This window comes from Gorilla gorilla, chromosome 11, assembly GCF_029281585.2.
Source record: "Gorilla gorilla gorilla isolate KB3781 chromosome 11, NHGRI_mGorGor1-v2.1_pri, whole genome shotgun sequence".
Classification (NCBI taxonomy): domain Eukaryota; kingdom Metazoa; phylum Chordata; class Mammalia; order Primates; family Hominidae; genus Gorilla; species Gorilla gorilla.
The window spans coordinates 108,287,757-108,431,935 of NC_073235.2; the positions used below are offsets into that span (position 1 = coordinate 108,287,757).

Sequence of the window (144,179 nt, forward strand, 5' to 3'; positions counted from 1 at the left end):
CACGGTGCCTACCTAGCTCTTTACCACTATACCTCTGGTGGAAACCAAACCAACTGCAGTCAAACCCTGAGATCCCAGTCTAGAGGGAAACAAGACTGGCAAGTCTGAGCCAGTCCCAGTGTGAAGAATTTCCCTAAAGATTTGTTTTCCATGTGGCACATGTGAGATTTGTGTTTAGTTCCCAAGAGTCCTTGGAAGTCTTAGGTTAAAACAATTCTAAGCCCTCTCTGGGCCGGTGGGGTCTTGTTCAGAGTAGGCTGGGGAGAGATCGGCCTCACTTTGAATCTTCCCTGGTCTGATATAGCACTTTGAACTCCTTGGAATTAAAAGCACCACCAGAAGTGTGACCCTGGGTGGTGTTACCATTATTTATTGAGTGCTGCCCCCTAGAGGATTAAAAAATGGTCTGGCCGCTTGAGTCCCCAGGGATGGAAACCTGAGACTCACTCTCTGTCCAACTGCAGGAAATGAGGCCTTCACTCAAGGCGAGTGGGAAGTCTTGCAGCCCTGGTACAGAGGACTCCCAGGAAGTAAGTGAGCGCCCCCTGTAGGACACCGCTGAAAAATGAAAAGTTATAGTGTGGGCAACCAGCTCCACGAACAAAACTGATTCTGACTTTTCTCTACTCTGGAAGCAGCCTGATGGGGACCTTCATCCCTGAGACCCCAAGACCAGAAGTCCAGGGTTGTCATTCTTATGGTTCTCCAGTGGGCTTAGGTTTACCTTTTCTCTCTTCTTTCCCCCTTTCACAGTGCCCTTCACCTAAACCCTGGCTACATTATTCTCAGAAACAGGAGTCTCCCACATTGGGCACTGGCTAAAATGGTTTGGCATGCCTGGTGAGTGGTGGGGAGAGGTGATATTAAATGGCCCTCTCTATTCAGGGACTGTCACTACAGATAGTGTTCTTTGTCCTTAGATTAGCATCTTGGCAATGACATAAACCGGGATCTCTGCTTAAGGTTAATAATCCAAACTGCTCTTTTACTTAAATATTTAAGGCTTGGAGTCATTCTTTACAATTGAGCTTTAAAGAGGAGAAATGTAAATCTGGAGTTTTTAATAATGTGGATGTGTTCTCAAGCCTAGAAAGGAAGGAAGAAGGAAGGAAAGGAGGGAGGAAGAGGAAGGAGGGAGGCAAAGAGGGAATGAAAGGTAGCATTTAGGCTAGCCAAGAGACATGCTCCCTGGAAGAACTCAGAGGCCTCTGTTCTGTGCCTTTCCCAACCAGGCATCTGAGATTAACAGTGTGATACTCAGCCTGTGGATTTCCACTCTAAAATCCCGCCCCACCCCCCAACACAGCTTGGCTCAACTATTTGCAAATCACTTCTGATTCAATTTTGTTTTGGTTATCTCAGTGTAAATAACAGTTAAGTGGGAGTTACAGATTTTTCAAACACTAAAAGTGATAAACAAAGCTAATGGGCAAGTCCAGATAAGGAGGGAAACCACCCAGAAGAATCCACAAGTACAAGCCAAGAAGAAAATGGGTAGTCAGGTGTGTGTTTCTTGTCACCAAAACTGTATTTTTTCTTAATCTACAGAAAATTTTACTTTGTTATTTAAAAAAAATCTTAATCTGTAAATATTTTTTTTGAATTTTCTTATTTTTCATATACCCCTTTTGTGGCAGAAAAGGTGTACATGTGCAGGGTGTAATTTAGGCTGTTTCTGTTGCAGTCTTTATGATAATGTAGTAATAGGTGTCTGGTGAAGCAAGACAGTTTGGAATCCACAAAGCCATCCTCAGAAACAAAGATACAAGTGTTTCCCCAACTGTTAGCTTGCAGTTCCCTCTAAACAGTTTTCACGCCTCCATTTAAAAATAGTTGGCATAATGATGTTTTCTTTCTCTAGGCTTTGTGACCACGTTTCCATGGGGGAAAATGTGAATAAACGTAGTTACAGTAGCATTTGGATGAGACGCCTTCAAGCACCTATACTTTTTCGGGGGAACTTGATGGAATCCAATTTAATTACCTGAAGAAATTATTTGCTGAAGAAAGTCTTTCCTCTTTTTAGGATAGTTACAAGTTAAAGGCGCAGGGGTAACGAAATTCTAACCCAGAGAGGAGCAGAGCATGTTTGGGACATAACAAAGGATCTGAGTAGTAAACGCAGCGAGTGTTTGGGGTTTTATTCAGACCGGGCTGACGGTGTGTGTCGCCGCCACGCACCGCTGCCTGTTCGAACGCATGGCTGAGCTGCCGACCGGCTCGCTACCCCAAACAGCGTACGCCACCCAACTCCTCTTGTAACGCCATTGCGCGTGGCATTGTGTTGGGTTCTGCGTGTGTGGCATCGGAGTCGTGGAATTTAGGGGGAACAAGGCTTTTCCCCCTTCCCCCCGGGGTCTCCCTTGGGTGGGGGCAACACGGCCAAGGGCAGCGCGCCCTGGGGGTGCCCGGGGGCGCTTCTTCCCCAGGGCGTTACGCACCGGCTGCCCGGCGCGGAGGTGCGCGGAGGCGATCGGGAGATGCGGGGCGGGAGAGGGGTGGTGGGGTGGGCGCCGCCTTAACTTCGATCCTGAGGCGGCCCGAGAGAAGCCGCCGCCGCCCCGCCCGAGCTGGGTGCCGCGGCACTCTGCTCTGCGCCGCTCGTCTCCGCGGCTGCCTCTTTAATCAGGAACACAGAAGGGGCGGGCCCTGAGCCGGCGCGTAATCGGATAGCTCTGCCGCGGCTCTGACATCCACATGCTGCTCGGCCTGAAAAGGCAGTGGGGAGCCGGAGGGGAGGCAGAGATCGCGAGCGAGGCACCAGCCTGCAGCCGGCCCCCAGCACATCCTCAGCCGCACAGACACTCGGCGAGGTGGAGGTGAGGGCGGGCGCCAGCGAACTCGGAGAGGGGCTCGCTCACTCCCAGGCGATCCCAGCCGCCACCGCCGCCGCACCAGCAGCAGCAACAGCAGCAGCAGCTTCCTTCCTCAGACTCCCCTCGAGAGGCTGGCCAAGCGGGTGTAGCCGTTGGGGGAGGCTCCCGCCGGGGGAACCCGGCGAGGACAAGAGCAGGGCGGCCGCCTTCCACTCGGGCTGTCCGGCGGCGGCTGCCTCCGCCCGCGTGTCCGTCAAGGGTGCCGTGGGATGTGTGTCAGTTTGCGCCTCTGAGATCACACAGCTGCCTGGGGGCCGTGTGATGCCCAAGGCAAGTCTTGGTTTTAATTATTATTATTATCATTATTGTTACGCTTGGCTTTCGGGAAATACTCGTGATATTGTAGGATAAAGGAAATGACACTTTGAGGAACTGGAGAGAACATATATGCGTTTTGTTTTTGAGAGGAAAACCGTGTTCTCTTCCCGGCTTGTTCCCTCTTTGCTGATTTCAGGAGCTACTCTCCTCCTGGTGAGGTGGAAATTCCAGCAAGAATAAAGGTGAAGACAAGCCACCAGGACTCAGGAGGGAAACGCTGACCATTAGAAACCTCTGCATAAGACGTTGTAAGGAGGAAAATAAAAGAGAGAAAAACACAAAGATTTAAACAAGAAACCTACGAACCCAGCTCTGGAAAGAGCCACTGTCTCCGAAATGGATATGTTTCCTCTCACCTGGGTTTTCTTAGCCCTCTACTTTTCAAGACACCAAGTGAGAGGCCAACCAGGTAAGCCACTGAAAGTTTTTTCTATTTATTGCAACATGGTTTCCCCTTTAAAAGCGACCGCTAAAGCAGGAAGGCCACGCAGAACCGCACAGAAGAAGGCTCCCTCAGTACTCAATAATTTAAAGAGAGATCCCAGCCGGCCCTTCCTACACCACCACGGCTGCTAAAACCCAACTTTCCTCTCCTGCTAGGAGTGTGTGTGTGTGTGTGTGTGTGTATGTGTGTGTGTTTTGAAACAGAATTTGGCGGTGTTCACATGTCACATATGGACTGAATCAAAGGTTTAAAAATACTACAAAGCCTTTGCATTACAGTTTTTGGGAATTTTTTTTCCCTGTCTTGAAGCAGAACACATCTCCCTTGAGTTTCTCCAACTAGCCAGTGAAATATAAATCATTTGCATTCCCTCCACTTAGCTACATTGAGCAATGTTAACTGAAGGGCTTGGGAAAGACAAGAGTTTAGTTTTGGTTTTCAGATGCTGTAGATTCTTTGGAGAATGACTGGTTATGCTTCAGAATCATAAGGCTCAGGCTGGTGGAGCAAGTTGGCTTGTGGCTGAGATAGGGGCTTGGGGTTGGTGCTGCTGGCAGCCAAGATGGTTGGTCTCTTCTCTCTTCATCCATGTGTTGTCTGGGAAAGTAAATCATACGTTCTTTTAGAAATTATTATTAGCTAAAACAAATTGCAGGCCCTCGAAGATCTCTCACTCTTGTGAAGTGGTTAGAAACTTTTGAGTGGAATTTGTTCTCAACCACTGCCAAAAAGGGTGTGTGGACAGGCTGCTGTGGAGATAAGCATTTCGAGGCCCAGAACAGTCTGGGGACCGCATTTGTGGGGAGCGGCAAGGGGTATGCTCTGGAAAGGGGAATCCATGGGGAATGCAGTGGGGTTTCTGCTTCCTTCTGGGACCACTCTCTAGAGTGAGGCCTCCCTACTCCTCTGAGAACAGTGTCTGGAATCTAACAACAAAACTCTTAGCAGCTGCTACAGGTGATTGGAGATGGAGAAACCATCTATGGAGGAAATGGGTGAAAGAAAGGCGAAAAAGCCTTCCTGAAGTGCCCTCACCCAAGGCACTTGCAAGGCGATGGCGGCAGTGGTAGGGCTAACTCTGCAGCCTCCTGGGCATCCCCAGAACATCGGCTAGTGGATCCTAGCCTTGCATCTGGTACTGTCACCCTTCCTTCTCCTCACGCCCCCCGCCCAGCACACACACCACTTTAAGCTTGGGCATTTATTTGAGGGGGGAAGAAAATTCAGGAACGCCTTTGCCACCCAGATCCGCACGTTTGCAGCTCTTTCTTTGCCATAAGTGGTCTTCAGGGCAGCTGCAAATCCTGCCAAAGGGATGGGTGGGGGTCCCACTTGGGGAGATTTTCTGGGCCTCCCCCGTTCCCCCTTGCCTTATTTCTAAATTCCCAGCTTGAAGCGGAATTAAATTACCACTCACAGACCTGGATGCTGCGTAAATTATGTATGTTTGTGTGATTCGCTGTGTGTGTGTGTGCACACGCGCGCGCGCCGTGAGGATGCCCACAGTATATTATGTATTCAGACACGGACTCCAGTAGGCCCCAGCGCGCGAGCGCGCACACACTGGCACTCACACTGGCACTCACACTGGCGCGCACACACATGCAACTTCAGGTTCCGTGTGCTGTGCGGAGCGGGAGGGGTCGTGAAGACTCAGGGGCCATCTCCTACCCCAGATGTTCGCACATCTGTCCCCGAGCGCTGCTTGGAGTGTGTGTACGTGTGTGCGCGACACCCGCTTGGACCCACTCCCGCTCTGCCACCTGCCTGCCGCGCTCTCTGCAGAACCCCCTCCCATCCCAATCCCCAGCAGTGCTGCGTCACTTCTAGAGAAGCCCAGAGGCGCGGAGTTTGGGGCAACCTCGGACCCGGGGTGGGATCTCAGGGTGGGATTCGAAGCTGGGACCTGCCAGGGACCTCCAGCTCCCCAAAATGCGATCTCAAGCCGTGAGCTGCTCAGGCTTTCAGGCGGAGCAAAGCACTGGCACCCGGGGAGCCGGCAGCGGGTGGCCAGGGCGAGGCCAAGCTACACCTCTGACTCACCCGGTGTGCGCCGGCCGGGAGGGGGGCCTGGTTCAGCCGCCGCCGCCGGCGACGAGAACCAATTCTGGGAAGGAGCAAGATGGGGCAGAAGGTGCGCGCGGGGGAGCAATTGAGCAAATAACACGGCGGTCGCGGCGCGCGGCACCTTGGGCTGGCGCGTGGCTGGGAGGCCGCATGGGCGACGCGCACCAGGCTGCCCCTCTCCTCACTGCGCCGCCTCGCCGGACCGCAGTGCAGCCGCTAGCCTGCCTCCCTCCCTGCCCCGGGCGCCCCCGCCAGTCCCCTGCGCTCCGCTCTGCGCGGCAGGCTCGCCGCGACCCCTAGAAAGACGGCTTTGAGTGGCGGGAGGCCGAGGCCGGCTGGCTTGGGAATCCAAGCGCTGGCCCAACTGGGTGAGAGGAAACTGGGGTGGGATTTCGGAGAGGAGGGCGGAGAGAGGCGGGAAGGAACCAGCTTGAGCCCCAGAAATGCGCGCAACTTGCACAGCCTCTAGAAGCGCCGCGCGCCCAGCGCCCGCCGGTGCGCAGGAACAGGTGAAGAGCACGCGGCGCGCGGCCATCCACGTGGTGGGGACGTGATAGCCCCTCAGCTCTCTTCCTAGCCCTCCCTCCCCTTCCCCGCCCCCCAGCGCCGTCTCTAACGCCGCATCGATTTGTTTGGGCTACGCAGCAGAAACAGAGCCCAGCGATCCATAAACATTCTATTAAGCAAAAATATTCCCAGCGAAAGCAAAACCGAGGCTGAAGCCTCCGCGAAGTTGGCCGCCTCCAACTACTCCATGCTTGTGCACTCCTCCTCCTCCTCCTCCTAAGGACAACCCCAGGGAAAAGCCTGCGGCATTTCCTCAACGCTGCCCTATGCCGGAAAGTTAGGTCTCGGCTGCAGCGCTGGTCTCCGGAGAAGCCTCTGCCTGCAGCCGCCGGCGAGTTCCCGCCTCCCCTCCCCAGCCGCCTCGCTCTTTGCTTTTCCACGTGAGAAAAAGAAATGTTCACGGCCGATGCCTCATTTTCACTGATTGATTTCTTTTTAATATCAACACAAGTTAATGGAGGCAAGGCGCGCTCTGATTAAAGGGCTGTCCCCGCCCTTCGACTCGGGCTGGCTGCGCCGGGGGTCTTTCCCACCCGGTCTTTCCCACCGGGTCGCAGGCGTCCAGCGGCTGGGTGGCGGGCGCCGGTAGCCCTAGTGTTTGGAGGTGGGGGAGGGATTTGGAATAGACTTGTCGCCCCTCAGGGAATCATCTGGGTTGGGGAACCTTCGGGAATCAGCTTTCCAGACCAAGTTTTAGGGGATCTTGCCCATATGCGTGGCGGCTTCTGCGGCTCCGGCTGAATTTCTTCTGAAAGATAGGAGATCCACGCTCAGGTTTATTGGCGTGTGCTCCCTGCTCGGCTCCCCTCCCTCCACTTCCTTTTCTTTCGGTTTCAGACAGAGAGGAGAGCCCCCTGGCGCTAGCCATTCCCGATCAGCGCCCACTACGAACGTCCCCTTTGCTAGAGTTAATCATGATCTGCGGGGGGACTGGGTTTTGCTCAGAAAATCATTCAAGTCCTGACAATGGGTTTCTTCAAATGGTGGCAACTCCCAGGCCTAATGTCCCTACCTCCGGGACACATCGCTTGGGGCCAAAAGAACCCAGACCCCATAACCATCTACCCCTCCCCTCCTCGTCTGGAGAGCTTTGATCTATGCTTGGGTTTTAACGCCATTGCCATGGACACGCGCAGATTCTCGGTCAATTCACCCTTCCGTCTGGACTGGATGATCAGATAAGAGGTGTAAATTGGCTGTGGGAGACAGGTCTGGGTTCAGACAAATCCTGAAAGAGAAGCAATGACGGTCTAGGCGCCGGATAAGGGTTTGAAGTGTTTCTTTTAGCCTGTCTCCCCAAAATGTGAGATGGCCATTGGCGAGCATAATAATTTGCAAGTAAACTGTAAACTCCTAGATTTTACGCAGATGGCCTGCTCTGGGCTCTAGGGATTGGTCTCATGCCCACATTAAATGGGTGCCCAGTAAACATTTCCCCCGTGATCAGCTCCTGGAGGTAGGGAAGCTGTGGCCAGTTGCCAGCAGAGCACACAGTGCAAGACAGTGGCAAGAGGAGCACTCCCCAAAGGGCCCCGGGCAGGCCCCTACTCGTCCGAGCAGTGCCTGGTAGAATTGTGAATGTGCCAGCGCACATCAGGTTTGGAGTTTTATGTCATCCCATAGAGCCCTCAGACATTAAGCTACGGAGCACTCAACTGGCAAAATGAAAGATTGGAAGGCTGCAGTGACTGGAACCCAGGCTACCCAGACAGGACTCCTGCTGTCTACCAAATGGCTCTGATCCCCTGCTGTTGAATGTATCAAGTCCACGTCCTGCAGCAGAAAGGCCAGTTCCTATCTTCCAGGCATAGAAAAAGCTAGGAATCCAAATGCCAATTCATATGCAGTGAGGCAAGAATACAAATAACAGTGAGGGAGGGGTCTGGGGTCAGTGAGGAGAGACACCAGGGACCAGATGATTCTGGGGACCCTGGTGTTTTTCATTTCACTCAAGTCTTCCCTAAAGCAATCAGGAAAATGAACTGACTCAGGGTGACCTGAGTGTAAGACAATTCTGAGTTGACAGAATTCAAGAGCCAGGTAAAGAGGTTTCCAAATATATTCTCCAAAGGTCCAGTTTGGAAAGACTTTAGGAACTTGAGCTGAGATCTTCCTTTCTTAAAAGATAGAGCAAAAGAAGAATATCTTTTTAATTTCTTGAACTGACAAGAAAGGACTTGAAAAGTGTCATCTGGGCAATGGCTTGTAGTGTTATTAACATATTTGAGGTACTTTATTATCTGACCATCACTTGCAACTGGATAATCTTTGAGATACCTTCCTTGAGTGGCAGATAAGTATATTGATCACCAGAAGTTAGTCTTTGTACTGTGTGTTCAGGTAAGGACTTTGCTATTTGCTGATTTTTGTTTTTTAATTAACCCATTTCTGGAAGATGCTGCAGAAGTTTGTCCTGGAGAGCTACAGTATTTTTCAAAGCTTTATCTGAGAAATGGTCAGAGGCTTAATGGTTTCATTGCCTAACAGGATTCAGTGGAGTAGGATTCCAGGACACAGTGGCCTTGTATCATGGCTGGCCCTCCAGGAGAAAGCATCTTCTAAAGGTTTAGGAAGCTGTCAAGTTTAGATAAGGCTGAGCTCCGATCCTCTGGGACCTTGGTTGTATTAATAAGGAGAAATTAATTTTTAACCACTGGGAACATTGCCAAATTATGTGACCTTTGGCAGACCAGCTGTGCTATAAAAATAAATCCCCCATTTCTGAAAATGCTACTCCTATCCAGTAGAACAATAACAATGTGGCATTTAGGATAGAGAAGAGTAGGATTGAGAAGAAAGGAGAGAAATAGGAGTTGGCAAAAAACAAAAAAACAAAACAAAACAAAACAAAAAACAAAAAAACCCTTCGATGTTGTGATACATGGTTTCAGACCTGAACGTCCTATCCATCACCCCCCTTCCCGGCCCCATGCCTAGGGTTTCCAGAACACAGGAAAGAGGGCCAGGATGACAAGGAGCTGAGTGCCTGTGTGTACAGGGAGTGGAGAAGGTGTTAAGTGCTTCCAGCCCACTCACACCCCAGCCTCAAACACATCTCTCATTGTTCACACAGACAGAGTACTGGCACAGGCAGAGAAAAGGGGGTTTTCAAACAGGCAAAATATTTGTCTTTCCCTAAATGCTACCAAGTAGGTTTGCCACTGAGAAGTTTTGTGGGGATCATCCCTGGCCTTCCCAGCTTCTGAAACATGGGAACTAGACTGCCTGGGTTTAGAATCTAGCTCAGCCACTTGCTGGCTCTGTGAACCCAGTATCCTGTGTGATCAGATACTTAGTCTCTGTGCCTCGGTTTCCTTGTCTGTAAATGTGTTTGGTAACAATACCTACTTCATAGGGTTGTTAGGCTATGTCAGATTATGTAGAATACTGTTTGGCACATATGAAGCCCATTCTGAAGTCACTGAATCTTTAAAACTGTTTCAGTGGGGTTAGTGGAATCTCGTGATTATAGAAAGGACACTATAACCATTGTGGTAAGTTGATTTTTATGGGATTTAAAAAATAATTATTATTCTCAGTTCTTCCACCACCAAACCTCTGTGTTTTGTAAGCACCATATTATCTCTCGCAACACTCTTCTTCAGAGAATATTCTCTGCTGAGTTCTTATCTTAGATTTATGTCTCCCTTGCATTTTTTCCCTCCTTCTTCCTCTGTTTTCAGTATTCTTACCTCCTATTTTCTTTTTAATCTCTCATTTCCTTTCCTTTTCCTCCCCTTCCATCCTTCAACACTGAGAGTGTGCTCAGCAGGGAACACTGTGTTTAAGGCGCTCTCCCGAATGTGTAATAACTTCTACTCTGGCACTAAGGCCCTTCAGCAGCTGAACTCAAAAAAGTCATCATAAAGACAAAATAGCTTTTACCCAGCAAGACTCTTAATAATCCCATTTCCCTCTGGGTCTTCATAAAGGAGTCATTATCTAATCCAGAAAAAAAGGAGGGGCTGGGAATAACAAAAGAGAAGCTCTTGGTAGCACAGAGTGCACGAGGCTGCCGGCCAGCTGAGTGCACGTGGCCGTGGTACCCTGCTCCCGCCTCCACAAATCCTGTGATAACCAGTAACCAGTTCTGGAGTCTTTCAGCAGAGAAGATAATGGGAATTGCAAATTACTAGACCGAATGCTAATAATAATTGTTTGGATACAGGAGAAAAAATAAAACAGATGTTCCCCAAAGGCATTCTAAGGGCTACAGAAAGGAAAATGAGGAGGGGGTTGAGTAAAGAGAGGTTTGCTGAAACGAAGCACAAGAAAATCCAATACCGACAAATGGCTTAGTGATGAAGTAATAGTCAGCATCTTCCTGGTGGTACAGATAACCAATATTTAAAGTTGCCTTTGGAAGTGTGGGGGTTGGAGTGAAGGGGACAAAACCCCTGAGATAAATTAATTTTACTAGTATTAAAATTAAAATGGCCGAGCGTGGTGGCTCATGCCTGTAATCCCAGAACTTTGGGAGGAGGAGGTGGGCAGATCACCTGAGGTCAGGAGTTCGAGACCAGCCTGGCCAACATAGCAAGACCCCATCCCTGCTAAAAATACACACACACACACACACACACACACACACACACAATAGCTGGGTATGTTGGTGGGCGCCTGTAATCCCAGCTACTTGGGAGGCTAAGGCAGGAAAATCACTTGAACTTGGGAGGCGGAGGTTGCAGTGAGCCAAGATTGTGCCACTGCTCTCTAGCCTGGGTGACAGAGTGAGACTCCGTCTCAAAAAAATAAAATAAAATAAAATAAAATGTGAATGTGCTTTGAACTTTATCATTATTATCTGCTTTAGGGTGTTCTAGGAGACATAGTTCACACTAACTCTACCTTGACCTACTTGTGACTAGGTATTATTATCCCAGACAAGTTATTCAAACTCTCAATTCACCACTAAGAAACATTTGCACTTAATAACAGCTGGGGGTGGGGAAGGAAGGGCAGTAGCTGTGGCTGCAGAATAATTTCTGATAGAACTCTCAGAGTCTGTCCTATCTAGTGATACTTTTGATGTTCCTTTGGTCACTTCTTAATTGGTTAATTCACCAAATCTCGATGAGTCTGACTTTTGGGAAAGGTTCTGGTTTGATTCTGTAAGACTTGCCAAAGATGGATCAGCAAGGAGTCATGATCTCAAGTTGCTGGTGGCTCAGTAGACTGGATGAGGCCCTCCAGAACTCTCACACATCTCAGAAGATGCTAAAGAGCTTCAGCCTCTCAGATGCACAGAGGAGAAAGACTGCTCCCAGTATGGGAGAGGAGAAAGGGCAGAGGCAGCCTGGAGTGAGAGAGTAGGTGGGATTTAGAGCAGGGAAGGGCATACCAGGGGAAGGGGAAGGTGTGAGTAGAGAAATGGATGCTGGGTTGGTTTGGGGAACACTCAGAAGCTGCAGTTTAGAATGTATGGTGGGAAATAATTGCAAACAAGATTAGAAATAATAGCTTGGGCTCAATTCAAGGCCCAAATTGCTAGGCAAAGAGGTTTGGGTTTCACTTGCTAACCAATGGGGAGCCATTGATGTTTCAACATAAGCTTCAGTTAATCAAAATAAATGAAGACAATATTATATTACTTTTTTTCTCCTTTGGTTTTTGGAGAGACTCAAAATTATTCTTCTGTTTCCTTCCCCAAATGTCTCCTAAAATGGTCAGGAATTGTAATCCCAGATCTCTCATCAATGGCATCAAAATTGCATTTGCAATGAGGGCTGGAAAAGAGAGGACATAAATATAAACTAATGACATTATATCGGCTGCCCTATTGGAATTGCATTTGTTTATGATATAAGATGACAAATAATAAGGTTAACACAGGTGGCATGATTCGAGGTCAGGAGAGGTAATCGCATCAAACTTACATTTTACCGATTAAATGAGGCTTCATTTTTAGAATCTAGATTGAGGGGAGAGATGTTCAAAAGGCCCCATTTCCAGACCCAATTTCCAGTTCTCTCCTAAGTGAATTCATTGGAGGTGTTTTAAGAGAGGGAATTTGCTTCATTCTTTATTCATTTCATTTGCTTCATTCTTTATTCATTTCCAAACTCATATGCTGGCTTCCTCTCCTGCTCTCTGCTTCCCTCTCTCCTTCCCTCCTAGATGGCCCTTTTATTCAGATTTTGAACTTTATCATTGCAAAAGTTCAGAAGGATTTCCATTTGCTGTGCCTTCAGGAGTGCATCATTCACTGCCACCAGTCTCCATAAATTGAGTAGATTGCATCCCTTCCCAGTTGCCTTAGGAAGTGGTCAAACAGCCACATTCCTGGGCTGATGGATTGGCTCATTTCTTCCCAGCTTAAGCCAAGATACAGATTTTATGAGACTGTCTTGTGACAGGCTGAAGTTGCTTTGAATAAAACAAAATCCAGCCTCAGCTCACAGAAATAATTCTTAAAACGCAGCTTATCCCGGGTTGGTGAGCAAAATTTGGTTAAAACCCTGAGCCAACGACTTAGATGATCTGGGTGAGGGATTTGAAGAAACTCCTTTTGGTTTTTCTTTTCATGCATCACTGTTGTTGACATGCTCACACACAGAACTGTGTATCCATAATATTTATAAATATGCAGCCACAGACTCAGTTACAAAAAGAAACTCGTGTTAGTAGACCTGACGTCATTAAAGGAGACATTTGAACTCTCCGTAATGCAAGACAGACATGTTTTCTGAAGAATCCTGGAGTTTGGTTTCAGGCTTACCAAGCAGATAGAACAGGGGTAGCACCTTGAATAAATGTCTTATTGTCTAGGAGGGTAGAGAATCTTTTGAATTTTGGCTCAATCTATGGGTTATAAGATCTATTCCCCACCTCACTACATGGGCTTTGGATTTTAGCACTGGAACTGACCTTTAGAATCACCCCTCTCATTCTATAGATGAGAAAACAAAGGCTCAGAGTTGTCTACTAGCTTACCCAAGGTCACACAGCTTGCTAGCGGTGAGACTAGACTTGATTACTAGGCTTTTAAATCCTGCTCCAATGCTATTTCTAATAAACTTCCTGGTGGAGTAAGTGGCAAGGTGACAACCTCCTTTCTTTTTAAGTAGAAGAAAGAGTCTCTTCTTTGCCTTGCTACCAATAATTAAATGAAAACAATGCTGTGGAAATAGGGACAAAGTGGGATTATGCTGTAGATAAGAAATAAATTATAAAGTAGATAAAGTATATTATTTTCAGAGGAAATGAGACCGATTGCTTTTCTCCACTAAGTGTCCTCAGGTATACATAGGAAATAGATGTCTCCTAGTCATGCTCTTTCTCTTTTCCATAGCATTTTAAAGTAACAGGGAATGGAGATGCCCCATTTAGGGGGTTTCAAACCATGTTCCAGGAAGCCCCAGTGGACTTGCAGAGAAGCCCTTCTGAGCTGAGGGCAGGAACTAGGAGGCCTGGACACTACAATGCTTCTGGCTACCTCCCTCCCAGCATCCAAGAAGAGCTCCCTTTTATTTTCTTTGTACATGGGAGGTCTAGGTAGAGTTTTGTTCAAGAAAAAAAAAAGTACTTCAAATAAATTTGAAAGCTACACACCTAATTCAGTTCATTCTTTGAATTACAGTTTGTGAAGCTGAGCCCCAGAAAGGTCAAATTGAGTGAGTTAAGAGTTGGGTGCCATCTCCCATCTTTCTGCTAATGTGGATCCCTCCCTTTCCTGGTAACCCAGTCCCATCACCCCAGACTCACCTTTTACAACAACTGGGCCCTCTAATCCCACATTCAGCCAATGGCCAAGTTTCCCTGGTTTTGCCAAGGACTTTTTCCTTCAGTTCAACTAAAGCGAGGGATCTGATTGGTCTTTTACCAAGCTGTCGTGAAGTAAGCTATAGTAATCAGATTATTTGCTACAGTCAGGCTTCAGTATTTAGCAAATATTATTGTCAAGTTCAGGTTATACAGTGTTCCTTTAAAACAATGCCAACTACATTTTTCTAGAAGGCAGACCAGATTTTTAAAAGATCTTCTTTTCCCATTCTTAATACTTCTTAAAAATTAAATATTCGCAAGGAAAGTGATTAGGTTCTGTAGGAAGGTGAGTTCCTAAGTGAAGGGGTACAACATCCCTTTGCCTTTTCAGGGCTATGTTACCCCTAGGCAGCGGCATATGGTACTTAGACTACCAGCAAAACAACAATACTTAAGAAGGAGAAAAAGAGCAAGACAGAAAGAGTTTAAAACAATCTGATATTTTGCATTTCAAATAAAAACACCTAAGTAGTCATTATAAGAGGAAAATCAGAACTTGGTGACTTCAGAACTTAGTGTTCTCTTTATTTCCAATTACATCTGGAGCCGCCACTTTATTCCTTTCAGCCTTGGGCCTTTCTCAGACCTGACCTGGCTCATCCCGCAGCCTTCCCTCCCAGATATAGGAGAAAATGCTCTAACAGTCCAAGCCTGGATTTTGCTATCTCTCTTCGGGTGATGAATTTGCCCCAGGTGAAAGGTATTCACAAAATAGTTGCAGAATGAAGTCTTTTGTCAACTCACCCAGCGGGCTCAGTAGCTCAAACAGGGTCAATTTCCCCTCTGTACATGGAGATTGGCCTTAAGGGTTTTGCCCTTGAGTTCAACTCTCCTTTGGCTTAGCTTGACTCCTCTGAAACAGAACAGCAACCATGTATAAAGTTCATTGTGGAACACAATAAAGACCTACAAAGTAATGGATGGTATAGCTCTTCAGAAGAAATTTTAGCTAATTTCTATTGGGACATGTTTGTATTTAGGAAATGATGTGTCCCCAGCCCTAGAAAGGAAAGATCAGTTATCAAGAGGAGAAGTAGAATGATTAAGTGTGTTTTCTTTACAATTTTTACTGATATGTTTCAAGAATTCTGTTCTCTCCAAGAAAAATAAAAACAGAAATTCTAGTATTTATCTTTGTGGATATATGTTTGTGCAAATGATGTGTGATATTTTATGAGAAGGTGTGAACGTATGTATAGGACTAAAGTGTGAATTACTGATATGTATATGTACTTGAAGTATGTTCAATATCTATGTTTGTGTGTGTTTCTGAGTGTTAATGCAAGCCAAACAAGAATGGGAATTTATAAATTTGTAAGTATTGAAAAGGTTAACAACACACAACTGAAGCAGATGTTCTAATGAGTTCTCTGATACTTCAATAACTGCCCTGATTTTCTTCAGGTAAAGAAAGGATAGAAAAAAGCAATGGATGACTCCTTTTTCTTTTGGTTTAACAGCAGACAGTACAGACTATCAGCTATGGGATATATATATAGTTTAATTTTTTTTTTTTTTGGTAGTGGAGAAATGATCACTTCTGCTGTAGATGAGAAATTAAACCTTCCTGTGAAGAAGTTTCCTGTCTTTATTGCTGATCTGTGTGCCTGGTCTAATTACTAAAAGTTTAAACCTGGGGTGTGGGGAATTGAGGGAGAAAAGTTCCCCTTTCAAGAGTAATTGGAGAGAAGTAGAGGAAGGGATGGGGAAAGGAGGGAGAGAGTGTGGGTGGGGAGAGTGGAGAGTATGTGGAAACCATAACAGTTACTAAACAGGAGCTCAGCTCAGGTTTCCTCTGACGAATTCCAAGGCAAAAAAGTGTGGTTTGGGGTGAGTTGGTGGCAGGGCTGCAGTTTTCTGCAAAATAGCTGGCAGAGGAGCTGGACCTGGTAGAAAATTCCCCCTTCTGCTAGTTGAGTAAGAGCAGCTGGTGATCTATGTCCTCACACCTCTGCCTTCTCAGAGGACCACTCCACCCTATTTCATATGCATAAGCCAGGACCAACGGGCCTCAATTTGGCTGGCTAGATGACATTGGGTTCCCAGCATGGGTGAGTGGTGTGGGCACCTGGAAAGCCTGTGGGTATTGGCTGCAGAGGAACTGGGCCTCATGGCTGGCCTCATGTGGTCTGGGTGGGAGGGATGAGCTCATTGTCTTCATGGGTTGGGGTGGGTGCAGGGTCATTAGGTAAGAAGATGATGTGCTGTGTACCAGCCTGAGGAAATGGCTGCTTTTGTTTTCCACCCAGTAGGAAATGGACCTGAATTCATTCCATTCTGGGCAGTTCAATAAGGCACAGTCTGAGCTCGTGGAGGCTTGATGCCGAAAAGGCTACTTGTGTGGATTTGTGTCCCAACCACCCGTGTGCAGCGTGCCCATCTTTTATGCATTTTAAGCCTGTCAGGCCGGTAGTCTAAAGCAGAGGTCTGGGAGATAGTAATGCCAACAGACATGGGGAATAGTAAAGTGCACCTGTAGAGTTAAAAAATACATGACCTGTTCCCTCAAAGAGTGAACACAGGAGAAAGACCCATCCTGGAGGGCGGCTGCTGAGTCGTAATACATAATTCACGGGCCCATGCTGCTCCATGCAGATGGCGATATTAAATCGTGATTGATGCTAAGAGACACACACATCTCAGGAAGGTCTCCGAGAGGCTTCTGAATATTTCCATGTCTCATGTGCCTTCCCAGCTTCTGTTCTACTGTGGTATTTAAGCAAAACTCCCTATTTCCCAAGAATCCCTGCTGGGGATTGCAGAACTTTACTCCCGAATAGATGAGATTCCTCAAATGTCATCACCCACCTTTGGAGCCTTTGAAGGTGGCTCCCTGCCCTCCCAGGCCACATGAAGCTGTCTGCCTCCAGCCAGGCACTGCAGGTACAGGGAGCCAGCTCTTCCTGCAAACGGCCAGTTATGGCTGGACAAAGCAGCAGCACACTCTGGTGGTGGTGACCGGGCAGGAGGGACAGCGGGCAGACAGCGCAGAAGAAACAGATGTTCATTCAACACAAAGCACCTTTGTCGAAATTCCAAGGCTAGAGCCAGTAGATTCTCTAATACAGATTTTTCCATTCGGTGTATAATGAAATAATAAATCAAATTTGTGGTATATATGGAATTAAATGTTTGGAGGGTTTGCATTTTTTTTTCTTAAAAAAAAATTTAAAAAGGCTGCAATCACCCTCCAGGGCCTGTTCTGGCCCAAAGCTGAAAGTGCTTCCTCTGCACCACATGTAATTGTTACCAGGCTCGCTTGTGGGTCGGCACCACAAAACCACCATTGTCAGTTCCCAGAGCCCTGACTGCTGGCAGCCTGGGCTGTGCTGGGAGACACCAAATAAAATGAAGGGTTTATGAGATAAAGATAGAGATAGGAGGTTGAATGAGGAGAGGAAGATGGGCCAAGGAGGGGAGGCAGGAAAGGCAGGGAGGCATGTTGAGTTTGCAGTCCTCTTGTTTTTTTAATCGCAGACCACGTAATTGAGAATATTTATGGCCATGTTCTGGAATACTTTCATCTCTGTGTGTGTGTGTGTGTGTGTGTGTGTGTGTGCGTGTGTGTGTAGTTGGGTGGGTAGGGGGAGGGATGAGCTGGAATAATCTCTTCCACCGAATGAGTAAGTAGGTTAGTCTTCTGGACTGCCATAAAAGGTCTGTAAAATAGTTTTAATCAGACACTGGTACAGAAGAGAAGGAGAGTGTGGGGGGAAGAAAGCTGTAACATATTTGAAGTTCTTTGGGTTGTTGATTTCTCTTTCAGACCCACCATGTGGAGGTCGTTTGAATTCCAAAGATGCTGGCTATATCACCTCTCCCGGTTACCCCCAGGACTACCCCTCCCACCAGAACTGCGAGTGGATTGTTTACGCCCCCGAACCCAACCAGAAGATTGTCCTCAACTTCAACCCTCACTTTGAAATCGAGAAGCACGACTGCAAGTAAGCACCGTCCTGTCCCACTGTGTATCCCATCCATGAGATGCACACGCTCTGCCCCCACCCCTGCTCTTGTCACTTCTATCACCCCTCACCCCAAGACCTGCTGCTAACCAGTGGTGGATCCTGGCCCCAGAGGAAAACCTCAAGGGGCATTCCCTTTCCGGGGAAATAAAGGTGTGGCTGATCCCACAGTATGGTGGAAAGAGCCTTCTTGAGTGAAAAGTAGAGAATATTAACCTACCTCCAAAGGCGGGTAGTGGAGGAGAATTTCCATGTGGTGGCAGGGGCTGGACTACAAAACTCTACCTCTTGACTTTGGGTTACCTTGCACTTGGAGATCTCCCCATTTCCACAGCTGCTACATGTATAAACCCCACCCACTTCCTTAGTAAGATAGTAGCTGTATCCCCAAGTGGAGACTTCCCTCGCATCCAGCCACGCAGGATCAGCCTGTTACCTTATATAGCGGTAACAGGATTCCTTATAGAAAAAAAAAAGGGTAAAAAAAAAAATCAAAGTAGTTCTAAGATTCACATTGGTTCTTGATAGCTGTGCTACACAAGTTAGAGTCTCAAAGTCAGTGTCATGGATTTATTTAACACTCTTCTAATTGCATTACAAATATTAATCCATTTACTTTGCACAGTGGGCCCTGGGAAGTTAGTGCCATTATGAGCTCCATTTTGCAAAAGAGAGAAAACTGAAGCACAGAGAGGTTAGGTCAGTCACCCAAGGTGACTCAGCTGGTCTTACAACATTGGTTCTGCCACCCTGGAAATGTGTGGCTTAGGAACTCCCAAGTGGACATTTAGACACTTGGGAGTACTTTAGAAATGCCATGTTACTACCGAGGTCCCTAAAAGTTAAGGTTGGGAAGCAGGCAGCATGTCTAGAATGCAGGTGTGCTTTAAGCTCTCTACTGAGCTCCATCTTAAAGTCTTTTCTCATTGGAAATAAAGTGAGAGTTTTTGTGCAGAAACGAATGTGCCAACAGTCATATTCTGCCCCAAATGAGCGCCTACAGAATGCTGTTACTCTGATAAGTATTCAGTGCTCCCATGTGATTAATAAATTGTCTAAGCATTCCTTGCTATTAAGCAAGGAATTGCAAATACTGAAAAATTAATAAGGGGGCCAGCTGGCAGGACAGGTACCAAGGAGAAGGCAAAACTCCTACAGGCCAGGTCTGGGCCAGCACTTCCTCATGGAGGAAACAAGGCCCCTCTTTAACTAGTGCTAGACTGTGAGGCTCAGTGAATTGATGTCATTATTATCCCCCTAGGACTAATTTGCACCTACATAATGCTTTTCTCCTAACAAGAGGTAGCCTTTGTTGAAAACCAAAGGGTTTCCCGGATGAATGCCTCATGTGACGAAGAGTCATAAGATGAAGTTTCTAATCCCAGATCCACTCTTGACTCAACGGATGACATAGGGAAACTCATCAGTTCCTCTTTGTCTAAGTTACATGAGTACCCTGGATACATTTGCTCAGCATCCCAAGGCTTCTGATTCCCTGACAGTGAACTTTATCAAAGATTTCTGTTAGAAGAGCTTCTTTATAAGGTGTTTTGGGCTCTGATTCCTCTGGCTGGACTGCAGAAGGTTGGCACAAATGGAAGCATAATGTACAGAGAGAGCCTGGGTCTAAGCTCAGAGAAATTTGACTAAGCACCTTTCTCTACTAAGGGCCAAATTCTATTATGCTTATGCCAGCAAATCTCCCAGGGAAATTGCCAAGAGGTCATCCTATGTTGTATTCATAGTGGCAGAGGGAGAAAGCATGGCTTTTGGAAGGAAAAACTTAGGAGCTAGTAAGCATGGCTTAAAACATGTTGGGAAGGATGAAAGGCCAGAAAGGCCCTGCTTTGGGTTGCAGGGTACCCCTTCCATGGACAGGACTCAGTCCCAGAGATGGGGAGAACTGAAGGTTGCCAGAGACTCTGACAAGGGGAAGAAGAAGGCATTGCCCCTTGCTGGAGGTGGAGTAGGGGAAGCCAGCAATTTACAGGGTTATCTTCTGGCTTATCATCCTCGCTAAATCACTTCCTGTTTTTCTCCCCATTCCATGACCTCATGTGTCTGCTTTGAACCTAAAAAGTGAAGGAGGTCAGAAAAAAATCTTTCTGGGGTCTGTTTCTCCCAGTGCCAAACTGTCAGAGAGGCTCTGTTGGGATTAAGCCTCATCCACTTAACCTTGTCATTAATTCTCTGTTCCTCCCCCCATTTCTCCCCCACTCCCCATTTCTCTCTCTTTCTCTCTGTCATTAATTTTTGTATTTAGAAAGACACATCTGGTTTTCTCAGCCTCTCACTCTTCAAGGTATTTTTGACATTTCCCCTGGCCATTTGCATTTGCCATAAATGGGCTTCCCCTCCCCACTGCCTTGTTTTACTTTCTTGTGAAAGGAACAATTAATCTAATTGAAGTCCTGGAAGTTCTGTCTTGTTCCGGCTCTCCCTCTCTCTTCCATACTGCATTTTCGTTCCAAGGGAGCTCCTGGGTTTGGAAAGCACTCACTCTCCAAGGAAATTAGCCTGCTTTCTCCTTTTATTTTGGGTGCATGCTTCAAATTGGATTTGGCTCTGCAGGCCCATAAGGTGGATACTTCCCAAAAGAAAACTGCCTGGGCTGGTCTTCCGATCACAGAGCACAGCAGCAATGCCCCAGCAAAAAGGGGAACTGAGCAAGAAAGTCAGAAGCAGCAGCCAACTCAGCTGTGGAGACAGAGCAGTGGTCAGCACACCCAACCTCGTGTTTGCCCGGGTTCTTCCTACATGCAGGGTTAACTGCAAAGATTGCCCCGAAGCCTGGAAACAGGGCCCTGATATGAAAGAATTTATCCTGGGCTGTGGCCCCTGGGCCCTTGGCTCCCTGTATACCTTGAACTCTACATCCCAAAGGTTGAGACGGCTGCTGAGTAAACCCCAGATAGACCTTTTCCCTTAACCGTTGCTTATTAACTTTGTTCCATTGAAGCTTGCTGTCTGCTTGGAAAATTTCACTCACAAGCCGCAGCTTTGCCTGACTCAGTGCAATCCAAGGCCACCATCTCTGGTGAACTTCCCTTGACTCCTCCCTCCAGTCACTTGCAGAAATGCAAATCCTGGGCACCCACAGGCTGTTTTGGGGCCTGTATAGAAGCTGTGGGCAGAAACCAGAGGCCAGTGTGGTACTGCTGGACTCCTGCAGCCAAAGGACAAAAGGGCGAGACTACGGGCCGTCTGGGCAAACAGAGAGAAGCCACTTTATTCCCTGTGGAGTGGAGGATGCTAGGATGTTGCTGCTCCGGCAGACAGAGGCCTTTCGCTTGAGTCATCAGCCAACAGACTGAATGTTATGGTTTTAGAAACCCATACACAAAGTTGAGTGGTTTTTTCCATTTCTAAAATTTAAAATGTATGTATTTTTAAAACACCCACCTGCATGTAATACACAGCTTGTTCAGGAGTTCTCAAACAGCCCCAGCACCCACCCCATCCCAGAGGCTCAACCAAATAAAACCAAAACCAAGAGGCTGGGTCCTTTTAAGCACTGGTAATTTCTACCTGTAATTCCAGCCCTTTGGGAGGCCGAGGCAGGCAGGTCACCTGAGGTCAGGAGTTCGAGACAAGCCTGGTCAACATGGTGAAACCCCGTCTCTACTAAAAATACAAAAAAAATTAGCCAAGCTTGGTGGTGCGTGCCTGTAATCTCAGCTACTCTGGAGGCTAAGGCAGGAGAATCACTTGAACCTGGGAGGCAGAGGCTGCAGTGAGCTGAGATTGTGCCACTGCACTCCGGCCTGGGTGAAACAGTGAGACTCTGTCTCAAAAAGAAAAAAAAAAAAAAGAATTGGTAATTTCTAGATGGGTATCTTGATGGGTCTCAGAAAGTGCAAAACCCACTAGCAAGAAATGAAAGAACATTTCTTAGGCTAAAATCCTCAAGGAAGTCTACATAAATGATTGTATGTGCTATGTTCAGCACAGCAATATCTCATTTACCACATATCATTGAAGAATGACATTCCATTTAGGTGAAGTGTCCAGACACTGAAATATCCACCTTTAAAGTTCTTAAAAGAGAACTTTAAAGAGTTCCAAGAGTTCTTTTTTAAAGGATTTCTGATAAAGAACATTCTAAATCATGTGCTGCACTTCCCTGTCTTTTTAAAACCTACATTGAGAGGAGTCAACTTTTTCTCAATGATTCAGGCTTTTAATTCTAAGCTTCACTTTTGTGACAGCAGCCAGTATTGCCATAATTGGAACAGGCAGATTAAGATTTGAATTTTTATTGACCTTTTAAACTTCCCAGGCCTCAGTTTCCTCATCTGCAAAGCTGTCATAATAATAAATATTTTGCAAGATTGCTCTGCCTTTTTATGTAGATACCCAATAAGTTAGCAACTGTGTTAGCATCATTGGACTTTGTCAGGGGACAGTTTGGGACTATTTTCTATCAATCCTCCTGCTTTCACACATCCTGTTACGAGTATGCCTGTCTCATGTAGCCTTCCCATTCTGACTTGTTTTTGCTTTTTTATTGGGTTATCAATTTTGCCTCAGGAGCCCTTGCTGTCTCTTGGGAAGTTTGAGTTCTGGGACCTAAGCTTTGCCCAAGCCAGTGCAATCCCAAGGCCAGCATTTCCAGTTGGCTTCAGCCAGCCAAGCTTGCAGCAGAGTTAGGACTGGGGAGTGATCCCCAAGTGACAAAGCGTAAGAGCAACAGAGGATGGAGTTCTCAACATCAGTGTAGCTGCTCATAACCTTTTCTTCTGAACTCCCCCACACCCTTATATTCTGCATATTTAAGGTTTTGGATATTTGCCTCTAAGAGTCCTAGATAAACAAGGTGCTCTTGTGTTTATTTACAGCCAGAGGGGCCCTCTATATCTTAGAAGATATGTCTGTTTCTCCCAAAGTAAGAGATGATATCTTAGAAAGGTAGCAGTTTCCCAGTTGATAACCTGATCATAGTAAACAGAGAGATCAGACCAGACCTCAGTCATCTGGCCCCTCCCCATTCAGCCAGCAGTGTTTCCCTGTGCTCAGTAAACACCCTCGATTCCCTGCAAACAACCAAGCATAGTCTTACATCTGCGTGAGCCCCCTGAGTTCCCAGGGCTCCAGCCCTCCTTCCCCTCCCTCCACAGTGTCCAACTGCAAGCTCCCATCTTCCTCCCCTGAGTTTCCTTGCTTCCTGCAGTTCTCTTTTATCACCCTTTCCTCTGAACTCCCAGAGCACTTGATGTTGCCTGAGTCCCTTGCTTTTTGTTCATATGTGGTCATCTTGAGTTCTCAGCAAGTAAATTCTACAAGGGCACAAAGCATGTACTTCATATCTAAACTCCCATGGCGCCTAGTCTAGGAGGGTGCTAGGCAGGTGTGTGCAGGTGATTTCGTGATATTTTTTACATTGGAAATGCCAGGCAATAGGTCAGCATGAGCCGAATCCGTGTTGGAAGGCAGACAGATCTGTGTTCCCTATTTGTCCATCTGGGAATATGACATAATCTTAGGGGGTAGGACACAGGCCAAGAATGTCACTAACTGATTTGGGACATGAGTCTCTCACCAACAAAATGGTAATAGACCATTCATTCATTCATCAGGAAATAGCTATTAAACACCTACTATGTGCTAAGCACGTTGGTATTATTGGGAATACAGTGATGAATAAATCATATTCTTTTCCCTAAAGTCACTGTTACTCTTTCCATTTTACAGATGAAGAAACTTGGGCTCAAAGAAGTTAAGCAACTGGCCCAAGGTTCTACTCCCATAAGTGGCAGAGAAGGGTTTTGAAGCCAGATACCCTAGTTTTCAATCTCTGCTTTACTCTTGTGCTGTCTGCCTCCCCGGCATCATGCGTTTGGCAGGGGACATGATATGGACCTTTTACGTGGGCCCACAGCATCCAGGTCCAGCCTAAGCTGGGAAGATCAAGGAAGGCTCCCTGGAGGAGGTGACGCCTATACGAATTCTAAAGAATTTGGCCAGGCAGCAGGGAGTGTGTTTGGCTGGTGTCATAGGCAGACAGCAGCATGCCCAAAGACAAGAAGGAGGGAGGGTTTGATGCCTTCAGGAACCAAAATAATTGAACATGCCTGAACCCAATTTCTTAACCAGTGAGCATTGTAAGGGTAGACTAAAAGGGGCTGTCCTTGTGACTTGCTGACACAAACCCTTTTCCCGGTGAAGAGGTGCCTGAGCAATACTATTTAATTGTATTTCCTGGCCAGACAACTTCCACCATCTCTTTAGGAGACAGGGTGGTCAGGAAGCAGGAAAGACTAAGATGATGGGGACTCTCTGCTGTCCCCACCTTCCCTGTCCATTGTAGGGTCTCTGCAGCCTCATACCCTATGTCCAGTGACCCCCCTCCCCACCAGTGGAATGCCTGAAAGTGGGGTTTGGCCTGGGAAAGTCCAGGTAATACTTCAGATTAAGCTCCTCTTGTCAATTTCCTGCTACACAAGACTTTCTGAATCCAAGTCTCTTTCCTATGAATAGAGGGCAGGAGGCCAGATTGCCCAGTTGGAGGTGTGGCTTCAGCTGGTCTCTGTTGAAGTCTGAAAAGCCAACAAAGCATAGTGAGAATTCTGTGTGGTTCAAGAGGGTGCCTTGTGCTTGTTGAGGAGAGGCCGTTGGCTTGATCACTCACGACACTATTACTGACGTTATTATTTACTGCCTGCCCAACCACAGAAATATTCTGATTCCCCTAAGGAGCCAGTGAGCAGTAATAATTTTCTGTATTGCAACAATCCTCCTAATGACAGAAACAGATCCACCTCCAGGTACGTGGTGGACGAATGGGAGCAGCTGGCTGCTGGCCCCACACTTACCAACCTTGACCACAGGGTCCACCCAGCAACTCCACCTCACCCATGGATCAGGGGGAAAAACAACTCACAGACTGTTCTCCTCTTACCAAGGTTAAAACGCAGCTGGAATTACTTTGGGCAGTTTGTTTTTAAAAATGAGTGTTGCAATTGTAACTGTCTCAATGCAAGCTTCGCTGTGGATGCCCTTCTTAACAATAAGCTTTATCTTCTGACTGAGAAAATCACTTGAGATTTTATCATGCACAATCCCACTTGTTCTGCCTCTCCACCCTGGCACCTTCTCCGAACCCAGAGATCCCAGAGGACCAGCATCTCACCCCATGTAACTCCATGTAATTCTCCCATCTAATTACACCGGCTGAGAGTCTGTCTTAAGAAATTCAGTGGGAGCTCCAGGTGTGGAGGGGATAAAGAAGAGATGGAAATATACCAAGTGAAAACATCAGATTTTTCTAAAAAGGGATTTGTGTATTTTCCTGGAGTCATGAGTCCTATAGAAAAAAAATTTATATTCTTTTTGTTTTGTCCTTTTTAGTGGCAAGGGATTTAAGCCTTTGGATTAAGAGAAACTCAAAAGATAATTTAATTCCATTCTTATACTTCTGCCTGGATAAATAATTCCAGAAAAAAAAAAAGATATCAGCTGCCCTTGTCTTTCCTTCCAGAAAAGAGCTTCTGTAATCGTCCTTCATTATGGGACATCGTGCCTCACAACTCATCTCAGTTGATTGCAGAGTAGATGGTTGTATTTAATTTACATAATCAAAATTTTTTTCCTAGAAGGAGAATCCCCGAAAAATGTTAGCTGGGTCAAAATAAAATTTTCTAAAAAGAAGAAGGAAAAGGAAAAGGAGAAAGAAATGTGAGTTGGGCTTAGGTTTGGGAGGGCAGCAGAAAAGCATGACTTTTTTTATGCCTCTTTTCGAGCTTTGTAGCCAAGTATCTTGGCAGTCTCTAATATTTTTCTGCTTTTTCCCACTGGGGACTCAACTGTATGTTTGTGGGTCACGTGGAGGAACTCTCAAAATTAGACAACAATAGCAAACATTTATTGAACTCTTGCCAGACATCAGGTCCTACCCTAAGTTTTCTATGTTTAACCTCCACAGCTGGTACTGGTACTACTATTATCCCATTTAACAGATGGAGATACTGAGGCCCTGAGAGATCACACAGATAGTAATCGTGGGGCTGGGTTTGAAGCCAGGCAGCCCAAAGCTGCCTTTGTATACCTGTGTCAATCTGCTTGGAGCTGTCATCTGCTGTCCCAGTGCTTAGGTATTTGGGGCCTCTCTGATTTCTTTAGATATCCTTGACAAGCCTTTTCTTTTCCTTTTCTCTTTTTATTCCTTTTCTTTGCCTCTTCCTGCCATGCAGTCACCTCCGGATGCCAGCGGGGCAGTCAAGGAGAGAGATCTCTTTCTGTGTCTTTAAATACAAGCCGGAGGCCTCTCAGTCCATCGTCTCTCTCTGCCTCCCTGTCATCTACCTCCTACTCCCCCAATGCCCCCACAGCCCCGCTCACCATCCTCTTCAAATTCCCTGCCATCCTCACCACCACCTTCACTCTCCATCTGGAGTCCAAAGATGTGAGGACCAGTAATAGAGTGTCAGCGGAAGTAATTGATTCCTCACACCGAGAGAATTCGCCTGCCTTTAGTGTCAATGGAGCTGAACCAGAGTCTTGGAGGGTGAGCGAGACATGTAAACAGTCCGTGGCCGAGCTGTCAGGACGAAGCCAGACACACTGGAGAGTGAACGAGGGGTGCAATGGTGGAACAAATAATTGTTTTATTGGAAAGGAAAGGAATAAATAATATTTCAGCCCAGGAATTGGCAGTTTGAAAGAGATGGTTGAGAGCTCGGAGCAGAAGGATTCGTGATGCAGGTTTTAATGGAAGAGATTTTCTTTGTCTCAAAGTAGGAGGTTTCGTCCCCACCCGACCCCCCCTCTCCCATTATCATCATTATTATCATTAAAATAATTACTGTAACAATTACAGTTGATGAGACCTCAGGTTTATACAGCACCTTTCATCTAAAAGTTCAAAGCGATTTATGTATGTGTCACCTTTTGAGAGTGGTAGGAGGGTAAGAAAGTATTATTTTGGGGGGTCATCTGCTGGGAAACTGAGGTCCAAGCAGATACAAGATTTAGTCCAAGCCTCAGGGCAGGCTGCTGGGTTAATTGGTGGGGTACTGAGTTATCTTCTGGGGGCCTTTTCTGCTGTACTCTTCCCTGCCTGGGCCTTTATACACACGTGGCTCTTGAAGCTCATCCCTGGCACTGATGCCTCCTCCCACGCTGCCAGGGCCTCCACTGGTCGCTACAATATTGTGGCCAACCAGCCAGAAGCTCTGCGCGCAAAACAAACAGCCTGCTTATAGCTGTGAGATGAATAAAGATCCTTCAAGGTCTGACTCACACAGCTCCCATCCTGCTTAGAGACTTCCTGTAATCTGGTTCCCTTTCTTGTAGAAGCTCATGTCCTTCCTAAACATCTTTCTTCATGGTCTTATGAGGCTCTAGCCAGGAGCACCCAACATTCCTAAATGCTTGCTTCCTCCACCCCTAACAAACCCCAACCTGTTCTCTCAGAATGGAAAGGGCATTTCTGGGATGGGGAGAGAAGGTGAATGCTTTAACATGCCTCACACGGCCCGGGCTGCCTGTGCAGCATGATGCTTCAGAATGCAGCTGTCGAAAGCATAGTCACAAACGGAAGCAGTTCCAGCTGACTGGCCCCTGAGTGCTAGATTCAGAATCTCCACCCTGGCGTGGCAGCAGCCCTTTCCTGCTTGGACTTTAGTGCAGGCCCATCATTTCCACACCATGGTGTTTTTTGCACAGTAGTGACAAATTTGCCCCTGGAGCCAGGAGAAGCTCCAAGCTCTGTAATCTGAAGCTCCGAGTAAATGAACTCTAAAAGGGGGCCCATCACACCTGCCACCTACTCCCAAACTGTCCCCTACTTGGATTTCTGCATGGCGCATTTTTCAGATGAGTTTTGCATCTTCCAAGTTTTGTTAGGGAGGCTGGAAGCCAGCAAAGAGGAATAGAAAAATGATATGGAGCCTAAATCCCTGGAAAAACAAAAAGGACTTTTCTGTTGCTGTGGTGGATTCCCTGGTGCCCAGTACACTTCCGTTCCCAGCAGGCTCCCGTTTTTTGGACAGACGGGGAAGTTATGATTTGCCCTCACAATTGGATCCCCTGGGAGCCAGAGTTAGTGTGAACACCTATTCCGGAGGGAACTATTCACCCTGCCGAGTAAAGGGGCACTACCAGCACACCAGGGGCCCCAGACGCTGTGCTCTGATTGCCCTTCAGTGATCACCCATGCAGGCAGCCCCACCGGGCACAAAGGCATGATTCCTGTTCCCTTTTGTCAAATGAGGCCAACTGAGGCACGCAAGCATGATTGACCCAGGCCAGCATAGGAAAATTTAGTAAGTCCTGGCCCTGCTGGGATTCACCTTTACACCTGCTAGTGCTGCTGCTGCCGCTGAGAAAAACAGAAATGGAAAGAAATTGTGGACTACTCTTCCTTTGCACTCTGGTATCATTCCAGAATGCTAGCAAGGGGCCCTTTAAGTTGACTGCAGAGGGTGAGGATTTTATAGACACAGAGCAGACCAACGAAAGACCCAACACTCATGCTGAAAGCAGCCTGCCCCAAAGCCTTAAACTTCACATTGGCACCGGTTGCCTAGAAAACCATTCCTTACATAAGCAAACATGTTTCATCCAAGTGGCCTCCAGTGTGTGTGCTGGTCCAGAAGCAGAGCAGACTCGTGACCACACGGCCTCAGGAATGTGCCTTGCTGGCCAGCCAGGTCAGCGAGGGAAATGGTATTCACCCAAAGGACCAGTGCAGAAGTTGGGGAGGCTTTGTTGTGTGCCCTTAATTCTCTGAAAGTTCACCTTCAGAGAGACTTATCAGACGCGTTGTCTGGAGTGGCCTCCTTCCTCATGTCGGGAGGCATTCTTGGCAGCCTGCTCCATGAGGAACAATGAGATTGGCGGGGCCCTCACCATCATCGCAGGGCCTTTGCGGAAAAAGAGCCAGCAATTATAAATAGATGTTATTTGTCGTTTCCATTTTCTTGCCTTCAAGGTTTTTTGGAATAATTCCTTCAGTTTGTTTTGGGTTATTCTCTCCGTGTACTTCCTTTGGTGGGTGGTCAGACTTCCTCCTTTCTGAAGAGCCGTGGTGACCCTGGTTGTGAGGGGATTGTGGATAAGATGCTCAAAATATCAGCGATTTGTGGTGGGAAGAAATGAAGGAAGAAAATACAACTGCAAACAGCCACTATTAAAAAGGCGCTTGGTACTGATGCAGATACACAAACAAATACAGACTTTGGTAACTGTTTGAGCCCTTGGCGTTAAATAGCAAACAAGAATAACAGCAGCAGTAACAACAAATGGCTATTCATGGAGCATGTACTGTGTGCCATACACTGTGCTGACCCATTGATATGCATTAACTCACCAGCCTCTTGGGAGCTTGAGCACCTTGCTATCTAAGACAGCAGATGGAGGACGGGTGGTTTTGAACATAGCCTGGGCTCAGAAACACAAGTTTGAAATAAAATCTCGAAAACTCAAGTGTCTGAAACACTGTTGATGGATTTGTGCAGGGGGATGATTTTTTAGAAACCCAGCCCCAAGAAGCGGGGTATTGAGACTGCCTCTAACTGTGCTTTTCGTTTCATCTTCTCCTGTCTGGCTCCCAAGGTGTCATGTGTGTGTAACTCTTCTCTTCTCCACATCCACCATCCTGTTTTGTTTTACGCTGGTAATAATAAAAATAGCCAGGGGCTCTCAGGTGCTTCCTAAGGCATCTGGCACTGTGCTGGGCCTGCATGTACCTTCACAATCCTGCCACCGCCCCCAAAGGTGGAGACTGTTATTATGTCCGTTTTGTAGATGATGAAACTGAAACTCAGAGAGGTTAAATACCTTGTCTGTAATCACACCATGAGCAAGTGCCAGAAAGTAACTGGGTCTGTCCACAAAGCCCACATGCTACACTTCCTAGGTTACACAACACCCTCTTAGGTATGTTTCCGTTAACAGTAATTTAACGTTTCTTTTGTCACAGAACTTTTCCCTAGAAAAATGTGCCTACTCACAAACACAAAATTTCAGCAAACAAAGATAGAGCTTCCCCAACCCACTTACACTTGTGTGTGGGCCCCAGGAGAAATCCCCGCATTTAAGAATATGTGCTCTAGATGATAGCTTAAGAGCTTATAAATATACGGGATGCTGCTCTCTCACTCCATGGGCCATATGTTCACATATGGATATATATGTGCTTATAAAAATACTCCACTTACAAAAATTAATATGTTATCCCATCTGAACTCTTACAAGCTAGATTTCTGCTGGGTGAGTCTTGAAATCATGGATTCCAAATCCGCTCACTTTTCCTGTTGGTGATTTGTCTATTAATTTTGGTAAGTCCTTCAGCCTTGTTTAAACAGAACAACTCAAAAGAGCAAGATTCTATTAAGTCGCTTACATACCTTACGCCCATTTTGTGGAAACCTAACTGAGGCCATAAGGATTCTTTACACCTGGTACCTGCTAATGCTATTGTGCTATGGCAATCCGGTATTTTCATTGCCCTCAGATCTTCCTCCCACAAGGAGACAAAGGGAGGAAGGGAAGGTCTCTGTGCCCTGGAGTTTGACTACTTGGGTTCAAAGCCTGTCTCTGACCTTTCCTCCTCATGTAACCTTGGGCAGGTCACTTAACTGCTCTGAGCCTCAATGTCTGCATCTGCAAATGGATGGTAATTGTAACAGGGCCTGGTTTGGATGAAATGAGGATTAAATGAAATAATATCTGAATCAATGGCCTGGCCCATAGTAAATGCTCAATAAAATGTGAACAGTTTGCAGATATACCAGCTTTTTAGTAAATGGGTGGTACAGATGCAAGGCAGAAATTCAAGGAAATGAAATTTACTTTAAAAAGTCTGACCTGACAGTGAGCTGACTTCTCCATAAAGGCTAGGTGACTGTACTGAGCCTAAGGAGCAGGTGGCCAGGCTTCAGGCCTGAACCGACCAGAGTCCTCAGCATTGTGCAGATCTGCCTTGCAGCCTTTTTAGGCATCGTGCAGCTTCTTTGTTGGGAAGTTGTATGTGACAGTGCTGTTTTTTTCCTCCTAATTTCCTCACAGGTTTTAATGTAAGGATTAATAAGACAGTGTTTGTAGATGTCTTTGAGCCTCCTGGAAGAAAGGCACTCCAGGAGGTGATAAATTCTCTGGCCTGGATAATCTACTCATGAAATATGGAACTTTGAAAGTGTGAGAAAAATCTCAAATCACTTTGACAGCATTTTAATTATAGTTGATTTGTTTGCCGCTAATAGTGAAAATGCTGTCAGCATGATTTGAGATGTTTCTTCCACTCAAAATGTTATATTTCATGTTTTTGAGTCACAAGGCAACATTTTGGTTTTCAGATACAACCAGAATAGCTCAGTAAATGTGTTGGGGCACAAAGACAGAGAGTATAAAATGGATCGAACTCCACAGAAAGCATCATCGTAGCACGCATTCTTCTCAACATGGAACACCAGCCTGAAGTCCCTTATTCATTTACATTTATTTACTCAACAAAAAGTGAATGAGACCTCCTACATGCCAGGCACCAAGGAAGTGTCGTAAATTCAGCAGTGAAGAGGCAAGGTCCTTGCCTTCATGGTGCTTATTGTCTGGTGCAGGAGACAGATCATAAACAAATAGGTATATTGACAAGACCTTTCCAGATTATAATCATAGCTATGAAAGAAGTAAGACGATGGTGAGATAGAGAATAAGGGCATGCCATCTGAAATAGGGTGGTGACAGCAGGCTTCTCTGAGGAGGTAACATTTGTCCTTAAGCCTGAAGGATGAGCAACAACCAGCTCTGGAAAGCACCAATGAGGAGTACTGCAGGCAGAGGAAAGAGCGCTTGCAAAGGCCCTGGGGTTGGAAAGAGCTCACCATATACAAAATGTCTTCAACATCTTATGATCTTATGATGAGCAGTGTGAAAGGAGGCCTTGCTTGGTTGGCAAAGGTTATGATGTCAGGACTTGGGCAGAGATGTTCTGATACGTAGACCCAAAAGAAGGGGCAGAGTATTCTTCCTCCAAAGACCTAAGTACTCTATCTTCGATACAGAAATCCCCTTCCAAGTGGTTCTGTGTGGCATCCCTAAAGCTGGATTCTGACAAGGGCCAGACATTTCGGTGCCCTGAGAGAAGGACCTAAGCTTGGTGAATCTTCCAGCACAGGCTCCGTTGACTAACCCAGCCTTTGGTGCCCTGCTGGGAAGTGTCAAGTGTGGAGACAGTTATGGAAACTAGAAAGCCCTTTTTCATGTTTGCCTAGTGATAAGAGGAAGAGATGAGATTGTTGCTTTTTCATATCTCTCCCGTGGACTCTTAAAATTAACTTCACTGTCAAAATTTCCCATGGCCCAAATGTAGGTTTGAGAGAGAAATGTAAGACTTTGAAGTTGAGAAAGAAAGTAGAGAAAGCATTCTCTAGACAAATGCTCACCATGCAGACGTCAGAATCTGTGAGGAGACAAATAAAAAGGCACTCGGGGAACCGTTTTAGAGAGAAAATAAAGAACTGGGAGTAGAGATGGCTACTTCAGCTCAGGAAAAAAATAAATAAAACAATACAAGGTAGTGTTAAAGCTTTAAAAGGAATTTTTCATTTAGGAGAGATTATGAATAATGAAATGCAAACACTCTAGTGAATATGTCTGTTAGCTGGTTTATGTTGCCTTCTGGAAAACGAGTGATACGTTCTAAGAGGAGCAGCTTTTCAAGTTATCCTACTTGACTATCGCTGGGGTGAGCTCTGAGTCTGTACCCCAGATTCCTTTACCAAACACTGGATGTTAGACACTAGATGCAAAGCCGTATTTATTCCAAAGCCAGAAACTTCCTAAGCCTCTGCCTAACTCTTCACAAATGAACCTGACAACACTGAAATTTCTAAGGAGATTTACTCCAGCTGTAGCAAATCCCTCATAATAAAAAATTTCCCCAAATGAGTCAGTCACACAGGAGGTAAATGAGACATTCTGTATGAAGTCAGCATGTCATTTGGAGTGTGCCCTTTATATAAAAGGCCCAGCCAGAAGACCATGTGGTTAAGTGGGGCTTGTCCACAGGGCAGAACCAGAAGACTGGAAATTGGGGGGATTTCAGCTGCCGAATTGTCATTCTGTGTCACTTCCCCTCAAGCAAACCTTATAGAAAAATCTAGTTCTTCTAAGAAGTTCAAGTAAGGTTTGTTGATTATTTGCTTCACAAAAGGATTCACCAGAGGGGTCCTTTAACTAACAAGCTCAGAGAAAAAATTTATAGTATGATTGAATTATATGAAGCTTTTTCAAAAATGCATCCCTTCTCTATATGTGTGTTAGATACATAAGGATGTATTTGTTGCAGGCAGCATTACAAGAAGGGATTTGGGGTGGTCTGTATCCGTTGAGTAAATTGAGGCAAGCTTGTAACAGTGGCATTTGTTGGGCAGCCCTGCTTCATTGCTGATTCTGTTAATCCCCTAAATGACTCCATGGGTGATTAGGCAACGAGATAAAACCCTCTCACTTCTGATGAACAAGCCAGTGGGATGTCAGGGCCTCTCTTTGTCCTTCCTAGAGAAATTGGCAACACAAAGACTAGAACTATCTGGTGAAGCTTTAAAAAAAAGTTTAAAAAATTATTTATTGAATGTGGGTCATGTCCTTGGCACTGTTCTAGATGTCCCGACCTACTGTGTCTCATTTATTCCTCACTCCAGTTCTGTGACATGGATGATGATGGTGATGATGATGAACTTCCTTCTACATCTGCTAAATCATGACAGCTGGATTCTTTTACAAAGAAGAGAGAAAAAATTACCAATTATCCTACCACCCATGTCTGTCGCCATTGTTCATATTTTAGTAGTCTTTCAGACTTCCTCTGTATGTTTATGTGAGGAAATGTATGTATACCTTTTAAAACATACTTTTAAAAAATCTCCTTTTTAAAAAGTTAACAGTATAGCATGAACATTTTTCCATAAAAACAAAAAATTCTAGACCTGCAGACTATTGATTGTAGCAGGAGAGTATTCCGTTTTATAAATATCCCAAATGGATTCACCCTCCCTCTACGGTTGGGCTTTGAAACCATTTATGAGCAAAATATCCTCCCACTTTTTATATTTTTTCAAAATATATGCACAAAGATGCATATGCATCTTTGCACAATTGTCTGATTATTTTCTTAGGAAAAATCCCTAGCAGTAGGATTGCTGGATTAAAGGCTATGTACATATTAACTTCTGTCACATTTCACCAAAATGCCTTTCAGAATGTTTGAACAGATTTCCATTCCCGCTGATACTACACCTCTGCTCATTTGTTCCATTTCTGAAAACAGGGTCACTTCTGCTCTGTGGCTCAGCCTCCTTGCCTCTGAAATGGGTGTGAAAATACAACAAATCACAGTTCACATTTACTTAGCACTCACTGAGTGCCAGACTATGGACTAACACTTTATATAGATTAGATTTTGTCATTTAAGTCCCACATCAACCCTAGGAGAAGATTGTAATATCCCTACTTTACTCTTTTTCTCCCCATTTCTGAGGCTCAGAAAGGTTCAGTAACTTGCCTGAGGTCACCCAGCTAAAAAGTGGCCAAGCTGGGGTGCAAGCCCAGCTCCGTCTGCTTCTGGGATTGGGACTCTTGCGCTCTGGGCCATGCATTTCTTAGTCCAGATGAGTTGTCTGATTAATGAACATGGGTAGCAGAGCCTCTCAACCTTTGTGCACATTGCCAGGGCATCACCATTGCTCACAGGAATGTGTCTGTCCAGCAGTGCTTGCCTTAGTGTGAAAATAGCACAGAGGGGTTTTCTGGAAGGTTTGGGAGTTTCCCCTGAGAACAAATGAAGCGTCTTTTTACTTTTGTTTTGGAAATGAGGAAGCATGTTTTCAAAGTCAGCACCATCTCCCACACTGAAACCACAGACCTAAACAGATTCCCCAACCTCACGGCCTTCTCAATCTGTGACCATCTCTCCATTTCTCCCTGGGGGTTGAAACTGCCGTTTTGACTTCTCCAGACTCTAAAGAGCTTCAGCGGTTCTTTTTGGACTGTGGGAGTCCAGCCCTGTGGGGTCTAAGAATGAATTAATCCTGGCCCACTCCTTAGACTTCCTTTACAGGCCTATTATTTGAAAGTGGCTAAGTAACATAGCTCCTGGGGGCTGAAGTGAGGCCTCAGGCCCCACCAGCTCACACCAGCCACTCCTTCCGGCAGCCGGCAACCCCAGATCCTTGTATGTGACAGGATCCTTTGGCAGGCACATCCCAGAGAAGGGTGCATTCCCAGCCCTCTCCTTACCCGCAAGGAAGAGATTTCTTAAGTGTTGCTTTAACAGGTTGATGCAAAATAAATAAACAGAAAGGGAGGGAGAGGGAGATGGATGGTTTTCAGTAAATAATGGTGCAGCGGCCAGCAGTTGGAAGGGAGCTGGTGGGAGGAAGTTTCCCACCTAAGCAGTTGTGACAGGAGTATTAACTGGGAGCCCAAAAGCAGCACAAACGCAGCACAGTGAGGACTGCAGAGCACATACCGGGGCTGGAAAATGTGTGTCTGTCAAGATAAAATGGTGCATTATGTTTGCACCTTCCCGTGAATGGAGCCAAGGGTATCTTTGAGGTGCCTTCTTCCCAGCCCTGGCCAGTTTGACTCTGCCTCAAATGAGCACAGGCCTCCACTTCAGGAGGGCAGCCTGCCCTGCCTTTCACTGAGGCTAATAGTTGTGTGCACGTAGACGGTGGGCCCCTGGAGACTCACCCCTGCTTTTGGAGAAAGGTTTGTATCGCCTTATCTAACATGAGGCTGATTCCTTTTAAGAACACATGTTGACTAGACACTGCTGATGGGAACCTCGCAGAGTCATCTTAGGGAGGCGGTGGCCCACGGGTGGGGAGTCTTTGTCACTAACAATTAAAGAAGGGATGGCCCAGGGGAAAATTGAAACAGGGGGCTGGAGGGAGATGGGAAAATAAACAAATGTCTCTGAAACATCCCCCGTGTGCCTGGCACAGTGCCTAGCCCCTTACATATATATTTTTTTTCATTCTATCTTCTCCCCAGCCTTGTGGAGTGGATATTTTTATCCTCATCTTACAGATGAAGAAATTGATGCTCAAAGGGGTTCAGCAGCTTGCAATGTCACAGAGCTAAGAAGGAGAGACTAAGATTCTGAGAGAGCATAATGGAAATAAAAATGGTGCTATTGAAGGAAGAAAAAAATGTGTTTTGTGATATTTGATAGAACGATGCTTCTGCTCTTACGTGGGCAAGAGATAAGGCCTTCCAGCCATGTGTTTATTCACTCTGTGGCTTTCACAAAGCACAACGACCTGCTGTATCTCTGTTTGCCAGTCTGTACAAGCAGACATAAGTGCCCTTCGCTTAGCCATCTGAAACACCTGAACTTCTGCAAATGAATAGAGAGACATAAGTGGGAGCGACACAGCGGTCCTTCTCATGTCCTTCGAGTGATCTTTTCTTGTCTGTGCCATCCCCACCCAGGTATGACTTTATCGAGATTCGGGATGGGGACAGTGAATCCGCAGACCTCCTGGGCAAACACTGTGGGAACATCGCCCCGCCCACCATCATCTCCTCGGGCTCCATGCTCTACATCAAGTTCACCTCCGACTACGCCCGGCAGGGGGCAGGCTTCTCTCTGCGCTACGAGATCTTCAAGACAGGTCAGTGTGGTCACACGTAGGGGCTGGGAGATGGGTGTCTTAGAGAAGAAGGAGGGACAGCACCCAGTGGGCTGAGGCACTGGGTAACGGTGACAGTGTCATCCAGCTTGAGCATGGTGAGAGGTTCAAGGTGAACCCACAAACATCCTGAGAAGAAGAGCCAGCTCAGATTATCCACCAGCTTAAGGGGGCGGGCTGTGGGCTGGGGGGTGGGGGGGTGGGGGGGGGTCAAAACAGCCATTGTTTGTGGTATTAGACAAACAGAAAAACACTTCTTGAAATAATTGGATTTTTGTATGTTTTTTAAAATCAAAATAATCTTCATGGGAAAAAGCAAAACTCTGATGACTCTCTCACGATTACTTCATGGTCTAATGATGTCTTTATTTGGAACTACATGGGGCTGAGGACATAATCTTTTCATTGTTTGGAGTCTCTAAAGATCTTGCCATGACCTCCCAAATGGGGTCACACCATAGCTTTTAAATTAAAATAAGGTTCCTAGAAATTCCCCTTGGCAGTCCATGTTACCACCTCTGTCCATTGAACCCCTACTCTCTAAATGCCAATGAACTTGACTCCCTGAAAAGCAATCAAAAAATAGCAGAAAAAGAGTCAGAGGGCACTGCACTTGCTTTAAGTTGACTGCTTGATTTCCATCAGGTCCCCCCCTTAGATTACTTTAGGGCCTGAGAATATGGGCCAGTGCTCATTTCCAAAACTAAATACAGCAGACTTTTATTCACGAGACCCCGCTTCATCAGCTACACTCAAGCTCTCCCAGTGGTGTGTCCTCTTCTGTGATGTGTGGAGCTTGTTACCTCGAGGCTAAGGGAAGCCTGTCCTCCAGTCCTCCCCACCCACCACCCACTCCCTTCCTCAGAGGCTCCCCTTCCATCTATGTGTGTGTCTCCCCTCTCCCCCCAGCAGCCCAAGTTTTACAACTCGTGGGTGGAGTCTGGTTCGAGGGGAGGTTGTCAGCCTTGCATCAAGAGGCCCAAGACCGGCGCCTGTTGAGTTCAGTGTGAGGGGAACTATTCATATATATTTTCTTTTTCACTAAACAGTTCTTGAAAGGAAGTGGTAGCTGCTGAAAGCACTTTTTATATCCACTCTGTCTAAATATTTGTCGGATTTGTCTGCCCGAGAACAAGAACGTGGAATCAAATGAAGGGGTGGGGCAAGGGGACTGTGTCATGCAAGAGTGGCAGCCCAGGCTGCTGCAGGGCACAGGTCCCAAGAAGGTCTCTCTGCCTTGGGTTTTCATGCTTCTGACTATGATGAGGTCACAGGGGCTGACAATCTGTGTGTCCAGTGGCTCAAGCTGTTGTGAGGCCCCTGAGTAGCTTGATCCATATTCCCCTGAGTCTTGTGCAAAATTCAGATCAATGCCACCAGCACCAGTGGAGCATCCTCTGCTGCCGAGCAGTGGGGAGAATAAAAGAGAAAGAAATAAAAGGGGATGCTTGCTCTCTTCGGATTGGAGAGGCAGGTGTGCAAACCCTTTGCACACAACAGATTCGCAGGTGATGTTATTGGATGAGTATGTATGTAAATTGAAAGGAAAACTATGATGTGAGGCAGAATGAATAAGTGCAAAGTAAAGGTACAATTGACATGTGGTGGTTATGAAAACTGGGGAGCAGTCAAGTGGCTTAACAATCAAGGGGCTCCAGAGAATCTATTCAATAGCAAGGTCCCTAGTGCTAATGCTGCCACTCGGCTGCACTATGCTGGCCATGAAAGGAAAACAGCTCCAAGCAAGATCTTCCAGGAAGCTGGCCAAGGGAAGTCAAGAACAAGGGTGAGCAGGGCCATGAAAACTCAGCCTTGGTCTCACACCACCCAACTTAGTATTTCACAAGGCATCATGCTACATTCTCCAGAAAGCCACAGGAAAAGTCAATGTTCACTCTATCCATCATGCAAATTTGAAAGGAGGATATTAAAAGATAAAACATGTAAGAGGGTATCATAATTCAATATTGCTGTCTTGAGGACATGCTGAAGCAGGATTTCAAATGAAGCAACAAGTCTGTGAACTGCCTAGAAACAATGGTGCCAGCAAACAGAGCTAGGTGGCTTCAGCTTGGAGAAATGGGGTGGCCTGCTTTAAGGATTGGGGTTGCCTAGTGAAGAGATTGTAAGAGAAAGCCCTGCCAACAACAGCCACACTCCTGGCAATGTAAGAGAGCAGATGAGAGCCCGTAGACTTCTCAGGGCCACTCGTACCTGCCGTCATACCCACCTGCTGCTGGAAGAGCAACTGTCCTCATGACAGTCAGTCTTATATATGCCGGGTGCGGTGGCTCACACCTGTAATCCCAGCACTTTGGGAGGTTGTGGCAGGCGGATCACCTGAGGTCAGGAGTTTGACACCAGCCTGGCCAACATGGCGAAACCTGGTCTCTACTGAAAATACAAAACTTAGCCGGGCATGGTGGCATGTGCCTGTAATCCCAGCTACTTGGGAGGCTGAGGCAGGAGAATCACTTGAACCCAGAAGGTGGAGGTGGCAGTGAGCCGAGATCATGCCATTGCACTCCAGCCTGGATGACAAGAGCGAAACTCCATCTCAAAAAAAAAAAAAGTCAACCTTGTATAAAGTGCAGAAATGTGCAAGGGAGCAAAATTCAAAACAGAGAAGTTTAGAAAAATGAGCATTCATGCAGGTGCCTTGTCCTATACCCACATTTCCATTGTTGGAGTCAGGAGAGAAAATATACAAAGTTTACGTCATCCACAGAACATGAAAGAAATGGGTGGACATGCTGAAGAAATCCAAACAAACACAGCTATGTTTGCTAGTCGGATTCATAGAGAGGAAGAAGCGGGGGAAACTGTAAACACAGATACGCAAATAGCCATACAGAGGGCTCTAGAAGCCTTCGATGGTACATTACCCTGGTGAGGCTCTGCTGTAGGACCCACAGTGTGAGTGCAGACCAGGGCATGTGGCTGGCGTGGAAGGTTCATGTCTGCCCTAAGTGAAGTGGTGTATAAAAGATTCTATATGTTACCAGACTGTCTACATTTAAAAGGGTAAGCCAGAACAACTTACATACTTAAAAGATCTCAAATCAAGATACCATGAGCAGAACAGAAAAAAAAAAAGAGGAATTTTTAAACATAAAATGTCACATTGAAAACAAAATCAGTGGAAAATGTGTGTGTGTGTGTGTGTGTGTGTGTGTGTGTGTGTGTGTGTTTGGTTTTTTCCAGAAGCTCCTTTAGCCATAAGTTCAAGATTAGGTTTTCTTTCCTGTTTGCCTGTGACACTTCAGAAACTGACATTTTTGGGGTCATTCACAGAGGTAGAGAAAACTCGGAGTGCCTACTGCCTCCACTTCCTGAATTCAGGAACTGAATTCACCTTCTGCGGGGAAGGCAAACTCAGCTTTGGGTAAATCCACTGTGTTTTAAATGTCTTGATACCTATAGATTCTTCTACTTGCAGAGTTATTGTAAAAATTCACAGCGGAAAAACAGAGTGGACATTTTTCATAGCAGAGTCTTTTCCTATGAAATCATTCGCTGCAACCCAAATCCCCCAGCTTCTGTAGACAATCTTAGCCTTGAGTGGGCTTGAGTATTTGTTGACTTGAGTTCTTCGTTTAACCTTTAAACCTTCTAACACATCTCAGAAAAGGATCTTGGATAAGGCAGATGTCTGCAAGAGCCAGCCAGCTTCTGCCTCCTTTTCTGAGATCTCTTCCTGGCATCTGCTATTCAGCTGCTTTTGTGATGCAAACAGTGAGATGGTACGATTAGAGATGAATGCATGATGTTAACAGACAGGTTTTATTTTTCTGCATAAAAATAGATAAAACTGGACAAAAGTTTTTCCACCACCTTCAAAATAAGCCAAAGGATATACCCATTTATAGCCATATATCAGAAATGCTTTTTTTTTTTTTTTTTTTTGCCTTAAGTACCTAAGGTTGAAGTTTCTTTTCAGTCAAATGCAGGAGCTCAGGACCCTGGGAACTATGGATACTTTCAAATTTCACATTCTCCAAGCCTCTCTTAGACTCACTAGATCCATCGTGGAAGCACTTGTGCCCCACCAATGACAGGAACCAAAGAAAGATTCCGCCAGAAAATTCCCCACTCCCAGGGGGGTGGACATTCCCCTTGCCTTCTAAGGGAATGACAATAGAGCAAGCTCTAAGAGGGCATGTCAGGATGCTCTTTCTAGCTCTCAAGCAAGAAGTGAATAGAGAGTTAATTTCCTCCCAACCATGTGTGAGGCTCAGCTGAGTGGCCCGCATGAAGAATGCTGCACAGCAGCCATAAACTCTAACCTTTTCAAAATTCCTCTTGGCCCCCTGAAGACCCGCCAGCTGGCTTGGCTTTGCTGAATTGCCTCATCCCGGGCCATTGAGGAGGCCCTCAGGAGTCTGAAGCCCAATCATAAACAAAGCTGGGGGAGGCAGCCCCAGCTCATCCCTCCAGGACTAGCTGCCCATTGAAAACTCTGGGCCTGACCTGCTGCTGCCATGCATATGAATGATGGGGTGCAGAGCCTCTGAGATTCGCTGCTTAGAGCCTCCACAGAACCCATGCAAAGGTTAGCCATTGCCCTCGTGTGTTCCTAGTCCCTACCCTGCCAAAGCACAGCACAAGGTGGAAAGTAGGAAGTGATGGATGGATAGGTAGGAGATACTGGAATTTTCTCTCTGGTGCTGAAGAAAGTTGCAACTCCTCCATCCGCATTTATTTGCATGGCACTTCTTCCAAATCAGACATTTGCCTCTTTCCAGAAAGCTGTCATCAATAAAGAGACTCAATGAGAGGCCTCCTACAGGAGCTGCGGATAAAGGCATCGCTGCAGGCTCAGTTCAGTGTATTGACATCACCTAGTTATATTTCAGTGTGAGCCCCAGAGGACACTTCCTGCCAGTAAACACCTAGTTTATCGAGTATTTCTGGTTGGTTGTGTTTTTTATGCTTAGAGTGTCTATTATCCTCCTCAAAAATCCTGCTTCCTTTTCTTCTTTTAAAATCTGAACATAACGAGTGAAATCAATTCTAATTGTCCAGCACTTTCATTCATTGCGTGAATGGGCATGAGCTCGTGCTTCGTGGGTCCATGGGTCTGGGTTGCAGTGCTCCCGGGACCCATCTGTGGTGCTGCCCTGGCAAATGGTGGCTGGTTAAAGCACAAGGACCCTTTTAATATGACTCCACCTAGAGGCATTAAGAGATAGGGTGGCTGTAATCCTCTTATGAGCTCCTGTTCCTGCTCCTGCTGCCATCCAAGCTTGCACCAGGATGCGAATGTGTGCCGCATTTAATCAGGATGCCTCCATGCGTCCCAAGAAAGCAGACACAAGAGCTCAGGAGAGAAACAAGGCCATCCACACCACAAAGGAGCCAGAAGCCTTCCAAATGTCAATGCACTGCTGCATTTTTCCAAACTTGTTGCCGGAGCGGCCTTTAACATCCCCAACGGCCTGCTGTGATCCACCAGCTAAAAACATCGATTGTTAATTGTCCGACCACTACAGAGCAGCTCGTTTTAATATAGTCATGACATGAATGAGACCCAAGCTCCCCTTTGCCCCTCCCCTGAGGCACCTTGGATCTTGGAGGGAGAAGGGGGCACTTCGTTGGCTGTGGTACAATAGGGGCTAGTGTTGAGGTCAGCAATAAATAAGGGGTAACATTGTTTTCCCTGCTGGCAATCAGCAAGGCTTCCTTAAGGATTGAAATAACTTACATTTCTGGAGTGAGCAGCTGAGTAATTGAGAAAGAAGACTCTGTTCCTCTTTTCAAGAGAATCCCTCTCTCTCTCTCTCTCTCTCATACACACACACACACACACACACTTCTCTGTACCCCACCCCACTCCCCAATTCCTCAATTGCTGCTCTCACTCTAATATGTAGAGCAAGCCAGCTGTGCCTCCCTAATTTATGAGGGCTTGAAACTTGCATGTGAAGAGTATGTTGCTTCAAGGGCCACTCCAGTGGCAACAAAAACCTCAAGAGTAGGGGGATTTGGGGCCAAACATTTAAATAACCCATGTGACAGAGGCCACAAAGAAAGGCATCTTCTTCTTAGTGCTACAGTTCTCTTTTACATACAGGCTCTGAAGATTGCTCAAAAAACTTCACAAGCCCCAACGGGACCATCGAATCTCCTGGGTTTCCTGAGAAGTATCCACACAACTTGGACTGCACCTTTACCATCCTGGCCAAACCCAAGATGGAGATCATCCTGCAGTTCCTGATCTTTGACCTGGAGCATGACCCTTTGCAGGTGGGAGAGGGGGACTGCAAGTACGATTGGCTGGACATCTGGGATGGCATTCCACATGGTGAGTGATGTCATGAGGCATTCCTCAGTAGCTTGGCCTTTGCCTGTTAATTGCTTTAGTGATGATAAAGAGGAAGAACAAAGACTTCAAAGCTCCTATGAGTTCTTATATGACCCATGGTGACTTTCTCTTCTTCCCCTTCACTAAGGATAGCTTGAGAGAAATTACAGGAAGACTGTCTACTTTCTTGGAAATATTTCTTTAGAAAAGGATAGGAGACTAAATAGATACTTGGAAAGGATGAGAAAACTTACAGTGTTCATTTCTACTCCAAATTGTCAGGATAGAAGGTGGCTCAGTGGCTAACCCCTGTGACAAAACAGAAGGACTCCAGAGCCAGACTGGCCGGGCTTAACTCCCGGCTCTGCTACTCCCCAGCTGTGCAACCTTAGACAAATCCCTTACCCTATCTGTGCCTTATCTGTGTTAAGTTAGCTGCTATCATCATCATTATTACTATAATTTTAAAATTGTTATTAATATAGTCATAAATATTGAAAAGGTACATCACCCAAGGCTAACAGCCACCAGTACTTCGCAGGTGAAGACCAACACAGATCTTGGGTCTAATCAGTATTGGAGAGGAACAAATCTTTCACTTTTGTAGTCATTGTAAGTTTTTTCTAATATAAAGGAGACTTGATGACTAAGCAAAAAGAACAATTTCATTTCCTGGGTAAAGCACAAGACTTAGTCAGAAAACTTGGGTTGTAGGCCCAGCTCTGCTATTTCCTAGCAGTAAGAATAAAGAAATCACATGCGCTCTCCAAACTTCAGTTTCTTCCTCTGTAGAACAGACATTGTAATGATACCTTTCCAGCTCATCTTCCAGGCCACTGAGAACAGAATGAAGCCAGTGAAAGTGGCCTGTACCTTTTTAATGAAAAAGTGAAAATGCTTTTTAATGTGCAAGAAAAATATTAGCCATTGTTCTTGAAACATATCTTTGGTTTTTATGGCAAGATGTGCAAAGTGTGCTCCACTGAATGAAATGCAATGAGGGGAAGGGAAAACGGAGTGAAAACCAAGTTTGACATTTTGATTTCCACTGACTTCTCTTTGTCTTGAATGTCCAGTTGGCCCCCTGATTGGCAAGTACTGTGGGACCAAAACACCCTCTGAACTTCGTTCATCGACGGGGATCCTCTCCCTGACCTTTCACACGGACATGGCGGTGGCCAAGGATGGCTTCTCTGCGCGTTACTACCTGGTCCACCAAGAGCCACTAGAGAGTGAGTTGGCCGATTGGGAACCTCTGTCCTGTCCTCCCGTCAGGGCTGTGAGGGTGTACAGGTGAAGAGGGGCTGAGCTCTTATGAGAGAGGAGATGGGAACTCTACGGAATTTATGGTGGCATCTGAGTTTAGAGGCGCCCACATCCTCTTGCCAGGAAGAGGTTGATGAGAAAAGAACACATTTCAATCTGGGTGCTTATTTCTTTAAAAAATATATATATGTGTGTAACAAGAATTAGTTATTTTCAGGGAAAGTCATGGTACCATCTCATACCTCAGTTTCCTCATCTATGAATGAAAGAGAGGCTAGTTAGGATGATCTATACAGGGGCCCTCCCGTGCTAACATTTTTTTAGTCTGTGGCCATTTTTTTCCCTCTCAAAATCTCAGGGGCCATTGTCACAAAACTGAACCATTTTAAACCTGTCTTTCTCTGGATTTTTTGACATTAACCATCTCTGGGCCTGGGTAATGTTTTCCTGACTAGATTGGTACAACTGCTTAGACTTGGACTTCACCCTTCCACCAAAGATAGTTTGTGGAGCTTCTAGTATGTGCCAGGCACCAAGCAAGGAATTAAAAACTATCACTCTGACCACAGCTGCTGTGGGACTTGCAGTCCCTCAGCACTGAGCAACATCTTCAAATCAACTGCTCTTGGACATGTGTTTCAAATATGCTGCCATTTCTACTTAAAAACCCAAACGATAACTTTTTTTTTTTTTTTTTTTTTTTTTTTTTTTTTTTGAGACAGAGTCTCTCTCTGTTGCCCAGGCTGGAGTGCAGTGGCTCAATCTCACTCCTCCCGGTGCAACCTCCACCTCCCGGGTTTAATCAATTCTCGTGTCTCAGCCTCCCGAGTAGCTGGAACTACAGGCATGCGCCACCATGCCCAGCTAATTTTTGTATTTTTAGCAGAGGTGGGGTTTCACCATGTTGGCTAGACTGGTCTCGAACTCCTGGCCTCAAGTGATCTGCCTGCCTTGGCCTCCCCAAATGCTGGGATTATAGGTGTGAGCCACCATGTCCAGCCCCAAATAACTTTAAAGACTAAAGAAGCACTTTTAAGAATGATTCAAGCTATGGAAATCCTACCCTGATTGCAGACAACTCACCATATATATAACTACAGACACAGCAGCCTGGCCTGCAGGAAGGTTGCTGGGTTTTGCATTTGTTTTTTCATCAAAGAGCTTCTGAAGATTGAGTGACAAAGAAACAGTATGGCAAATTGCACCAGGTCCTGTGAATGGCCAGTGCAGTCACAGAGTAAAGAATAGGTTGATACTGATAAGGATTGCTGGCCGATCTTAGACACATGCACACACACATATCGATCAGTGTTCATGGCATTCATAGAAGGACAGCAATGCAACTGACAGCACAGGGCCAGAGTAAGTGACTTCTGGGTCTATTTGTACAGACAGGTGGTGCGGGGGAATAGAGAGTGACATGCATGTGCTCATGGAGAGATTTCCCAAAGACAAGTATTTATGCTTTGTAATGTCTGTCTTCTGTGCCAGAACTCACAAGACAGTTGAGTGAAAAAAGAAAGAAGCAAAAGTGCCTCCTGGGTGTTTATTAATAAAGCAGGCTTCCCACGATGTATGAGCTCACCCAAATCGCCACGAGTCTATCTCACATTTACCTGTATTGCAGTAATGGTGCATCTGGCATCTGTAGCCTGCAGCAATAACAGTTCTTGTGCTTTAGATTGTATTTTTAATCTGTATGATGATTCTCTTATTTATCCATAGCCTGATTTCTTTTAGGTCCCATTTAGTTTCTCTCAGACCCAGAGGGGTTGTCAAGCTCCATGACTTGATGTAGTTGTTTTTAAAATGTGAGCATATAATTAGGGTCTTTTAAATGAGGAAGTGCCTGCAAGGACTTGTCCCTAGAAGGGAGGCAGCATTTGGGGGATCCCGAGGTATGAGGTTGGAAGGCCTAACTCTGCATTTGACCGTCTGCTTTCCCCAGACTTTCAGTGCAATGTTCCTCTGGGCATGGAGTCTGGCCGGATTGCTAATGAACAGATCAGTGCCTCATCTACCTACTCTGACGGGAGGTGGACCCCTCAACAAAGCCGGCTCCATGGTGATGACAATGGCTGGACCCCCAACTTGGATTCCAACAAGGAGTATCTCCAGGTACTTGTGCAGATACCAGAGGATGTGAGAGTGTGTATGTATTGCTGGGGTAGGAGGGTAGCTCCTCAAATACAGTAGGCAGAGGACACAAAGAAAATAAACACAGCATACCTGAGAACTCCATTCATTCATTCACCCAAACAGATGTGTATGCCAGGCACTGGGTTACATGCTGGCATACACTGATCAGAGGGAGCCTGCCCCTGCCCTTGTGGAGATTACTGGGCCTGGGGAGAAGTTGTTTGGCCAGGATGCTGTTTGCCCTATCACTATAGATATCCAAGGAACATTATATAAACTATTTGGATCTTCCTCATTCTTGGCACAGGGAGGCATCAGGGACATGGGGGGCATTCTCCTAAGGGGAGGTTTGTTGAGGTGCTAGCTGCACATGACAGCTTCTCATGATCTTTGCTATTTGGAGAGAGCCCTGCCAGGAAGGTTTTGCACAGAGCTATCAGAAGAACACATAGGAAAATGTCACTACCAGGAACAGAACTCAAGGTGCCCAGATGCTCGGCAGCATCTCTTCAGACCATTGTTTGCTTTATTCTGAATAAACCTTGCAGCTCATGTTGAGTAATCTTCCTGCACTGCACACTGCTCCAATTCTCATCCCTTGGGAAGAAGTAAACAGGGGAAAAGCAAGCTACTAGTTCCACACCAGAGCAGTGACTGCTTTTATGACACAGGTAAGACAGCCTTGTGACCCACTGACAAGCCTGTCCTAGCTCTGAGGCGACACGGTGACCTCTGCTCTAAGAAGGATATTGCAAAGCAGACAACAGGAAAGGGAGAAAGACCACTTAGAAACTCCAGGGAGTCCACAGAGGTTCTAACAGCAAGCCCTGGGGCCATTTGTCATTGTCTCTTCTCTCTGCCTCTCCAAAAATCCATCTCCTCTCAGCCTGCAAAACTTCCAGAAAGTTCTGTATAACTGGCATCCCCTATCTTTGACCTTAATCATATACTTTCTCCTATTGCTATCCACCTGTTTCTCACACGTGTAGACGGCACTATGTACTTATTCGAATGTTTAGTAATGCTGAGCACATTGTAGGTCACCAATAAGTGCTTACTGAATTGAATTTAGCCAGTGTGTGCTAGCTACATTTTGGTCATATGGAGACTGCCATTAAGAAACACCATGGCCAGCAAAGGAATGACATCCAGCAATTTCCAAATGGGTTTGGCATTGTGGGAGGGGAAGTACCTTAAAATGTTGGCCATCCTCCTCATAGAGCAAAAGGTCAGGACTCGGTGCATAAGCCTAATTGCTTGGGCAGACTCTACATGCCCTTTGACCCCTTAGTGACCTGAGCAACTAAATACACAATGGAGCGAGAGGGTGTGGGGAGGGGATGCCTCTATGAGTGTGACTTTTGGAACTAGGGCATTATAAGTGAGTTGGATTGAACTGGACAGGAGTAGAGTGGAGTAGATTCAACCTTGTTTCTTTAAAGCAGCATCTGCTTCCACAGTCCAAGGCAGGCCATCATTGACTAAGAAGGGATTATAGCTCTAGATGTTCAATGATTGAGAAAAATCGAGTATTGTCCCTTCATATTTGCAAAAGAGAGAAAAAAGAAAAATAACCTAACTTTTCAAGGTGTCTGATTTAGTGTAAGATAATGTGAGTTTAATCGTCCAATGGAATTGCAAACTGATACTAATTACAAGTACGTCTCAGTGAATCACAGATACAGGTTGGAAGCGAAGTCTAATGATTGCATCCTTTGGAAAAAAACAAGACACTGCCCTATGTTGGGAATGGTGGTCTCTTACTCCAGCCCTCTATTCCCCAGGTGGACCTGCGCTTTTTAACCATGCTCACGGCCATCGCAACACAGGGAGCGATTTCCAGGGAAACACAGAATGGCTACTATGTCAAATCCTACAAGCTGGAAGTCAGCACTAATGGAGAGGACTGGATGGTGTACCGGCATGGCAAAAACCACAAGGTAAATCCATGATCCTACCTTAAAGGCACACTGGACCAGGGCAGGAGGGATGGGATCAGAGGAGCTTTAAGCCGACCTCCTACAGGAGAGAGGGCCTTGTGTAGTCAGGCTCAGATAATTGATGGAGGCAAGGGTCATGCTGGCCTTGAAAATCTTCTCTCTTAGGCTAAAGCGATTGGAAAACACCGTTTCTCTGACAGCCAGTTGCTGTTGCATCTTGCGCAGCAGAGAGAGAGAGCTTGCAGAGTGTTCTCTGACTTCAAATGAAGGAGAAAATATGTCCCCAGTCCACTTCTCCCCACACAGGATTCACTGAACATTTATGGCCTGAGTCCATTCCACATGCTGGGTTAACAATCACAAAACCACATGATACTATAGTTCAGGAGTTACCGAGCTCTGGAAATGAAAGGGCACAAATCCTGAGAGGGAATCACAATGTCCTGGAGAAGAAAAAGGACAATAAATAATGAGGAGAAATTCAGTTTGTTGGGGATGGGCTCTGAACTGGCAATCATGCTTAGCGGCGACGCACTGAATTCTCTCTGCTGGTGCCTCCCGCATCTGCGGCTCCCGGAGGTGTGGTCTGTGTGGGTGATGTGGGGCTTTTGTTGTATACATATGGATGAATGTCTGGCACTCCACTTTCTTAAGACATGACATTCTGGGTCTGCAGCTGGCACAGGCGATGTGCTGGCTCTATGTGTATATACACAGCACACTCAGCCCATGGGGGCTTATTGCAAACAGCCAGGGGCTTGTGTGGGTGCGATTGGGGTATCTGTGATGGGAACACAGGGCACGGTGCCCCCTGCAGAGCAGGAGCTGGTGCAGAGGTCTGGAAGGAGAGTGTGATGTCCGGGGGATTCCTAGGGGCTGCCTGTCCTTCCCTAAAAAGGAGGTAGGGAGGGAGGAAGAGGGTCTCTCCTGTAGCATTACAGTTCCACCAAGCCCTGGTCTGTCAGGGTGTGAATTATCAAAATGAGGCACATGTGGCCAAGCCTAGGGAGGCCAAAGATCTTTTCCAAAGGGAATCTCCTCAGCCCCTGTCACTGCCCCGAGGCAGCTTGCTCTGGCTGGTGCAGCTGGAAACCTTAGACCCAGAAAATTCTGAACTGTGATGTTGGCAGTCTCACTTGGGAAACGGGAAAAGGAGTAGATTTTTAAAAAATCAAAATCACCATAGTAACGGGGTACCACTCATCTGAAAACCATGGCTTCTGGATATTACCAGGTATCTCACACACGTGCACACAATTGCCCGATTTCCACGATAAGGAAAGTGAGGTACTTAGCAATTGAAAGATGTGCCAGGCCAGGTCTGGTTTCCCACTGACTTGGTTTCAGAAAGACTTACCAAGCATCCGTTGGGAATGCCCAGCCGGAATTGGCACTGGGTGCCAGGAGCTTGGGGGCTGAGACCTGGTTCCACCCCACCCTTTTCAATTATAAACCGGTAGATCTCGGAAGCTCAGCTAGCAGACGAGGGCCAGAAGCCAGGCAGGGGTGGTCCCCGGGGAGAGGAGCGGGGCTCACCTGATTGTCTCCCTGTCCAGGCGCAATGACTAAGCAGCACAGGCCCAGAGGGATACTGTAGCATAAGCTGTTTTAAAAGCATGCAGATGGACCAGGATGCTATTTAAAACATCATTTGTAGGAAATCTGCTTTTGGAAATACCTTAGCACTGCACATTTTCATAGAATGCTGTCCTCCCTGGCTTTATCCCTGGTATTCATTCTTCAGGAAAGATATTCCTGAAATTGAATTTAGCTTTCTGGTTTTCAGAATTATTTTTCTCAACTTTTTCGTAGTGGATATATTCTCTCTCTTTTGCCTCCTCTTTCCCCACTTGGCTAGATTTAGTTCCCCAGGAGCCAAGGGGTAACTTGAGAGTTTTTTTGTTTTTGTTTTTGTTTTACTGAATTAGTCGTGCCCAAATAAATGGAGCTGGGGCAGAGGAAAAGCCCTTTCTCTTCCCCATTAGAAATTCATCCTTTGTGTACTTAGAAGGAGGCAGGAAAATGGAGAGCCTGCCAATTAGGCATCGCCCCACTCTCCAAGCTCCTTCACCCCACTGCGGGTGTGGTGGACGCCCAGGGGCTTTCCTTGTCTCCCCTGCAATGATGGTCTCAGCTGCCCCTTCATTAGCAGATCTTTCGTTCAGATATCTGTATTTAATGTGCAGATTCCCCCTCATTCACGGTGCGTCAGCGCAGCTCTCTGGGCTGTTGGGGTTGAAGTAGTTGAGTGAACCGTGCCAAATAGATTTGTCAAGTCTGCCGCAGTTTGATTTGATGCCATGGGGGGAGGTGGGGGTTGGGGAGGGACTTGGGGGCAGTGGAGGAAGAGGCTTCGTCCATGCCGAGTGCCACCACTGAGTTTCTCTTTGTAGCTGCTGGATCGTGGGCACTGTGCCAAGCTAACTGGTGCTAAGTGGTGGGCTTGAAAGTGAAATTCAGACAACAGGAGTTAGCAGAAAAGCAAAGCAGAGATGAAGGCAACCGCCTGCTCTGCTCTGCTCTGCTCAGAGCAGAGGGAAGGTTTGCAAATGCCTTCCCGGTGTGCAGGGAAGGAAGAGGGAATAGTGACATTTGGGACAGAAATGTGGGAACTCGATTTCAACTCCCTGGTCCCTGTCAACAGCAATGCAGCATACCAAAGACCAGGGAATTGGGGAAGTCAGAGAAAAACAAGATTAATGAGTGCTCAAGGTGGTGGGGGAGGGCTGTCCTCTGTCTTTGCAAAACAGTGTTTACAATGTGGACCCAGACTGGGCTGAGGCAAGGCCTAGGCCTCTGAAAGAATGCCTTCCTTTTTACTGCCAGTGGGTGAGGAAGACTAAGGAACTCTTTTCCAGCCTCCCCTAGCCAGGCAGCAGCCTGTTCTTGGTCTCTTCCCATCCAACAGGTCATCATGAGGTCGCCTATGAGAAAGTGGTCAGTCACACTGTTGCTGGGGCATTGCAAGCCTCCTCCTGGCAAACGCAGCCTGGTTACACAGGCCACATGCACAGCACATCCCAAATCTTTATCCAATTCCACATGCCATAAATATGGAACCTATGATTCTCATACAGGGTGGGCCCGCCTTATGTATATTTATGGCATAACCACAAGGCAGAGAGCTCATCTGCCTGATGGAATCCATATCCAACCCACGTGCTCCCTTAGATTATACAAATTGCTTTGCATACATTTCTTCAGAAACCACAAGCAGAAATTACTGCTTTTGGTTTCCCCAGCTATATTAATAACACCCTAGATGCAGACATGGCATTGTTAATACAACAGTAGAAGGTTCATGTATGTTTACATAATTATAGGCACAATTATGTACATACATACCAAGAGGGGTGCATGGAGAGCAACGGGAAGAGCTCAGAGGCACAAGGTCTTGGTCTAGTTCCTGCCCTCCTGAGATGCTGATTCCATGATTCTGCACTGGGGATAGGCTGTGCCTCGGGCATGGAACCACAGCTGGTGACAGGACATGGGGGAGAGAGACTATTGCCCTTATTTGTCTAGGCAAAAGCCCTTATCTTCAGTTCCCCCTCATTCGGTAAACGTGGGGATCTCCCTTGTTGACACAGCTCTGGTTAGTCACAGTGTTTCTGGGCTATTCTGATGCATTTGGAAGAAATTTGGGCTAAAAGAGAAAGTCTGTGGGGTGCCAAATGCATGCTATTGGCCAGATCCAGGATGGATGGGTGAAGATAGGGATGAGGTAAGACTTGGGTCCAAGAATTTTCAGAATTACCCCACAAGGAGTGGAAGGAATGCACTGAGTTCATCACATTAATGTAAGGATGACCTCCAAGGGACTCAGAAAATCCTCAGGCACCAGCTTATTCACTAGAGAATTTCACAGAGTTTCACAATTGTGGAATTGAAGCTCTTAGAGATTAAGTGCCTTGCTGCAGGGACTAGGAAACTGGAGCCTCCATGGACGGCGCCTGGTCACCAGACTTGGATGTCCAGACTGGCGCTCTCCACAATCCGGCCTAGGCCTTACTCTTCATCTTGAGGGAAATTGGCTTCCTACATGTTCAGTCCAAGGACTGAGAGGTACACATTTTCCTGGAAAGCCTCCTCTTCAGTGAAGTTCTGCATGCAGGATGAGCCTGTACGTGGCTTAACCCACTAGGCTCATTGTTGTGGAGCTGGGCTTCACCACAGAATCATGAGGATGGAGAGTTGAAAGGAGTTGCCATTTGTTTGATTTGGCCACATCCCTTCAGAACAAATAAACACTCCACTTCAAAAATCCTCTGTCCCATATTTATTTTCTAAATTAAAACAAATCATTTTTAAATCAGAGACTTGGGAGGAGAGAAAGAGTGGTGTCAGAAAACCAAACCCTCAAATCAGTTGGCTAAGAGCTAGAGGCATGTGATGTCTATTTTCAGATCTTCTTAAACAGGGCACCGTGTGATCTTGGAAACATCTCTTAGTGGCTCCACGCCTCAGTGTTTCCACCCAGTCCAAATGGAATGGCGCTGTGGCTGCTATCGGCAAAGCACCTTGAGATCTGTAGATGGAAGGCTCTCCGCGGATATAATTAATGGAGTAGACCCACAAAGCTCTTCTTGAGCAGAAGCAAGTTATCAATTTAAAAAGTAAGAAGGCCCCATGGGATATTTATGGGCCTCTTTTAAAATCATAGGCCTAGAATGGACCACGATAAGTCATCCAGATCTTTCCCTGCATCTGATGGGGCCTGCACTGAGCTGCCTCAGATAAATGTCATCCATCCCAGCCTCACTGTTCTCTTAGGGATGCAATTATGCCTCCACTTGATCATTTAAGTTTTCAGGAAAAACCTTTTTTTTAAAAAAAAAAAACCTCCTGGCAGATGATGGGCTTCCCCTTATTCCTTTTGTGGTAGTAATTTTGTTTGTTGAATATGAGATGAGGACAATGCCTCACACTGTAATGGGCACCAGCCTTCAGAAGTCGTGTTGTGTGTGCTCTGAAGGGGGCTGATACCCCTTCCAAGTTCAAGTCCCTCAGTTTATCTGACCCTCTCAATTATAATGGAGAAGGATCCAGTGCCCTAGGTAATTAAGTTTGTCCCTTATCCATTTGCCATGGGATGAGCTCAGACCTTTAGCCTCTCCACTTAGGAAGCTCAGGGGAAAATTTCATTATACAGAAGCTTGAACCTTTTCTCTATCAGGCTCCCGCGGCCAGCGTCACCCAGCTCCCGTGGGTGCTGAACTGTCTCCAGTAGCTGAGGCGCGCCTCCCTGGCGCTGATAGCCTTGATGTTAAACTCCAAGGCCCCAGCTGTGCACAGAGGCCAGTGACAAGGAGCACACAGAGGGGATGTGGAAGGGCGCTGTGATTTTGCTTGGGCTGTGGAATCACGTTCCTTGCCCCAACCCCAACTAATGTAGATGAGCACTGGAGTGAAGGCCTCACCTGGTAGATTGTCCCGCTCTCTGATGTCACCTTGTCCCTGCTCCGGTTTGCAGAGCCTCCACCGGAAGAGGCAGGCAGGTGGCAGAGGTCTCCGAAACCTCACTCCCTGTTCCCTCAATCTCTCCCCACCTGGGAGTTAAAGGCGCCTCCTTAAGAAAACCCAAACTTCTGTGTTAGGAGGTTTCCAGCGGTGGAGGGCCCACCCCACCCAGCTAGAATGTCCTAGAATGTCCGAGTTTCTCCTTCCCTCTTCCTAGGAGGACATTGGCTGTTCCCCCCAAGCCCGCTCATTGCTCTGATCCTGTGCTCCTCCCCCGCCTGCTCTTCTCCAGCCCCACCCCTGAGCTGCCCTCCTTCCCGCTCCTCCCTGATGCGTTCCTGTCTCAAATCCTGAAACCCTAATCCTGTTAGTATGCTGTGTTCCAGGCCTCAGCGTCTCGATGGGAGTAACATAATCCCGCAGTAAATCTAGCGGGCCCCGCAGGCCCACACAGATGGGGATGCGCACATCCCCGCCCCCCAGAACGCAGCCGCCTCTGTGCCTCTGTCTCCTCCTTCATGTAGGAAAGCTGCCTGATGACAAAAACAGCCCGAAAGTGAAGGAGGATGAGAGCAGAGGTCATCAGAGTCCTAAATGTGCATTTGGTTGTTAGACAGCTTCTTTGCCTACCGGCATCCCTACCTTCTCTTAATCTCTCTCTCTTTTTATATATATATATACATATATCTATGTAATGTATACACGTGCACACACACACACACACACGCCTCTGACTCTATATCTGGCTAAGTTCCCACATCCACTAGAATGAAACAAGCTTTAAAACAAGTTTTTAAATTGTCTTTAAAGGGGAGTTTTAAAGGAGAAAGATCTGGACCATGATTCACAAACAACAAAAAAAGCCCATTGCCTTCATATCATTTCCCCCCCATCGCAACAGTTCCCTCCCCCTACTTGACTGTTTTGTGCAACAAATTAATTAAACAGGATGGCATTCATTGATTAGCAATTTATTTTTACGTGTAGACCCAATGGCTGGTTTCAGAGCAGATGCAAGGGAAGGGGGTGGGAGAGGGAGGACACACAGATCTGCAGTCAGGGTGAGTGGATGAGTCAGCACATTTGTTCCTGACACTAGTTTTAAAAACATGCTTCTGGTTTCCCCCAGCCTCTGCCCTGCATTCCTGCCACTTTTCTCTTCTGCCTGCTTTGTTTTCCTCCTTCTTGAGTGTCTGTGCCAAGTACATTGAAAGGGAGAACTTTGGAGGCAATGAAACATTTATTAGTGGAGAGAAATATTTATTTTAAAAAAGAAGAGGAACATCTCGTGCACAATGTCTACCCCAGGGCTCCAGCACTGCGCCGTCTTGGAAATATTTCCCTGCTTTCTTTGCAGTCCCTGGAGCTGGCTGATTTCAGATATTTACAGCAAAATAGAAGTAAACAGTAGTTCACACCATAGATAATGAGGAGATGGGAGTGTGCAAGCTGAGTGCTGAAGCGCTACTCACATGAGAGGTGGTGCACGTGAAGAGACTGTTTTTGTACGCCAAAGGGCCCGCCTCATTTGGGAAGGGTGAAACAGCCAGCCGTGTCTCTCCTCCAGGGAGCTCAAAGACTTGGACAGAATCTTCATCTTAGGCCCCAGAGGCAGGCATGATGACAGGTAGCATCTACACTGTCCTGGGCATATGGGTATTGATAGCAAAGATGAATGGTATATAAGAAAAGGCTTTAGGCTGGGCAGAAAATTCCTCTGCCTAGAGGCCTAGAAGGTAGGAAGGCTGCAAAGCTCACTGTCCTCAGCTATGTCAGTCGCTGCATATTCTTCAAAGACAACTTAAGGAGGGGTCAGCAAAGAAGAGGTGACTGTGACTAGAAATGGGGTGGGAAGCAGAGAAAATGTTCTGAGATGGCCTCAGAAACCATCAGAGATGCGTTCTGGCTGGATGCTTCTTATTAGATTTTATATATATATATAATTATATATATAATATATATTATAGATATATTCTATAATATATATTACATTGAATTATATTGTCCATGCCTTGCGGACTCACAGGAATGGTCAAAATGCACTGATTTTCTTTGCCTGGGAGTGTAGATAACAACCAAACTGGGATGCTGGATAGCAGCTGATTTAATTGGCAGGTCCCCCCCCCCTTCCCCTAGAGGTGCAAATCAGAAAATCCAGAAAATGCTGATGGTTTTCAGGTTCTGTGCTACTGAAAACAAATCAGAGGTCTCAAGAATCAATTGAAAAATGCTGGATTATATTCAGAATTCAGAGAGGCACCAAATGGATTATCCAGACCACTTTGTGCCCTGAATTGCTTTTTAAACTTGGTTTGCAGAGATGCACTTGAAGAAATCTTTATGTTCAACTTAGCTCTTTTTAAACACGCACACACATATATTTTTAATAATTACAACATAATCAACACTAGCATCAGAAAGCTAGGGTCACCTTGAACATACTTGTGATTTTCCTTTGGGTAGTAAACAACCATACTAAGATCTTTCTTTTAAAACAAATAAAAAGTGGGCCAGGCATGGTGGCTCACACCTGTAATCCCAGCACTTTGAGAGGCCAAAACAGGTGTATCACTTGAGGTCAGGAGTTCAAGAGCAGCCTGGCCAACATGGTGAAACCCTGTCTCTACTAAAAATATAAAAATTAGCCAGGCGTGGTGGTGCATACCTGTAATCCCAGCTACTAGGGAGGCTGAGGCAGGAGAATTGCTTGAAACCGGGAGGCAGAGGTTGCAGTGAGCCAAGATTGTGCCACTGCACTCCAGCCTGGGTAACAGAGCAAAACCCCATCTCAAAAATAAATAAATTAAATAAAATAAATAAAAAATATATGTCCTCTGTGACATCCAGCTTCTAAAGCAGATGTTAACATTCCTATCTGAGTATAACATACAAGGCAACCCACCGATTTTTCTCAGATACCTCACTGCAAAGTTGTCATCTGAAAATTGTTGGCCTGAAGGTGGGACTTGGGAGTAGTCGTGGCTTTTGGAACTTAAACTCTCCCACCTGTGCAAAGACCCACTTGTTACTTGTGACTTGGCTTACACGCTAACATTTGTCCTGGGTGCTATGCAAGCCTTGGAGGGAGGGCCAGTAAACTTAAGTGTCTATCTGCAAGCCTATTATCGACTTTATTTTCCTGAAGGAGAAACCAAGGTATCTAAGGTTTATTGATTTGCCTATAATGATTCAGTGAGTCGTCAGGGAATAGGGAATAAAACCAATTTCCTGGCGTCATTTCCCATGCACACAACCCCTTACCTTGCAATGCCTAGACTGGAAGCCAAGAATCCATCTCAGTGAATTTGATCAGAAAACATATGAAGGGTGATTCTAAAACCACAGAAGCATTGAGAAAGTCATAAAGATGTATAATATATGATAGCATTTACTAGCTATAAATAGGGGAGATGCAGGGAGAAAAATAGAGACCTTGTAAACCCATTGGGTCAGGATAAATAGAAACTGCTTAATATTTCATTAAAAATGGATTTTCATAAATTGCACTTTGATATCTTTGGGCAAAAGACAATATGTAAGGACTAAGGTGTTGTTATTCATTACTCTTTGTTATTAATAATTTGAACTGGTATTGAACCAACACATCAACAACGTATAGTCGCCCTGTGAATGGGGCACTCCCCATGTGTTCTGGGCACTATTCAAAGTGTATAAAAAATCCACAGCAACTGTCTGCAAAAGCACTTAGGCTGTAAGGGACAACGGGTAACTAAAGTGCCCTGTTGCAAAGTGGACACTGTTAGAGCAGTTCAAACCACAAAAAGTCATGTGAAGAAAGGTTTAGAAGCAGGGGGCCAGAGAGAACCCTACAAATCAACTCATACAATCCCCTCACTTAACAGAGGAGGAAATTGGGGCCCGAGGGAGGTAGAGATATTTGCCCACACTTATGAGCTAATTAGCAGCAGAGCGCAGCTCCTGGCTTCTGATTCAGTAGTGTTTTTGTGTGTGTGTTGTTTTTCCCACTATACCACACTCAGAGTGAGAGGTGTGTTAAAAAATCTAATAAGATGGTGTTCCTTCACCATCCAAAGAACAGAGGGCAGATGTGAACACAAAGTCAAGAGCAGACAAGAAAACAGTTCAGGAACTAGGCTTGGAAATGTGAAGGGTAATTTGAAGCTAAGTTGAAAAGATCCTTCATTTGATTCAAGGGTGGGAGAAGAGTGGGCAAAATGAAAGGGCAGAGTGAAGTTCAATTGAAGCAGTCAGGTAGATGGCCTAGGGGACACAAACTGTGTGCTTGCCTCCCTTCCTGAGTGATGCTACTGTAAGCAGAGATTAGGGGGTTCACCCAGAGCCTGTGGCCACATGTATCCATGGGAAGACTGACCCCCTCCCTCAGCTCATACATGCGAGTGCGTGCAGCCCATGCCCATGTGAGCCACACTCATGCACACACCGTCATCCCAAAGACAGTCCAAATACACAATCATTTACTCACTGAGGAAAGAAAAGGTCTCTTAGTGTTGCCTGCCAAGGCTGAGAAATGCAGGGGTCAGATAAGATAAAATTGGATATTAACAACACATAAGACATGCTGTGTTTCTAAACGGTACCAGCGTGGTGTGTATGCTGTGGATTAGCAGCAGTGTTAAAGTTCAGATCCACTCAACTTTCCAATTATGCATTCACGTGACAAGTAAAGCTTTTTTCACCCAATGTGAACTCCTTAGCGTCTCCTGATGGCGACCACACACACAGTCCCCATCACCATCTTCAGAGAGCAAGCCAGTGGAGGCCCCCCTGCTGCTGCTCACAACACCCATCCGAAATAAGCAAAGTGCTGCATTTGCTTCTTCCTTTCCAAAACAAAACAAAGCAAAGCAAAACAAAACAAAACAGAAAGCCTCTGCCTCATGCTGAATTCTCAGAGAACTGATGAATCTCTTTTCTTTGGATCCAGTTCCCCATCCCTTTCCTGAGAGCTGTGGAGCCCTTTATCAGTACGAAGGAAGTAGGGTCAGTCACCACTCCCCTTGGGCCTTCTCCAGGGTGTCTGGCCCTAACCCTCTTTCCTTCCCTTTCCTTGGCTTTTCTCCTTCCCTTGCTAACTTGGTCTTCTCACTCCTTCTCATCCACAATCGCTATACAGGAAGCAGCAAAATCGAACCTGGGAGAGAGGCGTGACTAACAAGTTCTTTCCCGGTGCTCCCTGCTGTCAACCTTAGGACCCGGGTGGGAGGACTTCCCAGGGGAGGAGAGGGAGCAGCAGGCTGGGTGGGCAGGGGGCACCCCAAGATTTGGTGGACTTCGCACCAGATCAATGGTTTAAACTGAATATGGTGGACCAGAGAAAATCTACTTCCCTGTTTGTCTTCAGCAAGCCACTTCCCTTCATTTACTTGCAAAAGGTATGGTGTCTTCAGTGGTGTGTTATTAAATGGCTCTAACTTTTAACCTTAGCAAGCAGGAAATAGGGCTCTTAAATGATGGAGTTCACAGTTCATGGGGAAGAAAGGACTGTGTTGTCAATTGGCTGTAGACTTCTGTGCTGCTCTTTGCCATTACTCAAAGCCATTCTAAGGTGGGATTATAAACTCACACTGGGAACACATCACTGGACAGTGACCCTACCTCCATTCAGCCCATGCCTGGAGACTTTAAGGGCCCCATGACTCCCAGCCACCAGCATAAACACTGCAAATGTGTTAGAAGAAACTACAAGCTTAAAACCTAAAAACTTGGCAAGGATGTTGGATCCAGACAGGCATCTCTGAGCCTCAGTTTCCTTATCCAATGAAGTGGAGATAAGAATATCTACCTTCTGGGGTACTATAGATATAATTGTTTATACTCAAAGATATTTTGTTGCATCTGGCTGAAAAGTCTTCAAATATACCAGTTTCCCCAGTTCTCTTGTCCCAGCCCTGTTGGTGCCCCCAAACACTTGGCATGGTCTGAATATCAGGAGCCGAAACATCTAGTTCTCCTAAGCAGGAGAAGTCACTGATGGTTGCAGAGTTGGCTGTAAGTAGATTTACAGAGTCCCTTGGTTGTTATAGCTATGACAGATATGATTTAGAAGTGATGGTTGGTTAGTTGGTTTTTCCCTCTACCCTTATTCAGGAAAACCAAGGGAAACTCACATATACTTTGCTCTAGTTACTTTTTTTTTTTTTTTTTTTTTTTTGAACAGAGAGCACAAAAAAGCATAAGGTCCATATGGCAGTTATTGATCTGGGCCATCTGGAAAGCCAGGACTTGCTCCCACCATGTAGGATCAGAAGCTGTTCCAAAAAGCCTTCCCTCCCATAAGAGATGTATTGGTCAGATGGGGACAGGGATGGATTTCATTACAGGGCGGGACTACAGTGAGAGGAAGCTGGAGCAGGACTCTGAAGGACTGTCTGCAACCCTGACCCTGCCACAAAGATCAGAGAGAACCAAGAAAGTGTTGATTGACACAGGGCCATTGTAGGTAGAGGGTGCCCCTCATCATCTCGTCCGCTCTTGGGTGGGATGGCATCAAGTAACTAACAAAAACAACCGTGAAGCACTTTGCAATTAGAAAATGCTCTGCAAATATTCCTAGGTGCCTGCAACATGAGGAAGAGGGAGTGTCAAGTTCAAGCTAGTAAATGAGGTCTGGTAGCCCTAAAAGATGATATTTTTACTTCATTTTAAACAGATATTCTACTTTTCTCTTTCTTCCTTAGCTTCTCAAGTGTTTTCCTTCTTCTGCCTGCTCTCAGCCTGGAGGCAAAATTTTCCTTCCCTCTAAAAGTTTCTGGGAAGACCACTGATAATTTTCAAGTAGAACAGTGTGAGAAATTAATTTGTTCTACAGTGTTTCTTTAAAAAGCCCAAAACAACATACCCACTGATTATTTTTAAGCTTGAGGGAAAGAAAATTTGACAGAACTTTCCCATCCCCTTCAAAGACTGCTCAAGTGGCTAAACTACAAACAGGGGTTTCAATAACATGGTTTTGCATCTTATGCTACAGGTATTTCAAGCCAACAACGATGCAACTGAGGTGGTTCTGAACAAGCTCCACGCTCCGCTGCTGACAAGGTTTGTTAGAATCCGCCCTCAGACCTGGCACTCAGGTATCGCCCTCCGGCTGGAGCTCTTCGGCTGCCGGGTCACAGGTGAGGTGGGGGCTCCAATGAGGTTGGGGTGCTGATTGAGTCCTAGGCTCTGCTCCCTTTCAACTCTCTGCAAACAGCATGACTGTACCACATGACCTTCCCAGAAAGACTGGCTCAAGGACTCAAGTCCTACCAGAGTTTGTCTTTTCATTCATTCATTCAGTATATATTTATTAAGCATCTACGATTTCTATTAATAGCTAACATTTATGGAATGCTAACTAGGTACAGATGCCATTCTAAGCACCTAAGATGTAACATATTTTATTATCCTCATAAGGACTCTATGGGTATTATTCTCCTCACTTTACAGATGAGGAAACCAAGACTTGAAGAGCTAGGTCACTCACCAGTAAGCGGTAGAGCCATGGTTTGAATCTAGGCAGTTTCAGTCCAAAGCCCTTGCTTTCAAATAACACTCTCTGCTGCCTCAACCGGGGGCCAAGAGCTGTGCATGGTGCTGTGGACACAAAGGTGGGCACAACAGACTCTGTTCTGTGTGGGCATATGGACAAGTTGGGCAGACATACTGATAAACTCATAAATAAATATAAAATCAAAACTATGATCAATGTCTGGACATAGAGGCTTATGGTCCTTGGAAGTACATCATAGGGGATTTGACCCAGCCTAGGAGCTCAAGGAGGACTTCTTTGAGGAGGTGATGATTGAAGTGAGGTTAGAAGGCAAATAACAGACATTACCTGGTGAAGAAGGTAGGGAAAGTGCACCAGGCAATGGTCACAGCTTTCTCAATGGCATGGTGGCCAGAGGGACCAAAAGAGGAAGTGAGGAGCATGGACACAGCTTGTGGGCTGAAACCCAAGGCATGTAGTTTGGAGAAGACCAGAGTGGGAGTTGGGACATTATAGGAGGCAATGCAGGGGGTGCAGATGGGAGATGATGATGGCTGGATTAGCCCCAGAAATTTATGGACAGACCAATCCCCTTTATCTTGTGGGCTCAGCCCAGGGCAGGCAAGTTGCCTCTTTGACCCGGAAGTGTCTTCAGTGTACATCCATCCACGTGCCTTTCCCCTAATCATTCCAGCTCTGACAGGGAGTGCTCCAAGGTCTGACCCTGTTTCAGGCTTCTAGTTAAAACACCTTGTATTTGTACAGTCTCTGCATCTCCACATGCCTTTCTTGTTTATCATCTTGCCTACGCTTTCTAACAACCCTGTGAGGTAAGGTGGGCCAGGGACTGATAAGGAAACCAAGACTCAAAGAGGCTAAATAGCTTGCCCAAAGTCATTCAACTAGGAGGTGACAGAGCCAGGATCTGAACCCACATTTTCTCAATTCAAATTCTCTGCTCTTACCACATTTACACAAAGACCCGTTTTCTTCTAATGGGATCAGTTTATGCTAATCCTATCTAGGGGGCTATTTTCTGTCCCTTCCCTGTTGCTGTTCCAGGATAATCAGCAAAGATTTAGGTAGAGGTCATTCTCTGGAAGATTGAAAGGAGAGAACCAGTGATTTTGAAGAAGGGGAACAACCTGGAGGATCTTTTTTATCCATAGCTCAGTTTGCAAGTATGAAATGCACATTGACTATAGACCCTGCCTTGCCTGACGTCATTTATTCATGCATTCTCCACTCAATCATTTGTTCCACACATCTGATGTGCCAGGCACACACTGGGAATGGGACATAGAGACAGGAACAAAACAGATGGGGTCTCTGACATCGTAGAACTTTCAGGCTAGTGAGCAAGATAGACAATAAACAAATGCAAGTACTGGATAAACTAGAATGTGCATATGAAGGAAAAGAACAGGGTGCTCTGAGGGAAACCAATTTAGTGAGGATTGAAAATTTGGGAACAGCTTTTCTGTGGATATGACACTTGAGCTTGGGGCTAAGAAAATGTTAGTCTGGGGGTGACTGAAGGCAAAAGCATTTTGGGTCATGGGAACAGCATGTGGGAAGGATCCAAGGCAGTAAAGAGCAGTTATTTGGGAAGTAAAGACCTGATACTGATGCCAGGAAGGTTTCCTTCTACTTGGCAAAACAATTACTAGGAAATAGTTCAATGTTTAGCTCAGTTCCCCTGTTCTCAGTGTCCCTGATAGGGTCAGTGGGGACTAGTGTCATCGACAGGGATGTGCAGACACACATTCTGAGAGTCCTTGGTTAGAGCTGTAAGCACAAATAGTTAATGGCCATTGGATACTTAAATATGCCAGGCACCGTCCTGTGAGCTCTTAGTAACTAACAGAATCCTTGCAACAGCCCTCAAGAGGTAGGCACCTCTATTAGCTCCCCTTTAGATCTAGGGAAACTGAGGCAAAGAGCAATTAAATAATTTGCCCAAGGCCCTCTGACTAGTAAGTGGCAGAGTGAACATGAACACAGGCAGTCTAGCTCTGAGTCCGGGCTCTTAACCACAGTGCTGTACACATTCACCATGCAAAGAAATTAGTGCTGACTTAGTATTTGACAGTTGGGCTCTTTTGCAGCTCCCTTCTTATAGGGGGTGGTCCCTGGTTAGCAGGTGTCAGCCATGACCTCTTGTATCTTCCTCTCCTCTCTGCAGATGCTCCCTGCTCCAACATGCTGGGGATGCTCTCAGGCCTCATTGCAGACTCCCAGATCTCCGCCTCTTCCACCCAGGAATACCTCTGGAGCCCCAGTGCAGCCCGCCTGGTCAGCAGCCGCTCGGGCTGGTTCCCTCGAATCCCTCAGGCCAAGCCCGGTGAGGAGTGGCTTCAGGTAGATCTGGGAACACCCAAGACAGTGAAAGGTGTCATCATCCAGGGAGCCCGCGGAGGAGACAGTATCACTGCTGTGGAAGCCAGAGCATTTGTGCGCAAGTTCAAAGTCTCCTACAGCCTAAACGGCAAGGACTGGGAATACATTCAGGACCCCAGGACCCAGCAGCCAAAGGTAGGCTGTTCTTGGAGGCCTCTGTAACGTTACCCTCAACAGGGAGGCTAAGTGTGGTACAGGGAGTTGAGACTGATGATGTCCCATCTAAACAGTCGTCATCCAACTCCTGAAATCCAATAAAACAAATATCGTTTGAGAGATTACTTTGTGCCAGGCACTGTGCTAAATACCTTATTTCTGACTCTTTTGTTTGTTTGTTTGTTTTTGAGATGGAGTCTCTGTCACCCAGGCTGGAGTGCAGTGGTCTGTTCTCGGCTCACTGCAACCTCCGCCTCCAGGGTTCAAGCGATTCTCCAGCCTCAGCCTCCTGAGTGGCTGGGATTACAGGTGCCCGCCACCACATCTAGCTAATTTTTGTATTTCTGGTAGAGATGGGGTTTCACCATATTGGTCAGGCTGGTCTTGAACTCCTGACCTCAAGTGATCCACTTGCCTTGGCCTCTCAAAGTGCTGGGATTATAGGCGTGAACCACCGCACCCGGCCTGGACTCTTTTTTAATCGTTACAACATCTGTGCAAAGTAGATCTTTTTGTCACTCCCATTTTAGAGATGATAAACTGACACTTGATATCATGCCCAGGGTCACACAGTTCACCTGTGATAGAGCCGATTCAGAAACCGGAAGTCTGACTCCAAAGTCCAAATGCCTAACCCCTACTGAACACTGCCTTTTTATAAAGTTCAACACTCTTTATACACTCTTTCAGATAAAGTTTCCTTGAAATTGGCCAGACATCTAAAGGGGATGTGGTTTTTGGAGGCCAAGCTATAGAAACTAGAGGTTGACTTCCAAAAATAACGATGTTTTTCTGAATGTCGCTGCATTCCTTTGTATTCTCCTAGTTTTGACTGCTTAGATCTTTCCGGCCTCTCAAACTGAGGCAAGGGAGAAGCAAGAGAAACTCACCCCGAGCCAGAAGCTCAGACCAGTACAGCCTACTCCCCTGCCACCAGAGTGAAGGTCAGCCTTCAACACAGACACAAGGAGCCCCAGAAGGGGAGGAGACGTCATACCTCTGTCCCTCCCCAGATCAGTCTCCTGGCAGGCCAGGCTCTCTGATTCTTATCTCTAGTTACCCCTTGCTTTTCTCAAAAGAACAGGTCCCTAAAAAAGGAGGGAGTTTGCATGTCTCGGGGCCACCTTTGCTAAGCAAATGTTTCCATTCTGAATACAGAGGCAAGAGTTGGGTTGGAGGTTTTGCGATGCTGAGGTAAACTCCCAGCTCTCAACTCCAGAGGCTTAGAAAGGCTCAGGGCTTGGTAACTGGAACCTTGCATCGATGGAGCAGAAGTTGGACCACAGGCTTCCCCAGGGAGAGCTGAGCCTGGTTTTTCTTGGGAAAGAAGTTGATCTTTGCCATTGTGGGAGACAGCCCTATCCGAGACAGTGCTTCTGGTTCAGAATTGTGGACGCAGGGCATCCTGAAAACTGGAGTGGTCCTGCTGAATTTCTGGGGGCTAATCAGCTGCAGGCCCTGGCCACCCACTCCTGTCCTTCCCCCGGATGAGTGTCTCCAAGTGTACTCTAGGCTGGTCCTCCACCCAGCTCCACCAAAGCAGCCCCCTGCTCCCCGCATCATCAGTTTTATGTACTGGGGCTCCGTGTGAGGTTTCTTTTGACAGGAGTGCTTTCCCTAAACAAAGGTTTGGGAAACAGTCTAAGACTATCGATGTGTGACCAGAAGACAGTGTCATTGGCCTAGGGGTCATTTTCCTGTAAGGTTCTCAGTGAGCTAGGAACTATCAGTCAGCTTGGGTTACCTCAATGGAGGCTTTCACGCATTAGAAAAAGAAGTGTCCCTTTCCCTGTAGACCAGGAATTCAGAACGGTCAAAGATTGCCCAAACTGCCTTCCCCCCTCTGTAGCCAAAGTCAGCTGAAAACGCAGTTGGAGCCAAATTCTTCCCCAGATACTCCATTTTAGTCACCAGGTAAAAGACACAACCTGGAAATTGCCACCTTTGTTTACTTCCTATTTTCCATAATTCTGGGTCCCTAACCACCTTCCAAATGAATAAAATCGTTGGTCTGAAAATGAAGCTTGCGTGGATCAGAATGTCCCAGTGACCAGGAATCGACTAGGAAGACTTCCTAGCAGGACGTGCGGGGCAGGGAGGAGAAGGGGAAGGAAAGGGAAGAAGGTGATAGGGACTGGGTCCCACACCAGAAGGGCTGAGTGGCCTCTCTCCCTGCAGCTGTTCGAAGGGAACATGCACTATGACACCCCTGACATCCGAAGGTTTGACCCCATTCCGGCACAGTACGTGCGGGTATACCCGGAGAGGTGGTCGCCGGCGGGGATTGGGATGCGGCTGGAGGTGCTGGGCTGTGACTGGACAGGTAAGATGATTCCTCCTCTTTGCATCTCACCCACATGGTCCTCTGACCCTGGCATCCCACGAGGCCCTGGGAGGGCTGTGGAGGGGGCGGCCATCCCAGGAGCTGGAAATGCTGCAGACCCCTGCCGTGTTCTCCTGCCTCAGACTATGGGTACTGCAGCCTCTGGACTTGGGACAGTTTCTCAAGGGAGGTACTTTGTCTTTTTTAAGGGATCATTCCAGTTCTCCAACCCGAGTCTCTCAAAAACAAATCACAACCACACACCACCCACCCAAATTCAATTAGACCCTGGTTCTTCAGGCCAGAGGGCTGTGGCTGTTGATTTAGGGAAGAAAAAAAACCCTCATGATAATAAAGTAATCGGTTTATGTCTGAATCTGGCCTCCAGATGTCAGTGGCTAAGAGACTTCATTTTCATTTCAGAGCCACATCTGTAAAAGGCATTTATTTGCTCAGGAGGGACCCTGTTGCAGGGAGCTGATGGGGGCAGGACTACTTCTCATTGTCCTGCTCATTCCTGCCAGGTGGCCCAGGCCTTGGGGAACACCTCTCATTATTCCAAATGTGGGTGAGGCCCACAGAGGGTGCCCAGCCTTCCTGGTTTCCGAGGGAGGGCCCTGCCCTTCTGAGTCAGGCCCTACCTTCCTTTCCTTGGGGCGCCAGCCCTCCTCCCTCGGCAGAGCTGGCACCAGATCTTACCCAGAGGTCACTCACTGCCTGCCAAAAGGAGTTCGTGGGAGCCACTGGGGCTCAAGGACTGAGCCTGATGCCAGCAGGAGCAGCCACCAGCCTGAGCTATCCTGCCCTCCTCCGCCAGGGCCCCAGGTATCCCCATTTTCCTGTCTGTGCCGTACCTGTCACTGGCTCAGCCGGCAGGATGGCATGAAGGATTAATAAGGGCATGTCGGAGAAGTGCTTTTGGCTCCCAGGGAGAAAAATGCTGCCTGTATGCTGGCTACAGCAGCGCAGAGGAGCCCTGTTGAGGCACACGGGCTGGGAATTGGGCCCAAATTAGCCTCCTCACTTTTGAATTGAAGGCAGCCCCAGCGAACACATCTTCATAGGGAGACACTTAACTCCCCATTACCTGGGGATGAGGCCAAAGTTCCCTGCAGCCTGCTAAACGTCCTCTCACAGGTGCAGAAAACCTCCCCCCGATACAAGCTGGCTTCATTTACGCGCCCTGGAATCAGGGGCTCAGCGCTGTAGGGGATCCAGGAGCTTGTAAGCCAGTGGCTTTCACACATTTCTGCCCATGATACACAATTTAAAATAATTTTCCTTCACAACCCGCTTCACTTATAAGCACTCACACACAGTGGTGTATACGGGGTACAGTGTATGGGTAAGTGCTTGGACTCTGGAGACAGATTGCCAAGTTCAAGTCCTGCCCCTGCCATTTGCTGGCTGCATAACCTCAGAAAAGTTAGTCTCTCAGTGCCTTGGTTATCTTAGCTGAAAAATGGAGAGGACAATAGTCTGTCTACCCCATAGGGTCATTGTGAGGATTAAATGAATGAATGGATGTGAAATACTTAGACTACTGCCTGGCACCCAGCAAACCTGTTATGATAAATAACTGTAACTGAAACAAAAGGTTCCCAAAGCAATGTTCATCTTAACCATGGAAGTGCACTCCAAAATATTATAGTCGATATGTTTTAAATGCTGGTCATGACCTATTCGATGGATTCCACAACCCAATGATGAGAGTGATGCGTGGTTTGGGAAATATCACAGACCTGGGCCAATTCCTCTTTCATAGACAAGGAAACAGCCCCAGAAGGTAGAAGTCACTTGCCAGAGGTCACTCAGCTGGATGAAGTCCACCTCATTCTTCCCCCCATCCCTTGCCCTTCGGTGCCATGCCCTCCCAGTCTGGCCAGTGGGACAGTTGCTAATGACCTCTTTCCTTCATTGCTCCCCAATCCCAACATGCCCCAAATTACACTGGTGATGGTCAGCGACAGGTTTCTTATTTCAAAGCCCTGCCAGGCCATTCCTTGGAAGATCAGAGTTGAGGAGCGTTCCCCTCTGCCCAGCCTCCTTTCCTTTGAAGTCTCTGACATCTGGTTTCAATTTCAGGGGGAGCGTTGCTGTTTGATGGGCAGTTACCTTGGAGCACCCAGTACAAACATAGTACAAACAGTATAAACACTGAGGCCTCCGTGCCCGCCGTTCCTCCACTTTCATTTACACGCCCTGCCCTCTGGTGCCTCATTGGCCCCTGGGTTTAACATTCTTTACACCAATCAGCTGACCCATTTTGCTACCTAACATTTCCAGAAACTGTTCTCCATAGGTCACGTGGCTATGTTTGCTTTTCGAATTTCCGTCTGTTTCTCACACTTATCTTTGGTTCACTTCTTCATCCCTATCCCAAAGGATAACAGGAAAAATAATGGGCTGGGCTGAGCTGCTGCAGCTAAATACTTTGACAGGGCTGCTTCACCTGTTAGTTGGTTTGTTTGTGTTTCAAATAATTATGTTTTGCCTTACTGCCCCATAGTTTGCTTTACAATCGAGTTTCTATGACACAGTGACAAATTTGAACTTACAAATTAGGACGCTTCGAGGTTATTTGCTATTTACTGTGAGCAAAAGGCAGACACGGCAAAGGGAAGTATGAAAGGTTATGTGCGTAGTATTTAATAGCAGAAAGGTGGGAAGTCGACCGTGAAAAAGCTATTCAGCGTATTTAGCAATTTCCTCCAGCTCCTGGCTTTATTAAATGGTATCCTGAAGGGTGCCTGACAAAGGCGCCTAATCACATACAGTAGTGCAAAGGAGCATGTATAGAAATGAGAGGGACAAGGCACTGGCATCCTGTTGGAGGACAGCTCTGGGATGAAGACACCACCCCAAAACACATGGACTTGAGCACCAGTTTCCAGAACCCCTTTCACCCCACCCAGGGCCTGACTCATAGCTCCATTCGCTCCCTCAATAGTTGCTGAATGAATGACGGGCATGAGCAAATAAGCAAATGAATAGGTGAATGAATCACCTGGAGTTGAGGTCAAAACCCCCTGCCTGCAGCCAGGTTTGGCCTAGCCAGGGTTCACTGTGTGCTACTTAGTATAACACTTTTAATAAGTTGCCAACATGTAGAGTCTGGAGATTTTACTTAGGGATTTTTGCTTTCTTATTGGGGGAAGGAAAGGGGGAAATATTTGGAAGACCTGGCCTGGCCACACTGGGCCACCTCCCCTCCAGACCCCAATCTGCTGGAGCCAGTCATGGAGGCCACCTTTAAACCAGGCATGTAAGATCCCAGCTTTCACCACCTCCTCTCTCTCCAACCTTCCCCTGCCCTCACAACCACGTCTGCTTTCCTCACTTACAGTAGGTGTTTGGATCCAGGAAACACTTGAACTTGCCACACCCTGACCTAAAGGCATAGCCCCAAATCACTTTCACCATGTAGAGTCTGAGCCTCTTTAAATCCATATTCCCGTCCATCCAGTTTTGTGCAAACATGAGCCAGTGTGCTTTGGTCCTTCCTTGGAGCTGGCGTCGCCTGTCGCCCCCTCCATTATTGTCTCGTGGCCTTTTGTGCTAAACTCGGGGCCTCTGCTGTGGAGTAAAGAATGTGGGTTTGTGTCCCTACCTCTGTCACTGCTGGTTCTGCAACCCAGGACCATTCTCATTCTACTATGGCGATGCTCCTGACTTCATTGACAGCACACAGACATGACTTCAGAGTTTCGTGCATATGTGTGCATCTTCTTTCCCTTCTCTAGAGATGTTTGGCATCTTCCTCCTGCTGGGTTGCAACACAGGCTGCTACAGCATTCTCTTATCTTCCTTTGCCCTTACACAGACTCCAAGCCCACGGTAGAGACGCTGGGACCCACTGTGAAGAGCGAAGAGACAACCACCCCCTACCCCACCGAAGAGGAGGCCACGGAGTGTGGGGAGAACTGCAGCTTTGAGGATGGTAAGCACAAATTGCATCCAGATGGCATGGGTGCAGACTAGTCAGAGTGGGAGCTGGCCTGTGGCTGGACAGGGACCTAGGGGTCCCCCAGATCAGAGATCCAGGGGATCTCAAGGAAGTGGTAAGAGAGGTGGGGGCACTTAGGGGTTTGGGGCAGTGGCTGTTTACAACCAATGTAGAAGCATTTGGATAGTGTAACAACCAGTACAGCCCTACTGGTGTGAACCCACTAGACATCAGGTGAGACAAGGATGACTCCAAAGAGAACTCCTCTTTTGAGGAGTCTCATTTGTTGAGCCCTCACTATCTTGCTTGTCTGCTAAAGGAGAACCATTCTTATCCTTAGAATTCACAGCTCTGATAGTTTTTCCTGTTAAGCTGTGTGTGTATGTTACAGCCAAGTGAAGATACGGCAGTCATCTGGGCGATGGAGCGCGATAGTTGGGTTAATCCAGCAGTTACCTGTGACTTAATTGTGTTTCCCTGTGTCTTTCACCGCCACCAATTTGAGAAAGTATAACAGTGATGATTCTATAAGATAGTGCACTGTATCCTCTGTAACTGGAGTGCAGATCAGAGACAAAGGCGGAAATGTAAAAAGGCATCTTCAACCGTTCCCTCAAAACTCAGGGGCTCCGCATTTCTGGATGGGTCCCATCCATGGGAAATTCCTTTCATTTATCTTCGGAGTATATCCAAGTTAGATAAAAACAATAATTGGCAGAATCCGAAAGTCAGTCACATTTTAAATCATACTGCTAAAGTCACCAAGTATGAGGACATTTATAAGAAACCACAAATTTTGGAACACCTGGCATTTTGGCTAGAATGTTAAGCTTGACAGCCTCAACTTACAGTAAATTACTGATCATTATTAAATGTTCATTAAACAAAATGAGGGAAGACTGGCAAAGAGACTAGAGAAGTGATGGAGACATAAAGATATAGGTAGATGGCAAAATCTGTGGAACCTGCAAGCACAGCCGTTTGACAGTTAGAGAGGAACTGCACTGATGGAGTGGATGACTCCAGAAAATGGCTACAAAGAAGAATGGGAGGAAAGCCAAGAATAAATGCTGAAGTTATGTGACTGAAAAAGCAATAATTTAATGCATATGCTTTGGGGATTGTGCTTTCATATTATTGTGTGGGTGGAGGACACTGTTGGTCGGGGTTAGTTGAATACAGAATTCTGACATTTTAATGAACTTGTTTTTGTTTTATGGAGAGAAGAAGGAGACTTGGAGAATCTTCCAAGACATGTTTCAGATAGTTTGAGAGCCAAAAGTGGAATGCATAGGGAGTTAACATACGATATTGGATTTACAGAGTTAGCTTGTTGGGGGACCTGGAGTGGGGGTTCTAGCTAAATGACAATCAAAGGAAAAATTAAGGGTTCTGCTGCAAAATTTCAGAAGTTTATTTTTAATATGATTTTCCCGTTTCTAGTGGTTTGTTTCATTTGGGGTTTCTTTGATGGTTCCTCCCTTTTCTTTTTGCAAAATTTTTTTGTAGAATTTGGTTCCTGAGATACAGTATACATGAAAACGTTACAGAGGATTTATGCTATATTGAATTACTTCATATTTTTGAAGAGAAAAATAGAAATTCAGAAATTGTCAGGAGAAGGGGTGGTAAAGGCTAAGGGCTGACTTTTCCAAGCCACAGGTTGATGCTTCTGTAATAGATTCCATGTGTCTCTTCTAAACTCAAGCTGACTTTGGCCAAGGGTGGGCAAACATTAAATATCCTGTCCTGGAAAGGGAAGGCATTTACAGGGCCTGGTGGCAATCTTCCTCCTCCCTCTGATGCCAGCAGTGCCCTGCCCCCCATGAGGTGAGCCCTCCTCACCCCTAGGGTGAGTAATTTGTTTCTACCAGTCCGTGGCTCCCTTTAGACTTCCTAACCTGCATTCTAAGCCTTCCCCAGGGAAATTCCTCTCTAAGAACCCTGGGAAGGGAAGTGAGAAGGGCAGAGACCCCACTTTCTCCCTGCTACCAACATTAGCCAACATTTTTCCGCTGTCTCCGCAGGCACTGCCGGCAAACAACCAAATTTGGGTTCCCATTTCCTCTTTCCCCACGTCCACACCACCCCCACTTAGTCACATATTTGGCATTAGCTCATACTGGATTTTTGGAGCTGGGTGGAACCTCAGAAGAAACTCTCTTGGTTCTGTCTTCAGGCTCAGGCAGGTGAACCATCAAAGCAGACAGGACACCACTGTGTCATTAGTTCCTGGATTCCCATAGGGAAAGCATTCTCTACCTCCTGGGGTCGCAGCCTCCAGGGATTCAGCATGATGGGAAATTATTTTTCCTCCTGGCCAGCACTGAGCTGAGAAGCTGGCTGGTCTGGTCCCTTCGATTTGCTCTTACCATGCCAAATTTCCCACCGGGCATACCTCCCCATGGAGATGCTGGACTGTCCCAGTCTTCAGAAATAGAGACGGATCACAAAGAGGTGAAGCGTAGCAAACAAGCCTTCCTTGTTTCTGAGGTCACTTTCTCCTCACTGGGCAGAACCTCCCAGGGATTTCAGTCTCTCTGGATGCTAATGGGCTGCCCCATCTCCTCTGAGAGCCAGGTTGGCAGGAGATGAGATAATACTTTTTTTGGGAGCCAGCCTTCCACCAGGGCACTGGGGAGACATTCTTCTCTGGCATTTAGGGAACAGCAATTTTCACATTTGTCTGCTCTCCGAGGTGGACAGAAGAGGCTGATTAGAGCCTGAAGCCATTTGGTAGCCTCATTTATAATTGCTTACTATGGGAACCACTGGCAGACTTGGCTTTCATGCCTGGGAAGGATGAGACCAAAGCCTGACCCGAAAGCCAGCGATCGCCAAGATGAGTTAAATGAATAAGCAAAGGAAGCCACTTCTTTCTCTGCTCTCCACTCAGGCCTTGCCAGCCATTTAAATAGTACCACTGTGGCTGTTCTCTGAACCCATTTCATTTGCCTTCCTTTGGGTTATTGTTTTCCCCTTTTAGACAAAGATTTGCAGCTCCCTTCAGGATTCAATTGCAACTTCGATTTCCCCGAGGAGCCCTGTGGTTGGATGTATGACCATGCCAAGTGGCTCCGGACCACCTGGGCCAGCAGCTCCAGCCCGAATGACCGGACATTTCCAGGTAAGCCAGCTGTGAGTGAAGAGATGAAAGAGTTAAGGCTAGCCTGTTCCACATACTTCAACCCCAGATTCCCTTACAAGCTTCATAACTTCCCGCCGCACAGCAATCCTCTATTCTTTGCCCACAAACCACCATAGTCTTTGCTCAAGACGTCACCTCAAAGAATAGCCAGTTGGTGGTTCCCAGCCTCTCTTGTGATTACAGCACAGCCTGGAAGCTGGGAGGGAGAGGGGGAAGCCAAGATAGAAGAAAGAGGAGAAAGAAAAAAGGGACAATTGGGAGGCCCTAGGAGATGGGGCGAGTCAGTGTCCTCTTGTTCCCATAGCCAGCACCCACTGCTATTATCACAGAGCCCCTTGTCAACTTCGAGCTGGGTACTATTCCTAAAATGGCTCATTGGGAAATGACTGGCCTTGAGTTTGATTTATACGTCTCTGAGGGTGCCACTGCTTCTACACCAAGTCAATTTGAGGGACCAAAATGCTGCCACACCCATGGGTATCTAGCAGAGCTGCCTGGCACTTGGCCTCTAGAAGAGTATTGCTGTAAGTCCTGGATACTTTGTTAAGCCCACCATTTTAGTTTCAGAAAGCCAGATTTCAGAAGCTTCTCCTGGCACTGCTGACAAGAAGGGGTTGCCTCTAACCCTTCTAAACAGGTAGCAAGAGTTGTCTGCTATCTCTGCTGTTACGTGCTTTCACAGCAGTATGATGGTAAATGTTTAACAATAGGCTTTTTAGGGATTAAAAAATAAACTGCTTTTTAACATTTGTCACTTTCAGTGGTGTAAATACCCTTACCATAGCTGAGCTTAAGCTACCATCACAACATCAATGGAGATGGAGTTGAGAAGTCAGTAAGAGAGCATTATATAGTTTTTTTTTCCATTGTGCAAATACAGTAGACAGAAATGACTCCAGAAGTATAGCTACTGATAAAATGTATTAAGATAACTAGCAAGTGTTGAGTTTTGAGGATTTGTTACCTTTGTTTTTTAATACAATTTATTGAATTATAGCTTTATATAATTTAATTTTTACTAATGAATACATTTAACAACTGGCTTGCAAAACACTTGACAAGCAGCTCTCACAAGCTGGTACACCTTGGCTCTAGCACAGCACTGAGTGGCTTTGAATTCTCCTGTACTTCTGGCCTGGACCTGAGACCTCCATAAGCACTGGAGAGGAGAGGGGTGAATTCTGGAAATTTAGATCAGCTTGCCAGGGTACAATAGGAAAAGGCTAGAAAATGAAAGAGGCAAAGGGACCTTCCCTTCTGCAGGCTTCCTTAGAACTGCTTCTCACCCCAAGCACTTCTTCCCGGTGGGGACAGTGGGACAGATGCTAGGAGAACACTCGGAGCTGGCCTCCTGACACAGTCCACACTTGCTTCCCCGGAGGGTCACAGTGCCTGATCCGGAGAAAAACATTTTCATATTTCAAGTGTTTATCTCTTCAGCATTTGAGTGCTCAGAGAGATTAATATCTGAAGATCACCACGGCCTCAGGCAAAAGAAGAGAACACTTACCCCAGTCCAGCCTTAATCACCCTCCCTTCTCTGTTCACTGCAATAATGTTTAATTAATATAATGAGCCTCCTGCACGTTGGGAAAAAATACTTATTTTTATAACCCAGCCTGGATTTTTCATTTCATTTCCACTCCTTTGAGACTGCATCCAATTAATTCATGGTTGTTCCCAACCCCCATGTTTTATCTGAATGTAAAGAAGGTTTGTGGGGTCTGTGTAGGTGTGGGTATTCTAGTATTAATGTGTGTGTGCATGAGTGTGTTTGTGGTTTCTGTGCATGGGTGTGTGTGTGTGTCTGTGTGGTATGTACCTCAGCAGAGGCGCTTGGAATAAAAGGATATAGCCGGGGTCCTCTGCAGGCTGGGGAGGTTGGCTGGCTCTTATTCAGTGTCTGTCCTCAGGTTCATTCTAATGATTCTGGCCTCCTCCCTTGACTCTTCTAAGCATATTTTCTCTGGGAGTGTCTGAGGGCAGCCCTACCCAGGCCACAAGGCCACCAATTACTGAGTCACAGCTCCAGGGGAGCTTAAGTGACCTCCCTTTGACCCTGGCCTGGACCTCTGTTTCTTCACCCGTTCACCACCGCCTCCTCCTCGTCCAGTCCTGGCCTTCACCCGAAAGCCCCTATGGTTGACCTTTGCTACTGGTTGGGAATTCTAGTCTTTGTCCTCCTTCCAGTTGATTCATTATACCCTGTGGTTTGGGAGGGCTTTTCAGAGCAAGCTCACAAAGTGGGCAGAATTCCAACCTTTGGCTGAATGGATGGGGACAGAGAGAAAATTAGGGCCATAAGGAACTGCTAAATCTAATGTTGTTCCTCCCTTAAGATATTGAAAGGGAAAGTAATTATTTTCCTATTCCAGAGGAATCCCTGAAGTTTGGGAAAGTGGCACTTATAACCTGCCTCCAGGAAACAAAATCATAATATTGTTCTCAGAGCCCTTCCCTCTATCCTCTGATGACTTTATGAACCGTTCTCTGTATTTCCCATTTTCCTTCTCCTTACAGAGCTTGATATTGGGCTTTAAGCAGGAGAGGAGAGAAAGCCCTTTCTGTTCAGGGTGGTCCTTACTTCTTCTCCATAGGAAAAAAAAAAAAAAAAGGAGGGGGAGGCCCTGAGGGGATTGGGGAGAAGGGAAGCAGCTGGCTTGGTTGGGGGCAGAGCAACTGCTAATGGGTTCAGAGCGGCTGGCGCCCACGGAGTCAGCCTGAAAGCCTGTTGTGTGCCACACTTTGCCATCCACAGAGGGGACCGTCCCACTCTTCACGAGCGTGTGCCATATGCTTCATCCCCTGATGAGATAGGCAAACAGAAGTAAAGAAATTTAAGAAAGGAGCTGTCTCTGTCAAGTGTGAGGGGCATCAGGGTGAAGAGAAAGGTGGATGGGAGAGGAGCTAGCCGTGTTGAAGTACCCAACACGGGCCCTATGTGGAAACTGCTTACATTCCTTGGATATTTTCTGATTTCATTATTTTCTCATATTTTCTTTCTTTTTTTTTTTTTCCTTTCCTTTTCCTTTTAAGTAAGCAATTAGTTCTGTTCTTTTTGGCCAGTGGTTGCCTAAGGCTGAAAAGCACCCACTGGTTTCATTCCACTGTTTTTGTTTTTCAAGATAGTCTTTCAAGCCAACCAGAATTTCTGTTTTTAGCTCTTTGCTTGTGGCTTAGCTGCCTGGAGTGTGTTCACACCAGCCTCTGGGGACCCTGTTCCAAATTCAGTGACCCCTGCTAGCTGTGGAGGAACACTCAGTGTTCTCTAAGAGGCCACTTTGGCTTTCCTCTGTAGTGACAATGACATAGGAAGCACCCCCTTACTAGGAGATGGCATGTTTCCTACATTCTCAGGTGCTTTGAACATAGACAGAGTTTTGAGAATGATCAAAGCCCAGCCCTTAAGAACCGAGACAAAAACTCATAGGGCGGGCAGGTATCTAAAGCTGCAGCATTGAATATTGTAGCCATGAGCCATGTGTGGCAATTTTATTTTAATTAATTAAAATTATTACAGCCAAAACTTCGGTTCTGCTGTCCCACCAGCCACATTCCAAGGGCACAGTAGCTACACTGTATTGGTCAGTGCATAGACAGGGCACGTCACTGTATACACGGCATCATCACAGAATGTATTGGACAACACTGCTCCAGTGCTTTGGACATTCACATGAGAGCAACCTCCAGGGGCCCTTGATGATTCTTTAGTTCCCTGGTTTTGGTATGAACCAAGAAGCAAGTAATGGAGGGATGTGTCTTCTGTGGGATCCCTTGATGGAGTGTTCAGTGGCTGGTATCTTTATAGCTGTCTCATTCTCCCTCACTAGATAACTACAGTAAAGTAAGCAAGTAACATGGCATTAGATGGTGTAGGAACTATTGCGATTAATCAAAAAGAGCACTGTAAGTAAATATTAATACTAAGTAAGGTCAATCATCATCATCGTTGTGATTGTTGTGTCATTTTTATTGTCAGGAATGAGACAAAGAAGATGAGGTAAAGGGTACTAGGCCAGGTCAGCTTCAGAATCCTCCAGTGTGTGTTCCCCCTAAATGTGTGCTCTTTTATTCGTGGGTTGGCCTTGTGAAATCTGATTACAGTATTACTTCAATGACTTTCAATCATGAAAGTGATAGAAAGAAAACAAGCGAAGCTGATATTGAACAGAGCTTTGACTGCCTAGTCAAAGCCTATGGGATTGAGGGAACAGAACCTTTACTCTAGGCTCAAAAACAAGCTCAAATGGGAGTAAGTCGAGAATCTTAATGTTATAAAATACCCAAATTTTACAAACAGTGGCTGGCTATTCCTTCAAATGTAAGAAGTAAGATTGTTAACACCTCACTGGGGCTATTTTGATGCAGACTGAGCCATTGAATGAATTCCGTTGGAGTGGGAGATCTTAGCCCTGATTCGCGGTGGAGGTGCACACAAGAAGATTAAGTGAAGTGTGGATGGGTATGGTGAGTGGATGGTTGCAGAGAAATCAGAGGAAATAATTGAGGAGTGAATTTACTCATAACGGGCTTGATTTTAGACAGTGAGCAAGTGGTGACTGACTTGAAAAGCAACTCTGAGTTCAAAAGATCAGGTGGGACCGATGGCAGCAAACAATCCATTGAATTGCTGTTAGATTGAACTGTCTTCAGAAAGAGGTTGCTGTGGCTTGGCTGGGGCACAGACACTGCAAATCCAGAGGCAGAACTTCCTGGGCTCTGGACCATGATAGATAATTAAAGATCAGGAGCAGCTTGGCTAAAAGAAAGCCAATAGTCAAGGAATAATTTCAACTGGAAAAGAAAAGGATAGAGGCCCTTCTTTAAGGAAGGTAGAAAAACATCCCAGGCTTTGCAGAAAAAAATAACAGCAGGAAGAAGCTTTCTTTACCCTTTTTTTTTTTTCCTGCAAATCATGATTGGTTGAGTCCCCCAGCAGTGTGTGGATTGATAACGAAGGGGCAGAATGACAAGACAGCCTCAATGGCAAAACCTTCATGAAAGCCGGCAGAGTGAAAAAACAGCTCTGGATAGATTCCTGCAAGGGCTAGGACTGAAACCTTCATGTCCACAAAATGGTCTATTGTAAACCTTGAGAACATCTTGCTAAGTTTATCCAAAGTCAGTGTTTCCCTTAACTGGTTGCTAATTTGAGGACCTTAGCAGAGATAGGCAGACCTTGGAAGGCCAGCTGAGGGCTGACTCATGTTTTAAGCATGGACTATGCAAAGAGACTACATCTCCTACAGCACTAAATATTCTTTCAGATGGTCGTTCTAGTAGGAGGGCAAGATGCTAGCCAGGAGATGTGTGTGTTGGACAGATGGTGTGTTTGGCTTTGTGATAGCCAGGAGGATCAAGCTGGTGATTTATTTCAGGGTTTGGTGAGGTGTAGACACAACTGATTCCATTGCTGTTGGGCCAGTCGCAGTCACGTGTTCACATGACACTTAAGCAGCTGAAGCCAGATGCGGCCGTAAATCGCCAGGTGAAATATCAAGAGACCCTTCCAGAGACAGCAGCAGGTTAAAATGCTGAATGGCCCTGTCCTCTGTACTTCCTCTTCACCCTTTTGAACTCCTGTTGTTCATTCCCAGGCGATTGTTTTCCCTGTATCATTGGCAACAACAGATGTTTTGGGTCAAGGACCCAGCAAAATGCCTCCCAAATATGTCAGGTCCAGGAGGAGAGGGATTGTATCTCTGGGACATTATTTCTTCAATCTCTTTCAGCAATGGAACATATTTCCTTTCCATTGTCTTTTTCTTGGAAGCTGTCCATTGCCAGCATCATAGCCATCAGCTGCAAGAACAAGAAGACAGCTTCCAACAGGCAGGGCTGGTTCTTAGCTGGTCAGTTGTCACGTTCAGGCAACCTCTTGACAATCCAAAGGGCTTTACCTCAAGGTTCAAGTAAATAAAAAAGTAGCCCCCCGCCCCCACCATACCAGCTCTTTTGACGGTCCAGGTAATCAGTAGCCACTGTATACCTAGAACATCTTCTGTGTCTGACAGTGGTGGGCCATAAATCGGGAGATTCCGGAAGAACAAACTTCAGTTGCAGCACGTGTTTGATCTCAATATCTATGTGTGGCTGCCATGACTTAAAAGAGCTGAAGCATTTATAATAGCTTGGAAGAAGGGTCAGTGGAAAACCAACACTGCCCTAGAAAGTAGACATTTGAACCATGCCCTAGGAAGTAGACATTTGAAGGGGCAAGGGTTCCTAGGGAAGCAAAGACTACGAGTCTCAATTCTTCACAAGTGAAAATGTCTCTAAGTTGGAAAACAGAAATTGGCTATGCTCCATCAGGGGTAGAAAGAGGAAATGTCTCTAAATGACAGCAGGAAAACTTTAAACTGAATTTAAGAAGTTTCTGATGGTTAGGGTTGTAACCTAGAAAACACACTACAGACGTGGCCTATGGAAACTCCTTCTCTGGAGAATTTAAAGCAAAGGGTGGACAGCTGTTCTTGGATGCTTTTGGCATGGTTCCTCTGGGAGGCAGGACTGGCCTGCCCTAAGATCACTTGAGGTCCCACTCTTGTTCCAGGATCATGTAATATTTTATTTCATCTACTGTGAAGCAACACAAAAGACCTGTGGTGATGGAAAACTTGGGGCCGGCTGGTTTCTGGAGAAAGAGCAGATAAGGGGAACCAGTCTTTTTCCAGAGAACATCTTTACTGCCCTCATGCCAAACATACTTCTTTTTGAGTCTTGGATTGGCCTTCCTGGGTTATTGGTGGTCTTTCTATCCTTTTTGTTTCCAAGTAAAATAAAGGCAAGCATAGGAGGGAGTGTGTAGAGTGATATTAATAGTAATAACTCTTCCTGAGCTCTTAATGTGTCCTTGTTACTGTGCAAAGCACTTTACATGGCTCATTCCATTTACTCTTCCGCCAACTCTATGCAGTAACACTGTCTTTGTATCCATTTTACAGATGGAAAGACTGAGGCTTTAAAAGCTTAGTGAGTTAGGCTGGGAGTCCAATCCAGATGAGAAGCTATGCTGTGGCAGGTTTACTGTGTCCAATGAGGATTCGAATCCTACGTCACTCCAATTCTCTGAGCCTCAGTTTCTTTTTGGCGAAAATGGAGAAGATGGTATTTACTTTGCAGAGCTAGATTTCACAGGGAAGGTGACATCAGGGGAGGCAGGTAAAGCCTCCCGTGTGATCGCGCACAGGCAGCAGGTGTTCAATGTGTTCATTCCTTTCCCCCTGCTCTTCTTCTTCCTTCCTTGGACTTTTCCTGGTCTGAGTCATTCCTTCATGATGTCCCTGGTTCTAATCAGGCCTCTGTCAGTGACAGGCGCTTTGCAGCTCAGCATCTCTCTGACTGATGTCTACTGCTAATTCCTTAAATTTACATATCATCTTTCTTCCCTGGAGCTCATAGCACTTAACAGACAAGTGGGGCACAAATGATTTAACGAAGTGAAATCCAGAGGCCTGCTCGTCTGGAGATTCTGCAAACTAGTGGATTAGCTCAGATGTCAGCACTGAATTATGATCCTTCAGCTGCTTGTGCTAAGCATGTCACTAGCATTAACTCCCTGGGCTTGCAATGTTCCCCTAAATCATGCATAGAGATTGTCATTTTATTGTGAGAGGGAGAGGGGAGAGAAGGAGAAAGGAGAGGAGAGGGGAAGGGGCTACCTGGCGGGGTGGGTCACTGGAAGGGGCAGACTGTGAAACCTTTGGCCTGGCTGTGCCTGGAGTTTCAGTAACAGGAAGGGTAAGTAGAACAGACCCAGATACAATCCATTCAGCCCAGTTCTTCACACTTCCACACACATTTTACTTACCAAATTCTAACCATGATGCCGTGATTTCCCTGCCGCTTAAGAATGTAAATTCACACAAGTGACAGTATCTCTGCCAAACAATTTTCAGGCAGCAAGTGGGTCTTATTTGTGAAACTGTGAAGGAAGAAGGCTGAATAATAAATCTCTAAAATCTGGTTTCCTTTATATATGAGGTGGCAACAGTAAGGGCTTGGAAATTACCGGGAGCGTGGGAGCATTTAAAGCGTTCTCACTGGTGTCTTGGTACACTGGGTGCTTCCACAAGCCACCTTGTCATTACTGATGCACCTCACCTTTGAAAGTGGCTGTTGGCTTGGGAGGGTAGAGGGAATTGTGAAGGGATTATATCTAAGGGATTATGAGAAGCTAGCTGATTCTCCTGTCCTCATTTCCAATGTACAGCCTCATATCATTCTTTAACCGTGTATTTATCATTCTCCATTCATCCATTCATTCATAGAAACAAAATTTTCTTGAGGAGTGGCATATATATAGCACTATCTAGGGGTAGAGAGAAGAAGCAATGTTAAACCTTATCATTTGTAAGACCAGCATTTACAATATAACTGGGATGATAAAAAAGACATGAAAAAACCAGTTAAATTATAATGCCAGGCAGTGAGTGATTACCTGCTGAAATCCATGGAAAATGGCCTGAAGTCCTTTTAAAAACATAAAATCAGCAGTACAGTCAGTAAATGCTAGAGCTGTTGAGAAAAGAAGGGGATTAATGTTGCATGTGCCAGGATAGTTAGGAGAAGAACTAGCCAAAGAGACGGGGTAGATGGAGTGGTTCGGGGAGTGGAGAATTACAGCTAAGAGGAGAAAAAGCAGCAACGGGCCCAGTGGGGAAGCCAGTTTGCCTCAAACAGAGTGTGATTGATTGCAAGGACTTGGGGCAAGCTACCTGCAGAGCAGCTGAAATAAAGAACTTATTGCATGAAGGTGGAAAACCTGCAGTCAGGGGTCTGGGCTCTGCCATTGAAGTTGCCTCTCTACCTTGGACAAATCACTTTAACCTTTCTGAGCAGTTTCTTCATCATGTGCAAAGTAAGGTTAGTAAGTCCTATCTCACAAGAATATAGAAAGGATGACATGAAATATTGCATGTAAATGTGCTTGTAACCTGTAAAGCATTATGCAAGAATGAGCTTTAATTATTATCATTAACAGCAGTAATAGTAAGATCTGATAGGGGAAGCATAGGTTTAGAAGATCTTTGAGGGTCTGATTTGGCATCAGTGTATCCTCCCTCAGCAGACACCATTATTAATTCTCTTCTGTAGACAGCTGCCTTTTAGCTATCCATGCTGATTTTGGCCTTGCAGAGGTCACACCTTGTGGGGTATGTAGACAGATGTGGCTTTGGATGGTTGAAGAGGCACAAACTGGAATCCCATATATGCATACTAAACTGGTCTCATTTGACTTCAGGGAAGCATAGCTTCTGAAGCACTAATCCCAGAGAGTCTAAACAGGAAGCGGCTTAGGGGAGCAGGGAGGTAGGTGAGGCAGCTGGGGAGCCAAGAAGGAAAGAGCTGTTTCTGGGCCACTGATGGGAGGTCCAGCACAGGCTCAGCTCTCACCTAGAAAGTTGAGGTCAGCAGGATTAACAACAGCAAAGCAGCGGTCCAGGGAGTATTGCATTGATTCTAGGCTCTAGAATCCTAGCCCATCTACCCTGACAAGTCCAGGATATTCACAGTCCCTGTGGAGTAAGAAAGCTCTGTGCACCTGTCCCAGGTTAACATGACCTCACACTAACATGATCCTAAGGCATCTGACATGCCCACGTTCCATGCTGCATATGTGGTAGAAAAGTGGCCCTGCCATCTTGCAGAAGCATTCAGCCTAAGATGCCCCTATGTTTCAGGGCCAAAAAGAGGTAGTGAGATTTCCTCACCAAATGCCACCTTGTTCTCTGTACAAGTGGCCAGAATGGTCCTGTACAAGTTGGATTTGAAGGTGCAGGTCACACCTGTGTTCTGCAAGACACGTAGTCTGCCAACAGCAACAAGAACTCGGTCTTCCACATGAGTGTCTGATGAATTTGAAACTAATCAGCCAAAAAGGCCATTCTCCAAACATTTGGATTGGTAAACCCTTAATTTCCCAGAACACATATATTCTCTGCTAAACACACAGCCTTTGTTAATGATAATGACAGCACCTTTATCACTGGAGCCATATGTGCCTGGCTGTCTCAGAAAGGCCAAGTTCAAGCCTCCCTGAATCATCCCTTTCAGCTCCCACCCTCTGTTCTGTTTGAAGGTGACACTGGGCTTCTGAGTCACAGTCACTAGAGCCCAAGCATCATCTAGGAGCACTGATGGAGACAGAAGGTTTTAAATGTCAGCCATTTGGACAGTGCCCAGCCAAGATGGCCAGGGCTGGAAGCATCAACCACCTGGTCATAGTCACCCTCCAATCTAGCAGCCCCTCACCCCCTATAATCTGTCCCCTTGTAATTCAGTTCATCAGATTGCACTGGCCCTTTGGGTGAGTTAATGATGAATAAGATGTGGGTCTGGCCTCTCAGAATCTAGAGGGAGAAGAAGGGCACGCACACAACCAGCCAAGACATAAGGCAGCTGTGCCGGGTGCTCCATGTGAAAGAGATGGAAAGGAAATGATACCGAGAAATAGGCAGGAGGGACCGATTTGACTTAGAGACTCTTAAGAAAACACAGCATTTGAATCAAGGCTCTGAAGGAGCCTTAAGAAAGGGTCACAGAGCCTGGAGAACAAGGACATGAATAAACCAAAGACACCGAAACTCATTCCCAACTTGCCCTTGGAGAGGCCACAGCAGCACACTGGTGTCTTTCCCGAGTGTTTATGGAGAACCTCTGTTTGGGTTTGTTTCCGCCAGATGACAGGAATTTCTTGCGGCTGCAGAGTGACAGCCGGAGAGAGGGCCAGTATGCCCGGCTCATCAGCCCCCCTGTCCACCTGCCCCGAAGCCCGGTGTGCATGGAGTTCCAGTACCAGGCCACGGGCGGCCGCGGGGTGGCGCTGCAGGTGGTACGGGAAGCCAGCCAGGAGAGCAAGCTGCTGTGGGTCATCCGCGAGGACCAGGGCGGCGAGTGGAAGCACGGGCGGATCATCCTGCCCAGCTACGACATGGAGTACCAGGTGGGGTGAGCAAAAAGGGAATCTTGTGATCCGTATTTCAATATTTCAAGGGCCGAGCCCATTCATCATTAGGGAACGCGGTTAAGCGCTACTGTTTTCATTGTGTTTCTCACGTTGCCATGGCAACTGAATGACACTCTTATTTGTTATTCAGAATATGCCTATCTCTACACCCAGACTTGGTTCTTTGTTCCTCCTGTTGCCTTTTATATTGCTGAAATCTTCTCCAACAAATGTTTCTCCTCTCCGTTTTATTTTAGATTGCTATCAGGTAGGCTGACAAAGGGACACAGAAGCCAGAGAAATAAACACAAACAAACCCTCCACACACAAGGAAAGAGGCCTGTGGAGCCCCTTCAGATCTGGGGAGGAAATAGGATAATCTCCCAGACCTGTCCCAGGCAGCATGAACACAGGAAGGGGAGCGGGCGCTGTTGGCGCTCAGTGGCCGGCAGACATGAGAGGCTCCAGAGTGAGTGCTCTCTCTCTCTCACCAGCTCCCGGAATGGAGTTCTGTTATCTCTGCCCCACAGAGCAGGAGACTGAGGCACAGATGGGTATGTTCAGCCGTGGTTGCAACTTGGGTAGGAGTAGACACACTGTGGAAGAGGTGACTGAGAACCAGCCAAAGCATTAACCTTCTCCTCCCCAGACGAGGAGCAGCAACAGATGGCTGGTGCGGCAGCCAACTGCTCACCCAGCTTGCCAGAGGACATGTGCTAGTTTGCAGAGAGGAACCTGGGGAGGGCGAGCATGAGGAATGATTGAAGACCACAGAGCCGAGGGGCTTCTGTGTACAGCCTGCAGTCCCTGTCCCTTGAGGTTGCAAAGCATCCTGAGACCCTCCCCACCCCCATCTGGGTTCCCACTTACTCACCTGAGTGTGTTGTATTGTAACTACCTGTTTGCATTTGTGTCTCAGCCATTAGATGGGTGAGCTTCTCTGGGCAGAGATCTTGTCTTACTAGGTTTTGTTACTATCCTTATGTCCAGGGCACAGTAGGTGCTCAGTAAATGGCTGGTGAAAAAAACAAATTCTTTTCCTCCTAGTTGTAATAATGAAGCCCTAAGGCAACTTATGATAAGGAGCACAAATCAAAACCTATGTGCTGTATTTCTCACATTACCCCCACCTACTTGTGTCTTCTGAGTTTTCAAATCCCTGGATTGGGCATTTGAAAGATTTATGAGACAGGAACCTCGAAAATAGTGAGGGAAGTTTCAACCCCCCTTTCAACAGTCTCTGATTATGGCCCTTTTAATCAATACATTCTAGTTACTGGACAACAATATCCACCCCCTTGTTATATTTTCTTATCCCCTTAAATATGCGTTTGATTTGAATAAACTCATTTTGAATTAAGATTTCAAGAGCTGTAGCCATGTGGTCAACAGATGTGTACCAGGTGCAATAACACACACACACACACACACACACATACACACACACGCTTTAAGCTGCAGCTAACAGAAACTTGGAAATCCTTGCACCGTTTGGACTAGGAGACTCAGTTAACCATGGCTCTTATTCTTCCGGCTTCTAGATTGTGTTCGAGGGAGTGATAGGGAAAGGACGTTCCGGAGAGATTGCCATTGACGACATTCGGATAAGCACTGATGTCCCACTGGAGAACTGCATGGGTATGTGAATATCTGTCTCTTCATGGTTCTTTCAAATAAGACCCCAAGGGCTGGGATAAGCAAGAGGAGGCAGGACACCATTTTCCAATGCAGTCATTACCCAGTGGGTGGGGCAGCCACAGTCTCTGCAAGGTAAGGTGTGGGTGTAGTTGTGTCTTAGGCTGGGTTCAGGGTGGGAGGGGGTGTGAGGTAAGGGGATGGCTTATATCCTTGTTCCCAATCAGAAATAGACACGCACTAAGTACATAGAGGTTCAGGGTGCCAAGACCCCCTCAGCAAACCCCAGCTTTTAGCAAAGAAAATGCTAGAGGACGAGAGCAACTGCCAGTCAAAATTATATGCTGGAAAGGTTTGATGGATTTAATGGAAGCCTTCACTGGTGAGCAAAAATAGTACATATGTTATGTAAGAGTGATAACACAATTACCTGAGTAGTTATTTTACGTGAATGAATTGCAGAGCAAACTGTGGCATTTGAAGTAAGATTTCAGATTTTTCTTTAAAATGAATACCTCTAATGCCCAAGATCCCAAAGTTGTTGTAGGATTAAACATTGCAGGCCAGGTGACTGGCACGAGAAGGATATCATAACCATCATCTTGGTCAAAAGCACCTGAGCAGCCAGTCCACCTGAGATGCACGCATTTTCTTCAGGGTCTCCTGCTGCAGATGAGGTCACCCTGGCTGTGTCCCATCAGAGCCATGGACATTTCCCAAACCAAGAAGGGAACCCTGAGAAGGCATGAGGGTTGCTTTCAATCAGCAGAGTGGCTGCAGTAACTCACCAACTGCCTTTCTTGGCACACAACCCCTGGTGTGTGTGTGCTTGATGATGTCAGAAGCACCTGGGACCATCCCAGTCCCTCCGGGCAACTCTCAGGCCCCAGGCATCTAAAAGTAATCCAGGCTCTGAGAAAGTAATCAGCAGTAAGTGACTGATTACAATACTTTAGGGACCCATTTCTCGATGAAGGACTTTTTGTTCCAAAGCAACTTTGAGAATCACCCCTCCTCCGCCACCACCACCCCATGATGATGATGTGTTAGAGCCAGCCTAGAACATGTGGAAGATGTGGGGCCCTCTCCATGGAGTGGTACAAAAAAACCGAGTGCAGTCATGTTTATCATCATATTCATCCAATTATTCACTCTATGTTCACCCAATTGTTTCTTCCCTTTAACTAAGTCCAATTTTTTGTTTGTTTTTTTCAGAACCCATCTCAGCTTTTGCAGGTGAGAATTTTAAAGGTAAAAAAAAATTTTTTTTTTTTGCATGCTTTTTCCTTCCCCCACGTGATGTGAATTTGGTGGGGGGAATCAACATCAAAATTTGTCAAATCTCGCAAGAGAAAAGAGATGCCACACCTTCCTGCCACTAGATGGCAATAGCAACAACTGTAGATGCGGGAAGGGGATTGAGAGCCTCACTGTCTCTTGTTTAATTAAAGTTTAGAAACCTATTAATAGAGACAAATAGGTTACAGATAAACCTTTCAGCCTTGCATTGTCCAACGGGGAGCAATGAGGCTGAAAATGCAGGGGTGGTGAGAAAGGAAAGACTGTGGGAAGACTGAACCAAAAAAAAAAAAAAAATCAGTATAAATTAAAAGTGAAATGAGGTGGCAATGATTTATTTTAGCCTGAAGATGGTTTCTTTCCAGTTCCAGGGTACCAAGGCAGCAGTTTCAGTTAACCACAGAGCCGAGGGGCTTCTGTGTACAGCCTGCAGTCAGTACCTGCAGTCACCATACCTCAGTGAGGTACGGTGGCAGGCCGCTTGTAAGGGAAGGAAGTTAGGAAAGAGACACAGAAGTGGTGGCCTCAGGAGAAAGAGTTGCCAGATTTAGGACCTGGTGTCCAGTCAAGGGAATAAGGAGGTGCATTCGATGACTGGAGCTAGAGCACTTTAAATGCAGGACTGAAAATCAGAAAGGACGTGTTCTCCCCCGAGAAAGCAGAGAGAACAGAGCAAAGTGAGAAGAACTGGGGATGCTTGCCTCATCCAGGTTATAAAAAAAAAAAAAAGCTTCCAGCCTTGGGTGATGGCAATGTTGTTTGTGCTGTTACAATGCAGCAGATTTTACATTTTGCCCTCTTTGCAAACCTATTAGCTGACACTGCTGAAGTTCCCACACTGGTTTCTAATGCCAAACATTTAGGAGCCACTCTAAATGCGTCACTGCAGTTGGCCTGAGTGTAAAAGCACACACAAAAACACCCTCACCAAATGATGGGGGTTCTTCATGACCTGTTTGATGCCAGCAATTGTGAGGATTGCTGTGCCCTCTTTGTACTGGCTGGGCTTACCCCTACAAGTGGCAGCATTGCAGAGATAAGGGCAGCCATTTTTATATCTGCCGTCTAGACTCGTTATCTTCACTCTCATTAATCTGTCCAGCTCTGGGCTAGAAAGAGATGAATTCCTGGTTTGCCACCTAGATATGCTCCCTGACTCCAAATCAGCTCACCCAATTTGCCACTCATCAGCTCTAAGACAGCCAGTGAGGAACAAAGCTGCAGACAAGAGGGGAATGACAGACCGACATAGAATATATTGCCTTTCTTACCCTTCCTCGTGTCCCTGAACCCCATGCCCACTCCCTGTACCACAGTTCTAAAAGTATTAAGAGTATTCATGTGCATACACTGGTGCCCTCTGGGGGTGAGGTTTATGTTAATGTAAATCCAAAGTATTGGAGGAAAGCTGAGAGCCAAACTGAACGACTTTGGATTACAGTCGAATTCGAGTTCTAACCTTCAGGACCCAAGGTAATGCTTATGTTGGTGAAGTGAAACCTGTGGATGTTGTTTCACCTGACTCTCTGGGTTGTGGAGACTCACAGCTCCCAGAAAGGCTGGGTAAAGACATGCCAGCAGCTGCTGCAGACACTGTTCTGTGTGCACACCGTGTCGGGCCATGACTGACAAGTACAGTGGCTAAGTGCTAAGTGCTTCACTTCCGTAAGAGAATAAGCAGACCAGGGCACATACACTCTCCTTGAAACTGTGCTTACCATGAGGCTTCACAGGCCAGTCATGCTCTCTTGTAAAAAATATATACATAAAATCTCATCTGAGCAGCAGTGCTCATTTAGCCAAAATAAACACAGGGCTTAGTAACTTGAAGGTAAGAATTTCCAGGGTGCTCCTGGTGGGCCGCTTTGAGGCTAAGCAAAGGCAGTGCACAAGTTGCATGGATTAGGCCATGGCTTTCGTCCTGGAGGATGGCAAGCATCTTTGGGAAGAAGAAACCAAGGCTTGGGGAGCAGAGACTTGGCCAATGGACACAGTAAAGAGCAGAATCTGAATTGGGAATGGAGAATTTCATTCACCTTGGCACGTTTTACATGGAGATCTGAGTTGGTAACCAGATGAACCTAGTGCCATGGGTCTCTTCTTTCTGGCTGAGACCTGTTTGACCACAGCATGCAACTCTGCCTTGAGCAAACTTTTCTGTTTGAGAGAGGAGAGGACTGTGTGTTCCATCTAACCTAGTGACTCATATACTATTCCTCTTATGGTCAGGACAGCAGGAGTCCTCTCTTGATCAGCGCATAAAATCAGCCTTTTCACTCAAAAAATGGAAACAGAGAAATCAGGGGGCAGGCAAGGTATGGAAAGCTGATGTTGAAACACTGCCAACCATAGGCATTTACATTGTTATACATTTTTCAAATTAGAGTGTTTTTCTTTTCTCTTATAAGTTAATCATGCAACAAAGGTAATCTCATTCTTTAGGAGCAATCAATGTACAGGTAAATCTTTAGTGAAATACAATAAAAGTGGCCTTTGGACCTGGAGTTATTAGATGGTCTCAATCTTTTATATTTTGAAGTATCTTTCATTTTCCGCCTCTTACTGATTTCTTGCCGTGCAATATTATTTTAAATTTAAATCATCCTGTGTTTTCTGCTGTGTGTGTGTATATACATACATACATACACACACACACACACACACACACACACACACACATTGTGTGCCAGGATGTGAGTCAGTAATGAAGAAAAGCCTGGAAGAAAAAGAGATCTGTGTTGAGAAGGGAGAAAGAGAAGAGAGAATGAATAAACTGTGTTGTCATGTGATTTTTTAAAAAGACCCTTTTTTGTGGTTGTTATGAGTCACATTTTAAACAATGTAGCCTGGGTGTGCATTCTTTTCTTTTCTTTTTTAAAGCAGTGGCTATAAACATGGTGCCGTCATGTATCTTTTTCTAGGATTTGAGCTTTAACAAATGAAAAACCGTGTGTATAAAGGGGGGAAAAAGAACCGAAAAGTGGTGTAATTAAGGTGATGGATTATTTCCTCTTACCCAATACTTTCTTTTTTCAATAAAAGAAACAAGAACAATAAAGAAGCCAGTAAAAATATATAAAGCCCATAATCAGAGTTCTGGGGTTTGTTGACCAGGTGGTTATTTTTAGCAGCTCACCTTGGAGGCAAGAGTTTTTGTTCGTGTTAGAGGCTGTGGTTTCTGAGCAGAGTAGTGGCAGAGAGACGATCTGGTGCCCTACCTGTTAGAGACTCACGGAAATCCCAGCTGGGTGCACCTGTGGAAGGTGGTTGTCAGAGGGAAGGATTCAGAATGACTGTCCTACGCTAGTGGATGCTAAAAGGAACATCAATGTCTCCCGTTTCAGCCGGGAATGTGGGGTTTATGACTCAGACCATTCCTAAGGTCCAGGGGCCCCATTTCTCGGGTCTCCCTAGGTGCCTTTCTGCAGTCCTCCACAGTTCTCATCCAGACAAAACCAGAAGAAAGTGCACATCCACAGCTGTCTCTTGGGCGTAGAGGGGAGCAGTATTAAGAGAGGCCCATTTTGGGGGTAATGCTCGCTGGCATTTGACTCTATTCCTTAGGCTTTAAGTTCTGTTTCTTTGGTGCCAACTGGCCAATCTCTGCATTTTGCACCCCCTTCTCTCCTTTCCCATTCCCACCCTCACCCTCTATTGCCTGCCTCCCAAGGCTTTGTCCACCAGGGTAAGGTCCCCCATCCCAGGGCCTGGCCTCACATTCCCTTTCTCCCTGGACTCCCTTCCTCCCACGCCTCCTTCTCCTAGAAGCACTTCTGAGATGCAGAGAGGGTTAAATGGTGCTTTTGCACATAACCGTCTGATGAAAGGCAGAGAAGTGTTCCTAACCCCTGCCGGGGTTCCAGATAGGCAGCTGTAGTGTGTGAATCCTCCTCCTTGCCCCCACCCCCTTATGTCTCCAGCTGCCAGATTAAGGCTAGGTGTTGCTGAGCAAGAAAGCATGGAGATCAGATGTGTGAAGCGGGTAACTGCTTGGCGGCCATCCTTCCCCGGGGGACACAGAGGTGTTCTTTGTGAGGTTCGCTGGAGCATGCCACCTCTCCTGCTACAGAGGCCTGACACGTCCCCTCTCCATCAGTTTACCACTCATGTAAACAACTGCCGAGGCCAGCTTATCTATGGGTGGAAGAAAATGTTTTTCACCAACTTTTCTCTCCAAGAACATAGGGACAAGACTCAGTTTACAGAAAGTAGCATAAGTGCCACCAAAGAGTGTGAAGCGTCCGAGACTTCAGCCAGTCAGAGATCTGAATTTGGAGGCATTTAAAAATGCCTCTAGATGTGGGAGCAATCCACATGGTTTCTGCCAACTTACTGAAAACATCCCGGCGCCTCCCGCCACACCATGCTCATAAGGCAGATGGAAAGAGTGGTTTCTCAGGGATGCCTTTGTGCTTGTGCGTCTTTTTTCCAAACACATCAGAGGGCGTGACCACATTCTTCTACTATCTTCTGTAAACTTCTCTAGAGGAGCCAACCTTTTTTGTTTGTTTAATCTCACAAATTAAATAAACCTTTTATCTGAAATGTTCCTTCACCAGCACTTCATTTTTAACCTGTACAGAAAGGACTGTGCAGACAGGCCAGTCCTAAAACAATTCTGACATGCAATGAGCATTTTTTGAAAGAGAAAGAGAGAAGGCTTACCCTTGGTGTCTTTCAAAACACTTCTTCTGGAAACCTGGGTGACTCCCCCAGGTCCAGATGATATTTCATAAAGCAGCTATGGTATATGCTTTCTCATTTCAGAGATTCAGTGAGAAACTGACTTGACTGAGACACGCCAATCCTCAGACAGGTTCAGACAGAAATAGGAGGCAGAAAGGAAGAGGACTGTTTGCTCTTCCCTCCCTACTTGGTTAGAGCAAGGAATCTGCAAGCTTGTTCTGTAAAGGCCAGATAGTAAATATCTTGGGTTTTACAGGACATGCAGTCTCTGTTGCAAGTATTCAGCTCTGCCATTGTGGCATAAAAGCATCCATAAGCAATATGTAAACAAATGAGGGTGTCTGTGTTCCAACAAAAATTGATTTACACAAACAGGCAGCGGGCTGGATTTGGCCCATAGGCCACTGTGAGCTGACCCCTGGGTTAGAGCACAGGCTGGGATTTTGTCCACCTGGTTTCAGCCGTGACTCTGACACTTGCTAGCAGTGTACAGTTCCTCAGGGGACCCTGGGCCATCTCTTGAGTTTCACTGAGTGCTTCTCTGCCCTTTTCCACAATTATCCTCCAAGTGAAACCAGGAGAAAATCACTTGTCCTCTCAAGTACTCAGGTCTCCCTTTGGAGGGTCATGAGGAATAAACAAAACTGATTCATGTGAAGCCCGTAGACCAATGGTTAATACACAGGAAATGTCCACTCAGGGTGGCCGTTGTTACAGACACGTTTCCCAATTGCATAGTGACCCTATTTGCAAATAGGAATGACAGGAACACTACGTCATGTATAACTGTTTTTCTTATTTTCTCCCATGCCTGGTTTCTCAAACTTTATTGTTTCTCAAAATTCAAATTCTTTGTGTTTGCATTGCTTTTCTCCAGGGGGCTCAGAATTTTTACAGATGGGAGCCTGTGCAACCTTGCAAATGCACTTGGAGTTCAGTTATTGACTATTTAAGTATCTGTTTCTCATTATCTCACACAATGGGAAAACTTTGTAGAGAATTTGGGGTGGGAATTAATGAAAAATAGTTCAGGAATTGAAAGCGTTTTCCAGTTGAAAAAAGACATGTGAGTAAGCGGTAGAAATTAGATCAATCAAAGGGAAAATTCAGGTCAACAGATCAACCAACTCCAGGCAAGGTTGAATTCTCACCTACACTTTCACCCACCTAGCCCAGGCTCCTTTTTTGTCAAGCAATGGCTCGATCACCCCAGATGGCTGAAGGGGCAAGTGAAGCTAAAATTGCACAACTCAGCAATTCGGGCATTTCGTGCAGGTGACATCTGCCTAAAGTGGGCACCTTTTTCTAATTTCCCATAGAGGTGCCACATGAGCTAGCAAAATCTCTAGCACTTTCTGAAAATAACTCTCCAGGGAAGTACCAGTAGGTCATCAACATTTTCCAGGGAGTCTGAACATTGGTCCAAATATATTCCCCTATGCCATCCGTCCATTTATCCATCCACCTATCTATTCATCCATCCATCTGGCATTCATTGGATTGCTGCTGTTGTCTGGGAAGGTGCTTTGGGTGTGGATTTAACCCCTATTGATTTATCATCTTCTTTTTCTCTAGTTGGCAAACCACAGCCTCATTAGCATACAGCTCTCCAAGGCTGGAACAGAGCCAGATTCTAAACCAGCACACTCCACCTGCCTTTGGAGTTGAGTCTTTTTAGCTAGTGAATGTTCTGAGAAACTTCTAGCCCCCAGCTGCAAGTCAACCAAGAGTTGCTTGTAGGGGATCAGGAAGGGTTTGCTAGTCATATCCTCTCTTTTCTAACATTAACGTTATTTCTAACCTCTTGACATTAAAACATGAATTCACATAGTACTATTTCTCATTTCTCCAAAGAAATGCCCAAAGAAAATGTTTAAGGAGCCAGTATAATGTCCCCCAAGTAGCTTTTGTCACTGAAGTTTTCTACATGTTGATAATTTCAGGGGAGAGAAGGATAAGTAGAGAAGGAGAAGAGGGTCTTACTTAAAGTGGAGTTTGTCTTTCAAGTAGAGCAGGATTCTGAGAGACTATGTCTGTGTCTCTGATTCTAAATATGTAATCCATGTACTAGGATTTCACCTTCCTACAGCAGGTCCCCTTGATTCTCTCCATTGTGCCCTAACATTGTCTCTTATCATAAGAAACACTGTAAGAGAAACATGAAGGCTTCATCCTTCTCCAGCCTGAGCACTTTAAGCCATAGGTTGTGTATTTTGTGTTGGAAACCAGCATTTTGGCTGAAGGAAAGCAGACTTTTGAACAAAGATAATGTAGTGATGGAGGGAATGTGGGTAGTTGTGACCATGTTCTGCTTGACAAAAATTTCTGCTCCCACCTTTGTGGTCTGGTCAGGTACTTCTTTAGAGGGAAAGCTAATCCCTGAGGATTTATCACCTCCCTTTTCTTGATGGGTGAGCTGCAGCCTCATTAGGGGATGGCCCTCACTGTGGAGCCACATGAAAATCAGCGACAAACCCCAGGACACCCTTTGGGGAGAGAAGGGATGTCTCTGAGGAACTCTGGGGGCATCCCTTAACACTTTGATGTTTCCTATGCATTTTTGTAAGTTCATATCGAAAATCCAGCAGCAGGATGGTTGCCAGGCAGCAGACCCTCTTGGTGACCTGAATAATGAATTGACACCAGTTGACTGTGACTTGCAAGCTGGCCACTTCAAGGAGCCATTTCCAGCACCTTGCTTTCTCTTCCTCTCTTTCTATGCATAATTTCCACCATGGCCACAAATATGAGAGAGAGAGAGGCCTTTCTCAGCTATGGTAATGAAACTAGTAAAAGACAGAATTAGTTTGGGGACAAAGACAAAGAGGGTAGGCAATAAGGTGGGAGAAGAGGAAGATGTATAAAGGGACATTCAGGGGATCCTGGGATTCTGGGGTCATTTCTACCCCAGGGGTTGTGGATGTGGCTGTCAAGGTGTGTGCAGAGCAACACATCCTTGTCAAAGCTCTGCCAATGTTGTGGGACTTCTGGTCACCCAAGAGGTGCCAATGAACCTGCACCCTAGTGGAAGGGGATTCGTACAGCAGGAGAAAGCAGTGATTAAGAGCTAAGAAGTTGAGCAGGCTTTGAAATATTTTCCAAGAAAAATGTTCTCATTTTTCTATCACTTCTGAGAAGACATTAGAAGGTCTGACCCACCTCTCACCTATTCCCCAGATCAAAGAGAGGAGTTCTGATGTTCAGGCTGCAGGAATTAGAGAACACAGACTCAGAAATAGGAGTCTTAGCCTCAGTTCAGTGTTTGATTCACCAAGCATTTATTGAGTGCCTTCTTTGTATAAACCCTTAGGTATGGATGAGAGCAAGTTCCTCATGATGAGAGTGAGTTCCTCTGCTTAAGGAGCTCTGAATCTCAGGGTGGGTAGTGTAAGGAGGCATGAAAATAGAAATGAGCCCCGTTTGCATCTTGAGCAGAGGGGGACCAACCTCTGCTCACAGGGTAGGACCACTAATCCATGAAGGAGCCTGCAGCACTTCCCACCCATGGCTCCCCTGCTGGGGCACCCCATGAGTAGAGAGGATGCATCTTTCCGGCTTAATGCAAACAGCTAGGGAGGCATTTTTCATAGGAGAAGCATATATCATTTTTCAGAAGTAAAGATCATGTCTGGTTTTGGCAAGCTCAAAAGCTCCTAGTCCCTTTCTGGGCCAGATTCTCATCTGATGTAAATCTTTGGGAGAATCAAGTTGTAACACTGCTTTGCATCAAGTGGGACTCCAGCCAGTCTTTCCCCAGAGTTACCCTGGGCTTAAATCTACTACATCATCTCCATAGCAACCGGCAGCGGCCAGTGAACGTGGTTGCCTTCTAAATACTCTGCCAGCTTCTCTTCCCTGCTCTGTCTTTTCTGTCATTAAGAATGATTTCCCTCCCTCTCTCTCTCACTCACTCACTCTCGCTCTCACATACCCTCTGTCATTTTGTGCCCACATTTTTTTTGTTGCAACTTCCCTTCCAATCTGCTTTTAAAAATCCTCCATCCAATTAAAAAATGAGGATGCATTAGTCATGACTTAACAGTGGTGATTGACCTGTCTAGGCAAGACCAGGCTAATTTCAACGGGCACAGAAGCCTTGGCAAGCCAAAGTGGAATTTACCTTCAAGTCTAGCCAGCCTAATTAATACATTGTTGCTGAGAATGCTGGCCAGCCAGACCAAATATGGTGTTTCCACCACTCAGGAAATCTGCCTCACTGAATCCCGGAAGTCATGTCAGCATCATTTACTTGTATGTATTTGTGTATGTGTATGTGTGTGTGTGAGAGAGAGAGGGAGATGGAGGGAGAGAGAATTAGAACACTTCCATATATTATAAAGTGACCATGGTTAAACAGAAAGAAAAGAGATGTGTAATTCTACCGTTCTTGGTTGAATCCCATACTTACTATTTAACTAGCTGTATAACCACTTAATTTAACCTCTCTCCACCTCTGTTTCTTCATCTGTAAAATGGGTCTGACAATAGCTACCTCCCAAGGGGGTAAGTAGGAAATAATGCAATCGTTGAGAAGTGCTTGGCAGGTGCTAAGGACTGAGTACCACCTTAGTCCCCCAGCCCTTCCCTGTATGTCCCAAAGCATGTGTGTGTTTCTTTCTTTCTTTTTTTAAATTAGTCTTTTGATTAGTCTGCATGCTCTCAGCCTAGCAACACTCTTCTGTGTCTCTCCACCAGGGGGCACCCTCCTGCCAGGGACCGAGCCCACAGTGGACACGGTGCCCATGCAGCCCATCCCAGCCTACTGGTATTACGTAATGGCCGCCGGGGGCGCCGTGCTGGTGCTGGTCTCCGTCGCGCTGGCCCTGGTGCTCCACTACCACCGGTTCCGCTATGCGGCCAAGAAGACCGATCACTCCATCACCTACAAAACCTCCCACTACACCAACGGGGCCCCTCTGGCGGTGGAGCCCACCCTAACCATTAAGCTAGAGCAAGACCGTGGCTCGCACTGCTGAGGGCCGAAGCAAGAACAGCACCCAAAACAAACGAGAAAGACTGCAAACATGTTGCCTCGATTTTGCACTTTTTTCTCCTCGCCTAGTTTCTGTGTGAACTCTCAGACATCTCTTTTCCGGATCCCCAACCCTGAGCACTCTTATCAATCCCAACCATCCTCCTTGGGTTCATTTTGGTGTTTGGTTTTTCTTTTTCCTTTTTGTTGATTCCAAACCAACAAACCCAACTCTAATGCTGCATCTTGGACTATCCGAAGAGATCCACCCCCAACACTCCACAACTCAAGGCTCAGCTGGTTTTGTTCCAGAAACTGGTTCGCTTGTTTTTTCCCCTTGCCTTATCCCATACCTCCTCTCAGTGGGCAGTCTGCCAGGAGACGTGAGGGGAAGCCTGGATCTGTGTGTATGTACATAGTAGACATGTGTGTGTGTGAATAGCTCTCTGTGTGTGGGTGTGTGAGAGAGAGGCTAGTTCATTGTGTGTGTGTTTGGGCGAGGGGTGAGTGTTCAGAGAGGGCCCCTTTAACTCTTGTGTTACTTCTCCTGGGGTACATTTTACAAGAAAATAATATACTGTACAAGTTTTGTTTACTTGGAGAAGAGATTGAAGCTTTTTGTTGCCTTATCTAGCTCTGGCTGGGTTTCTGTTGGCTGTCATTGTCATCTCCAGGTACCTAAAGAAATAGAGGCCACATGGGATGCAGTGTGGCCTCTCCCATCCCTATCCCCAACCCACCTGACCCAAGAGAAGGTTCCCCTAGCACACTCAAACAAGACCCCCTTGTCTTCTGGTGTCTTTGAAATGTCAAGATAACAGCCATTGGGTGTCTGCGGAACCACCTCTCCAGCCCTGAAGCAAATCTGTCTCATGTTGCCTTATAAAAGAGAAGCTCATAATGAATGTTTAGCCTTTATCAGTTACATCGAATCTTGGAATAAGTCATAGAAAATAACAAGTCTGGGACTGATGTAGGAAAAACAGTAGTCTGTTTAAGTTGAGAGGAGGAGGAGGTGGACGAGAGAAGGGAGGAGAGGGAAGAACTGAAATGTCTCCTCACCAAGGGTGGTTATTGAGCCCAACTTGGGATGGGGTTGAGTACGAAGGTTAAAAACCATATACTTTGGTATTATATTGGTCATTGTAATAGCAGTTGTAAAATATGGGGGAAAAGGGATCATTTGCTTTCCTTTCATGGTGTTAATGTGTGCCTGAATCTATAGCCGCTAAAATGTAAGGCTGTCCACCTGACTTATTTAAATACTATCAGAGAATAGAAAGTAATCATTTTTTAAGTGTACCAATGTGCTGCCCCTTAAAACATTCATGGCATCTGGCAAATAGACCCTTGTAGGCTGGCCTGGCATATTCAGATGTTGCCGCATCGTCACAGAGAAGCTCTAATGAAGACGTAGCCATTGCTGCTCATGTGTCTTCTCTAAGCAACAAAGGGAGCGGGATGTAAGAGAGAAGTCGCTAATGATACTGGACAAAGGATGGATTAAATAATGAAGTCAATTTCATTGATAGAAAATGCAAATTTTAAGATTCTCAGTGTATGAGGTCTCAGCCTCGGGAGCATTTATTTTTTACTTTCCTGCTAAAAATCCACTGGGGAGGTATAAAATTCACTCCAAAGAAGTTTGCCTGGGCCAAAAGCCTCCAGGTTCCTTCTGAGAACAAAATAGTAATGATTTTTTTTTTTTTTTTTTTTTTTTGGCTGCTTGGGAGAGACTTTCAGCATTCTTTCACGATATCCAGATATGTCCCTTCAGCACACACACTCAACTTTCTCATCTGGTTCGTTTCATCCTCCCGAAAGAACGGTGCTCTCCCACTCTTACTCTATTTCAAAGAGCTACTCTGTCTCAACCACAGCAGCCCTGCCAAGAAAAGGCAAGATGAAAGGCTAGAGCATGTGCTGCCTTGAGATTCAAGAAGTGTCCTACCTCAGCTGAAGACGGAGAAAGAAACGGGGAGTGGAGAGGGGATCAGCCCAGGGTACCATGTGATGACTAATATGCCACTCATTAAGGGCTTTTACCTCGGCTGTCCACATCCAGTCATGCATTTGGGGCCAGGCATGCCTGCAAAATGATTGACATTCCTGTAGGCGCCCCATAGAGGTGTGGCGTCGAGAAATTATATCTGGAAAATACAGCCAGTGTAGTGACCAGCTGAGTTACCATATACCCTGATGATTCCCCTTCGGTAACAGAAGGTGACAACAACTTTGTGAACTTTCTATATCTTTATCTGATGCCCCAAGTGGCATCATCTTTATGTACATGCCTTAGTTGAGAATATGAGACTGCTCTAATCTTTGTGAATGCCTTCACACTTCAGCTGAGGATGTCACCTTCTCTGTCACTCCCCACCCTGCAACCTCTGCCTTTGCTCTGTCTACCCCAGCAATTTTCATAGTGTTGTCCAGGTACTATGCTAAAAGGTCAGCTCTTCTGTAAAATGCCATGCTTCGCAGCTTCAAAAAGCAAAATTCTGTATTTCGTGGAGGGAGGGAAGGGTCACTCTCTTCTAAGAAAAATGGACTGGACAGGTGAATGCATGCATGCATGTGTTTAGAGTTGCTTCTCAGAAGACAAAGGGATGATAGCAACTATTAAAATATGAATGAATGAATGAGTGAATGAGTTGAAGGCCTAGCTCGGGCTGATAAAGCTTTTGCCTTAGTAGAGGTTTTATGTCAACACCTTCAGGAGGGAAGCCCTTATTTCTGGGTTGAACTCCCCTTCCATGATATTATGCTAGCAATTGCCATCACTTAGTTCCTGGCGAAGGCAGAAAAAGAAAACAAAAAATCAGCATTGTCATTGACAAAACTGGATGCTAAAGTAAAATTGTCCTTTCCCTTGTCCCACATTTTTGGGATTAAAGCCAGAATTGAATAGGAAATACAGTACTATTTCTGAAGTTGATAGCCGATCTTTAAGAAGACCCTGTCTTTAAAATGAAACTAGCAGGCAAACACCTAAATAATCGAAAATTACCAAAGAACAACAACGAAACAAGAAAACCTAAAGCTTTTTACTTCCTATTCTTATTCCTCTCCTTATTACTGTGACACCCCTTGCATTGCTCAGTTGCCTGTGTGTCAAAATAACTTGTGGACGTTGGAAGTTATTTGAAAATGTATTGTGTGGAATGTAATAAAATGATGATATTTTTATACAAACATGTGAGGTTTTTTTTCCCTTTGCCTGTGAGAACAAAGTTGAAATGTAGGCTTTGAGCAAACTGATGCTTCCAAAGTTTACACATCACCTTCTGAGCTACAGGGCATTTCTGTGGGAGGTAGGTGGGTTTTCTCCTTGAGGCTGAATGCCAACTTTTCCTTCTTTTTATTTTTATTACTGCTTGTTAGGATTTTTATCCAATTTGTGCAGCTGAGACAACTTTTATGATTGGTGTGGGATTTTGCAAAAGTTGCTAAGTGCTAAATTGCTAAATGAGATTCCACAAAATTTCTCTTGATGACAAATCCCTGGAGATTAGATTCTACTTTCAAAGGGCTCCGGGGGAGTGGTACCAGCTAAGCTGAATCCTGTACCCAGTTCTGCAGAGACAGATCACTTCCTTTGAAGAAGCAGCAGTGACATCTTACCCCTCACCTACCCAATTATTACTTCCACAGGGATGTGAATCTCCCATTTACGAGCACTTTCCCAGACAAAACGGGAACTTGTAGCATGTTCAGGGCTGAAAGATATTCTAGACTTCATTTTTGAACAGGTAGTGAAGATAATTAGATGATGACTGTGGACATAGAACTATCAGAGTGGAACATTTTATGAAAGGAACACTATAAAACTTTGAGGAGAGGCACTTGGGGAAACTAACTCAAAAGGCCAGGTCTTTCTTGATGAGTATTTTTCTTTGGTCCTCCTCTTTGGATGGTGACCTAGTTATATAAAATATTTCTATCAGAAGGGGACTGGGTTGGGCCAGGTGGGGGAAAATCTAGGAAAGGCAGCCTCCCAGCAGTTCATGGTTTCTAGATAGTGGTCAAGAAGAGGTCACATTAATCCTATTTGCAGATAGGATTTCCCACCAACCCCATTCATGGGATTTATCAGAGGCCTTCTGACAACCTGGGAGCCCTCCTCAGGGGTCCGAGAACCATCCTTAAAGGTCCTGAGAAAATGTACATGTTCAGAAGATCCTATTTCTGTCAGAGTCCTGCTTTTCATCCTATCCAAACCTAGATTCAGGAAGGAGTGCTTTTTACAGCTGTAAAACCTGTCCAAGTGCTGCTAAAAGGAGACAGGCTTCCGGTTTTTAGATCTTACAGGAAGTTCTGTTAGTACAGATGGTTCAGCATAGATGTCACTATCCGTCACTTGCAGGAGAATAAAGTAGAATGTCAGTGATCAGAGCATTTTTTGTTTCCCCAGTGACAAGCTCAATTACCCCTTTTGTCTAAATAACATTTGGCTTTCCTTAAAGCCATTTGTTCCCATTAGTAAAGAATGAAATAAAAATATCTCAAAAGTGTTGATTTCAAACAAAGACCCAGGCTCAGTCAACATTTCCTTGAGCTGACCTGGGACCAAACTTGCCGGACTGAACTAAATTAGCCATCACTTGTGCTTTGTTGGCATTACTGTTTTTGGAACCACGTTTGGGAATTTTCCCACCTTGGTTCTAGTCCCAAGACTTATTTTAAGGGTACTTACTCCCCCTAAAAGGGCAAGGACTGTTAGGACTCCAATCTTAGATGTCAAACAGGGCACTGTTACCACCAAACACTCCTCAGTGTGGCATTTCGTATGTAGCCCAAGCATAAATGTTCAGAAATTGTGTTTCCATGGATCATAAATACCAGATGTCAAGGCCTAGGCCGGTCTGTTTCTGCTCCTACCTGGTTCTTTGTGATGGTTTCAGTGTGTGTTCTCTCTTCACCCACTGCCCCACTAGCTCAGATAACCGAAACCCAGCCAAGCTGAGGTGGCACAGTGTTTATTTTCCTCACCCCTCTTCACGGCCTCTGCAGTTGTTCTGCACAAACATGTGGCCTTTCTGTAATCTCTGATGAAAAGAGCTACATCCTGAAGTTTTGACTTGCCTGCATTGTGGGCTACACATCTGAGCCAAACTGCAGATCTGTAGGTGAAGGCTTGTTTTTTCTCTTTAATTGTGCAGATCACTGGGGCTCTCACAGCTGTAATTTGCCTTTCATCCACTTTAGTGACAGCCCAAAGAAAACACAAAACAAATCCAACCAGAGAAAAAGGGGGGGCGAGGGGAACACCAGCTGATGATCTTACAATCAGTAGGGAAAAGAATTGTCTTATACAAATAAATTAGTAGCTAGGAATAGTGTAGGATTTAATTAAGCCTGACACAGATCAGGTGCACCACAGTATGTATAGAGGTCAGATACAATCAGAAACCCACACCCTTAGGGGTCTTCAGGCCACAAGCCTGGGCCAGAGTATGTTTGCCCTGACTGCTTGGAGGTGTTCTGTTTGGACCCAAACCTAAACACTGAAGAGAGACAAGATTTGGGAAGTCGCCAAGAGCAAAACCTTATTTAGCATGGTATGGAACAGTGGAGAATCTAGGTGCTTCAGCACAACCAAGCCGAAGCCATTCTTTCCCCAGTCCCAGTGGATAACAGACCTAGAATCATCTCCTCTCTACTGGGTAAAACAGTTGTTCTTGGCCTTTTCTGCCACTGACCCCTGAGAGCCCCAAAAAGCTAAAGTCCTGTGGGCACTGGACCAAGAAATAGGAAAGACGATTTGAACAGTCAACAACAGAGGTACTTGAGGGAGGACTGAGTGTTATGTGGGAAAACCTCTTTTCTCGGAGTTTCATTGCTTGAGAGTGTATTGATACTGATGATACAGGGAGGCTGCTGGCGGGGGACTTTATAGTAACTGGCTGGGTTTCTTTAACTCACAAGTTAAACATGCTCAAAAAGTGCAATAATACAGAAAAAGCCAAAGTCGATTTCATTGTTGACCAATCCCAGTCACCTCCCCAGAGGTAACTGTGAGGGATGGTTTGAGGAGTATGTTTCCAGGCCTTGTTTTATACCTTTACAAACATGTATGTTCACGTTGAGTTATGTGGTTTGGTTAAGCTGGGGTTTAGTTTGGTTTCATTTGGTTTTGTGTAAATGGTAGCACAGTGTTTGCTTACTATATTGGATGACTTGCTTCTTTTCATTTGACATCTTGAGGGTAATTCAGTACATACTAATGCATCTACCCCATCCTTTATATCTGCAGCATAGCATTCCATATTGTGTTGATATGCCAGAGTGTATTAACTGCTCCCCTGTTGATGAGTGTTCAGACTGTGTCTAGTTTTTTTTGTTTGTTTGTTTGTTTTTTTTACTATTATAAACAATACTGCAATGAACATCCTTGAAATTGCTTCTTTGGGCACATGTTTTACAAAGGATAGAATTTCTGGGTCAAACACATCCCTGTTTTCATTTTAGTAGGTGCTATAAAAGGCTGAGGTTTGCCGTTTAAAATGAACCTGTCCCTGCTTGAGAGCATAGCAGAAACTAGTGGACATCCTGGCTGTAGAGCCCCTGCCACATCTGCCCAACCCATGTGATCTCTATGCCTATCTCTCTTTCTCTACAGTGGGTGTGTTGCTTGCAAGAGAAGACCTTGGGCACTTTTAGCTGAAGATAATTTTAAACTCAGGGAGTGTTTCTTCAGAACGTTCTTTTTTTTAACTGCCAACTTACGGGGAATATGGACCTGGCTCTAAGTGTCAGCTCCCCAGAGCTGTGGCGGCTGTGTCACTGGAGTTAATTCTGTCCCTGGGTTCAGCAGGCAGAGTCCTGTTCTCCATGATTAGTGAGTTCCACTTGCTTTCTTCAAAGAATGCCTGTGCTGTGCCATGCTGTTATTTATTTATGTTTTCTACTAAAAAATTTATGTAAAAAACATCCCTTAAGGTCAGTATGCAGTATTGTGCTGCAGACTAAACTATCCCAGCAGCCAGAGGTAAACCTACACACCAAGAAAAATTCTCAAATTTGAGAGGCCTTGGACCCCAGGCCCCCACACTGGCCCCAAGAGGGGCAGACCTTGTGGGCTTCCTTCTGAGGAAGTTCAGGGCTGCAATACCCAAAGGAAAGGCACTAGGCAGTGAGGTGGTTTTCTAGTGAGATGTTTATAGGCATAGGCAAAGCTACTAGCCCCCACAGGGGCCAGTAGCAAGGAATGGCGGGTGGAAGAGAAGCCCAGAGACCTGTCAGTCCAAACACCATTTCTAGCAAAAGCACTGCCCTCGTTTCTGTGGTGTGCTGAGAGAAAAGTGTCATAACAAAGTGGCTTTGACTTTGAACATAATGGAGTGTGTGTGGCTATGTAGGTCCGGTGTGTGCTTTCCCTGACCTGCCAAAAATCCAGGACCATTGCCTCCTGGGCATGAGGTATGAGTATTTAACTCAGGAAAGAAAGCAGCATGAGTTGAGATCTGGATGAACTAGAGTGCATCTCTCTCTGACACACACACACACATACACACAGTGCCTTGTTTTGTCTTCTCTGTGTAATTGTGCAAAATTAAATCCTTTAAATATCACAAACATTCCCCAAAACAAAGGCTCTGCTCCAGAATTGGAATGATAGTGTACCATGCCACGGCTTTCAGCAATACCAGTTTCTTTCTCCAGCAGCAGGACTCATTAACAGGATGCCTGGACTGGACTTCCTGCAACTTGTTAAAGAGCAGCCAGCTGCAGTAACGATGGGCGTGCAGAAAGCCTTGAGCTAGAGGCAGCCTTGACCAAAGTCTCATTCTCCAAAACCTGCTAGTTATTGAAGCTTCATTTAAGCACAAAGAAACTTTTTGTCTCTTTGTGTTTTCTTGCTGCCACCCAGGGCCTGCGAGAACAGGCATGAGGATTTCAGGGGCTGGTATGGGCCTCCCCATGGCTTCTCTAGGGCAGCCCCACAGCTGGCATTGAGAGTGAGATGGTAGTTATTACAACCTAGATGGGGCCAACATGGGTGTGTGAAAGGAGCCCCAGAGATGCCTCATTCGCCTTGACCAATTGTGGCCTAAGAGGGTGAGCCCCATATTAGTGTTTACAGGGGTCCTGGGCCCACAAACCCATCACTGCTTTCTGGCTCTGCACCTCCTGATGTGGCCATGGTCTCCACCTCTTTCTCTGTGGAGGAGCTGGTCACCACTCATCTGCCTTTGTGCCAGGTGCAGTTTGTCTCCAACCTCCAAAATCCCCTTTCTGCACCTTCACCTTCTCTTGTTGACCCCTTTTCTTCTCTGGCATCCTTACACTTTCTCTTTCCCTTCATCCATCAATGCCTTCTTCAAAAAAGCATGGGTCAGATTCCTTCACACAAATGCCACATGGCTACTTCCTCCAATAATTGCATTTTTACAAGGGACTGCACCTGAAGCCAGGTCTCTTAGTAATTATGGTCCTTGGCCACCAGCAAGCTATTGGGGGAAATCATCTCTTGAATGGGCAGACAGAGGTACATTTTTGGTAGCTGTAAAATGATATCACAGAGTCATTCATTCTCATTCATTCTTGTGTTCAGAAGAAGAGCCCATCTTTTAAGTACAGTGAATTCTGTTAGTGACATACAGGTGTACAGTTTCTTTTCAAGGACCTACAAAATAAAAGGGGCTATCTTTCAGAAGATATTCTTCTTCACATTGGAAATGGATGCAGTTTTGATTCTTCAACTGCATTTTCTCACTTGTCCAAGGTTGTACCAAACCACTCCATCTGAGTGACATAGTGATGTTTCTAACATCCACACCTCAAATATTGGAACTAGAGGAGGGGAGAAATTTGAAAGCCCACTGGAAAAAACTCCCTGAAATATAGAGATACATGACTTTTTCCCCTAGCATCCCAGGAAAAAAAATAAGACTACGCAAGAGGGGGAAAAAACAGCAGGTTTTCCTTGAAATACTGTTTTTCCCACCCTCATGCCCTAAGAGAAGGTAGCCAACAAAAGAAATGAAAAGAGCCAATTGCTTGTTCACATATCTACTTACAACAATGGAGAATAGCTGATTTTTCAAAGACTTGGGGTAAAAAAGAGGTTCTAGAATTTTCTTTCATCAGCTTTGCTGTGTTTTTCCAGTCTGCACAATTGTGAAGCCTATCTTTATAGCCAAACATGTCTCTGACTGCATTTTTCTTCTTTTCATGCCATTGTTGGGGCTCACTGGAGACATTCTGGCCTCAGCTGCTCATCCGCCTCCACACTTGAAAGTATTACTAGGTCATTTCACAGTCTTCTTGTTTGCAGTCAGTATTTCCAATTCTTTTTAGTGTTTCCTTCTAGTTATTCAACTAAAAATAATAGAAACGAATGGCTAAATTCAAGATCAAACTCTTCCAGTAATCTCACACCAAGCCCCCTCCTTTTTTTTCCGCACTTGAAACCATTTGAAAAATTCCAAAAAATATTTTTTCCATGACCGTGCTTAGATTTGGCTGTAGCCCAAGAGATAAAAGCCTGTGATAAGGGCTCTTCTGATGGTGCTTCTAAACTCAAGCCAAACCCAGCAAGGAATGAATGGCTCTCAAGTAGCCCGACTTCTTAACAGAGGAGATTTGGCAAAGTTTAGATCAACACCTGAACGTTTGGCTCCTTATTGCAACTTGGATGAACAAACTGAATTGGGAAATTAAGTGTGGTGGGGAAGGCGGACCTTCAGCCAATACTAAATATTAAACTGAATTAAACTGAATTTTGAAGTGCCAAGAAGAATCTCCTTAGTCCTTTGTTATTTATCTTTTACTGAGGTCTCAGTGTTGTATTTCCTGCTGGGATTAAAAGAGAATGGCTGAGAGAAGTTTCTGGAGGCTACTTATCTGAAAAATCCAGCGATTTAACTGGCCCATGGGGTTCAGAAACTTGGAATCAAGTTCAACAAAGGCACTAAGTGGCCAAGAGCTTATCCCAAATAAATCACAGCCCCCAAACAAGGTGTTGAAAATCTATGGCTTACTCTCAGTTCTACTGCTGATTTATTCAATGACTTATTGCACTTCTCTACCCTCCCTCCTCAATTTCATCTCTAAAGTCAAAGTGATGACACCTGGTACCTGTGAAAATGAATGATTTCAGTGGTTTCCTGTGTGTAAGAGGCTCTTCGATCCTTGCCTTCAAGGCTGGTTGAAGTGTGGTAGGTTAAGTGGATGTGCTAAGACTGGCTTTCCATGAGGTTTTCTCAGCCCAGCCTCAGTTAACACAGAGGCTTAAAACTATGGGCACAATTTACCCACTTTGTCAGTTCCTCAGTCACCAATTAGCAGGACTGAGTCCTGAGCCAAACGGGCAAGTATTGAACACATGGAACCTCATGGGTTCTCTTGACCTGTCCTTTTTGTGGTCTTCTCTTTCTGTGCACACCTTAAAACAAATGGTTTCAGGGAGTGGCCACTCCCAGGAGAGGACAGAGTTAGGGTGAAGAATGGGGCAGTGAGCATCGTGGGGCAATGGAGCCCTTTTGTTCAGAAGTTGCCTTGTCTCCCTCAACCATCACCCTCTTCAAAGAACCCTCATCAGAAAGGCCCTCATACCTTTCTCATTTCCTTCCTGTAAAGACAAGGGAATTCTAGAGGAGAGGAGAGCATCAGTGTTTACTTTACAGAGGAGCAAACAGAGACCCAGGGAGGTCAATGACTGGTCAAGGCTCTGACACCTGAGGCAGAACCAGATGGGAGGTAGGGATTCCGCCCCCAGCCTAGGGCCCTCCACATCCCACGCCGCTTCCTTCAGTGCAGGGTGATGCTGCCACTGACCAGGCTTCTGAATGTCTCTGCTGCACACTCCAGATGACAAGCCTGTCATCAGCTTCAAGCAGGCCTCTTAATCCACTGCTCAGGGTTGGCATGGAAGGGACTCTTCAAAGAAACCAGCACGTTAGTGACCTGAAATGATCTGTGTCCCAGGGCTGTCTTAAATTATTTATCCAAAAGTAACCAGTGGTTTGGGGCAGACTTCTCACTTTCCTGGCCATATTGTGAAGCTCTTTTACAATGCGGGAAGTAAACAGTGTCGAGGCCAATATACTCGCACAATATGCTCTGTGTAGACACAGAGCGAAGGCTAAGAATTTTCTGTAAGAAACTGCAGAAAAGCAAACTAATGAAGGAATGCTAATCCCAAATAATCTTAACTTAGAAGAAGGAAGAAAATGAGGGAGAGAGAAAAGATTAAAAAAAAGTGTCTGTGTGTGTGTGTGTGTGTATGTGTCAGAGAAAGAGAGAGTGAGAGAGAATGGAAAGGGCCATAAGAAAGGGCCTTCTTATTTGAGGACTAAATCATGCTCAGTAGGAATTTCCAGGCAGCAGGTTGGAGTGTCTTGGGGGTGTTTCCCCTGAGCAGCATGTGTGGTCTTACACGACCAGGCAGTGTTCCAGGGAAAAGCTTATTTCATTAGAAGAGGTTGGGTTTGTGACTGGATATGGCGTTCACCCTTTGTGCCGTAGTGTTGCGATGTATTGACAAGCACACTAGAGAATATTTGACTCTTCCAGGGTGGAGGGTGTTTCTGGAACAGTCTTGTGGGTGTTTTCATAACTAGCCACCCTGGTCTCTCATTCCAAAAAATCAGGACAGCAGGAGATCAGTGAGACCTTGAATCATGCCTCACCGTGTACCTACTCTGTCTCTCGATGATGCAGAGAGAAGGGACACTGACCAAAATAAGGTGACTTTTTGGCCTGAGACTGATCTCCATATGAAAATGACCAGAGTTTTGTGAAGTTGGGTTGTATTTGTTTTTAAGCAGTAGCTACTGTGCCCACTTGATTACTCAAGCTCTGTAAAACCCCTTCCCATCATTCATTCAGAGCTGACCTCTTTCTCTCACTGTGCTGATCTGCAACAGCTGGGGAAGGGATGGGTGTTGGAGATCGGGAGGGCAGAGGTCTGACTCTCACATAGATATAAGCAAGGTGGAAGATTTGTGGCAAAGCTAGGTGATCTCTTTGAATTCCTTGATGAGCCTGATACGAATGAATGCAAGCCAAAAGACAAGAGATCAGGTGCCATGTTTGAAAGCATTTCTATCAATCAGACAGATAAAGGGAACAGAAATCCCCCGATGCCCAACTTGCAGCAGCCTCAATTCCACAGTATCCTCCTCTCCACTCCCACATTTTCCTTCCTGATAGTGGCCCAGGCTCATTTGCCCAATCCCTGCCCTGGACTCCAGCAGCACTTGGGAGTCCTCTCCGCAATGCCTCACTTTCTTTCATGCTAATTTGGCATGGGTGAGTCTTCACTTCCCAACCACCCTGAAGGGCCTTGATGGTAGACACCTGGTCCCTTACATCTTTATTTTCCAAAGTCATCAGTTTGTTTCCTGGGCATGCAGTGAGCCCTCTTACTAAGTGGTGTTAGGCTGGTTAGTTGGTTAATGAAAATTGCCCTTTGAAGAACAATGTAATTTAGTTTCCTGCTCTGGGTGATGCCTGTCATGGAAAGCATGAAACCCCAAATTTCAGATCCCCACATCTTCTTGTTCGTGAGAAGCCCCTCAAAGCCCTACTCTATCAAAGTAGTGAGCCAGTGAAACAGGCAACCAAAGTGTGTATCCAGCCAATCCGGATCTGAGATAAGACAGACTCTTTTATTTTATTAGAAGGGGGCAGTAGGGATATGGTGGTAGTTACAGTGTCCCAGCCACACCCAAAGAACTTCAATGCAGACTGGGGATCCACCCTGGCCCTAATACAGTTATTTGAGAGTCAGTATTTGTAGTCAGGCTGACCTGAGACTGAATCCACATGGGGGCCTAGAAGGAAACAGGGTCATGGGAGCACAAAGGTTGAAAGCGGAACTCGTGTGGGTGGTAAGATCCCTTCCTGACCTGCATTCTTCTAGAGGTGTGGCCCATTCCACTCTCCCTAGCCCATCTCACACTCACAAACACACCCACCCACTAAAACAGAGTCCTGGAACTTCCTCTTCAAGTTTTCCCCATTGAAAACAAAATTCTGAGTCCCTGGTTCCTTTCTCCCACTCTCTCCTGATGTCTGCCCTGACTTCGGCAGCTAGGTCTGCCATCCTGTGGCTGCCATTTCCCCTTTCCAGGGAGCTGTGGCCTCTACCCTCTGCCTTGGGCTTCTAGCTCATCATTCTTCCCTCTGCCTCCCAGAGGCCAGTAGCTTTACCCCTTGGTTCTCCTGGTAGCATCTTACCTGCCACACCTTGCCTTTTCTTTGCTAGAACTACAGGGACCTGATGAGAGAACCACATTCCTTCCTGCCGGCCTCCTAAGGAAACAGGCTGCAGTTTACCTACCAGGCTCAACAGAAAAGGAAAGTGGCTGGTAAAGGGCAAAGATGCTTTTGAGAGAGAGAAAGCCCTTAATCAAACGCAGATATCAAGAATATTAGCAAGGGGACTAGAGAAAATTGCTATCAAAGTAAATGGTTTTTTGTACAAATGTTCCCTTTATTTGTGTTTTCCCCAGTGTGCCATTCTTTCTTTAAGGCTTGGTGAACAGATGTGCTTTTGAAAATGTTGATTAACTTATCCTTTTTTTGACCCCCTTCCCACTCACTCAAACTCAGGGGAGCAGTGATTATATAAAAAGCCAAGTCAAGCCACTAAAGTGTTCTTCTTCACCTTAAGTAGCCTTTGATTCTCCAGGTGCAGAAATCTCAGCTGCATCTGGGCAATTGATTTCATTGAGTCTTAGAAATGGGCCAATTCTTAGGAAATCATCTCATCCAGTCCTCAACCTCCAGAGACAAGAGGCCGTGATCTCCTGTGATAAAATGTTCTCAAAATCATTAGCATCCTTTTACCCTTTTCCCTTTAAGATCAATGCCACATTCACCCCTTTCCAGCCAGTGATCTATGGTATCCTAAGACTTCTTCCCTGAGGGTGTGAGATGGAGCAAGATGGCATTCTAGCCTCCAAGAATTCATCACATCCTTGGCAGAAACAAGATCCCTAAAAGCAAGCATAGGATTTGGCCCAGAAGTCACTGGCAGGAGCCCCGTGGTTCTCATCCTAGGCTGATTCACATATTCTTATCCAGTGTTCTGCCTCTTTTACTGGTGAAGATGTTAAGACATATGAGCAGCCCATCAAACCAATTAATTGTTGGAAATGTGACGGTTTTCTTACATGTTTTTTTTTTCATATGGAATAAAACCCTGTGGGTTGACTTTCACAAGCTCGATTTGATCCCTGTGACAAACACCACCTGCCTCTTGTTGATTCATGTTCACATCTCCCTTCCAAGGAAACAACCTGCTCTGTTGGGGCCTGGAGGAGAATGCAGGGAATGGGCATTGAGGTGGGGAGGCTGGCGTGGCCTGCAGGTGCCACTTGCTGTGCTTTAAACGTGCAAGGAATGGGCTGGAGTTATGGAGGATTAGTGCCATGTGGCATCAATCTTTTCAAGTGGGGTCTTGGCAAGTTGTTTTTTGCATCCCTTACTAGTGACCGAGGGGGATGAGAATGTGCTTTAGCACTTTGGCCAGAAATGAGGAAGACTTCTAACATGATTGAAACCATGGCCTCCAGGAAAAGACTGAATTTCAAGTGTGACAGTGATGGATCAATGCTCAGTCCAGATTATGGTCAAGTCGATCTTCCCCGAGATGTAGTGCTGATGCAGGAAGCTTTCAGGATGGTCTAAAGTTCTTTTTCTCCCTCTTGTCTGATACTTCAGCTGTTTGGGATTTTGATTTTCTTTTAAGCCTTGATTTTTGGATTTCAATTTATAGTAGTGACTTTAAGATTGTTTATCTGACTTGGTGGAACAAAACTCTGAGAGGGCCATACACATTCACTGGGGCTGTCTTGAGCTGACAGCTTGGAAAGGCATAATTAGCTTGTGAGATAGGAAGAAATGATAAGATGCTGCTCTTTGCCGTGCATTTGATGTTCTCTATTAATGTTTTACCATTTTAGACAGATAACTTTCAGTGGTTCTGATTTCTATAAGTTGGACAGCACAGTGAATAGAGAGACCTGTATTATCACCCTCCCAAATTATCATGAAAAAGAAAAAGATAGACAGTGATAATACTGGAGAAAACTCATAGTGAATTAACTTAGCCTGGCTAGTCAGATTGGATGCCAATCTTTGATCTATTCTAAACCACGAAGAAAGCTAATAGGAAAAATAGACTTGGGAAGGATGAGAAATATTAGCACAGATATGTGAAGGTCAACGGGCATTATGACATGCCTTCCATTTCTGCTCTTAAATTAAAACATATAATGATGAAACAAGACTTCCTTAAACTACCATATGTTTACATGAAATCCAGAGGAGAAAGACTCTGATGCTTTTGTGCCCACTGAGATGTGTGCCTATGAAGAGGTGCAGCATGATACACTAAATGGACATCCCAGTAAAGGCAGCTGCTGTTGGGCATAAGATGCCATTGAAGGTGCCTTAAATGAAACTTGTGTTCCTAATGAATGCCAGTCATTAAAAAGGCACAGTGGCAGGGGTTGCTTGGCACTGAAGACCCAGAGTTTCTTCTTAGTTCTGTGTTACTGGTTGTGGTTGGAGGAAGACACAGGTCATCTGAAGGAGAACAATCCAGTAATGTCCATAATGAATGATCTAGAAGTAGAGGTGATTCTCTAGCTGCCTGCCAGAATGGGGAGTCACTCTCGTAAAGATTGCCTCCCTGCCTTTTAGCCATGGTGATAGAACTTGTTATTAACTTGTTTTTATTTTCTTTATATTATAGTGGACATCCCAGAAATACATGAGAGAGAAAGATATGAAGATGAAATTGATGGTGAGTATTGTTATGATTTAGCAGGTAATCATAAAATTCAAGTTTGGTTATAAAGATGTCAACAAAAATAATGCTCTGGGTATCGGAGGGCCAAAATTTAGAACTATCAGTCAGAAATATATAAAAGAATCTGGAGAAAAATGAGGGAACCATCAATGGATCTGTCAGGGTCAACTTTAGAGGTTTAGAAAGTTTATTGAGTTCCTCTGCCTAATCTGAAACAGATCCCCTCTTTCCAGTAACTTTTTACCTGGATGGACTTCGAATCTGAATAAACCCTTTACAAGTGAAAGATCAGCTCCTCTATACGTGTCATAGCCTGAATCTTTTGACCTTCTCCCAAAAATGGCCTGAGTGAATGAGCATAATGTGAATATTCTCCCAGACCTGCTGTGGTTTCTGGTTCCCTGGCTTGGGAGAAACCTTCCTCACACTATTCAAGATTCCAATTTGGAGCTTGTTGCAAGATTTCGGTTTCTTTTTCACACTGACCATCTCGTATCTTTATATTTATTCCAAGTTCTATTTTTCCACTGCAAACACATATACTTCAAGAGGGTAGAGGGCTGCTGAGCAAATATGTAGATGTAATTTCTTCCCTCAACTCAGAATAGCACAGGTCTCTCTCTGGGCTTCTCTGAGTACCAGAGTTGATCTCCAAAAGACTCAACAGCAAGATTCCACTTAAAGAATAACTGTAGACTAAGATTGATGAATTTAAGAGGAACAGTTTACAGAGCAGCTGCTTTTAACCTGCCTTTAATCAGAAACTTCATGCGTAGTTATAGAAACTGGAGCGACTAACCCAAACAGCACCTTGTTAACTGACTGCAGACTCTCCCTGCAAAACCCAGTCCAACACTCCTTTTATGGACAAAAGTGCATGACCAACCTACATGGAGAGACCGCAGTAGATCAGGCAGAGGCGCACTGGGATGGAGTAGAAAGGGCAATGGGTAAGGAGGCAGAAAGCCTGATCTCCATTCCTGCTTTAACTGCTTGCTAAGCCTGTGACCTGGAGTGAGTTACCTAGTTGCCTAATTTCTTTAAACCTCAGTTTCCTCACCTATTAAAATATATATAATATCCTGCCTTCTTCATGGGATTATTAGGATATTTCAAAAAATGATGCCCAGATGTGGGCATGCCTTGGCCACAGTGTAGAAACGTAATTAGATTAGTCTGCTAGGGCTTCCAGAACAGAGCACCACTGACTGGGTGGCTTACAACAGACATATATTTTCTCATGGTTCTGGAGGCTAGAAATTTAAGATCAACATGTGGACAGGGTTGGTTCCTTCTGAGGGCTGTAAGAAAGGATCTATTCTAGCTCTCTCTCCTTGGCTTGGACATGGCCATTTTCCTGTTCATACAATGTTCTCTCATGTGTGTGTCTCAGAATTTCCCCTTTTTCTAAGGATACCACTCTTATCGGATAAAGGTCCACCCTCATGACCTTAGTTTAACTTGATAACATCTGTAAAGGCCTTATCTCCAAATAAGGTGGTGAGGGTTAGGACTTCAATATGAATTTAAGTGTCTGGGAGGGGGATACAGTTCAACCCGTAACAATAAGGCACGATGCCTTATTATTAAAGGAGGTCCGATGGCTGGGAAAAATCTGCTGCTTATATGGCCAGGAATACCAAATTAGGAAACTCGTCATGTGCAAATAGTCCCAGACTGTCCTTTCATTAGCTTGAGGAGGTTGGAAAGGAGGGATGTAGAGGTTGCCTTGAACACAAGGCCATCCCAGGTGCTGTAAAGCCACCCCAAAGGTGCTGTTAAAATCAGAGCTTACCTAATGTAAGTCAAATTATTTAAATATCGGATACTTAGTACTTACTATGTTGCAGACACCAAGCACTTTACAAATATTAGTTCATGTAATCCTCCTAACAACCCAGTTGAGGCAGATTTTACTATTATCCCCATTTCAAAGAGGAGAAAACTGAAGCAAAGAGAGGTTCAATAGCTTGCCCAAAGTTACACAGCTAGGATGCGGCCAGGCTGGGCTTTGAACCCAGGCAGTCTAATTCCAGAGCTGCTGCTGCTAACTACTGTGCTCTGAAGAGCCTCTGGGCTGGGGAGGCTCAGTCACTTCACCCTGACATAGGCAGTGCCTGCAATCTCTCATGAATTTTATGTATCGCAGATGAATATGAGGTGGACTGGAGCAATTCTTCTTCTGCAACCTCAGGGTCTGGCGCCCCCTCGACCGACAAAGAAAAGAGCTGGCTGTACACGCTGGATCCCATCCTCATCACCATCATCGCCATGAGCTCACTGGGCGTCCTCCTGGGGGCCACCTGTGCAGGCCTCCTGCTCTACTGCACCTGTTCCTACTCGGGCCTGAGCTCCCGAAGCTGCACCACACTGGAGAACTACAACTTCGAGCTCTACGATGGCCTTAAGCACAAGGTCAAGATGAACCACCAGAAGTGCTGCTCCGAGGCATGACGGATTGCACCTGAATCCTATCTGACGTTTCATTCCAGCAAGAGGGGCTGGGGAAGATTACATTTTTTTTTCCTTTGGAAACTGAATGCCATAATCTCGATCAAACCGATCCAGAATACCGAAGGTATGGACAGGACAGAAAAGCGAGTCACAGGAGGAAGGGAGATGCAGCCGCACAGGGGATGATTACCCCCCAGGACCGCGGTGGCTAAGTCATTGCAGGGACGGGGCTGTGTTCTCTGCTGGGACAAAACAGGAGCTCATCTCTTTGGGGTCACAGTTCTATTTTGTTTGTGAGTTTGTATTATTATTATTATTATTATTATTATTATATTTTATTTCTTTGGTCTGTGAGCAACTCAAAGAGGCAGAAGAGGAGAATGACTTTTCCAGAATAGAAGTGGAGCAGTGATCATTATTCTCCGCTTTCTCTTTCTAATCAACACTTGAAAAGCAAAGTGTCTTTTCAGCCTTTCCATCTTTACAAATAAAACTCAAAAAAGCCGTCCAGCTTATCCCATCCTCTGATTGTCTTATGACTTAAGGGATTTACTGTGGTGTAGGTTCTGCCAGCCAACCCTACAAGCTGCCATTTCCAGTCCTAGCATTTAAGTAGGATGTTGTTGCCTTTAACTTTTTTTATCCAGGGGAAAATTGCCATTTTAGGGTCAGCATGAACAGCTCTTTCTTGTATGCGATTTAAAACAAACTGGAAAGGAAACTTCACACATCAAAATCCATAGAAGCGCCTGGACAAGCCTTAAAGTGCTTTGTGAGTGAATAGGAGCCATTCGCTAATTCTAGACGCACAGTGTCTGGTGGTGGGGCTTCCCTTGTGGGGCTTCTGGTGGTGGTTTTGCCTTTTCTTTTCCCTCCTCCATGTTCTTCTAAAACATATACATATATACATACACACATACACATATTCTTCAGGTCTCTAAGCCCCTGGAAGCAGCATTGTGTGATATTCTCAGAGGCAGGGGAAAATAGAGGGAAAAATAGAGACTATTGGTATGTTCTCCCCATCAGTGAGTTATTGTAACTGGTCACCACTGGACGGGAAGGAGAACAGAGGAGAGGGAAAGAGAAGCCCAACCTCTGTGATCATATGAGGGCCAAGGCTGAGCAGTGTAGACAGAGACCCTTTGAAATGCATTTGTCTCTCAAATAGACTAGTAAACACCGACTTCTCCTTTGGGTTACAAACACCATTTCAACCTTTCGGGAGAGTCAGAGCTAGGATGTACAAGAACTGATTCTAACCAGAAGTCCGCAAGTACTGTGGACAAGAATGCTTAACCATGCTGCTTCAGTCTTGAGAGACCTAGGTTCTTACACATATGCACACACACATACACACATGCACACACACACGCATACACACATGCACGCACGCATGCATGCACACCAATTTATGTGTTTTTTATTAAGTGCCTTGAAAAAATGAAGAAAAATGTATTTTCCCTTTATGTAAAAATTAGTGAATATCTTATGAATTAAGGCATTCCTCTTTCCCTAACCCCGATGGCTCCATTCCCAAGTACCCCAACTCACTGCTGATCCTATTAAAGGAATGAGTCCTGCTACCCGAGTGGTAGTCATAGCCCTAGATGACTCTCAACTACTCTTCAAAAGGAGGCATCAGGAATAGAATGAAACTGTGTGAAGGATAAGATTGTTCGCATCAAGATCCAAATCTTGATTTCATATTAACGCCTAAGGATTGCCTGTGCGCTGGAAATATATTTGAAACTCAACCAGTATGCCCAGCCTATTGCATATCATTGTCAGACCATTTTTGCTGCTGTGGTCACCCACGATTTCATTTGTCTTATACCCAGGTGAAAGGGGAAGGGTGAATGGGACTGGCTGGTTCCTTTAAATGTTAACTTATGGAAATGCTAGTTCAAATGGTAATGTCACAGTGTTTTGTATGCAGAGAGCAAGAGTTCAACCAACAGCTATTTATTCATGTGTGTGTCTTTGCTGCTTTGAGTTCTCTGTATCTACTGTGTATGTGAATGGTCATGTGGGACTCAGTGGTGGTGTTGTGACTTTGACCTAGGGTCCGAGTGTCACAGCTGATCTTGGCACTCGGCACTCATTGGCACAGTGGTAGTTAGAGGTGAAAAGTAGAGCTGTCAAGCCCAAGGGCTTAGCTTTAGGGCTCCTCCTGAGTTCGGCCCATAGTAGAAGCAAGATTTTAACTAGCCCCTTTCCTCTTCACCCTCCCATGATGCGCAGTGTTCAGAAAGCTGGTAAGTCCTAGGGATTTCCAGAAGTAGCCTGCAGAAGAAGGTAAATTTGAAAGCCACTCCAGGGGTCCTGATGCTGTCATGCCCAGTGAGCCATTTTACCGTTCTCCAAAGTCTAGCCCTGTTTCGGACCTGCACTTCACCTCTAAGTTATGTACAACTCAACCTGCATCCCTCTAAAAGTCCTATATCCATATTCACCATTGGCTAACTTGAGGCCCTGAGTGGGCCTTGAATGCTAAACAGAAGCAGGGTACGCAGGGCTACATGTAGATACCTCACCAAGGCTGGAGGCTGGTGTGTCGTAAGACAGAAAGAAAGACGCTGGGCCCAATTTTGACTTGGCCAGAGGACACCTTGGTGTGTTTGTTATCTTTATCTGTGGGTAGGCTAGCTGACCCATCTCCTTGAGTCATTCCCTTTGGGAAACCCCACTCCCAGTATTGATCTCCTTTTTGCCTTGTACTAAATGACACATTACCTCCATGCTCTCCCGGACTAGGCGGTCAACAGGGCCACAGGGTTGCTTTCTGTCTTTGGTGGGGCAGGGGAGTTGACAGGGATGAGGGTCCAAGGAATAAGCATGAATGACAAGAAAACAAGGGAAAGAGTTAACCTGTCACATAGCAGGTTAACTTTTCCAGGGTTTGCAGTTAAAGGTATTCGACCATTCACTGGCTGAGCCAGATCACGGGAACTTGAGAGCTTTTACTGTGATTCTTCAATGTAAAAAATAGACAACAATGTCAAACTGTGTTTATATGATTTGTATAAAGCCTTTTTAAGATTACTATTTAAATAAACATTATACCAGAGATATTTTTCTGCATCGTGGGGTTTTTTTTTTTTTTTTTCTCTGCATTGTCTTTATTGGAGACAAACAGATCTGGGATAAGGGTGACCAAATTGTCCCATTTTGCCTGAGACTTTTTCAGGTTTTTAGCACTGAATGTCCTGTTGAAATAGGATAGTTCCCTCAGCCCATTCACAGGACTCATGATAGGGTGGCTTGCTTACTCAGCCTGCAGCTCTCAACCCCTTGTGGGAGGGGGAGAACACAGGAGAGCAGGTGCAGAGGCCAGGATGAGCACTTTTGGGCAACCGGCAGAAGCAGAACCCTGTGCGGGCCTGCGGCAGAGTCTAGGGGTCGCCCATGACCCCTGGAGCCCCAGAGGGCCTGTGTTACAGTGCGCTCTTTTAGCTTTGCCATCCGCGGATGGCTTAAGTGTTAAACAGCTCAGTGTAGGGTCATGATGACAGCCTCTTGCACCCACACTCAGGTTCTTGTCTAGCATCCAGGAGGAATGAGGTTTCACAAATTTGAGGTTGGTGAATGTGGAGGATTTTATTTAGTGGTGGAAGTGGCTCTCAATGGAATGGGGAGCTGGAAAGCGGATGGAGTGGGAAGGTGGTCTTCCCCTGGAGTTTGGGCATCCCTGGCCGAACTCTTCTCCGAGGTCCCGCTACGAAGCTGTCCCTCTGAAGTCAAGCTGCTTCTCTCCAACATCTGGCTGCTGCTTCTCTCCTTCTCTGCCACTCTGCTGCTCTGCTGCTCTGCTGGTGAGGCCTGGGGTTTTCTTTGGGTACAGGATGGGGGACAGGGCAGGCCAGGGTGGTTTTAGAAAAGGTAACATTCAGGCAGGAAAACAAGAATGTATGTTCTCACTTTGGGCCGCAGTACCAAAGAAGAGGGTGGTACCCTTACCAGATACCACCCTCTTCTACCCAGTATTTCCCTGCCTCCTGTCCCTATCACTGTGTCCTGGAAAACCCTTTGTCTGAGTGAGCTTGGTATAACAGACTACCACAGACTTGGTGGCTTAAACGACAGACATACATTTCTGACAGTTCTGATGGCTGGGAAGTCCAAGATCAAGGCACCAACAGATTCAGTGTCTGATGAGGGCTCTCTTCCTAGCTTTTAGATGGCTGCCTTCTCTCTGTGTGCTCACCTGGCCTTTCCATAGAGAGAGATCTTTCTGTCTTCTTCTTCTAATAAGAGCACTAATCCCATCATGAGGGTGGGACCTAATGACCCACCTCATGACCTAATCTAAACATAATTACCTCCCAAAGGCCCCAAATCCTAATACCATCAAAATGGTAGTTGAGGCTTTGATGTATGAATTTTAGAAGGACACAAACATTCAGTCCATAATACCCCTCGATCCTGGGCAAACTGAGATGGTAAGTCATCCTCTTGGGATAATGTTTCTTCTCAGCATTTGAAGCAGTAGGCTAATGGGCAGGTTGGCTTCTTATAAAATGAAGAGAGTGTGGGAATGGGTGATGGGCCATCTGGCCAGATGGGCTACTTTAACTCAGAGTCCTACCTGGTAGACTTCAGAGGCTGTGACCCATACAAACTCTTCCTCCCTGGACATCACCAGGCCCTGCAACTTTAGAGTGTTTGCTCCTTCCTTTGTGGTCAAACCCTTGATTGTCAATATCTCTGGTGGTTTCAGCATCTGTGATGGTGCTTCTCAAAGTGTGGTTCTTGGCCAGCAGTGTTAGCATCATTGGGGAACTTGTCAGAGGAGATGTATATGCTTAGGTTCCATCCCAGATCTACTGAATCAGAAACTCTGGGGGTGGAGTCTAGGGATTTGTGCTTCAGCAAAGCCCACCAGGGGAATCTGCTGCTCTTTCAAATTTAAGAACCACTGATCCAGTAGAAATGAAAATGTCTGTATCCTCCTAAAATTCCTACATCAAAGCTTCAATCCCCATCATGATGGTATTAGACGGTGGGGTCTTCGGGAGGTGATTAAGTCATGAGGTGGGTCATTAGGTCTCACCCTCATGATGGGATTAGTGCCTTTAGTGGAAGAACTATCCTGGCCTCAGGTGATTGAGGTGATTGAGGACCTTTTCACCTATTGGTTATTGGATTCAAAACTACCTAGGTAGTACAATAAGTTCCCTGGCAAGGGGGAGGGAGACACTTCATTATGAACCTCCCTCCCCATGGAAGCTCTGAACCTGAGCCAAATTTGCCACCATCCTGGGGCTCTGTTCACCCTGAAAAGGAAATTTGTTTCGGTCTCTTATTTAAGAAATGTTTTTGAGCAGTTCCTGATTTTGTAAGCTCTTAGAGCTTCCACTCAGGGAGGGGACGGGAAGCAAACAGCCAAATGCAAGAACATGATCAACAAAGGAGAAGGGCTGGAGATGTGGCTGGGAAGGTGAAGGGCCAGGACACACTGCACCTTAAGGCCCCAGTGAGGAAGTGCTCTCTCTTCTGTATCATTCTTCTGCTCTTTTTAATTGATAAAAAAGGGCAGCCCCCAGTACCACCCATTCCTCACTGACCAGTAATGTCACCACAGTCAAGTCTCTGCAATTTCCCTCTTTGCCCCTCCTGTGATCTTACGATATCTTGTGTATCCTGGGATGCCTGCTTCTATCGTATTACTGACCCTAGCAACAATAACAGAGGTTAAAATGAAAGCAAATTTCTTCTCTCCTTTAGTTGAGCTTTTGGGTATTTTTAAAGCCCTAATAAACTAATAATATCTCCTGGTCCCTAGCCAGCAAGTGTTTACATAAGACCTTTTTTTTTTTTTTTTTTTCTAATCTACATCCTTCTGGAAATGTTTACATGAAACTCAGGGGAGGCAGGCTGGCCAGTGAAATGAGGTTGGAACAGGACCATGGTTGAAGAAAACAGGACCCATCTGGATGCAGAGGCCACCTTTGCCCCTGTGATGTTGGTGGTGTTGATGGGGGTGTGGGGAGGGAACCTGAAGAGGTTGAAAGATGACTCAATTTCAGTTCTCACAGCCTTCAGGCTCTAATCCCAGGCTGAGCTAAACAAACCTCTTGGGAAAAAGATCTCTCCACCGGGGGATAAAGGGTGTGAGATGGGGAGTGGGGTGGTGGGAGGGGGTGATGGTCAGAACAGCAAATGCGACCAGTGGTGGGGGCTGAGAGCTACCTCACCATCCACCCTAGGGGCTCACAGTAACTTAACAGTCATTCCCATCAACACAATGGGAAGAGTCCTGGAAGCTTACAGGTCGCCCCAGGCTGAGGCAAACGCAGGGCTTGCCCCTGAATTCCTATCTCTCAGAACTCCTGAGCCACCTTCGCCTGCTGCCCACCCCATCTTCCAAGGCTGGTCCTCTTCCTTCCTGAGATTTCTCAGCGACCCTCAGAGGCAGTTCCTGGTGGAAAGACAACGCCTCCCATGTTCTCTCTGGAGGCCCAAGCAAGAGACCTCCAAGGGAACTAAGAGCCAGATTACTTCTGCAGCTCATCCAGAGAATAACACCTGTTTCCTCACCCTTCCTTGTCAGAAAACCCTATAGGACAAGTGTGTGTGCGTTTGTGTGTGTGTGTGTGTGTGTGTGCGAGTGCTGTTCCTGTCATCACAGTTTTACAACTGCTGTAAGAAAAGGAGGCCCTCTCACTAAGAAAACCTATCCCACCTGGCCACAGTGAGTCTGAGCCCTCCCTCAACCCCTCTCCTACACAGTGGCACCAGTGCAGGAGGGTGCCCTCTCTGCAGAGGACACAGCCCAGCCCAAGCAGGGCCCACACAGTGTTCAAACCCTGACCTGAGGCCCTGTCAGGCTCACGTGCACACTGAGGTGCCCAGGCCTCTGCAGAACGCCCTTCACCAGTGGAGAGGCAAAGCCCTGGGGTCTGGGCATTCAACATGTGAGGATTTGTGGTGCTTGGTTTTAGGTCCCTTAGCAAACCCCTCACCAGACCAGCAGGCCCTGGCAGCTGTGTTCAGGCATGGACTCTTCTTTACCCTTGAGACTCTAACAGCCTCCCCAGAAACAGTGCCGTTCAGTCTGCAAGGTGCAGGCTGCAGCCTCCACAGCCCCCCCAGGCTTCTCAGAACTGTCTGCAGGGCCAGGATGCCGTGGTTTGGAGCATAGCCCCACTAATTAATCTCATCCTGAAGCCCTTGACTGCCTCCACTGGGAATTGAAGCACAGCCTTGCTGCACCTCCGCCTTGCCAAGCCTCAGGCAGAACTGCCCGACAGGGCCTTGACTCCAGAGAGGGTGGCAGGCGGCCTTTCTAGATTTGCCTTCTGTCTTCACCTTTTTTCCTCCTCTCACCCCTCATCTCATCTCGCCTTGAACATTCGTGTTTCTATTCCCAGCTGACTATTTTTAATGCCTGTGGGAGTTCGAAGAAAGCTTTGTAGGGTTTTGAAATCCCCCAGTGCTCCTTTCCCCTTGAATGTGGACATGATGAGGAGGCGGAGAGCACTGTCTCAGGGCTTGGGAGACCAGGGTTCAAGAGTAGGTTCTGCCTCTACCTGTGTGACCTTGGGAAGGCCACAACACATCTTGGCTTTCCCATCTGTAAAGTGGATGTTTGGGCTACATGAATTTTGAGCCCTCAGCTATGCTATGACATCCTAGTCCATGGGGTGGTTCTGGCTGGTTGTCTGTATGTGTGTTGCACAGCCCAGCAAGGCAAAGCTCTACGGATGCTCCCTTCCCAACATTCTCTCAGGCTCCCTTCTGCACAGACGGTGGGGATGGCATCTTTGGGCTTGACTTGATGTTATCGTGGAGCTGGACCCCAATCCCAGCTCCCCAGAGGCAGAACTGCTCTTTTCCCCAGAGCCCTTCATTCCTGTCTACTGACATAGAAACTGACATGCTTATTTATCCCCCATGACCTCTTGAGGGAAGAACTGATGTATCTATTCATTTATATAATAAACCTATTTTATATTAAATGCCTAAACTGTGCCTCGCTAGGTGCTGGGAGACATGATCAGCAAAACAATCTGGTTCTGTCTTCGGGGACTTACAGTCTGGAAACACACAAGTGAATCAGGAAACCACACAAATATAACAATATGGCAAGAGCTCCAAAGCAAAGTGCAGAGAGCTGTGCGTGTGTAAGCAGGGACCTGAGCATTATGTCTTATGGGAGCTGAAATCCTAGGATGAGTCAGGTGAGCAGGGGGAGAAGGCAAAGATGCTGAAGCCAAAGGAAACTTGGCTAGAGCAAAGTAGGGGGTGAGGAGGAATGTCTCATTCACCTTTGCATCAGGATCCCCGGCTCACACCTGGCACCTACTGCCTGTGCATAATAAGTATTTGCTGAATGAATGAATGAATGACTTGTATAAATTCCCCTCTGACAGGCATCAAGCTGCCCAGTTTGTACAGACTAAAAGATAAGTGTTTTTGTTCTTGCTTCTTGCTACCTGTTCTTCACTGTAGTAGAAAATGTGCAAGTAACCTTCCAAGAGTCTGTATGGAGAGATTATGCCATAAGTTTCAGCATGGAAATGGGCACTATTAGTTTCTGTTTAAATATGATAATTTAGGCTAAATATAATATTCAGATTAAAATTCTGTTGAAACAGTTGGAAAGTTGCCAGATTTAGCAAATAAAAATGTCCCACGCAGCCACAGTATAGCAGTTCCTCAAAATGTTAAACACAGAATTACCATATGATCCAACAATTCCACTTCTAGGTATATACACCAAAAATAATTGAAAGCAGGGACTGAAACAGATATCTGTGCACTGATATTCATAGACACATTATTCACAATAGCCAAAAGGTTGAAACAGCACAAATACCTATCAACAGATGAATGAACAAAATGTGGTGTGCACATACAATGAAATATTATTCATCCTGAAAATGAATGACATTCTGATACATGTTACCACAGAGATGGACTTCGAAAATATCATGCTAAGTGGAATAAACCGACACAAAAGGACAAATACGATATGATTACACTTATAGAAAGTACCTAGAATAGGAAAATTTCTAGAGACAAAGAGTAGATTAGAAGTTACCATGGGCTGGGGAAAAGAACCGGGAGTTGTTTTTTAATGGGTATAGAGTCCAGGTAATGAAAAAGTTCTAGAAATGGATAGTGGTAATGGTTGCACAACACTGTGAATATATATAACACCCCTAAAATGTATACTTCAAAAGGGTTAAAATGGTAAATGTTATGTAGATTTTACCACAATTTTTTAAAGAGCAATCTTGATTTTTTTTTAAAGTCCCCTGTAATACTTGGGACACACTTAAACTGAAAAATTGCTCATTATCTGAAATGTAAATTTGATGAGATGCCCTATATTTTATCTGATAATCCTAATTGAAGAGCTTTCTCTTCACCATGGGATTCCTGGGACCTTACCAAAATTTCAGGGCCATATTTCCCAAACCAAAAATTTGTGCTTATGATTTGATAATAAAGAGTGTAGAAAACAGTTGCAGAAAGTCAGGAGGAGTTGTGCCTACCCTAATTATAGATTGAACCGTAGAGAGAGGCCACAAAGTGACTCCCTCAGCCCCTGCTCACTCCATCAATGAAGAGGTAGAGATTAGAAACCTTGGTTGGGTTTCCCATCTGTTGTTTAATCATCATGATCCACAAATGCTGTAAAAGCTGGTTATAAACCCCTTCTTACGATTGACCACGTGGCTAGAATTACAGTTGCAGATGGCGATGCTCATGCGTGTGACTCAGACGATAGCCTTGTCCCCTGCCATCAATGGATCTTCACACCAGAGTTGGTAAGAACCCATGGGGTGCCCAGATGCCTAATTGTACCAGCATTTGCACCCGTGCCTTCTCAAAGAAAGAAACCGCCTGAACAGCTCATTGTGCAGCACGAAACAACAGGTGCAAAAGGCAAAGGCCACTTTGGAGCCATTTGGACCAAAGAACATGACTCTGCATAACAAGTGCCACAAACTTGGTGTGCCTGCATCAACCTGCCTGTGAGATGGGCTCAGCATCCTGCCACAGCCCCAGAGTCTACAGTGGTGTTCCAGGTGGTCCCACCTACTCCTTCTCTCAACAGAATGAAAGACAGCTGGGAGGGCATAGCATGAAGTGATGGGTCGCGTCCAGTTCATTTTTACTAGGTGCTGACAAGTCACTGCAAAAGTCTGGAAATGTGTAGCACAGCAAAAACACACGGGTCACAATGCACTGGTGAATGATTACCACAGGAGAAATTCATTACAGGCTGCTCTCAGCTCCCATCACATAAGGAAGTGTTACATTAACAAGATGGAAGGCCCCTGTGGTCCCCTCCCCAACACAGCCCCCACTGCCACCGCCTGCCACCCCACTATTTCAATTTGTGTTGCATGGTGGGAACAGAGCCCACAGGCAGGGGAGGTTAATTCTGCTGCACTAATCAAAAAGGGGGTCGCAGTGGCAGCCAAAGCCAAGCGAAGCAGATTTGACCTGCACACTGCATGAAATCCCTTCTGCCAGCCTGCACCGGTTAGTACCGTCATCTTCGGGCACCTAGATGTGGCACGAACACAGGGTGACTCTTCTGTTAGCTGTTCATGTAACTTGCTTCCTATGGAGAGAGCGTGTTGTTTCCCTATACCCTCATCCTTGGCCCTCATCCCTATTGGCACCCAGTTCCCTTGGGTTTTTAACCTTTTCTCGCACAGACACTGACGGGGAACCTAGTTGTTGCCAGCATGGAAGCTGTGCTGGAGACTGTGGAGTAGCCAAGAAGAATAACACATGCTGGGCTTGGAGCTGCTCTGGAACAAGTTCTGGGGTGATGGGGACGGAGCACCTCCCATTTGTAGAGGTTGATAAATCAAATGGCCTTTAGGTCCTTGCTCTCCAGTGTCACATGCAGTCTATGTCTCATTCTTCCCTCTAATCTCCCTTCTCCAATTACCACTTCCCACATTAAGGATTCACGGGCCACAAATGGAGGGTCAACAGACAGGCAACTGCGTGAGACAGAAGGGTCAATAGTTCTTCCTTAATGGGATTTCTGCTCCTTCAAGATGCCACTCACATGCAGAGGGGCCGGCCAAAGGGACCTACTTTTAAAGTCAAATGCACGGCCAGGCCCAAGATGGTTGGCTCTGCCTGGGAAGGGGGGCTCTGGACAGGTGCCTTCCTAAGGAGCCCAAAACACTCAGTGTCTTGGCCTCACTCCTGTGCCCCACCTCTCGCCACTGAGAGGCCTGGTGAGTTCCTGTAGCAAATGTCAGCCTGAAGTGGATGAGCCAACCCCAGCGCACTCACCAGCCAATGCGATGTTAAATATTAAACCTCCCTGTAGCCGGCCTGGGCTGAAATCCGCCGTTTCATTATGCAGGTTTCTCTGGGCTTAAGAAGAAGAGAGCTCGCCTCTCCCAAAAGCTCACCGTGGAGACTCACCCTCAGCCTTCTGGGCATCAGGGAAACCTTCAAAACGGTTCAATTTGTCCAAGCCCATCTATCTTTAATGTCACAGTCTACATTTTCTCCTCTCCTCCTTTTTCAAAGCAGCCAAAAAGGAAAATGTCACTGCATTTGGGGCCAATTCAAAAGCCAGGCTTAGACAAATGTTCTATTTCGTTCTCCCCAGCCCCGGTGTTTTAATCTCCTGTGGTGTTTTCAGGGACTGCACCTCACCCCACTCCACTCCTGTGTTCACCTGGTGTCTTTCTGGCCCGCTTTATTGTGTGTCCTTCGCTCACCTTCTTCACTTCTCAGAGTGCTCTTTGTGACTGAGCCTCTGCTAGAGAACATGATGTTGATTGTGTCGTTTTTGTTTTGTTTTGTGTTTTTGGGACGGAGTCTTCCTCTGTCACCCAGACTGGAGTGCAGTGGTGCAATCGCGGCTCTCTGCAACCTCCGCCTCCCGGGTTCAAGCCATTCTCCTGCCTCAGCTTCCCGAGTAGCTGAGATTACAGGCGTGAGCCACCATGCCTGGCCCACGATACTGATTTTTATGGGGGTAGTGGGGTCTCCCTGGGGGGACTGCCAGGTGAGGCTGCTGCCACCCCCTTCCACTTCCCAAACAGGTTTGGAGGTTCAGCAGCTGATACACGTAAATGTCCCCAGTTCTGCCTTTTAGAAACTATATTCCCCAAATTTGTCCATAACACATGGAATTGTCCCCAGCCGTGGCAGATGCGGTTAGGAGCACTGTCGGCACCTCCCCTCCCATGTGTGCCTTAAAAAGACCCTTTAAGCTGTGCAGGGCAGGTGGCAGCTCAGATGAAGATGACAATCAACAATCAGAATGTATCGCTGACAGTCTCTGGCTCACCCAGGAATAGAGAGCCAAAGCACTGATTGATACCTGAGAGGGCAGCTGTCTTAGGGAGGACACAGAAGAGAGATAAGGGACTCAATCAGTGTCAGAGCCGTCCCAACACAACACAGCCATTAATCACTTTGGGTAAAGATTCTTGGCTGCTGAAGTGGAGGAGGGCGAGCAGGTAATAGAAAAACAGAGGGAGAAGCAGCTGTGTGGGCCGGCCAGTTCCAGGATGGACAAGGCGCTTGGCCTCACCTGGATGGATGGACAGGCAGGCCTGATTTGGAGATCTCCATCTGTCCATTCTCAGCCCAAGGAAAATGCCCACAGGATTTTCCTAAATTCATTGCACAGAATTAAAATATAATCCAGGGTGAACTTTAAAGTATGTGAATTATGTCTCAATAAGGCTATTATAAATATATAGACTCCAATCAGCAGCCCAGGACAGCTGCAGTAGAAACCCTCCCTCCCGCCGCCCTCCCACCACATGGATGCAGAGGAGACCATTGCTGATATTCTCTCCTTGTCCTTACCCACTGGTACCTGAATGAGATGTAGCACATGGTGAACCATGAGGAAAACAGGGCTCAAAGACTCAGCATTTCGATGAGAAAAGATCCCTCCCATTACAGAAAGCCGCAAGACTGCACTTCAGCAATTCCCAACCATATTACGCATGTGATTAGTACTGGCCGAGCACATTTTACAGACTGTCTTTCAATGTGTTTTAATTAGACTTTTAAAAACAATAACCCTGTTTTTTTGTCCAGGGAACAGAGATTCCTAAGTTGGAAATAATGAATGGATTAGTGATTAATTCATTGCTGGCAGGTGTGGGGAGAAGCTGCCTGTAGCTTCTTAGTTTTTTTGTCCCCTTTCTAAGATTGTTCTTTCTTATTTTAATTAATTTTCTTGCCACCCCAGCACTTCTCTTATCAAATATTCAAATAAACTAAACAAGTGGAGTATACTGAGACCAAAGTACTCAATATGGTGTTTAATTGGAATTGTAGCCTGTTTTCTCCCTGAGGGGTATCAGATACCTGGAAGCTTTTCCTGGCAGTGGAAATGGACTCCAAAAGTGCATTTTTAGCATCTAGTTAATCTTCCTTTCAGGTGCCGAGGGCATGGCTTGATTGAAACAGGGAGCAGCCATTGGGTGCTTTGTGGTTTCTCTTGCCTTGCCTGGTAAGGAACAGAAGTGAGAACATAGCGAGGCCGTGAATCTTCTCTCCATTCACTCTGCTCCACTGTTTGCATGCTTGTGTCTGTGCCACATGAATGCTCGACACTGGGGGCATGATCCAGCTGTTGGACATGCCAGGTCTGGTGACGGCTGCCTGCCCTCGGCTGCCAGCATCTCACTCAGCTCAGCAGGAGGGCTGCCATCACTGCTGATGCTTACAACATAGTTTGGCACAAATATCCTGCATCCATGTCCTCAAACCCAAGCCACAATCAGCAGGGAGGGGCAGGGCATGTGCTCATGTGCAAGGGCCACAGCACTAGCCTCTCAGCAAATGTGAACTTTATGGTCTGTCCTTTTCAAAAGAACACTGCTCAGAACAGCTATGGCGCAGTGCACTTTCTAAACTCGGGACTATCTTGAATGAGTGAGCAGTCCTGTATGACACTAGATCTGCAATGGAGCCAGAGCTGTTGGCTACTTCAAAATGAGTTACAGGTTTCAGAACACCACTTGGTGCCTTCTAACAGTGTGAGATCCCTTAGCAGAGACAGCCTTGGCTACCTTCTCAAAAGCAGCCACATGGTTGAGCCCTGACCATATATTTATCCATAAAAGATGGTGAGTACTAATAAAGAAGGAATGGAAGAGGAGTTTTTAAGGTGGGTCTCTGGAGGCCATGGTTTCATTCAGCCCAAAGTATTTTCCTCCAGATTGAAGCAAAGACAGAAGTAGCCTGCTGTGACTAATGGAGCTCAGGTGATTGCTTGCCAAGCATTTTAATAATGGGGTGGCTGACAGGTGGAATAGGGTGGGGATGGTGGAAAAGAGCAATGGACAGCAGGGACATGGTCAGCAGTTAGCTGGTAAAGAAATGAGCATTGCTTCCAAAGGCTTCCAAAACCAGGCAGCGGGGAATGAGGGATTCAGCCAGAGGAAAGATTTCCTGGTACTTCCCTCCATTTTTTTTTCTCTCTCTCCCAAGTTTGGAAGCATTAGAGAGCTGGAAAATTGGGACACAGATCCCTAAAGGAGTTCCTATTAGGTGACCATGTATATGGTTTTTAAATTCTCAAGGATAAACTACTGGACAGCTATGAAGAAAAGGAGAAAGTTCTTTATGTATAAATATGAAAAGATCTTTAAGACATATAGTTAAACAAAAAATCAAGGTGAAGAACCGTGTCTAATATGCAGGATGTGTAATTTGTAATTTGCAGAGTCCAGTGTAAAATAAAATTATAGGATTCAAAATTATTAAGAATTTCAAGTCAGTGACAGCAAAGCATGAAATCAACTGCACCACCCTCCTGCACTCAGAGCCCTGTGTACCTTCCACACTCCCATGCAGTCAGTCCTGCCGGTATGTTTCCATTGCAGTAAACCTAAAATGTTAAGTAAGAAATAAGCACAGTTTTCCTACGGGCAGGGGGGCTGAGAACTACGAGGAAGGAGGACAAAAGAGGGAGGAGAATTTCCACTGTATACCTATTTATATTTGTCAATATTTGAATCATGTAAATGAATTACCTATTCAAAAATTTAAATAATTTTAAAAAGTCCTCAGGGCTCCACAAAACCCCATGCAGACCCTAAGCAACAGGTGGAATCCCATTCACATTTATCAGTGATTACATGTTGCTATGTGGAGGTCCTGTGCATGGGAAGAAGCTATGAGAACAGAAGCATCTGATTATAATAACTGAAGCAACAGCTATCCTCTTTCTCACCCAGTCACTTGCTTGCCACTGGACATAGATTTCTATGAAGCCAAATAAAACAGAAAATGTTTTCTCACTCTGTGATCTCTATCAGGTTCCTCTCACCCCTGTGAACTTCACTAGGCCTCGGGCACATGGACTACTGCTTATTTTCACAGCTGCCCTATAGGTAATAAGTGCTACTCTTCTGAGCAGAGAGACTCTAAATCTCATTAAAGGAATGGGTTAGATGAATGCATCCACAGTAACAGTAATAATCAGAAATAACAAGATGCTTCCAGTTTGACAAGACCCACTTGTGTGTCTCCACAATGGTGCCACTCAGAGAAATGGGAGGCACCTTGTATTAGTGTGTTCTCACACTGCTATAAAGAACTACCTGAGACTGGGTAATTTATTAAAAAAAAAAAAAAGAGAGAGAGAGATTAATTGACTCACAGTTGCGCAGGCTGTATAGGAGGCAATGGATGGGGAGGCCTTAGGAAACTTACAATCATGGGGGAAGGTGAAGGGAAAACCAGTATGTCTTACGTGGTGGGAGCAGGAGGAAGACAGAGAGAAGTAGGAGGTGCCACACACTTTAAAACAACCAGATCTCGTGAGGACTGTATTACAAGAAAGCATTCAGGGGATGGTGCTAAGCCATTAGAAGCCACCCCCATGATCCAATCACCTCCCACCAGGCCCCACCTCAAACACTTGGGATCACAATTCAACATGAGATTTGGGTGGGGACACAGAGCCAAACCATATCACTCCTGAACCACAAATAATCAAATCAATAATAGTTTGCATGTATTGAGTACCTACAATGTATTAAATGAAGTATTCATTTAATCCTCATGATTCCTGCAAGGCAGATTCTACTGCTTTTTGCATTCTATAGATAAGGAGAAGTCCAAAAAGGAGAAGTAACTTGCCAAACATTGCCCGATAAGTAAAGGAAGGAGCCAGATTTGAACACAGACATTCTAGCGCCAAAGACCATACTCTCAACCATTAATCACAAAGAAGAGAAGCCTCACGTTTCAAGTAAATGATCCATATAATAAAGATCATTGGCTAAAATGTAATACATCATCTTAGCCGTTCCGCTCAACAAAATCTTCTACCCTCCAGAACACAATGGGGATAATTTAGAAGTAAGGGCTGCAGATTTTTATTTTGGTAAATATGGCTATGAATTCTTTTGTGCCATCAAGTCAAATGAATGCTAGGCTCACCATTGTTTGAGGCCTGCATTAATGTTCAGTATGGCCCTGAATTCTCTGTTCTTTGGAAACAACATTTCTAAGATGATGGCAACTTGACAGCTCTTGGAAACAATTTCCTAGAGACTTACCCACAAGATCTCCAAGTGATGCAAGAGGCTGAGGCAATTAAGAAGAGTGAGGGAGGAATTACTTCCAAGAGTACAGATAAGTCAAGAAAATAATCTAGAGTCACAGAAGATCAAGATCAGAGGCAGATGTTCACATTCCTGGGCTGAGGAAAAGACTCCAGGGCTTGGCTCAAATTGGCCATAGAAATTGTATGAAGGTGGAATTAAACCCCAACATTCCCTGGGAACTTTCCCCCTTCTAAGTTGTCTAAGACACCAAGAACAAGTATCTATACAAGAGTACTGTACACATATCTGTACTGTCTATCTTGTCCTGCATTTATCTTCTATCAAATTGTGGTGTCTACTTTGATGAGAAAGCCAATTTCAGATCTTTCTGTCTCAGAACCAAAAACACTACAAGTCACAAGATGGGTCTTTAATATATGTTTGTTGAAATGGCAAATGAATGAATGAATGATTCATCAGTCAACTGATATACACCCTTAATCCTTAATAGCCTTGTTATGCAAGTAATATTTCATTATGACAATTCAACCCCTCCCTGCAGCTCACCAATAAAATATTCAAATGTTTTTTATTCTAATGATACTTTGTGATAATTGCTAGAAATCCTATTCCCAGGAGGCAGGAGCAAAGATGAAACCAAACCAATATCAGATTTCCTCATCAAGACTTGGAAAGTGAAAACAAAATGACTTGAAAGCAATAAAAGGGAATATTTTGCAGATCAGCTTAATATATTGCCCTTGAAGTGCTTAAATGTGTTTGTGTGATGTTGTCAAGTAACTACTCAATAAATACTTTAAAGCTTGTTTGGCTTGTTGAAATTTAAAATATTAAGAAAAAGAAAAGAAGTTTGACTGATTTTTGCAAATTCAATACCCAAAGTAGTGTAGAAGAAAATAAAAGCAGCTGGGATTTGTGTAGTTGCTAATTTAGTTGAAGAATAATCATCCATCTAAGCAAAAATACTTCCTCTGCCACATCTGGAGAAACCAGTTGTAGAGGGAAAGTGTGGGTTGGTTGCCAAAAGGACATTTTCCATATTGAAGAAAATCTTAATTTTATGCAAATTGCCATTCGATCTTTTATTTTTTTTCTCTTTCCTCTTTCAAAGCAATGAAACACAGGAAGCAAAAAGGTGATTTGGAGACTTTTATGGAATTGATAAAGTCATACTTTCTTAGGAAAGAGATTAGCTGAAACTTGGCCAGGTGATAAGACATTACAAGAAGGTCAAAGTATTAAAGATTTCCAAAAAAAGCTGCAGGATGAGAAAGTCTGCCAGTAGCTTATAAGAAGAGACCAAGGGATTGGGGATTTTCAACATTAACAGGAATTGAAAATCTGGACCTTTACTTAAAGGAAAAGTAGAGTTACTTTTAAACAATGATTGATAATAATAATCAAAGTCTAGTGGGATAAAGAACTTAACCTGAAGACAGATTTTTTGGTAGAGTATTTCTTTGTATGTTGTTCTACGTTGAGTATTACTTTCTATACTGTTCTTACTATTTTATATTCAGATTTTTTTGGGGGGGGCGGGGACTAAGTCTCGCTCTTGTCACCCAGCCTGGAGTGCAATGGCGCAATCTCGGCTCACTACAACCTCCACCTCCCAGGTTCAAACGATTCTCCTGCCCCAGCCTCCCAAGTAGCTGGGATTACAGGCACCTGCCAACCCATGCCTGGCTAATTTTTGTATTTTTAGTAGAGACGGGGTTTCACCATGTTGGCCACGCTGGTCTGGAATTCCTGACCTCAGGTGATCCGCCCACCTCGGCCTCCCAAAGTGCTGGGATTACAGGAGTGAGCCACCCTATAGTTAGATCTTTAATTTGCATTTCTGTTTTTCTCAAAACAAGTGATTCTCAAAACTTTATCTGCATCAGAATTACCAAGGAAGTCTTTTAAAAATGGAGATTCCTAATCCCAGATAGTCAAATTCATTGGGTATGGGGTTGGGGTTCAGGAATCTGTGTTTTAACAAAGTAAAGGTAATAGGGCCTGGATAATTTAATGCAAGTGATTCACACCTCACTTTTGAGAAGTTACTCTCGTTAAATATGTTCCAGGTACTGTCCCGGATCTCTGCAGCTGGAGCAATGAAGCGCCACCTACTGGAAATTTACCAAATTACAGGCATAATAGAAAGGAGAACCGAGAAATCAGTGTAGAGTGATTTTGTCATTTAACTGTGATGTTGTCAAATAACACTCTATAAATGTTTCAAAGCTTACCTGGCTTATTCAAATTTAAAATATTAAGAAAATTAAAATAGGTGTGAATGATGTTCACAAATTCATACTAAAAGTAATGTGGGAGAAAAATAAGCAGTGGATTTGTATAATGACTAATTTATTATAAAGTTTCAGAGTCTAGGACACATAGAAACAGGACACAGGAGGAAGGTTGGAAAGCTACAGAAACACATTTTACCTACTTTTCTATTCTTCCTGCTTCTCGCTGGAAGTAATGGGCTGATAATTAACCTCAAGCCAATTTGTTATGCTTGATTTAAGAAGTCACCATTTGGCTGCAAATCTGTTTTGCCCCACTTGCACATCTCTCCAGATAAGGCATGTCCAAACTTGCCTTACTCATTCTATGTATGTTCTTCTGATTCCATTGCAACCTCTCCCTCATTTGGGAGGATGTGGGAAGGAAATGGAATTGAATGAAAAGGAAGTCTGTACCAGACAGCATTTTGCCCCCTCCCAAATACATATCATGACAACCATCAAGGAATAGGAGCTCTGGGTGACACAGCTCCCTCCCATGGAGAGGTGTTTGACTTGGGAAGTAAGATACTGCTATACCAACCTCTCATTTCTCCATTCATCAGCAACAATAGATGGCACAAGACATCCAACCCTTGCAGGAAGCAGCTGCCTTACAGCATGGCATGAAAAAGCATGGAGCATTTGGCTTTAGACAGTAATTTACATGACCAAGGGCAAATTACTTAGCCTCTCTAAGCATCATTTTCCTCCTCTATTAAAGGGGTATTCTTACCTTCTGGGGTTGTAAGAATTTGAGTAATATATGCAAAATGCCTGGGATGTAATAGGTGTTCAATAAATGGTAGTTATTATTTTATGCATGAGACTCGGGCTAATGTATGTGTGAGCACTTAGTTATTAATTAGAAGGTAAATGAAAGCTGGCTGGAGGGAATTGCATTTGACCTTTAGCAAATTATTTCATTTAGATGCGCTGATGCAAAACTATCACGTCTTATGAAGAAAGACAAAAATAAATCGGGCTGACAAAAGATATTTTAAAAAATACTCAATCTCCCTCCAACATCCTCTCAGTCTATGGCCACCCCACTATAATTTATATGCCATCTGAGGAGATGTTTGTGCCTTTCCCTCTCTTGTCATAGTCAATCGCTGGCTGATCAGGGGCCAGACTCAGCTCTGAAAAACCTTTTTGAGAATCTGCATCTAGTGACTGCTCCAAAAAAGAACTCCTAATGCTTTTTGTTTTTCCTCCAAATAAGCTTGCCATCAAATAAGCTTAGGTGTATTGTCTAAATTATCCCCAGGCTGAGTTTGGCACAACTGGTGCAACATGATGCAGGGGCCTGATGCATTTGTTTCTCCACAGGCCCATTTTATTGAACAGCAAAGAGAACCTGCCACACTCCATGTAAAGCACCTTATGGGAGCCCATGTTATGGGAGTCCATTTGTTTGCAGAACCATGGTCTATTACAGGAAGGGCAGAAGCATCTGGGCCAGCTGATGAGAGGAAAGGGAAAAGAGAAAGTGACAAAGGTTTGCGGCAGACCAGAAACAGAAGAGACACATAGACACATCGTGACCTTATCTTGCAAATCCTTGGAAGTTCACTATGTGTGCAGGAGTTCTGAGACTTGACAAATCAATGGGAGACAAAAGAAGGAGGGTTAATGAGAGGATGAGGATCCATGAAGGTGTTTCCATCGTGGAGAGCAATGCATGAAAGAAGTAGCAGCTTGCAAGAGACTAAGAGCGATTAAAAGGCTGGGGCTAGCCCTTTTTGGCAGAAACGGCAGTGACAAAGAACTGACTGACAGCAGTAGGGAAGAAGAGAGCTAAGTCTACTGCACTTAAGGGAAAAAAGAACTAGAAAAAACAGGAGAGCTGTAACAGGAAATCAATTGCTGATACTACCCTGCTGGAAATATTGCAGATCCCACGACTAAAAGGAAAGAGATTGGTGTTTTTCACATGTGATTCTCTCACGCTGTATAACACATGGGTAATTGGTGCTATCAGGGGCCTCATCTTCAGTTTCTCTGTCTCTCAACATAGCTGGGATAAGGATGTATTAGAAAGTCCAACCCAATGAACTTTGCAAAAGGGCTGTGATTAGCTTTGGAAGGCTCCGACTGTGCAAGCAGCCAATATAATAAGCTCACTTGTTGTGACTGATTACAGCTATTACCAAGCCTGCATATTTCTGCCTTCTAATGCCCACAGAGGAGTGGGAAGGAAAGTCAGCCAAGCATCCCTGGGACTGGTTTATTAAGCTAATATACCAGGCATTGCCCATTTTGCATCCTGAGAAGCCATCAAGCCCTTTGAACTTAGCATTTTCATTAGAAATCATCAATTTTAAATAATGATACAGTGAATCTTTAGACTGCTTTTTATCCAAGGACCTCAAAATACATTACTATTACTGCTGATTCTTAGCATTTGGAAGATGGTATTACATTAATTTTCTAGATGGTTAAACCAAAGCATCTAATGGTGAAATGCAAAATCAGCTGCAAAGGTAGGGAGAGTTTAGAGTACTCAGGGTTGAACTCTTATCATTTATCTCCATAACTCCATTTACTGTGCACATGCCAGTACCCAGAGGCATAATTATGAGCTAGGAGCACAAGAAGACTTTATGAATGTCCCTTTGTGGAGGACATTGGTCATGTTGGTGGCTGCCTGACAACTTTCAGGTATGCTTCTTATGTTTGGGGAGGAGCTCACTTTCCTAGTTTCCTTTGCAGGGGCAAGGCAGACATGTGACCTGGAATCTACTAATCAGATGCTCTGGTGAAAGCAACAAGTCTGATTTCTGGTGCAGAAGTTGAACACAGCAAATTACAGTGTCAATGTCATGATGGTGGCAGCAGAAGCTTCCCCATCAAACCAGTTTGACAGCACAGTCGTAGGCATGTTTCTGGAACTTTAACCTCTCACCTGGTTCTCCAGCTCTTAAAATGATTTTACAAACTCTTTTTAACAAACACTTTCTCTGCAAAATTAGCCAGACTCAGCTTCTGTCACTTGCATCTAAAAACCCTGAAAAGTATTCCTTTATAGCACATGAAAAATAGAGGTTTACAGACCTTTTTTAGTTGGTTTGAAAACTGATTATCAGTCCATTTTGAAACTTAATTTACTCAATTAATATTTAGTATTTACAAATATCTAGTATTTATTAAGCACCTACTATGTGCAAAACACTGTGCTAAGTATTGTGGGAAACATTTGCTGAGTGCTTGCTGTGTGCACTCGGCAAATATTTCCCACAATACTTAGCACAATGGCAGACATGGCCACTACCCCCAAGATCTTACAGTCCATAGGGATCAAACAGGAGCAGACAGACTAGGTCAGAGGCAGTTTCAGTAATTCAAGAAAGAGTTGATGGTAGTTTAGACAAGGGAATTAGGGGTGGAGATACAGGAAAAAAAGGACAGACCCAGAAGATATCTAGGAGGTAAAAATAGAGGGAATTTGGCAATAGATTGGATATGGGGAAAGGCAATGGGGTCGTAGACGACTCCTGGGTTTGTCATTTGAGCCTCTGGATAGACAGTGGTGTCCATCCCTGAGAGAATGTTGAAAGAAAACCAGATTTTGTAGGGACATCGCAAGTTCAGTCTCAGATGTGTTAAATAAGTTGCCTTTGGGGCATCCATGAGGCAGTTGCATATTAACGGATCTGGAACTTAGAATCCAGGACTGGGCTGAAGGCATGAAGAGTCCTTGCGTAATTGACGTAACTATGTGAATGGGATTTCTTAGGGAAGAATATAGCCTGAGAACCAGAGAGGACCTTGGATTTGTTCTTAAGGAGTATCAAATATAGGTCTTAAAATTACGGGAGCCACTCATCAATGGTTACCAAAAATCTAGTTCACCTATTTAAAAAAAAAAAAGTGAAACACATTAATCAAAGAAACATGTCTTGATTCTCCAAGTACAAACTCTTCTATAATAATGATCCCACACTCAGAGATCAGCCCAGTCTACTACTAAGTCAATGGGCCAGGTAGGGCCTGTGGCACACAGGAAAGGACATGTCCTGTCTAAAGAGAGCAGCTGATTCTAAGCTCAGACAAGTTATTCCCATATACAATACCTATATCCAAATCCCTCTATTAAATTCCCCCCTGTTTGAAATAATTGCCATGATTTTACATTTATCTGAATGCACCTTGACAAAAACAGCATTATCCCAGATTTCTAGAGTCACAGCCCAATTCTTGCTTCTGACTTGGAAACAATCTTCAGTTACCTTAAATTATTTTCCTTACTAAAGTCCCCTATTTTTCTATTTCCAAATGGCATTGATACCTACAAAAGACAGATCTTCTACTGCGAGTGTTTTTCCTAGCTTCTACAACTCCCCAAAATTATCTTCCAGTGTCTAAGACTCTAACGACAGTTGCCCCACCCTACAATCCCCTTCATTACTCAAATTCATCCTAAAAAAAAAGGGGTAACTTGGTATTCTGGCCCCATGGTGTGGAATGTAAGGAAAAGCGATCAGCTGAACAAAGAGTAATCATCTCCTGGCCCCGTAAGACAGGTTGGGATTAGGAAGCAAGACAGTAGGTTCCTATGCTCCTACCAGCATATCTGAGTGGTAGAGCCCAGGTCACATATCTGCATTGCAGCTGCAAAGGAGACTGGGAAGGTGAGCTCCTACCTCAAACCTACGGATGAACTTTAGAAGCCAAAGACAGAAGGGAAGGACAACAGGTTCTGGAGCAACGTTGAAGATTACAGAAAGAATGGGAGGAACTGGCTCTCAAAGTTAATTAATTCTGGCCTCTGATACTTTTGCCATTCAACATCAGTATATTTTCCTGAAGGTCTGGGAGATAGATAGATAGATAGATAGATAGATAGATAGATAGATAGATAGATAGATAGATAGATTTTTTTTTTTTTTTTTGAGACAGAATCTCACTCTGTCGCCCAGGCTGGAGTGCAGTGGTGCGATCTCGGCTCGCTGCAAGCTCTGCCTCCCAGGTTCACGCCATTCTCCTGCCTCAGCCTCCCAAGCAGCTGGAACTACAGGCGCCTGCCACCACGCCCAGCAATTTTTTTGTATTTTTAGTAGACACGGGGTTTCACCGTGTTAGCCGGATGGTCTCAATCTCCTGACCTCGTGATCTGCCCACTTCTGCCTCCCAAAGTGCTGGGCATGAGCCAAAGTACAGGCATGAGCCACCACACCCGGCCGAAGATATTTTTTATTATGTGCATTCAGAATTTTTTGCCTTCTCAATATTCCTCTGCAAGAGTACATTGCATGTACTAATTATAACTGCCAGCTATTGACTAAATCTGATATGTAGCTGAACTGGATTTATTTCTTAGCTTAGTGTTACAACACACACACACCTAATCAAGTTCTCCCTCCCCCTTCCCACCTCCTCCAACCCCAAACTATAATTATTAAACCAAGAAATGTGAAACAAAGCACACCATCAGCACACGTGTGTGGTAAAGCAGCCACTGCGACTTGCCCTGCTTCAGCATCACCAGGTGAGACAACCACACACCTTGCCTTGTATTGCAGCTTCTAAGGCAAACATCCTTCAGGAAACATGATACAGGACCAGAAACAAGAGTATAATTACAAATCTGTTGTTATTTTCTACAGAATCTTGGTGGGGGTGAGTAAGAGCTTGCCTCCAAAATTCCCTTTTTGTTGACATTTGGCAGGACTTCTGTCAACAAAATTACATCAACCAACACCTAGCAGTATCTGGCATGTGGTAAATACTCAATACCTGTTTTTAAGAATCAGAAGAAAATCCAAGAAAATGAGCCCTGTCTAATCTCATAAGTGAAAAAGTTAAAGCAGTTAGTATAGCAGTTAGTGCCAAGTACTTAATAAGTGCTATGTAAGTATGAGCTATTGGGGTTATTATCATTATCTAGAATCACTGTTGCTTCTTGTTCACATTCTGGTCATCCAGAAGGTCCTCTCCCATTTCCCTCTGTCCTGTCCTCCCTCTTATTTAAATACTATCAACTACAAATAAAAAATAATAAAATAAATACTATCACAACTTGCAAGGAAATTTAAACCACACCCTCCTCTCTCTCCTCTCTCTGTCTCTCTCTCTCACATACACAAACACACACACACAGTGAGAGAGCATAGCCTCGCTCTCATGCACTGCTGATGGGAGTGTATGCAGCACAACTCCTACAGAAGGCAATTTGGAAACAGCTATCAAAATTACAAACGCATGGCTAGGCACGGTGGCTCACGCCTGTAATCCCAGCACTTTGGGAAGCCAAGGTGGGCAGATCACTTGAGCCCAGGAGTTTGAGACCAGCCTGGACAACATGATGAAACCCTGTCTCTATTAAAAATACAAAAATTAGCCAGGTGTGGTGGTGCATGCCTATAATCCCAGCTATTCAGGAGGCTGAGGCAGGAGAACTGCATGAACCCAGGAGGCGGAGGTTGCAGTGAGCCAAGATCACACCACTGCACTCCAACCTGGGTGAAAAAACAAGACTCCATCTTAAAAATATATATATATATATTTTAAAATTACAAACACATAGACTTCTCAACCCAGCAGGCTGCATTGGAGAGTTTATTTTACAGATTAACTCTGCACCCATGTGACATGTAATATGTACAAGACTGTTTATTGCAGTCTTGTTTGAAATGGTAAAATGAAAATAAGCCAAGTGTTTACCAGTAGGGAACTCACTAAATAAACTTTGTAATAAGCATAGAATGGAATATTATACAGCGATGAACCAAATTTTCAATGAGGAAGACCTCTATGTACTTACATAAGAAATCTCCAAAATATATTGCTAAGTTAAAAAAATAAGGCACATAAGGACAGTGTACAAAACATCTCAAATTCTGTATAAAAAAGCAGGGAATAAAAATGTATACTTCTATTTGCTTTACCTTAAGAAACTCTGGAAAGATATGGAGGAAACTAAGAGAAATGATTGTCATGGCAGGGAATGGAGAATTAGGCCAATGAAGTGGGTGAGGGGAAACAGGGTAAAAAGGAAAACTTTTTACCCTAAAACTTTTTATTGTCTATTCAACGTAGATGAAAAAGAGAGAGAGAGCGTGCACCATCTTTTTTTCAAGGAAAAAGGAAAGAAAATCTGGTCTTCTCTCTGAGGCACTTATTTGCCTGCCATGCACTATCGTTGAAGTTGATGCCCTGGAAGTTCGCCATCTTGAACAGTCCTAGTCCCCATTTCCCAGGCTTCTTCCCCTCCACACTTTGGGCTGGGCTGGGAAACTGTCCCTAGAGAGCTGGACCCCTGTGCTGACTAGCTTAATACAGTCTGTTGGGCTATGATCCTATGTGTACACGCATGTATTCCTTCTGGGACACAAGAGTATAAATTGAGAAAAATCTCTTGGATCCCAGACTCAGTATTATAACTCATTTCTTTGCTTTCATTGGTTTCAAGTCAGCCATTTAATATGATTTGCAAATAGCTTTGTGTGGTATGATATTAGAGGTCGGAAGACTTCTCAATCCATCTAAAAATACATAAACACGCCACAACAAAAATCCATTAAAGTAGAAATAGCTAATCTCTTACATAAGGAGAATAAATAATTCACCTCCAGGCTCTCCCACCATAAATCAGTTGTGCCCTTATCAGACACCGGTGCTGGACTAGAAAAGTACAGCAGCTGTATTCAACTTCGACAATAAAAAGAGGGGGGTGGAAAAACTAGGGATGAAACATTTGTTTTCCTTCCATGTACATCTCCAAACAGACTACATAATTAAATAAGCTGGGAGAGACCCACGACTTAATTCCATGACCGATGAAAACCTTTTCTAACTTTTTACCCCAGGTAAAGGGTCTCCAGGATCTATCTGACTCACACTTTAAGGGGAACAGCAGTGCCATGTACCAATCCGCGGATGTGATTCGAACACCTGCTAGGCTCACCCCTGCGGCAGTGAAAGGCTGACGGGGAAGAACCCGCCATCTTGGCCATCTCAAGCTCAGCTGGAGGAGGAAGGGAAGACTCAGGGACAAAATTCCACAGGACTTGTCTATATCACTGATCCCCACCCTCACAGGGCTGTCCAAACTTAAGCCCAGATGGGTCCACAAAAGGGTCCTAACGGAAAGAACTGCTCCCACACCTCCTGGAGAAACAGTCAAGAAGGCTATAGAAAAGGTTTAGAGAGAGAGGACCCGGTCAGGAAACAAGGCTGAAGTCAAGTCAGTCACTTGAATTCAGGTGACCTACCCCCAACCCCAACCCCTGCCTATGTGCAGCAGGAGTTTTTAAACTTAGTTAACAAACATCGACATGGTGTGTGCTCTGTACCAGGTGCCATTCTAAAGGCTTCAAATACCAACTCCTTAAGTATTCATGACATCCCTTTGAGGTAGCTTCTACTATTAGCTCCGTTTTTCTGATGAGGAGACTGAAGTGCAAAATGATTAAGAATCGTGCCTGAATTTATTTAGTCGTGGATCAGGAAGCGAAGGATGCTTCAGCTCGTCACCACCTTCACAGAAGAGCTTGCCACCACCACCTTCACGTCTGTTCTGGGCCCTGAGTGGGCTGTGTACAGAGAAGAAGAGAAGAAGTGACCAGAGACAGGCTGCAAACTCAGCATAAAAGTTAACAGAGATGTTTTGTATCCTAATAATTATCATTAATACTAGGAATTGTTGTTGAGAATTTTTTTTGTGAAGAGACTTGTAATCAGCTTACTTTTCGTAGCATTCCCAAACCTTATCCGTATCCAGCTGAGGATCACAGTGAAAAATGGTTGGGAGTCAGCTCTTCTCCAGGACCAATTAATAACATGTATCAGGAGGAATGTGAGGTTTTCTCAAGACAACCACATCCTACTTACTCATTTAAAATGAGCCTCCAAAATGCTGACTCAGCATAGCATCTCAGAACATGGTATATATCAGCAGTGAGAGTGCATGAGATGTGAAGTAGAAAAGGTAAGCTTTGCGTCAATTATCTATTGCCACAACAAAGCTGTGTGGCAACCTCAAAACTCAATGGCTTTTGTTGGGACAACTAAATATTTACATGCAACAACAACAACAAAAAAAAAAACAACTTAGGCCCTTGCCTCTTATTACATACAAAAATTACCTCAAAATTAATCAAAAACCAACATGTAAGAGATAGAACTGTAAAACTTTTTGAGAAAACATAGGGGTTGGCTGGGCACAATGGCTCATGCCTGTAACCTCAGCACTTTGGGAGGCCAAGGCGGGGGGATCGCTTGAGGCCAGGAGTTCAAGATAACCTGGCCAATACGGTGAAACCCCATCTCTACTAAAAATACAAAAATTAGCCGGGTATGGTGGTGCACACCAGTAGTCCCAGCTACTCAGGAGGCTGAGGCAGGAGAATCACTTGAACCCAGGAGGTGGAGGTTGCAGTGAACCAAGATTGTGCCACTGCACTCCAACCTGTGTGACACAGTAAGACTCTGGAAAGAAAGAATGAAAGAATGAAACAATGAAAGAAAGCGAGAGAAAGAGAGAGAGAGAGAAAGAAAGAAAACATGGGGTAAATATTCAAGACCTTGGATTCCTAGATATGACACAAAAGCATGAGCAACAGAAGGAAAAAAAAAGATCAATTGGACTTCATTAAAATTAAACATTTTGGCAGGGCATGGTGGCTCACGCCTGTAATCCCAGCACTTTGGGAGGCCAAGGTGGGTGAATCACCTGAGGTCAGGAGTTTAAGACCAGCCTGGCCAAGAGGGTGAAACCGTGTCTCTACTAAAAATACAAAAATTAGCCAGGCATGGTGGTGGGCGCCTGTAATCCCAGCTACTCAGGAGGCTGAGGCAGAGAATTGCTTGAACCCAGGAGGTGGAGGTTGCACTGCACTGAGATCACCCCACTGCACTACAGCCTAGGCGACAGAGTGAAACTCCGTCTCAGAAAAAAAAAAAAAAAAATTAAACATTTTGTGCATCAAAAACACAATATCAACAAAATAAAAGAGCAATCCATAGAATGGGAAAGAATATTTGCAAATTATATATCTGATGAGTCTAGTATCCAGAATATATAAATAACTTTCAACAATTAAAATAAACAAACAAACAAAAAAGTTAAAAATGGCCAAGTTACTTGAATAGACGTTTCTCCAAAAAAGATATACAAATGGCCAACAAGAACTGGAAAAAGATGCTCAACATCATTAGTCATTAGCAAAATGCAAACCAAAACCACAGTGAGGTACCATTTCACACCCACTAGGATAACTGTAATAATTTTTTTAAAGAAAGAAAATAAGTGTTGGTGAGGATGTTGAGAAACTGGAACCTTCCTACATTGCTGGTAGGAATATAAAAGGGTATATCCACTATGGAAAACAGTTAGGTAGCTCCTCAAAAATTAAATATAGGATTACCATATTACCCAGGAATTCCCCTTCAAGGTGTATAGCCAAAATAAT

At 45.4% G+C, this 144,179-nt stretch overlaps 1 protein-coding gene across 4 annotated transcripts; it reads left to right on the top strand.

Moving 5' to 3' along the window:
• Positions 1-2,719: 2,719 nt before the first annotated feature.
• Positions 2,720-118,025, top strand: NRP2 (neuropilin 2). 4 transcript variants are annotated; one of them, XM_055380392.2, is made up of 17 exons: positions 3,470-3,603; positions 17,804-17,981; positions 36,438-36,619; positions 42,711-42,941; positions 44,018-44,173; positions 46,156-46,325; positions 48,131-48,286; positions 60,717-60,861; positions 63,403-63,752; positions 65,952-66,096; positions 69,920-70,036; positions 73,029-73,169; positions 83,873-84,135; positions 85,680-85,776; positions 86,989-87,024; positions 112,443-112,493; positions 114,649-118,025. In XM_055380392.2, the coding sequence occupies exons 1-17, from the start codon at positions 3,531-3,533 to the stop codon at positions 114,951-114,953; spliced, it is 2,796 nt and encodes a 931-aa protein (XP_055236367.1). In that variant the 5' UTR covers positions 3,470-3,530; the 3' UTR covers positions 114,954-118,025. The 4 variants fall into 4 exon arrangements, with proteins under 4 accessions (XP_004033143.2, XP_055236367.1, XP_004033141.2 ...); XM_004033093.5 differs by having other exon boundaries at positions 86,989-87,009; XM_004033095.5 differs by lacking the exons at positions 112,443-112,493; positions 114,649-118,025 and adding an exon at positions 96,454-99,925 and having other exon boundaries at positions 2,720-3,603; positions 86,989-87,009.
• The last annotated feature ends 26,154 nt before the right edge of the window (positions 118,026-144,179 follow it).

What these genes read in the sequence shown, in the direction of transcription:
- NRP2 (XM_055380392.2), top strand. Translation starts at nt 3,531, where the DNA reads ATGGATATGTTTCCTCTCACCTGGGTTTTCTTAGCCCTCTACTTTTCA. An exon ending in GAACTGCAGCTTTGAGGATG is followed by an intron (nt 70,037 to 73,028) that starts GTAAGCACAAAT and finishes TTCCCCTTTTAG; the next exon opens with ACAAAGATTTGCAGCTCCCT. An exon ending in CCCACTGGAGAACTGCATGG is followed by an intron (nt 85,777 to 86,988) that starts GTATGTGAATAT and finishes TGTTTTTTTCAG; the next exon opens with AACCCATCTCAGCTTTTGCA.